The 101,510-nt window shown below is 33.2% G+C and overlaps 6 protein-coding genes, 3 non-coding genes and 1 pseudogene across 19 annotated transcripts; 2 read left to right on the forward strand and 8 right to left on the reverse strand.

The window, feature by feature from the left end:
- Positions 1-2,532: 2,532 nt before the first annotated feature.
- On the forward strand, positions 2,533-5,126 carry LOC132170896 (F-box protein At5g46170). Its single transcript, XM_059582045.2, has 2 exons — positions 2,533-4,069; positions 4,710-5,126. The coding sequence occupies exon 1, from the start codon at positions 2,909-2,911 to the stop codon at positions 4,046-4,048; it is 1,140 nt and encodes a 379-aa protein (XP_059438028.1). The 5' UTR covers positions 2,533-2,908; the 3' UTR covers positions 4,049-4,069; positions 4,710-5,126.
- A 21,325-nt stretch (positions 5,127-26,451) lies between these two features.
- On the reverse strand, positions 26,452-31,202 carry LOC132171242 (uncharacterized). Of its 2 annotated transcripts, XM_059582510.2 has the most exons (7): positions 30,879-31,202; positions 30,612-30,785; positions 30,269-30,485; positions 29,489-29,827; positions 28,508-28,694; positions 27,550-27,736; positions 26,452-26,780 (listed from the first exon to the last, which is right to left on the reverse strand). In XM_059582510.2, the coding sequence occupies exons 1-5, from the start codon at positions 31,020-31,022 to the stop codon at positions 28,678-28,680; spliced, it is 891 nt and encodes a 296-aa protein (XP_059438493.2). In that variant the 5' UTR covers positions 31,023-31,202; the 3' UTR covers positions 26,452-26,780; positions 27,550-27,736; positions 28,508-28,677. The 2 variants fall into 2 exon arrangements, with proteins under 2 accessions (XP_059438493.2, XP_088366757.1); XM_088510631.1 differs by lacking the exon at positions 28,508-28,694.
- Positions 31,203-33,643: 2,441 nt separating this feature from the next.
- LOC132173150 (U6 spliceosomal RNA) lies at positions 33,644-33,747 on the reverse strand. Its single transcript, XR_009439246.2, has one exon. It is a non-coding gene; the product is annotated as a U6 spliceosomal RNA (small nuclear RNA).
- Positions 33,748-34,336: 589 nt separating this feature from the next.
- On the reverse strand, positions 34,337-37,827 carry LOC132170621 (uncharacterized). Of its 3 annotated transcripts, none has more exons than XR_015909820.1 (6): positions 37,597-37,827; positions 37,330-37,503; positions 37,013-37,229; positions 36,238-36,576; positions 35,277-35,463; positions 34,337-34,544 (listed from the first exon to the last, which is right to left on the reverse strand). XR_015909820.1 is itself a non-coding variant. In XM_088512398.1 (5 exons), the coding sequence occupies exons 1-5, from the start codon at positions 37,738-37,740 to the stop codon at positions 35,447-35,449; spliced, it is 891 nt and encodes a 296-aa protein (XP_088368524.1). In that variant the 5' UTR covers positions 37,741-37,827; the 3' UTR covers positions 34,337-35,446. The 3 variants fall into 3 exon arrangements, 1 of the variants encoding a protein (XP_088368524.1); XR_015909819.1 differs by having other exon boundaries at positions 34,337-34,550; XM_088512398.1 differs by having other exon boundaries at positions 34,337-35,463.
- A 2,904-nt stretch (positions 37,828-40,731) lies between these two features.
- Positions 40,732-40,835, reverse strand: LOC132173151 (U6 spliceosomal RNA). Its single transcript, XR_009439247.2, has one exon. It is a non-coding gene; the product is annotated as a U6 spliceosomal RNA (small nuclear RNA).
- A 598-nt stretch (positions 40,836-41,433) lies between these two features.
- TCP2 (TEOSINTE BRANCHED 1, cycloidea and PCF transcription factor 2) lies at positions 41,434-52,969 on the reverse strand. 6 transcript variants are annotated; one of them, XR_009438980.2, is made up of 8 exons: positions 52,751-52,969; positions 52,523-52,640; positions 52,186-52,385; positions 51,909-52,033; positions 49,863-51,701; positions 42,989-43,043; positions 42,240-42,385; positions 41,434-41,657 (listed from the first exon to the last, which is right to left on the reverse strand). XR_009438980.2 is itself a non-coding variant. In XM_059581659.2 (6 exons), exon 5 carries the CDS (start codon positions 51,296-51,298, stop codon positions 49,907-49,909), a length of 1,392 nt encoding a protein of 463 aa, XP_059437642.2. In that variant the 5' UTR covers positions 51,299-51,701; positions 51,909-52,033; positions 52,186-52,335; positions 52,523-52,640; positions 52,751-52,969; the 3' UTR covers positions 41,434-41,657; positions 49,863-49,906. The 6 variants fall into 6 exon arrangements, 3 of the variants coding, with proteins under 3 accessions (XP_059437642.2, XP_059437640.2, XP_059437641.2); XR_009438979.2 differs by lacking the exon at positions 42,989-43,043; XR_009438981.2 differs by lacking the exon at positions 42,240-42,385.
- Positions 52,970-70,889: 17,920 nt separating this feature from the next.
- On the forward strand, positions 70,890-75,046 carry LOC132172083 (Ribosomal protein L14p/L23e family protein). Of its 2 annotated transcripts, none has more exons than XM_059583521.2 (4): positions 70,890-71,054; positions 71,249-71,304; positions 72,770-72,861; positions 74,367-75,046. In XM_059583521.2, the coding sequence occupies exons 2-4, from the start codon at positions 71,271-71,273 to the stop codon at positions 74,739-74,741; spliced, it is 501 nt and encodes a 166-aa protein (XP_059439504.1). In that variant the 5' UTR covers positions 70,890-71,054; positions 71,249-71,270; the 3' UTR covers positions 74,742-75,046. The 2 variants fall into 2 exon arrangements, with proteins under 2 accessions (XP_059439504.1, XP_059439505.1); XM_059583522.2 differs by having other exon boundaries at positions 70,890-71,050.
- Positions 75,047-75,359: 313 nt separating this feature from the next.
- INT2 (inositol transporter 2) lies at positions 75,360-82,550 on the reverse strand. Of its 2 annotated transcripts, none has more exons than XM_059582145.2 (6): positions 82,319-82,550; positions 82,148-82,218; positions 78,252-78,587; positions 77,476-77,583; positions 76,786-77,388; positions 75,360-75,997 (listed from the first exon to the last, which is right to left on the reverse strand). In XM_059582145.2, the coding sequence occupies exons 1-6, from the start codon at positions 82,449-82,451 to the stop codon at positions 75,515-75,517; spliced, it is 1,734 nt and encodes a 577-aa protein (XP_059438128.2). In that variant the 5' UTR covers positions 82,452-82,550; the 3' UTR covers positions 75,360-75,514. The 2 variants fall into 2 exon arrangements, with proteins under 2 accessions (XP_059438128.2, XP_059438129.2); XM_059582146.2 differs by lacking the exon at positions 82,319-82,550 and adding an exon at positions 81,958-82,061 and having other exon boundaries at positions 82,148-82,195.
- On the reverse strand, positions 79,483-80,270 carry LOC148588122 (uncharacterized; annotated as a pseudogene).
- A 12,388-nt stretch (positions 82,551-94,938) lies between the features above and the next one.
- Positions 94,939-95,018, reverse strand: TRNAL-UAG (transfer RNA leucine (anticodon UAG)). The gene has a single exon. It is a non-coding gene; the product is annotated as a tRNA-Leu (tRNA).
- Between the last annotated feature and the right edge of the window lie 6,492 nt (positions 95,019-101,510).

A 101,510-nucleotide genomic window follows, 5' to 3' on the forward strand; every position in this document is an offset into this window, starting at 1 on the left:
TCATGAGTGTTAATTTTCACATTACTTATTTACGAAGTAGAACTGTGATTTTATAAATGATTTTAGGAAAATTTCAAATTAACGAATATTTTTGAAATGAGTGGCTACCACTTTTCTTTATGACGTTACATAATTTAAACTTACCCATTTCATAGACTCTTTGATACCAACTCAACTCTCAAAGCATCTTGCCTTGGAATCAAATGAGTTAATTATTTTTAAGCTACCACCTAAGTTTACCACGTAACTTGACGGGTGCCAACCAACACCTAAAAGGCCCCAATTAATTGTTCTTTCATAGGGTCAATGGAAAAAAGAAGAAAAGGTAGATCAACTTTTTTTTGGACATTTCATAGAAGATTGGCCTCAATCAAATCAGGTTTAGGGTGGACTGTGGAGGTGACAATTTAGGTTAATGTGGTGTCAAGTTGTTTATATAATGAGTGGACACAAACATGACTCATTTAATTAATTGGGTTAAACCTTCAACTTTAATACGACTTGTTTAACTAAACAAATGACACAACACGATTCACGTAACTCGTTTAATAAACAAATCACGTTGGGTTAACACAAACACAATTTGTTACAACATGTTTAATATAAATAGGTTAAGTTCATAAATGCTTTATTTGGCTTAATTAATACATAAATTATGTCGTTTACCCATTCACAACTAGATTCCTGACAAAATTAGTTTGATAATCAATATCCATAACTGTAATTATAGACATAAGTCACATAACCCAACTTCTCATTGCATATCTAATCAAAATAAGATTAAAGTTCAATAAAGTTCATCTAAATAAACAAATGCATAAAATAATAATAAAAAAACAAATAACATGATAAAGCCTCCTCATTAAGTATCAACTTTAGTTATTAACAGAATTAAAGAATTTCAGAAAATGTGGTTATATAATTAGGGTTTTCTAGGGGCAAAAATGCAACTTAATTATATAGATTATGTCTATTAATTGCGGATTCAACATATTGACACAAATTGAGGTCAAACAATTTCGATCCGAACCCTATTAAACTAAATTTTGACTCTTAAATTTCGTGTCAAGTTTGTAAATTGTGACAAACATAAGCACCGTCATTCATTTGAGGGGCTTAATTAGATGAATGGCAAAGTGTTGGGCTAGTGAATACTTATTTAAAATGAAAATTGGGTCAGAAACACTAAGCCCATCCAACTTGCCTAGTTGCAACCTCACCCCACCACCACCATCAAGTCCCAATAACACGTTCACCACATCATGGCTGGCTGCTGCCGTCGGTACCTACAAGTCAATTAGAATCCAAATTATCTTTTTGGGTGTTTGTATATTATAGATAAGACAAAGGGTATCCTTGAAACAAAGGAAATTCCAAAATTGTATTCATATTGTAACTTTTAGCCTCAACCCTTAAGAAAATCTAACCTCAAAAGAAATCTTGCCATTTTTTAAACCCTCCAACTTTTATATCATATAAGACTAATGCTTTTTAAATATACCGTCATGTTGGAATTGGTGACTCATATTAACATAAGTGGAAGACTAAGTAGAATGAAGCGATTGCGGCGTTCACAGAGCGGGAGTTTACTAGCCCATGGGCGTAATTAAGTTTGCATGGGGATTGAGGGGGTATGGGGTATTTTGAGAATTTCCTTAATATGTCCGTACAATTAGGGTTTATGGTTTTTCCTATATATATATATATTAAGGAAATTGTGTGTGTTATGATGTAACTCTAAATCATTAAAAGTAAAATACAGTCATCTCTCTGTAGACGTAGGCACATTGCCGAATCACGTTAAATCTGTGTTTCAACTCTCCTAATCTCTCTTTTTTCGATTTTATATTGTTCATCAATTATTGTGCTCGATAACAACAGATCCAATAAAAAAATAAAAATTAATTTTTACTGTTATTCCATTCCAATTATATAACAATATTCATAAAAAATATATATATAAACCGATGCTGGTGCAAACATTCTTGTCATAGTTCACTATGAAAACAAATTAACAAAAGCAAATTACAGTAATAAAATATATTGGTTGATAATAGAAGTGACAATTTCTTGTTCGCGTGTCGGATTCGGTTCATATCAAGGCATGTGTATAAGATTATATAAGTCAACCTTAACCCGACCCATAAATGAGTCAAACTCCTCAACCCTACCCTTATAATTTTGTATTGGGCTTGTATTGCGTTCACGGTTTATGTCAAAAATAGTCGAGTATTATATCGCGTGTTGTGTTTGAGATATGAGATAATGCTATATAGGTTAGACCCATTTAATTAAACGAATCAGACTTGTCAACTTTAACCCTTTAATTTAATGTTGGGTTCGTAATGAAATTGTAAATCGAATAAAAAATTATGGACCCCCTAATTGATAAGGATTAATTTATGAATGAGATAAGAAATGTGAGCAAAAAAAATAAAAAAGGAAAAAGAGAGATTAAAATGGGAGGAATATAGAATGTGAAAGGAACTGAAAAACCAACTACAACAAGCCAACAGCACTCACTCGCACACAAAGCACAACACATCCATCCACCCTTTTTACCGTAACGCGCATTAGATCCTCTCTCTCTCTCTCTATCTCTCTCTCTCTCTCTGCTTATTCCTTCAACAACCCCCCCTTACCTTCGGTCCCTGTCTTCCCCATCTTTGAAACGCTTTTCTGAAGTTCATATCTCCTCCACATCTCCAATCCTTGCAATTAGCAAATATATATATATATATATTGGGATTTTTTGTTCCTTCTCTTTCTCTTTCTCTCTGTGGGGGTGTTTTATCATCTCCCAGATCTATTTCAGACGCCCATCACAGCCACAAACGGACCTTCTCGGTCTCTCTGGCTCTTGTTCTGATCGGATAGATCGAAACCCAGAAAGGATATAGTGAAAAGAATGTCGCAGGCTCTCTCAGATGACAACTTTATTGACCATTTCGACCGGATACCGGACTCCCTCCTCCTCCTCGTCTTCAACAAGATCGGAGACGTGAAGGCTCTCGGCCGGTGCTGCGTGGTGTCGCGGCGCTTCCACTCGCTGGTTCCGCAGGTGGAGAACGTGGTGGTCCGCGTGGACTGCGTTATCTCTGACGATGACTCGTCTTCTTCCTCTTCCCCTTCTTCGGCTGAGAAATCGCGGAATCCCTTTTCCAATATTTTCCGCTTCGTCTTCTTGGGCACCATCGTCAAGCCCTTTCAGTTCCTGACCCAGTTCCTTGGCGGACCCAAGAGGGTCTCGTCGTCTTCCGGGTCGCCGGGCTCTTCCTCGTCGCTGTTCCTCGCCGAAGATGGAGACTCCGACCAGGGCGCCGTGACCCACCACTCACCGACCCAGGTCCTCAAAAACTTCAACGAGGTTCGGTTCCTCCGGATCGAGCTTCCCAGTGGCGAGCTGGGCATCGAGGACGGTGTTTTGCTCAAGTGGAGGGCCGATTTCGGGTCCACGCTCGACAACTGCGTGATTCTCGGCGCGTCGTCGGTGGTCCACACGGCGAAGATTCCGAACGACAATGTCACGGATGGGTTTTGCGCGAATAGCAATGGGGGCGAAGATAACGGAAGCATACCCGAGTCGTTTTACACGAATGGGGGTCTGAAACTGCGCGTAGTTTGGACGATCAGCTCATTGATCGCGGCCTCGGCGAGGCACTACTTGCTCCAGCCGATCATTTCGGAGCACAAGACGCTGGACAATCTGGTGCTGACAGACGCGGATGGGCAGGGCGTGTTGTGCATGAACAGGGACCAGCTCGAGGAGCTGAGGGTGAAGCCCCTCTCGGCCTCTTCGGCGTCGAAGAGGACCCAAGTGCCTGCGCTCAACATGCGGCTCTGGTACGCGCCGCACTTGGAGCTGCCTGGTGGGATGGTTCTGAAGGGCGCGACGCTGGTGGCAATTCGGCCGAGTGAGCAATCGGTGGTGAGGAAGGAGGTGTCCGATGTGTCGTGGGTGTCGACGGCCTTCGAGGAGCCGTACGGAACTGCGGCGAAGATGCTGGTGAAGAGGCGGACTTACTGTCTTGAGATGAACTCCTTCTGAATGACAAAGATTGGATCTGAGGTAAATTTCGCTTCTATTGTTAGTGGCAATGAATAGAATTGAGTTTCTTTTTGGCTCCAATTGTGTGGTGTTGATTGGGTTTTGTGTAACGTTAATTGGGTTTGAATGATTATAGAGTGGATACCCATTTGAAGGCGTATGCCAGGAAACAATCAGAATTTGTATGATAGATGGTAGACATGTATGATTAGATAGTGTTTGTGGCTTTTTATATGGTCTTCTTGTTTATATGATGGATCTTTTAATATTTGAGAATCCTAAGTTTTGGCAATCTTAAGTTTTACTAAGCTTCTATTTTGGGTATAGGGAGGGCTCATTGTTTTGAGTAAGGTAGGCACTTGATTGTTTATGGGAGGTGGAGAATCAGAAAAATAGATATTGTATTGGTTATGATATAAATGAAAAAGTAGGGCAATATTTGTGGTTTAAATATCTGGAACAAAGTTGCACATAATATAAATGTGTGTGTGTGTGTTGTTCATCACTTGATTCTGCATATGCTGCAGTTTCCTGCATTGTTTTTTGGGTTTTAAATTTATGCTTTTCGACTCGTTCTTATTTTTTATTGAATAAATAAATCTAAATTTACTCATGAAGTATTCTGTATTCTCTGCTCTTACTATGAAATGGGGTTTTCCAGGGAAAGCACAATCGTTCAAGAGAAGGTGAAATTTACTTGTTTTTGGCATAGAGAGAATTAGAAGACACAATTTTGCTTTATGAGTATCTCAAGTTGGGTGCCAAGCCATCTTGCTTTGAACTGCCACTGAAACACCAATCCTTGCTTAGTATGCACGCGCTGCTAATCTCTTGCCCGTTGTGCTCGAGGCGATGGTGGAACTGCATCAGTTGGTTGTTTTGATTTAAAGCATATGCTTGTAAGAGTGCATACATGCAACTAAATGATGTTGTAAGATCTTTCAGTTTGTAGTCATTTACTTTCTTTAAAATCGTCTCTCTGTATGTGAATATTGTAGGTACAAATATGTTATGCTTCTGTTATACTTATAGAGCAATGTACTCTGCTTTATCCTTCAAATCATTTACTGTTAAATCACTCACATCGGTGGTAAAATGGCATATGTATTTCTCTGTTTTCATCCCTCGTAAGTGCTTATAGATGACTTCATTGGAATACATTGACTTCGGGTGGGGTTGGGAGAGTAAGGCAGGTCTAGTGCAGTAGCATGTGTTGTGATATGGCTCTAATAATAGTGTAACAGGATTATTGAAGCCATAGTTATGTCTTGAAGCTTTTCTTTCTTTGGGATGCATAGAGATAGCATGTCACTGCTGCACAGGTTCCTGACTATGGTGTGTTTGGAACCCCAATAAAGCTTTACCAAATCATGAGTCCCATCTGCTTCTAGGTAAAAAATGAGTTGTGAGATGATTGGTCATTGTGGTGTTGGTTTTCTGCTGTTCTTTAAAAAAATTATTGCTTTGGATTATTGAAGCCATAGTGAAGCCTTGAAGCTTTTCTTTCTTTAGGATGCATAAGACAGATAGCATGCACTGCTTCATAGAAAATAGAAAATTTTAGTTCAATATTGGAGGTGTTCCTAACTATGGTGTTTTTGGAGAATTTGGATCCAATACAATTCCCTGCCTCCTTGTAGGGGCCGGAGCTGGGGCCAAGGTAATAGTAGGATCCCCAATTATAGGGATCCCGGTTCCAGTTCCAGTCCCAGTCCCAGTCCGTATTTGGAACGCATTGAAGCTTTACCAAATCATGGCTACATCTGCTCACAGGTAAAAAAGTTTTGAGTATGTGAGATGCTGCTGATTGCTGGTGATAGGAACTCAGCAGTGCAGGTAAAAAATTATGTGTTCTTATTTACTTACACAGCTGTATATGTGAAGGTGGAGGCTGCCCTGCCTTTGTCTCATCTTTTGTTCCGATGCTCTTAAGCTGCCCACGTTACACTTGACATCTCATCCATGTCCAACCACATTGACAGTGAGGTGGGGTTTTCACTCTCACCTAACTTGTTTCCCAAGATGTTTAATTTTCAGTACAAATGTGAACTGGTTTCTCGTTTTTCTGCTGAAGCATAACGAATCCAGCATTCAATTAATGCTCCCCATAAGCAGATATTTTTTAAAAGCAATTATACAAACAGGCAAATCTGCCATAATTCATTGGGGGTGCACAGACCATACTCTGCCTATCCTCGTCAGGTACACTTGATAAACAACCCTAACATCCACATGCCGCTTCCCTGCTCAGGCCTAAGTCAATGCTGCTTTTAAAATGGGGGTTGCAGTGTGGGTGGTTGTCAGCTAGCCAACCAGGTTGTAGTTGTATTGTATAATAACTTTCTAAGAGAAATTGCCATATGGGCCATCAATGGTCAAGGCCAGCTGGTACTTTGAGCATTTACCAATTCAGGGAAAATGCCATTTTAACAAATTTCACTTCTCACCGAGAAATGCTATATTTTACGCTCTCATCTCATTAGGCTGATGTAGCATTAGTCTTAAATTTTTATATTTTTTAAATAATCGCTAATTCAAGGGTTGATAACTTGATAGGCAATCAACGTAGTCGAATAAGGGTGAAATGAGATAATAGTATATAGCATCTCACATCCTTGGTTTTGAAAAATTAGGAAAAGCCAAGACGAGATTATTTAAGATCTTTGTAAAATATGTGAAATTATACTATTTCTGCCATCTAAATGGGAGTCCGTGCTCCTTAGGAATTATTTTAATGAGCTTTGCGAGATCCCCTACAATTTTTCAACGATTCAGATTTAATTTCAACTTTATCTTTCTCATGGCAAACTTGCAATTAAATATAGACCATTGAGAAAATTACGGTTTTACAGCACTTAAACCAAATCTTTTAATCACTACTAGACAACATGACATGTAGATACTTGATTTAACATGTTATAAAAACATATATTAGTTTAAAAGACTTAGAAAAAATTTCTTCCACCCAATTTAAGTTCTAGAACCAACTTTTTTTTTTTTTTTTCAATGGTCAAATTATTAGTATATGCATTTATCAAGTTCTTGGGCTATTCCAAACCATGTAGTACATAATATAGAATTCAGTATATACCTCGAGCCTTAAGGCATTCATTGGTTGGTAACCTTTTGGAGGAGCTTGGACTATATATATTTTGCTTTGACAATAAATGCCATCTTTTCGTCTCTGATACAATTACAAATGATTATTCTCTCAAACTCTACCATTTTCATCTTCTTTCAACTTTTTTTAAGCACTCAAGAGACCAAGTGTAAGAACCCAGAATTTGAAATCAATCAACTAAGTCGCCTAATCATGCATCAAAGACGTGCCAAGTGTTTTCTGTATAAAGTAATTATTTCAAAAGCCAATATGTTTATCACTCTAAACACATTTGTTAGGGATAAAATCTATTATGGGTCCCACTCAACAGCTACATAGAGATAAGCTGCAGCCACACTAGAATTCTACAATAACTCAGTTATTTCAGGAAATTATCTGTCAACCATTATCTGAACGTAGACAAATCTATGATCTACTACTTTCCACTATCCATCAACCACCTGGAGGTGGAACATGGAGAGAGCAGTTACATAAAACCCTTTGACGCTCTTGTTTTTTTGCAGGAGTGCGAAGATTAAAATCAAAGGCAACTCGAAGAACGCAAAAAAACGTGAAGATCTCACCAATCGGAGACTGTTAGACCAAAAAAATGTCCTTACAACATTAATGGCACAAAATATTTCAAAAATAAAATAAAAAATCCAACAAAATAGTAAGACACTGATATACATACTTGCGAGATACTCCAAGTATCACTTTACTAGATTCATTAAATAAATAAATAATATTCAACTTAATTGACCCCTCTAAACTTGACTACACTCTAAAATCAGATAACAAATAATTTACTGTTAAATCACTCATAGCAGTGGTAAAATGCATATGTATTTCTCTGTTCTTCATCTCTCATAAGTGCTTATAGATGACTTAATTAGAAGACATGGACTTTGGGTGGGGGTGGGAGAGTAAAGCAGGTGATCATGGCTCTAATATTAGTGTAGCAGAAAGGTTGTGTGACGGAGCGAACAGAGGCAGATGATGTTCACAGATGTCTGTCTTAATTGATTTTCTGCTGTTCTTTGAATAAAATTGCTTTTGCTTTTGGATTATTGAAGCCATTGAATAAAATTTCTAAGTAAGTTGTGTTTGGAAGAGTAATTTTACTATTCACATTCATTTATGACATTCATCTCACACCGACTTAAGTGGTATGTTTTAGGTGACTTTTCTTCCGTTTTTTTTAGTAGCTTATATGCGAAGCTCCTTAAAAATGTCGGTAGAAATGAAACTTATATGGAAGCAGCATGGGCTTAGGGTTTTCTCAAGTGGGTCCTCAGATTTGCTCAATTGGATCATCTTCTTCCCCCTGGGATTGCTTCATCCTGCCCACCACCACAGCCCATGGCTTCTTCTGCTTTCTTCATGCACAAATCCAACAACCAAAACTATCTTCAACAAGGGTTAATGCAATTTTCTAATATTCAAAATATTTGCTATGGCTAGACTCCTAATTGGCCAGGTGCTGCAAGCTCAATTTTAATCTCTCTGATTTTTACCTTTTTTAAAAAAAAAAACAAAAAACAAAAAACAAAACAAAACAAACAAACTAAAGATGAAAGCCTGCTTATGAATTGCCTCTGGAAACCAAACTAATCTCCACCAAGGGACTAGTTGTTGTTTGATTCATGTAATCATTCCTTCGAGAGCAAGTAGAAATTAATAAGGAGTGAATCTACATATATATTTCTGTATCTTTTATTTCCTAGTCTAATAGGTGATAGATATTCCACATCAGGGTATGAGCTGCCCGTAAGCATCTTTCCTTACTAGTGTATCATGGCTATTGACGGCTAGACCTAATTTGTTCATGTAACACGTAGCCTCTATTTAAGAGAAGACAATGAATTAGAAATCATGCTTGAATATTATCAAACTCAATACAACTTCATGTATTTTGGAGGTCACGGCTCTTAGAGATGCTCCAAGTAGGATGATCCATATCTCCAATACACACCAAGGACAATTTGCTTTGAATCTTAACAAGATTTTCAGACCTTGCCACCTGCCAATCCCAATTTTTATCACGGATGAGCCTAGCATTTAGATGACTCCCTACATAAGTTTCCAGTAAAATTCCATCAGGATGCCAATGATCCATCCATTACTAGCAATGTCTCTTAACTTTAGAAGCTTTCTCCAACACCATGAGCACGTTGTGGGATTTTAACTAGTCAAAAGCATTTGCCTTTTAACGAGTATTCTTTTACCCATGCCACCTATAAGATCCACCTCTAGCAAATAAGTACCATATAAGTCTCAACATGGAGACCTTATTCCAGTCCTCCAACCTTTTAATCCCCAAACCCCCTACCCTCTTAGGAACACAAATCAAATTCCAGCTCACCTTAGCTCTAGCTTTGGCAGCATCAATGCCTGACAATAGAAACATATTGAATTTTTGTTCTAATAGTCTAATGATCTTCTTAGGAATGTGTTCCAATAGCCTAATGATCTTCTTAGGAATGATAAAGAGGATAACCGGTACACTAGAACACTATACAGAATAAAGGAAATCAACTACAAGGGATCAGCAAAAGATAGCTTCTTAGAAAGCCAAGAGTTAATACTCCTCTATACTTTTTCAAGTAAACCAGTTTAATTTCCTAGAGATGAGAGGAACTCCAAGATACCATACAGGAAAAAATGCTTCCTGCATTTGCAAAAAATCCAGCACAAGCAATTTTCCAACAATGGGTAAACCAAAACAGAAAACAGAACTTTTGCTTGGATTAGATAACTACTTGAAAGCTCATAAGCTTCCAAGATACAAAATGCATGTAATCTTTATAGTGAATTAGCCGAAAATAATTTTCTTTTACAATAATCAGAACCCAAAGTCCCATCTATAATTCAAAGCACACTTCTTAAGCAGATTTAATTATTCACAAGCTTTACTGGTCAAAGAACTCTTTGGTTATGGAAGGCCATGAGCAATGCAAGTCTACTTAGCTGATATATAAAGTAAATCAACTTCTTTGAGATTCCATCATTACTCCCCGCTGTAACGACCCCTTAATAAAAATTAAGGACCAAGTCGCCACAATAACTTGTACATACCTATAACCTCCCATAATATGAGTACATCACATCAAAGATTATAACAATGCAGCGGAAATAACTAAACATCAACAGTATATAACACACAAAGCATACATAAACATCTAAGTTTTAAAATCTTACATAACACTAATTACATACACCTAAGCAAACTATACAAAAGGTGTCTCGTAAGACAATACTATATACATAAAAAAAAAATTGCAATCTCTACAAAATGGGTTAGCAAAAGACTAACTCCAAAGCATCTGACACCCTATAACCTCAATCATAGTGGCCTAGGTATCAATCTTATCACCAGTGTTTACTAAACAGCCATGTATGTTTTCACAAATGATTTTTAATAAACGTCTAGTTAAATGGTAAATCAAGTGATAGACAATTTGATATATAGTAATTAAATTGTAATAATATTTCCTTGCATTTTCTTATTACATAATTAACTTTACATTTTATAATATGAAGTGGTAAAACATGCAGTTCATAACATAATAAGTAAAATATTAGTTAAAATCAACATAATTTAAGTATATAGCATTGCATAACATTTCATAACATAATATCTTATAACATACATCTCATAACATACATAACATCATAAGTGAATTTATACTCCCACTTATTCCCAAGAGTTTGCTAAGTGTTACCCCACTTAACCGCAAGGTTGCTAATAATTTATCCCTCATAGCTTTGAGGTGTTGAGCGTGTAACCCCACTCAATCGCTAGGCTGTTAGGCAACTTTGTTTCCCCCTTCCTAACATCGGGGTGTTAATCCCTCCCTAACCGTTGGGCTTTACATGCATTCATACATAACATCATATTTTTCATATTATCATTCTTTTCGCAAATCTCGTTTTCCTTCCAAACTCGACTTCTTTTTATAAATCATTTTCTTTGGAAACACATTTTCATTTAATACATATGTAAAACATTTCAAAATATATTCATACGTGTAATTAAAATAATTGTGCTTAACAAAATATACATAGTATGCTTTTGTAAAAGAATGCAGGGCCAGTCAGTTTGAACTTACTAAGTCGTAGACTCACATTTCTATCTGTAAAACCATAATGATTTTACAGATGTCACTGTAAATACTATCGCGAGGATCCGTACACCTGATTAGAATTTTACCCTGAAGGTTTCCTGCTTCTACTTTTGAAGAGCTATCTTTCCATTAGTATGATTAGTTTAATTCTATTTATGATGCATGACTCATTGTATTATGGATAAAGTTTGTAATGTGATAATAATGTATAATAGAAGCTCTGGTATATATTTATTAGTGAGTTTGGTTATAAAAAGAAAAGAAAATTTTATTACTGGTTTTCTGCTGTGTTATTTAATTAGGAAAAAGTAGTAGTGTCACATGAGAATTTAGATAATTCCACTTACGGCTTGACTAGTAAAGCTGGAGCGCTACAGTATGGTACCGGAGCATCTAATGGAAGTACAATAAGAAGTAGATACCCGAAGAAAGTAAATGTACAAAAAACCCTTAGGAAATAACTCCCACAATGTCATTTTCGATACTCATCATCCCACCTCAATTGTTTTAATTACTAACTTAAGACCATAATTTGCTATCCATCACAAAGCATTAACTGGAGAAATAAAAATGGTTATTTATCATAACCATTTTCATGTGTCCCCACGTATCAACTTTCTTCTCTAAAGAAATAAAAAATTTAAATAAATCAATATTTAAAAAAGATAGACTTAACAGTAAAATTTTTTTTTTAAAAAAAAAAGCAAAAAAAAAGAGAGTAAGTATACCTTATCTTTTGTAATAGTAATTTGAATTAATTAAACAAGAAATCTGAATTAATTAATACTCATCAATTATAAACAAAAACTTATTACCACTATAATCTTAATAAGAGCTCACCATTAAGATCTCAAAATATCTAATCAATAAGAGCAAATGCTCATTATATCAAGATTTTAGCAAACATAAAATATCCAAATGATCATATCCATATGGTGCACCAACAATATTCACAAGGTTACACTGCATCACCATCACAAAGCAGTAACTGAAGTTCCACAAAATGTAATTAACAGACTTCAAAATATAATTAACAAACACTTGAAACCAAATATAACTTCACTTCTAAAACATATACAAGTGCATGTTAAGATCTAATAAATAAGCTAAAGGGCAATTGCATACCCGAAATCATCCATCAAATGCTTGTCTTTTTCTGCCCCTTTTGGTAAACTTGAAGGTCTTGCAAGCTTAGCATAGCCGCTGCCGTCCCCACAGTTTCCTTTCGAAGTGCTCTTTATATTCCAATAATTCTTTCCATCATTGGTTTTGCCGAAGCCAGTCACAATAATGGAATGATATTCAGCTTCTACTTTCCCTTTGTCTTTTGCTTTTGCTTTTCTTGTTTGCATGCCTTCACGTTGAATCATGTCAAAAAACAAAAATAAGAACATAACAAATTGTTATGTAAACAAATTTATAACAAATGCATTTATCCCTAGAAACTCTTCAAAGTCGTGGTTAATTTGCATAGTACCATAAAGAGATTGTATTTGTACCATTTCCATAACTTCTCTATCAATGTTCCCCATAACCATTTTCACGTCTCCCCCACGTATCAACTTTCTTCTTTAAAGAAATAAAAAAATTTAAATAAATCAATATTTAAAAAAGATAGACTTAATAGTAAAAAAATAAAAAATAAAAATAAATAAGTATGCACTCTCTTCTGTCGTAGTAATTTGAATTAACTAAACAAGAAATTTGAATTGATTAATACTCATCAATTATAAACAAAAACTACAAAAACTTATTACCGCTAAGATCTTTATAAGAGCTATAACCAGTGAGATCTTAATCTGATATCAAGATTTTAACAATAAGAGCAACTGCTCATTATATCAAGATTTTAACAAGAATAAAATATCCAAATGATCATATCCATATGGTGCACCAACAATATCCACGAGATCACGCTGCATCACCATCACAAAGCATTAACTAGAGTTCCACAAAATTTAATTAACAGATTTCAAAATGTAATTAACAAACACTTGAAACCAAATATAACTTCACTTCTAAAGCATATGCAAGTGCATGCAAAAATCTAATAAACAAGCTAAAGGGCAATTCCATACCCGAAATCGTCCATCAAATGCTTGTCTTTTTCTGCCCTTCCTGGTAAACTTGAAGTTCTTGCAATCTTAGAATAGCCGCTGTCATCCCCTAGTTTTCTCTACAAGTGTTCTTTATATTCCAATAATTTTTTCCATCATTGGTTTTGCCGAAGCCAGTCACAATAATTGAATGATATTCAGCTTCTGCTTTCCCTTTCTCTTTTGCTTTTGCTTTTCTTGTTTGCATGCCTTCATAAATTGAATATTATCAAAAAAACAAAAATAAGATCATAACAAATTGTTATCGTAAACAAATTTATAACAAATACACTTACCCTTGCAAAGTCTTCAAAGTCGTTGTTAATGTGCATAGTACCATAAAGACGTTGTATATGCACCATTTCCATTACTTCTCTCTTTGTTCCCCATAACCATTTTCATGTGTCCCCACGTATCAACTTTCTTTTCTAAATAAATAAAAAATTTAAATAATTCAGTATTTAAAAAATATTGACTTAACAGTAAAATAAAAATAAAAAAGAGTTGGTATACATTCTCTTATGTCATAGTCATCTGGATTAATTAAACAAAAAATCTGAAATAATTAATACTCATCAATTATAAACAAAAACTTATTACTACTAAGATAATAAGAGCTCGTCACCGAGATCATATCATGTAGTGATGATATCTAATCAATAAGAGCAACTGCTGATTATATCTATATTTAATGTTTTAATTTTCTAGGACAAGTGTCTAGTTTTGAAGGGTATTCACATGGACTTACGTCAATACCCTTAAGTAATAATTAAGAGTGACTCTACGTGGAAAGTTTAAACTCTCTTAAAATTATTCTTTAACTAATAGATTCAAGAACTATGAAGAGATTTTAGATTTTTTGTGTTTTATAGTTGGAGAAAATATTTATATCTTTCAAACTTAGCACACTACACGCCACATTCATCTCTATCATTGCTCAGTTTTTCCTGTACACTACTTTTTCCTAACAACAAAATTTATCCATCTCTATCATTGCTCGGTTTTGCTGTACACTACGTTTTCCTAACTACAAAATTTTCATAATCTGTAAATGGAATGATAAAGACCAAATAGCCAACCAGGTTGTAGTTGTATTGTATAATAACTTTCTAAGAGAAATTGCCATATGGGCCATCAATGGTCAAGGCCAGCTGGTACTTTAAGCATTTACCAATTCAGGGAAAATGCCATTTTAACAAATTTCACTTCTCACCGAGAAATGCTATATTTTACGCTCTCATCTCATTAGGCTGATGTAGAATTAGTCTTAAATTTTTATATTTTTTAAATAATCGCTAATTCAAGGGTTGATAACTTGATAGGCCATCAACGTAGTCGAATAAGGGTGAAATGAGATAATAGTATATAGCATCTCACATCCTTGGTTTTGAAAAATTAGGAAAAGCCAAGACGAGATTATTTAAGATCCTTGTAAAATATGTGAAATTATACTATTTCTGCCATCTAAATGGGAGTCCGTGCTCCTTAGGAATTATTTTAATGAGCTTTGCGAGATCACCTACAATTTTTCAACGATTCAGATTTAATTTCAACTTTATCTATCTCATGGCAAACTTGCAATTAAATATAGACCATTGAGAAAATTACGGTTTTACAGCACTTAAACCAAATCTTTTAATCACTACTAGAGAACATGACATGTAGATACTTGATTTAACATGTTATCAAAACATATATTAGTTTAAAAGACTTAGAAAAAATTTCTTCCACCCAATTTAAGTTCTAGAACCAACTTTTTTTTTTTTTTTTTTTCAATGGTCAAATTATTAGTATATGCATTTATCAAGTTCTTGGGCTATTCCAAACCTTGTAGTACATAATATAGAATTCAGTATATGCCTCGAGCCTCAAGGCATTCATTGGTTGGTAACCTTTTGGAGGAGCTTGGACTATATATATTTTGCTTTGACAATAAATGCCATCTTTTCGTCTCTGATACAATTACAAATGATTATTCTCTCAAACTCTTCCATTTTCATCTTCTTTCAACTTTTTTTAAGCACTCAAGAGACCAAGTGTAAGAACCCAGAATTTGAAATCAATCAACTAAGTCGCCTAATCATGCATCAAAGACGTGCCAAGTGTTTTCTGTATAAAGTAATTATTTCAAAAGCCGATATGTTTATCACTCTAAACACATTTGTTAGGGATAAAATCTATTATGGGTCCCACTCAACAGCTACATAGAGATAAGCTGCAGCCACACTAGAATTCTACAATAACTCAGTTATTTCAGGAAATTATCTGTCAACCATTATCTGAACGTAGACAAATCTATGATCTACTACTTTCCACTATCCATCAACCACCTGGAGGTGGAACATGGAGAGAGCAGTTACATAAAACCCTTTGACGCTCTTGTTTTTTTGCAGGAGTGCGAAGATTAAAATCAAAGGCAACTCGAAGAACGCAAAAAAACGTGAAGATCTCACCAATCGGAGACTGTTAGACCAAAAAAATGTCCTTACAACATTAATGGCACAAAATATTTCAAAAATAAAATAAAAAATCCAACAAAATAGTAAGACACTGATATACATACTTGCGAGATACTCCAAGTATCACTTTACTAGATTCATTAAATAAATAAATAATATTCAACTTAATTGACCCCTCTAAACTTGACTACACTCTAAAATCAGATAACAAATAATTTACTGTTAAATCACTCATAGCAGTGGTAAAATGCATATGTATTTCTCTGTTCTTCATCTCTCATAAGTGCTTATAGATGACTTAATTAGAAGACATGGACTTTGGGTGGGGGTGGGAGAGTAAAGCAGGTGATCATGGCTCTAATATTAGTGTAGCAGAAAGGTTGTGTGACGGAGCGAACAGAGGCAGATGATGTTCACAGATGTCTGTCTTAATTGATTTTCTGCTGTTCTTTGAATAAAATTGCTTTTGCTTTTGGATTATTGAAGCCATTGAATAAAATTTCTAAGTAAGTTGTGTTTGGAAGAGTAATTTTACTATTCACATTCATTTATGACATTCATCTCACACCGACTTAAGTGGTATGTTTTAGGTGACTTTTCTTCCGTTTTTTTTAGTAGCTTATATGCGAAGCTCCTTAAAAATGTCGGTAGAAATGAAACTTATATGGAAGCAGCATGGGCTTAGGGTTTTCTCAAGTGGGTCCTCAGATTTGCTCAATTGGATCATCTTCTTCCCCCTGGGATTGCTTCATCCTGCCCACCACCACAGCCCATGGCTTCTTCTGCTTTCTTCATGCACAAATCCAACAACCAAAACTATCTTCAACAAGGGTTAATGCAATTTTCTAATATTCAAAATATTTGCTATGGCTAGACTCCTAATTGGCCAGGTGCTGCAAGCTCAATTTTAATCTCTCTGATTTTTACCTTTTTTAAAAAAAAAAACAAAAAACAAAAAACAAAACAAAACAAACAAACTAAAGATGAAAGCCTGCTTATGAATTGCCTCTGGAAACCAAACTAATCTCCACCAAGGGACTAGTTGTTGTTTGATTCATGTAATCATTCCTTCGAGAGCAAGTAGAAATTAATAAGGAGTGAATCTACATATATATTTCTGTATCTTTTATTTCCTAGTCTAATAGGTGATAGATATTCCACATCAGGGTATGAGCTGCCCGTAAGCATCTTTCCTTACTAGTGTATCATGGCTATTGACGGCTAGACCTAATTTGTTCATGTAACACGTAGCCTCTATTTAAGAGAAGACAATGAATTAGAAATCATGCTTGAATATTATCAAACTCAATACAACTTCATGTATTTTGGAGGTCACGGCTCTTAGAGATGCTCCAAGTAGGATGATCCATATCTCCAATACACACCAAGGACAATTTGCTTTGAATCTTAACAAGATTTTCAGACCTTGCCACCTGCCAATCCCAATTTTTATCACGGATGAGCCTAGCATTTAGATGACTCCCTACATAAGTTTCCAGTAAAATTCCATCAGGATGCCAATGATCCATCCATTACTAGCAATGTCTCTTAACTTTAGAAGCTTTCTCCAAAACCATGAGCACGTTGTGGGATTTTAACTAGTCAAAAGCATACCATGAGCACCCTTGTGGGATTTTAACTAGTCAAAAGCATTTGCCTTTTAACGAGTATTCTTTTACCCATGCCACCTATAAGATCCAGCTCTAGCAAATAAGTACCATATAAGTCTCAACATGGAGACCTTATTCCAGTCCTCCAACCTTTTAATCCCCAAACCCCCTACCCTCTTAGGAACACAAATCAAATTCCAGCTCACCTTAGCTCTAGCTTTGGCAGCATCAGTGCCTGACAATAGAAACATATTGAATTTTTGTTCTAATAGTCTAATGATCTTCTTAGGAATGTGTTCCAATAGCCTAATGATCTTCTTAGGAATGATAAAGAGGATAACCGGTACACTAGAACACTATACAGAATAAAGGAAATCAACTACAAGGGATCAGCAAAAGATAGCTTCTTAGAAAGCCAAGAGTTAATACTCCTCTATACTTTTTCAAGTAAACCAGTTTAATTTCCTAGAGATGAGAGGGACTCCAAGATACCATACAGGAAAAAATGCTTCCTGCATTTGCAAAAAATCCAGCACAAGCAATTTTCCAGCAATGGGTAAACCAAAACAGGAAACAGAACTTTTGCTTGGATTAGATAACTACTTGAAAGCTCATAAGCTTCCAAGATACAAAATGCATGTAATCTTTATAGTGAATTAGCCGAAAATAATTTTCTTTTACAATAATCAGAACCCAAAGTCCCATCTATAATTCAAAGCACACTTCTTAAGCAGATTTAATTATTCACAAGCTTTACTCGTCAAAGAACTCTTTGGTTATGGAAGGCCATGAGCAATGCAAGTCTACTTAGCTGATATATAAAGTAAATCAACTTCTTTGAGATTCCATCATTACTCCCCGCTGTAACGACCCCTTAATAAAAATTAAGGACCAAGTCACCACAATAACTTGTACATACCTATAACCTCCCATAATATGAGTACATCACATCAAAGATTATAACAATGCAGCGGAAATAACTAAACATCAACAGTATATAACACACAAAGCATACATAAACATCTAAGTTTTAAAATCTTACATAACACTAATTACATACACCTAAGCAAACTATACAAAAAGTGTCTCGTAGGACAATACTATATACATAAAAAAAAAATTGCAATCTCTACAAAATGGGTTAGCAAAAGACTAACTCCAAAGCATCTGACACCCTATAACCTCAATCATAGTGGCCTAGGTATCAATCTTATCACCAGTGTTTACTAAACAGCCATGTATGTTTTCACAAATGATTTTTAATAAACGTCTAGTTAAATGGTAAATCAAGTGATAGACAATTTGATATATAGTAATTAAATTGTAATAATATTTCCTTGCATTTTCTTATTACATAATTAACTTTACATTTTATAATATGAAGTGGTAAAACATGCAGTTCATAACATAATAAGTAAAATATTAGTTAAAATCAACATAATTTAAGTATATAGCATTGCATAACATTTCATAACATAATATCTTATAACATACATCTCATAACATACATAACATCATAAGTGAATTTATACTCCCACTTATTCCCAAGAGTTTGCTAAGTGTTACCCCACTTAACCGCAAGGTTGCTAATAATTTATCCCTCATAGCTTTGAGGTGTTGAGCGTGTAACCCCACTCAACCGCTAGGCTGTTAGGCAACTTTGTTTCCCCCTTCCTAACATCGGGGTGTTAATCCCTCCCTAACCGTTGGGCTTTACATGCATTCATACATAAAATCATATCTTTCATATTATCATTTTTTTCGCAAATCTCATTTTCCTTCCAAACTCGACTTCTTTTTATAAATCATTTTCTTTGGAAACACATTTTCATTTAATACATATGTAAAACATTTCAAAATATATTCATACGTGTAATTAAAATAATTGTGCTCAACAAAATATACATAGTATGCTTTTGTAAAATAATGCAAGGCCAGTCAGTTTGAACTTACTAAGTCGTAGACTCACATTTCTATCTGTAAAACCGTAATGATTTTACAGATGTCACTGCAAATACTATCGCGAGGATCCGTACGCCTGATTAGAATTTTACCCTGAAGGTTTCCTGCTTCTACTTTTGAAGAGCTATCTTTCCATTAGTATGATTAGTTTAATTCTATTTATGATGCATGACTCATTGTATTATGGATAAAGTTTGTAATGTGATAATAATGTATAATAGAAGCTCTGGTATATATTTATTAGTGAGTTTGGTTATAAAAAGAAAAGAAAATTTTATTACTGGTTTTCTGCTGTGTTATTTAATTAGGAAAAAGTAGTAGTGTCACATGAGAATTTAGATAATTCCACTTACGGCTTGACTAGTAAAGCTGGAGCGCTACAGTATGGTACCAGAGCATCTAATGGAAGTACAATAAGAAGTAGATACCCGAAGAAAGTAAATGTACAAAAAACCCTTAGGAAATAACTCCCACAATGTCATTTTAGATACTCATCATCCCACCTCAATTGTTTTAATTACTAACTTAAGACCATAATTTGCTATCCATCACAAAGCATTAACTGGAGAAATAAAAATGGTTATTTATCATAACCCTTTTCATGTGTCCCCACGTATCAACTTTCTTCTCTAAAGAAATAAAAAATTTAAATAAATCAATATTTAAAAAAGATAGACTTAATAGTAAAATTTAAAAAAAAAAAAAAAAAAAAAAAAAAAAAAAAAGGTAAGTATACCTTATCTTTTGTAATAGTAATTTGAATTATTTAAACAAGAAATCTGAATTAATTAATACTCATCAATTATAAACAAAAACTTATTACCACTATAATCTTAATAAGAGCTCACCATTAAGATCTCAAAATATCTAATCAATAAGAGCAAATGCTCATTATATCAAGATTTTAGCAAAAATAAAATATCCAAATGATCATATCCATATGGTGCACCAACAATATTCACAAGGTTACACTGCATCACCATCACAAAGCAGTAACTGAAGTTCCACAAAATGTAATTAACAGACTTCAAAATATAATTAACAAACACTTGAAACCAAATATAACTTCACTTCTAAAACATATACAAGTGCATGTTAAGATCTAATAAATAAGCTAAAGGGCAATTGCATACCCGAAATCATCCATCAAATGCTTGTCTTTTTCTGCCCCTTTTGGTAAACTTGAAGGTCTTGCAAGCTTAGCATAGCCGCTGCCGTCCCCACAGTTTCCTTTCGAAGTGCTCTTTATATTCCAATAATTCTTTCCATCATTGGTTTTGCCGAAGCCAGTCACAATAATGGAATGATATTCAGCTTCTACTTTCCCTTTGTCTTTTGCTTTTGCTTTTCTTGTTTGCATACCTTCACGTTGAATCATGTCAAAAAACAAAAATAAGAACATAACAAATTGTTATGTAAACAAATTTATAACAAATGCATTTATCCCTAGAAACTCTTCAAAGTCGTAGTTAATCTGCATAGTACCATAAAGAGGTTGTATCTGTACCATTTCCATAACTTCTCTATCAATGTTCCCCATAACCATTTTCACGTCTCCCCCACGTATCAACTTTCTTCTTTAAAGAAATAAAAAAATTTAAATAAATCAATATTTAAAAAAGATAGACTTAATAGTAAAAAAATAAAAAATAAAAATAAATAAGTATGCACTCTCTTCTGTCGTAGTAATTTGAATTAACTAAACAAGAAATTTGAATTGATTAATACTCATCAATTATAAACAAAAACTACAAAAACTTATTACCGCTAAGATCTTTATAAGAGCTATAACCAGTGAGATCTTAATCTGATATCAAGATTTTAACAATAAGAGCAACTGCTCATTATATCAAGATTTTAACAAGAATAAAATATCCAAATGATCATATCCATATGGTGCACCAACAATATCCACGAGATCACGCTGCATCACCATCACAAAGCATTAACTAGAGTTCCACAAAATTTAATTAACAGATTTCAAAATGTAATTAACAAACACTTGAAACCAAATATAACTTCACTTCTAAAGCATATGCAAGTGCATGCAAAAATCTAATAAACAAGCTAAAGGGCAATTCCATACCCGAAATCGTCCATCAAATGCTTGTCTTTTTCTGCCCTTCCTGGTAAACTTGAAGTTCTTGCAATCTTAGAATAGCCGCTGTCATCCCCTAGTTTTCTCTACAAGTGTTCTTTATATTCCAATAATTTTTTCCATCATTGGTTTTGCCGAAGCCAGTCACAATAATTGAATGATATTCAGCTTCTGCTTTCCCTTTCTCTTTTGCTTTTGCTTTTCTTGTTTGCATGCCTTCATAAATTGATTATTATCAAAAAAACAAAAATAAGATCATAACAAATTGTTATCGTAAACAAATTTATAACAAATACACTTACCCTTGCAAAGTCTTCAAAGTCGTTGTTAATGTGCATAGTACCATAAAGACGTTGTATATGCACCATTTCCATTACTTCTCTCTTTGTTCCCCATAACCATTTTCATGTGTCCCCACATATCAACTTTCTTTTCTAAATAAATAAAAAATTTAAATAATTCAGTATTTAAAAAATATTGACTTAACAGTAAAATAAAAATAAAAAAGAGTTGGTATACATTCTCTTATGTGACTATGTCATAGTCATCTGAATTAATTAAACAAAAAATTTGAAATAATTAATACTCATCAATTATAAACAAAAACTTATTACTACTAAGATAATAAGAGCTCATCACCGAGATCATATCATGTAGTGATGATATCTAATCAATAAGAGCAACTGCTGATTATATCTATATTTAATGTTTTAATTTTCTAGGACACGTGTCTAGTTTTGAAGGGTATTCACATGGACTTACGTCAATACCCTTAAGTAATAATTAAGAGTGACTCTACGTGGAAAGTTTAAACTCTCTTAAAATTATTCTTTAACTAATAGATTTAAGAACTATGAAGTAGGGGTGCAAAGGCGGTTACAGTTAGCGGTTAGTGGCAATAACCGCTAACCGTAACCGCCCTAGCGGTTAGTAAATTTCACTAACCGCAACCGCTAACCGCCTAGCGGTTAGCGGTTAGCGGTTAGTGGCCGGTTAGCGGTTAGTGAAATAGATAACCGCCCGCTAACCGCTTTTTTAAAATTGGGCTTTTTTTTGGGGCTTTTTGGGCTTTTTTTTACCCTCATTTTTTTTTCTTGTATTTTTAATATCTTCTTGGGCCCAATTGCTATAAATATTTGAATTGTCATTAGATCATATGATTAAGTGTTGATCTTATAAACTTACAAACAAACAAAAATACTTCAATTGTAGTTATAAGTAACACATTGTTTAATCCAATGTCAATTATTTAATTTGATATTATATGAATCACATTGTCATTGTCATTGTACATGAATAATTGATTAAGTATTGGAATTGTAATTGGATCATATAGTTAAATATTTATCTTATACATTTATATTATTCAATATGCATATAATATAACTATAAGCAATTATATATATATATATATATATATATATATATATATATATATAAAAATTCAAAATTGTTCAAAATTGTTAATTTTCTTTTCTTTTTTTTTTTCTTTCAAAAAATGGTTAAATTTCTTTTTCTAAAAAATGTTCAAAAAATACATTAATACTTCAATTGTGATTATAAGTAACACATTGTTGAATCTAATGTCAATTACTTAATTTGATATTATATAATCATATAGTCTCATTAAATTATATCATATGATTCATATGATTAATTATTTAAATTCTTATCATATTTACTTATAATCTTTTTTCTTTGAATTGAACTTAATATCTAATGGTAAATGGCAATGTTCAAACTCCTAAATCCTAAATTCCTAAAGTATCTAATAATGGTTTAATTAAATTGTAGACTTGTAGTTATAAGTAACATATTGTTTAATTCAATTGAATCAATTGTGATTATCATTGTACATGAATCATATGATTAACTTGTAGACTTATGACTTATGAGTTATGTCATATTATATATGTATTATTTATTATTATATAATCATATGATTTAATGATCAAGTCATCATGTGATATAATCATATCAATTATAGTGATAATATATAAATTACTAAAATTATAATGATAATACATTAGTACTTAAATTATGTTTATAAGTAACACATTGGTCATTGTTTAATCCAATGTCAATTACTTAATTTAATATTATACGAATTATATCATCATTGTACATTAATAATATGATTCACTTGAAGTCTTGAATAAAGTATTTGAATTGTCATTGAATCATATGATTAACTATTGATATTATACATTTATATTATTCATATACATATGTAGACTTATATAGACTTATAGGTTTATAACATACATTGGAAATAAGTCTCTATATATTTAATTGTTGTATTAGTATGAATTAGTATACTTATGAGTTATGTCATATTATATATGTATAATTTGTTATTATATAATCAAATGATTTAATAATCAATCTCATGTGATATAATCATATAAATTATAGTGATAATATATTAATACTCAAATTGTGATTTAATGATCAAGTGATTATATGATATAATCATATAAATTATAGTGATAATATATTAATACTCAAATTGTGATTTAATTATTTTTTAAAAAAATTGTGATTTAATGATCAAGTGATTATGTTATATGTATAAATATTTTTATAATTATAATTATAAAAATATATTATATAAAAAGGCGGTTAGCGGTTAGCGGTTACGGTTAGTAGACCCAATAACCGCTAACCGCTAACCGCTAGGCGGTTATGGCGGTTAGGCGGTTAGCGGTTAATGCGGTTAGACGGTTAGGCGGTTAGGCGGTTGGCGGTTATAGCGGTTAGCGGTTAGCGGGCGGTTAAAAACCGCCCGCCTTTGCACCCCTACTATGAAGAGATTTTAGATTTTTTGTGTTTTATAGTTGGAGAAAATATTTATATCTTTCAAACTTAGCACACTACACGCCACATTCATCTCTATCATTGCTCGGTTTTTGCTGTACACTACTTTTTCCTAACAACAAAATTTATCCATCTCTATCATTGCTCGGTTTTGATGTACACTACTTTTTCCTAACAACAAAATTTATCCATCTCTATCATTGCTCGGTTTTGCTGTACACTACGTTTTCCTAACAACAAAATTTTCATAATCTGTAAATGGAATGATAAAGACCAAATAGGAATGAAAATTTTCAAATTATTCCAGTAACATCCAAGAAAGAATTTCTTTTGAGGAATAAGAAATTATCATCAAATAAAAGTAAATGAGATGAGTATATATATATTGATATAACTAAATTAACTATTAATCATCTACCAAGAAATAGCTACGTGATAGTAATAATCTTATGACTGAAACTTTTTTTTTTCTTTTTTTTTTTTAAAAAAAAAAAAAAAAAACGTTTTATTCTTCTTGTTGGAACTAGTGGCTCATATTCTCTCAGGCATAGAGAGTAATATTAGAACACCAGTAGTTGGCCGAGTAGACGGAGCGGAGTGAACGGAGCTAAACGACGTTCACAAAGTGGGAGATAGAAGATTTTAATTGCAATCTCTAGATTTCAAAGAATGACACCAAATGTAACTGATACAAGATTTTAATTGCAATCTCTATAATAAATGGTAAGAAAAAGATAAGAGATATTAGTCGAATGAAAGAACAAAATTCAATGAGCAGAGACAAGTATTAGAAGCAAAGCTTCACCTTCATAACACTATCACGGTGACAAATATAAAAGCATGTTCCTTGAGTACATAAACATAAACTAAGTGGATAAAAAAAAAAAATGGCGATCTCAAATGTAACACAAGTTTTGCCTGTTTGTTCCCTTATAAAGGATGAATTGAGTTAGAAATTCTTACCATGAGAGCTAGTTTGTATCTCGGTTTGAAAATTTTGACTTTTAGACCCCAAGTTGTAATAATTCAGAAAAATCTCAATTTTATCACATAATTCATATCAACAAAGTCATCAACTTAAAGTCCAACACCACATATATAAATACCAAAATCAAAGCAAGCATGAAAGAAATTCACATAGAGAATTTGATAATAAAGTAAAAACCTTTTGAAGAACTCCTCAAAAGTAAAATCACTCTTAAGGACCAGCCAACCAAGTAAAATCACTCTTAAGGACCAGCCAACCAACCCCAAAGGTATTCACTATAGTAGACTTTTACGTTAATCTTACTTACAAAACCTTTGTAACTCACAAACTCAATTTCTTCAAAATATCTATGTTTTGTTTCAATGCTACATCCAGCCTTTTCATTGCATTGTGGTCTGGTATTTCATTGATTGGGATGATTTTAGGATGGATGTTCCCCTTTTGGAAGGTTAAAATAGAAGCAGTGGGCAAGGTTTGATGTTGCAGGTTCTGAAATGTATCCAACTGAATCAGGGTCTTGGTTGATATATTCTTACACACAAGATGGGTTTTTCTACCTTAGTTTGGTCGAGGAAGAGCAGTGAACATTGGTAGCTTGGTAGAAGGTAATAATCCGAATTGAAATACAGTAGCTTTTTCATTTGAGAAACCAGGAGGCAGTAATTTGATGCGAAGCAAAAAACCTCATCCGGACTTGACATGTCAAGAATCCTTTTGAAAGAGAGGAGTGCCTTCGAGAACGCAGACTCATAAAGAATACATTATGGTATATCTTGACAACCATGAAACTCAAAAGTCCTTACACAAATACATCACACCACAACAAATACAATTGGTTACAATGTATCACTTCAAAGCAGCCCACTAATTTCAGGTGAAATATAATAAGAGGTCACTCAAGACTGGTGAATTGGTAACAACAATATTTCACTTCAAATACAGTTTGGTACAATGGCATGGTTTAAGCATCTCAGATGCAACTTGACAATTCACACATTACTTAACCCACACTATGGAATAGTCAAACCGGAGGCGGGTTGTGGGGCAAAAATTGTAAGGATAATGGAATAATTCTATTCCAAATAAAATAAGCACATAACATAAAGGACCAACTAAACTAGCAAATGCTTCTCGCATTCAAAAGAATTGAAATTAAATATCATAATAGTAGTATAAACTTTAATTGGCAAAAGCTCAATGCATCATCTTAATTACAACAGAAAAGGTGCTATATATATAGCAATTATCCACACAGAGATATAAAGGACTTGCTAATACGATTCACTAAATAAGCATCAGTAGTATGTCAACATTCCAATGAGTACAACTATTCTTCTGTCTAGGCTTAGGTAAATACATATTTCCTTTTTTTTCTCATGAGTAGCTCAAGGGTATTACATATTTCCAAAAATCTCCTTAAAACTCTCCATATGCATATGTCACTGCTGGAAAATCTTCTCATACGACCCGCTTGCCTGCATAAAAAAAGCCATCCACCAATAGGTCAATATGATTAAAATGCCAAAAGAATCTCGTGAAGGATAGATGCTTGACAAGATGTTTGGCCTCATAACCTATTCACTTGTTTCATCATACACTTTTGGGACTTCGGAGAATAATGTAACTTTTTAAAGAAACCAAAAAGAAAAAAAAGAAAAAAGAAAACGAAAAAGAAAAAAGACACAAGTGTTTGTGTGTGTATCTCCACATCCATCCATGAAGAGTAAAATATAAATATATTTATGTGTGCACGCACGCACATTTCGCACAATTATGAGCAAAGAAAGAGGTAAGCTACCAATTTGAAATCCAAATTATACACTTCAAGGCCAGCCACAGTTTGCCACAATAAAATTACAAATGGGTTTTGTGTTTTTGCAGGAAACATGGAATGTTAATATAGGACCTAAGGCCCTATGGCTTGTGACAGAACCCAACTCCATCATCCCTGGGACACCAAAAGAAGGCTCTATCTAGGTATCCACTTTTTGAATAGAGCACAACCCTATTAGGCTACATTGTCTGTGTTTTTGTTTTCTAATTTCAACACAAACACCTATTAGGCTACGTTGCCTGTGTTTTTGTTTTTTAAGACTGATGGTTACTTATCAAAAATAAATAAATAACTCAAAACACAAAAACAAATATCCCCAAACACATTAGTACTGCTATATATAATTGAAGTAAGGCAGTAGCAAGAAGCACTAGAATTCATATTCTGATCAAGATATTTAGCTCACATACGTCGTCTACGCAAGTGCTGTGCAATCTTCCTTCTAAGTCCAATTGAGGATGCCGCAGCAAACTTGTCCACCTCCTTGCCACGTTTGAAAAAGATAAAGAGCAGAAACCTCCTAACCTCCTAAAATCTCCTTAAACTCTCCATATGCATATGTCACTGCTGAAAAATCTTCTCATACAACCCGCTTGCCTGCATAAAAACAGCAATCCACCAATAGGTTAATGATTAAAATGCCAAAAGAATCTCGTGAAGGACAGATGCTTGACAAGATGTTTTGCCTCATAACCTATTCACTTGTTTCATCAAACAATTTTGGGACTTGGGAGAATAATGTAACTTTTTAAAGAAACCAAAAAAATAATAAATAAAAAAAAAAAGAAAGAAATAGAAACAGAAAAAAGACATGAGTGTTTGTGTGTGTATCTCCACATCCATCCATGAAGAGTAAAATATAAATATATCTATGTGTGCGCGCACGCATTTCGCACAATTGTGAGCAAAGAAAGAGGTAAGCTACCAATTTGAAATCCAAATTATACACTCCAAGGCCAGCCACGGTTTGCCACAATAAAATTACAAGTGGGTTTTGTGTTTTTACAGGAAACATGGAATGTTAATGTAGGACCTAAAGCCCCATGGCTTGTGACAGAACCCAACTCCATCATCCCTGGGACACCAAAAGAAGGTTCTATCTAGGTATCCACTTTTTGAATAGAGCACAACCCTATTAGGCTACGTTGTCTGTGTTTTTGTTTTCTAATTTCAACACAAACACCTATTAGGCTACGTTGCCTGTGTTCTTGTTTTTTAAGACTGATGGTTACTTAAAAATAAATAAATAACTCTAAACACAAAAACAAATATCCCCAAACACATTAGTACTGCTATATATAATTGAAGTAAGGCAGTAGCAAGAAACACTAGAATTCATATTCTGATCAAGATATTTAGCTCACGTACGTTGTCTACGCAAGTGCTGCGCAATCTCCCTTCTAAGTCCAATTGAGGATGCCGCCGCAAACTTATCCACCTCCCTGCCATGTTTGAAAAAGATAAAGTGCAAAAACCTCCTAACCTCCTAAAATCTCCTTAAACTCTCCATATGCATATGTCACTGCTGAAAAATCTTCTCATACAACCCGTTTGCCTGCATAAAAACAGCCATCCACCAATAGGTCAATGATTAAAATGCCAAAAGAATCTCTTGAAGGACAGATGCTTGACAAGATGTTTTGCCTCATAACCTATTCACTTGTTTCATCAAACAATTTTGGGACTTGGGAGAATAATGTAACTTTTTAAAGAAACCAAAAAATAAATAAATAAATAAATAAAATAAAAAAGAAAGAAAGAAAAAAAAAAAAAAAAAAAAAAAAAGACATGAGTGTTCGTGTGTGTATCTCCACATCCATCTGTGAAGAGTAAAATATAAATATATCTATGTGTGCGCGAGCGCATTACGTGCAATTGTGGGCAAAGAAAGAGGATTAAGCTACCAATTTGAAATCCAAATTATACACTCCATAGCCAGCCACGGTTTGCCACAATATAATTACAAGTGGGTTTTGTGTTTTTGCAGGAAACATGGAATGTTAATATAGAACCTCAAGCCCTATGCTTGTGACAAAACCCAACTCCATCATCCCTGGGACACCAAAAGAAGGCTCTATCTAGGTATCCACTTTTTGAATAGAGCACAACCCTATTAGGCTACATTGTCTGTATTTTTGTTTTCTAATTTCAACACAAACACCTATTAGGCTACGTTGTCTATGTTTTTGTTTTTTAAGACTGATGGTTACTTATCAAAAATAAGTAAATAACTCAAAACACAAAAACAAATATCCCCAAACACATTAGTACTGCTATATATAATTGAAGTAAGGCAGTAGCAAGAAACACTAGAATTCATATTTTGATCAAGATATTTAGCTCACGTACGTCGTCTATGCAAGTGCTGTGCAATCATACTTCTAAGTCCATCTGAGGATATTGCACCAAACTTGTCCACCTCCTTGCCACGTTTGAAAAAGATAAAGTGCGGACACCTCCTAACACCCCAGTCAGCAGCCAGGCCCCCGGCCTGAGGGCCACCCTCAACTATGTCTACTTGCAAGAAAACAACTTTCGGGTACTTTGCAGTTAAGATTGTGTAAAGAAGAGAATACAAACGGCAGCGATGATCAGAGAAGTACAGGATTGCCAGGCGAGATGTCCTTGAAGCAGCATTCAACTGTGTTTCCAGTTCACTAGCAGTGGAAATATGAATAACTTGATCCCCTGTTGTAAACCAAAATTGATCAAAATTTGTCTAAGAAACACCATTACCTGTTATTATGTTCTCATAAATCAATGATGGAAAAAAAACAAAATTGTCCAAACCAATTATCATACAACTTCGTGCCTCTGATGTGAGCAAAAGAAAACTCTTTCCTCTAGCCTTAATTGAACGAAACTTTCCAAAGATCTACCCAAACTTCTTTCTTTCTTTTTTTAATTTTCTTTTTTTGGATGGGGGCATTGGTTTGGGAAATCAATAGGGTAACTTTTCAAAAAAAAAAAAGACATGGGTGTTTGTGTGTGTATAACTCCCCAATTAGTTGGGTTCACGAGAGATAGACTTAAGATAATCTGCAGTGAATCGATTAAGGCATCAAAACCAAACAAAGTTGTGAATAATTAAGTAAATTAATCTCCTTAAAATGTAATTAATTCCTTTACCTTTATCTGCTTTCTCCTTATACTCCCTGACATACAACAGATCAAAATTATGATCATCTAAGGGGGGCCTCCAACGCGCAATGGTACGAAAGGTCTTAGTCTTGCCTCCATCAGCATGATCCTTGGCCTCAAAGGTTACAAAATACCTTTGTATATCACAAGACTGAGACATTGCTTTCACTACCTTCACAAACTCCAACTGAGGAGGCATTTGAGGCTACACACAAAAGCCACCACGAATACATAATTATTATCTCACTATTTCAGCATATATATATATATATATATATATATATATATATATATATATATATAACAAAAAAGAAAAAAAGAAAAAACCAACCTTGAAGAAAGTTCTTAGTTGTCTACGCCTTTGGTATTCATCGATTGCGCGCATCGAAACCGTTTTGCATATGGCGCGCGAATATTTGCATTTGGGACTGAGTGGTGAAATTATACCATGAGGCATGGTGCCAGACTGGCCCTTCAGGCTCGCCAGACTGACCATATCAAAGCCCTATAACGGAAGGAAGGAGAAGGAGTGTTAAAGCTTGCAGACAAATTAAGGCATAAATAGGCGTAGAAGACGAAGAGAATTCGTTTTACTTACATCACTCTTATACAATGATGAAGTGTAGCGGAAAAGTAATTCGCCCCTCAACAGTGAAAATCTCCTCCTGCGGCTCGGTATCCGGCCCTCGGATAGCTGCGGAAGAGAAGGATCCAAGGAAGGGACAGAAACATCGCGATCCATCTCTCTCTTTCTCTGTGCAAGAAACCCTAGCCACCACACTCGCGGCAGCAATAATGAATTTTTTTGTTATTTATATAAGAGACGGCACCAATTTACAATAAATAAGAGACGGTTAGAGCGGCTAGGAATTCTAGGAAGAAATTCATCCAAAGAAATCGATCTGGCTTTAGGTGCGGTAGTCCAAAACTGCACCGTTTGGTGCAGTTTTGGGCAATAAACAAATAGTTTTTTTAAAGAAAAAGAAAAATATTAAAAAACTAAAAATATTAAAAAAAATAAAATAGTAGAGAAAGAAACAAAAAATGAAAGGGGTGGCTCCTTGGCCAAATTGCACCCCATTTTGGCCAAGGGGGTGGATTTCCATTATCCTCCTCCAACTTTCTCACCTGTTAACTAGCATTTTCATTATCCTCCTCCAACTTTCTCGAGAAAGTGACAGAATATTGGAAGCCAAAAGAAAAAATTCAAAGAAACACAAAACTTCAAAAACCATGAGGTTCTTGTATTTCATTCCACCAGCAACACCCATTTCAATCCGGACCACCCCAAAGGCCATGAGGGTGGATCTTCGTTGATTCTGGCAGCGGTGAAGGCTATCATGTGCTTTCTCTGATTCCCTCTTATTCCTGATTTCCCTTGAAGGCATGAATTCTATAGATCTGATGGAGACTTTTTGGTACATGGATCTGGTTGAAACAACGATTTCTTTGATCCATCATGTATCTTTCAGCAAAATCATGAAAACCCGCTAGAGGATAGTTATCAACACCAAGAGCAAGAACATGCACTGAATCTGCAAGAACATCATGATCAACTGCTGTTTTTATTTTTAATTCTTTCTAGTTTTTAGTTTTTTTAACTTTTTTAATTGTTTTAATATTTTTAATTATTAGTTTTTTATATTTTTTAATTCTTAAATAATTGTTTGTTATATTTATAAAAAAAAGAAGAAAAAAAAAACCTATTTTTTCCCACCCCGTTTGGTGCAGTCCAACCACCTGAGCCGAATCCGAAGAAATACATATTTAATTAATTAATTAATTAATTTTTCGTTTTCTTTTTAAGCTTTTTATATCCAAATGCATATTTTCTATTTGACATTTATAATTAAAAATATTTACGAATTAAAAAAAAAAAAACAATTTATAACATAAAACTTATATTATTATTAGAATAAAATAAAATTTAAAAATAGAATAATAAAACATGTTGGTACGTGGGCCAGCCCACCAAAAGCCCATTCTTGTCTTGAGTCGACTTGATGAACAGGTCCTTATTTAAACAAAATAAGGCCCATGTCGCATCTTGGCGTCGAAGCCCGCTCAGTCTTCTCCTGAATGTTGAAGCAACCCATATCTCATGCAAAACAATTCAGTTGACGGTTAATTTGTTGCTGTCATGGGAAATCTTGGCTTCTCAGCTCGTCACAAGCCCAAAAATATCTCTATCCACACAACCTAAGAATAGATTGAGTAATTGAATAGTATTATTCTTTCCATTTTTCCAGAAGAATGGAACTTCAAAGTTGGAGAATATGTTTTATTTAAGAATGTCTTTAATATTACTTGGATTAGCTTTTTTGATGTTATCAATTTTTAATACTTAGGGTTCATTTGAAATTGTGGTTTCAATAAGTGCGATTTTAAAAATTGTGTTTTTGAAATCGCTACTTTTTGAAATACCGCAAAGGCATTTGGTAAAACATATTAAAAGATACTTTTTTATCAAATATTTGTTATGCAAAATCGTGATTTTGGTTTAAATTCGTTTATTTTCAAATAAACGCCCCATAGCCTGCTTATAAAAATCGATTTTTTTTTCTTTCTATTTTAGGTTATGTGTTTTTTAAATCGTAATGCCAAACGTCTTATGTTTTGCAATATCTTTTAAAAATGTAGATTATTCTTGCGAAATGGCAATCCCAAACGAGACATCCCGTATTGTTTAATTACTTATTTATATGGCCTTAATTAAAGAATATTGATTATAGCATTTTTTATATCTAAAAAAAAATCTTTATTAATATTCATTAATTATGAAACTTCTGGGCTAAAAGAATGATGCTTAGATGAGAGATGGACGACTGAAATTTATGAATTTGAGAATCTCAAATTTAAAGAGAATTCTAGGAAATCTCAATCCTTTATTTTGTGCGACAGCTGGCACGTTGTAAATTGTTAAATGTAAGGCATGACTAGGATTTAATAATAAAAGAATCTCAAATTTAAAAGAAATTTGTTGGGATTCCTAATCCCTTATTTTGAGAAGTTGGAAAAAATATTTGTTTGATGTAAATATTGTCTTTTGGCTGATTATAGTGCATGGTTTTTGTAAGTATTGAATAGTTGGAATGATGTATGGGTGATGGAACCCTGCAACAAATAACATAAATATAATAAATAATAAACTCCTCTTTTTTTTCATGTTTTTATTTTCCATCACATGGTACTTTTTTCTATGCTTTCTCATTGTTTCATGAAATACATTACTTCAAAACTGGGTCTAAGGAGCTCGAAGGTGGTAAAAAAGAAGATGCATAACCATAGGTGATTTCGTCATACAAATATAGAGATATGGGAGGAACCCAATTATTATAACTTTTCTTTTCTTTTTTTGGTTCAAAAAATTTGGACCATTTCTTGATTTATGCATGTCAACCTTGAGGAGGGACATTCTAATCTTCTCTGTATTTAGTTGCATTAGAATATTCATATTCAAGTTGTAAATAGATGGAGTCCCCAATGCAACTTTCACAACAAATGAGTATTATGAAAACAAGTTCATTGCCATTAATATACAACTTAAAGCGTATTCAAATCTTAAGCTTTTAGAATAGTCGACCATTTAATATTATATCATGACAGAAGTTCTGAGTTTGAACGAAACTGTTCATTCGCCATTTCAGTCAAATATTTAGCAGACCATCAAATATAGCCGAAGCACAACAGTTATGTCATTACTTCAAAAGCTGCAGTACAATAGCACCAATACAACAGCCCTTTTAGGCACAATGGCTAAGAAGATGCTCAAGAACCTTGATGGATGCCTACAATGAAAGGGCATTGAAAGCAACTACCAAGTAAAAAAATCACATCATCCAAAGCCAAATATACCAGTTTTATAGCAAACAATTGGCAAGAAATGCACCACTGAAAAGTGGACCTACCAAAAGTATAGGACAATTGGATTTGATACCAAAGAAAGTATCATGGAATGACTTTTACAGAAACTGGAGATTCATCACAAGACTGCCTTGCTGATCAACTAATAGTACAGACATATCCAGAGTAAATTGAAGAAGAAGAAGAAGAAGAAGAAGAGAAAGAATTACTTCAATTGAATTGTAAGTAATATTTCTTCAAAACACACAAATGCTGCGCAGGAGTAGATAAATGTATCCAAATATGTGAATGCAAGCCTAATGACTTGAAATTTGCTTAAACAGACAGACTAACATCAGAAGCACAACAATAACGTCTCAACCGATGCAGGGAAGGCATGCATTTTGCTCACATCTTGCCGCTGCTTCTTCATTTTCCAGCATTAGAAGTTGCCACAACCAATACAATCAATCAGAAAAGATGAAATGGATTAGATATTTGTTATTGAAGTAATAACAAGATTTTTGTTATTGAAATTAGCCCACAACAACTAATGTGAGCAAAGAACATGTGGATTTAAACAAACTAAGCAATCAAGCCTATTCACACAAACAGACCCCAAGCATGCAAACATTTTACCACTCACCAAAATATGTCATGGCCTTATATTATGCATAGCTGAATGATAAGCTTCAAGAAATATACATGCACCTAGTACGCATACAATTCCAAGATAACAAGATAATCCACACCATTGGAAATATCATTGAAAAGCGAAGGCGAAACCCAAGTACACATAAATTATACAAGAGAAGACATCTAATTAGAAGGAGAGAAAAGATCAAGAAAATCATGAAAACATTAATATTTCTTAATAAATGAAGAGAATATGCAGTGCATACACAAGAATATGCAGTGCATACACAAGAATATGTGTTTTTGTTTTCTAATTTCAACACAAACACCTATTAGGCTACGTTGCCTGTGTTTTTGTTTTTTAAGACTGACGGTTACTTATCAAAAATAAATAAATAACTCAAAGCACAAAAACAAATATCCCCAAACACATTAGTACTGCTATATATAATTGAAGTAAGGCAGTAGCAAGAAACACTAGAATTCATATTCTGATCAAGATATTTAGCTCACGTACGTCGTCTACGCAAGTGCTGCGCATTCTTCCTTCTAAGTTCAATTGAGGATGCCGCAGCAAACTTGTCCACCTCCTTGCCACGTTTGAAAAAGATAAAGTGCAGAAACCTCCTAACCTCCTAAAATCTCCTTAAACTCTCCATATGCATATGTCACTGCTGAAAAATCTTCTCATACAACCCGCTTGCCTGCATAAAAACAGCCATCCACCAATAGGTCAATCAATGATTAAAATGCCAAAAGAATCTCGTGAAGGACAGATGCTTGACAAGATGTTTTGCCTCATAACCTATTCACTTGTTTCATCAAACAATTTTGGGACTTGGGAGAGTAATGTAACTTTTTAAAGAAACCAAAAAATAAAAAATAAAAAAAGAAAGAAAAAGAAAAAGAAAAAAGACATGAGTGTTTCTGTGTGTATCTCCACATCCATCTGTGAAGAGTAAAATATAAATATATCTATGTGTGCGCGAGCGCATTTCGTGCAATTGTGAGCAAAGAAAGAGGATTAAGCTACCAATTTGAAATCCAAATTATACACTCCATAGCCAGCCACGGTTTGCCACAATATAATTACAAGTGGGTTTTGTGTTTTTGCAGGAAACATGGAATGTTAATATAGGACCTCAAGCCCTATGCTTGTGACAAAACCCAACTCCATCATCCCTGGGACACCAAAAGAAGGCTCTATCTAGGCATCCACTTTTTGAATAGAGCACAACCCAATTCGGCTACGTTGTCTGTATTTTTGTTTTCTAATTTCAACACAAACACCTATTAGGCTACGTTGTCTATGTTTTTGTTTTTTAAGACTGATGGTTACTTATCAAAAATAAATAAATAACTCAAAACACAAAAACAAATATCCCCAAACACATTACTACTGCTATATATAATTGAAGTAAGGCAGTAGCAAGAAACACTAGAATTCATATTCTGATCAAGATATTTAGCTCACGTACATCGTCTACGCAAGTGCTGTGCAATCATACTTCTAAGTCCATCTGAGGATATTGCACCAAACTTGTCCACCTCCTTGCCACGTTTGAAAAAGATAAAGTGCGGACACCTCCTAACACCCCAGTCAGCAGCCAGGCCCCCGGCCTGAGGGCCACCCTCAACTATGTCTACTTGCAAGAAAACAACTTTCGGGTACTTTGCAGTTAAGCTTGTGTAAAGAAGAGAATACAAACGGCAGCGATGATCAGAGAAGTACAGGATTGCCAGGCGAGATGTCCTTGAAGCAGCATTCAACTGTGTTTCCAGTTCACTAGCAGTGGAAATATGAATAACTTGATCCCCTGTTGTAAACCAAAATTGATCAAAATTTGTCTAAGAAACACCATTACCTGTTATTATGTTCTCATAAATCAATGATGGGAAAAAAACAAAATTGTCCAAACCAATTATCATACAACTTCATATCTCTGATGTGAGCAAAAGAAAACTCTTTCCTCTAGCCTTAATTGAACGAAACTTTCCAAAGATCTACCCAAACTTCTTTCTTTTTTTAAAAAATTTTCTTTTCTTGGATGGGGGCATTGGTTTGGGAAATCAATAGTGTAACTTTTCAAAAAAAAAAAGACATGGGTGTTTGTGTGTGTATAACTCCCCAATTAGTTGGGTTCACGAGAGATAGACTTAAGATAATCTGCAGTGAATCGATTAACGCATCAAAACCAAACAAAGTTGTGAATAATTAAGTAAATTAATCTCCTTAAAATGTAATTCCTTTACCTTTATCTTCTTTCTCCTTATACTCCCTGACATACAACAGATCAAAATTATGATCATCTAAGGGGGGCCTCCAACGCGCAATGGTTCGAAAGGTCTTAGTCTTGCCTCCATCAGCATGATCCTTGGCCTCAAAGGTTACAAAATACCTGCGTATATCACAAGACTGAGACATTGCTTTCACTACCTTCACAAACTCCAGCTGAGGAGGCATTTGAGGCTACACACAAAAGCCACCATGAATACATAATTATTATCTCACTATTTCAGCATATATATATATATATATATAACAAAAAAGAAAAAAAGAAAAAACCAACCTTGAAGAAAGTTCTTAGTTGTCTACGCCTTTGGTATTCATCGATTGCGCGCATCGAAATTGTTTTGCATGTGTCGCGCGAATATTTGCACTTGGGACTGAGTGGTGAAATTATACCATGAGGCATGGTGCCAGACTGGCCCTTCAGGCTCGCCAAACTGACCATATCAAAGCCCTATAACGGAAGGAAGGAGAAGGAGTGTTAAAGCTTGCAGACAAATTAAGGCATAAATAGGCGTAGAAGACGAAGAGAATTCGTTTTACTTACATCACTCTTATACAATGATGAATTGTAGCGGAAAAGTAATTCGCCCCTCAACAGTGAAAATCTACGCCTGCGGCTCGGTATCCGGCCATCGGATAGCCGCGGAAGAGCAGGATCCGAGGCAGGGACAGAAACATCGCGATCCATCTCTCCCTTTCTCTGTGCAAGAAACCCTAGCCACCACACTCGCGGCAGCAACAATGAATTTTTGTTGTTATTTCTATAAGAGACGGTTAGCGCGGCTAGGAATTCTAGGAAGAAATTCATCCAAAGAAATAGATATTTAATTAATTAATTAATTAATTAATTTTTCTTTTTCTTTTTAAGCTTTTTATATCCAAATGCATATTTTCTATTTGAAATTTATAATTAAAAATATTTATGGAAAAAAAAAACATAATTAATAAATTGTAGCCATAAATAATAGATACTTAATTAATTAAATTTTTCTTTTTCTTTTTCTTATTTCTTTTTTCTTTATATTCAAATGCATATTTTCTAATAGACATTTATAATTAAAAATATATACGAATTTTTTTTTTTTTTTTTAAAAAAAAAAACACACAATTTATAATATAAAACTTATATTATTATTAGAATAAAATAAATTTTAAAAATAGAATAATAAAACATGTTGGTACGTGGGCCAGCCCACCAAAAGCCCATTATCGAACTGCCGGCCTCTTAATGAAAAGGTCCTTATTATTACAAAATAAGGCCCATGTCGCATCTTGGCGTCGAAGCCCGCTCAGTCTTCTCCTGAATGTTGAAGCAACCCATATCTCATGCAAACAATTCAGTTGACGGTTAATTTGTTGCTGTCATGGGAAATCTTGGCTTCTCAGCTCGTCACAAGCCCAAAAATATCTCTATACACAACCTAAGAATAGATTGAGTAATTGAATAGTATTATTCTTTCCATTTTTCCAGAAGAATGGAACTTCAAAGTTGGAGAATATGTTTTATTTAAGAATGTCTTTAATATTACTTGGATTAGCTTTTTTGATGCTATGAATTTTTAATACTTAGGGTTCATTTGGAATTGCGGTTTCAATAAGTGTGATTTTAAAAATTGCGTTTTTGAAATCACTACTTTTTGAAATATCGCAAAGGCGTTTGGTAAAACAAGTTAAAATGTACTTTTTTTTATCAAATATTTGTTATGTGAAATCGTGATTTTGGTTTAAATTCGCGCATTTTCAAATAAACACCCCATAGCTTGCTTATAAAAATCGATTTTTTTTTTTCTATTTTAGATTATGTGTTTTTTAAATCACAATGCCAAACGCCTTACGTTTTGCAATATCTTTTAAAATTGTAGATTATTCTTGCGAAATGGCAATCCCAAACGAGACATCCCGTAGTGTTTAATTACTTATTTATATGGCCTTAATTAAAGAATATTGATTATAGCATTTTATATATCTAAAAAAAAAAATCTTTATTAATATTCATTAATTAGGAAACTTCTGGGCTAAAAGAACGACGCTTAGATGAAAGATGGACAGCTGAGATTTATGAATTTGAGAATCTCAAATTTAAAGAGAATTTTAGGGGATCTCAATCCTTGATTTTGTGTGACAACTAGCACGTTATGAATTGTTAGATGTAAATCATAGCTAGGATTTAATAATAAAAGAATCTCAAATTTGAAAGAAATTTGTGGGGATTCCTAATCCCTTATTTTGAGAAGTCGGGAAAAATATTTGATTGATGTAAATATTGTCTTTTGAATTAATGTCCAAGTTTGTTTAAAAAACTATTAATTAATACGAAATCAAATTGTTAAAGCTCCAAATCAAAGATTAATAAAGAAAGTAAAATAATGGGGGAAAAAAAATAAGAAGGGAAATTCTTTCATCAAATCTTTCTATGATCACAATTGTTCTCATAAAAATCATACCTATGTCATGCCACCTAAGCATTTATTTCCAAAAAATTTAAATTTAAATTTTCCACAAAACATACATGATAAGAGTTTACCTTCTTTTGGAAAGCCTTGATTTTAATTTATCTCAAATTATTAAACATTGGATGCATAGATTGAATTATTAAACTCAGAAGTTCTTGAATTAAAGGTTTTCCCACAGAATTAGACATTGAAAACAAAATTTTTTTAAGGAAATCATTTTTCAAGAAAATATTTTTTGCTGAAAACATTTCTTCGACGAAAAACATTTTACTTCAAAACAAACATAGTCTTATTTTTGTTTTATTTTGTAGAATCAATGCGACAGAGTTTAATCAGTCCCTCTAAAACATGTCCAGGAGATACTTTGCCCCCCTCCCCCCCTTGTTTTTTTCCCCTTTTGTAGGATAATTATATAGATGCTACATGATTTTGAGTATATAATTGGCTGATTATATAGTGCATGGTTTTTGTAAGTATTGAATAGTTGGAATGATGGATGGGTGATGGAACCCTGCAACAAATAACATAAATATAATAAATAATAAACTCATTTCTGGTAAAAGAGACCACAAGACTCAAATTAGAGATGGAAACAAACCACAAATAAGTTTAACAATTCTCAATTATTCGCTACTTATTTTACAAATGCAAGATGTTAACGTAAGAGCAAAGTAATGCAGTTAGACTTAGACTTAGAACATAACACATAAAAAAATTAGACATGTTACACATTATTCTCTCAACCATCTTCATTTACAAATTAAATTGTGACTTAAATGGAGTCACCATTAAATTTGTGGACTTGTGTGGGTCTCATTGTAATTGAATATGCGACCATTATTTTTTTTCCGATTGTGTTTGGAAAAATAATTGAAAATCAAGTCTTATTGTAATTGAATATGCCACCATTATTCAATATTATGGAGCAGATAAATCCAAGTGGAGGGAATTTCCCGGCAATGCTTGTGATGGTGAGGACATACTAAGGGTTAATTTATTTTCTTCTTCTTCTTTTTTTTCATGTTTTTATTTTCCATCACATGGAATTTTTTTTTCTATGCTTTCTCATTGTTTCATGAAATATATAAATTCAAAACTGGGTCTAAGGAACTCGAAGGTGGTAAAAAAGAAGATGCATAACCATAGGTGATTTCGTCATACAAATATAATGAGATATGGGAGGAACCCAATTATTATAACTTTTTTTTTTTCTTTTTTTTTTTTCAAAAAATTTGAACCATTTCTTGAATCATGCCTGTCGACCTTGAGGAGGGACATTCTAATCTTCTCTGTATTTAGTTGCATTAGAATATTCATATTCAAGTTGTAAATAGATGGAGTCCCCAATGCAACTTTCACAACAAATGAGTATTATGAAAACAAGTTCATTGCCATTAATATACAACTTAAAGCGTATTCAAATCTTAAGCTTTTAGAATAGTCGACCATTTAATATTATATCATGACAGAAGTTCTGAGTTTGAACTAAACTGTTCATTCGCCATTTCAGTCAAATATTTAGCAGACCATCAAATATAGCCGAAGCACAACGGTTATGTCATTACTTCAAAAGCTGCAGTACAATAGCACCAATACAACAGCCCTTTTAGGCACAATCGCTAAGAAGATGCTCAAGAACCTTGATGGATGCCTACAATGAAAGGGCATTGAAAGCAACTACCAAGTAAAAAAATCACATCATCCAAAGCCAAATATACCAGTTTTCTAGCAAACAATTGGCAAGAAATGCACCACTGAAAAGTGGACCTACCAAAAGTATAGGACAATTGGATTTGATACCAAAGAAAGTATCATGGAATGACTTTTACAGAACCTGGAGATTCATCACAAGACTGCCTTGCTGATCAACTAATAGTACAGACATATCCAGAGTAAATTGAAGAAGAAGAAGAAGAAGAAGAAGAAGAAGAAGAGAAAGAATTACTTCAATTGAATTGTAAGTAATATTTCTTCAAAACACACAAATGCTGCGCAGGAGTAGATAAATGTATCCAAATATGTGAATGCAAGCCTAATGGCTTGAAATTTGCTTAAACAGACAGACTAACATCAGAAGCACAACAACAAGGTCTCAACCGATGCAGGGAAGGCACGCATTTTGCTCACATCTTGCCGCTGCTTCTTCATTTTCCTGCATTAGAAGTTGCCACAACCAATACAAGCAATCAGAAAAGATGAAATGGATTAGATATTTGTTATTGAAGTAATAACAAGATTTTTGTTATTGAAAATTAGCCCACAACAACTTCTGTGAGCTGAGAACATGTGGATTTAAACAAACTAAGCAATCAAGCCTATTCACACAAACAGACCCCAAGCATGCAAACATTTTACCACTCACCAAAATATGTCATGGCCTTATATTATGCATAGCTGAATGATAAGCTTCAAGAAATATACATGCACCTAGTAAGCATACAATTCCAAGATAACAAGATAATTGGAAATATCATAGAAAAGCGAAGGCGAAACCTAAGTACACATAAATTATACAAGAGAAAACATCTAATTAGAATGAGAGAAAAGATCAAGAAAATCATGAAAACATTAATATTTCTTAATAAATGAAGTGAATATGCAGTGCATGTCACTCAGTTAATTTCATTTACTGAGTATCAGCCTATTAGGTTAGGCCAAGTAGGTAGAGAGAAGGTCCTTTATATATGAAGGGGAAGAAGGCAAGGGAGAAGGGGCAGGAACAGGCAAGACTCACCAGTTAAGAAGATTGAGAGTTTTTGTTACTTTTGATATTCATTCAAAGGAAGATAGAGGCTTTCTTTCTGGCCAATTACTAGGGAGATACACTGGTTCTTTATGAACCTTTCATGCCATAAATGCAATCCTCTAGTAACACGACACCTACACGACAAAAACTGTTAAAACTGAACGACAGTGAACTTCAAGTGGAAGTCTGATTATATATTCATTAAAATCTACCAAAAAGTTTGACAACCAGTTCGAACAACTCACCAAGATGAAGAAAACACTGTTAACTCACCTCCTATTCAAAAGTTTAAGCTAAAAAATTATGAAGTTTATCATTTAATTAATATTTTAATACTCTCATTCACGTGTGAGTTCAAACGTATTCAATAAATGAAGTCAAAGAAATAATTAATTTACTATGTTATCATGTTAAATAATCACTTATCCTAAAAATTAAGCTATAAAAATGATTAATTCAATCATTTAATCAACATTTTTACAAATATTGATCATCTTGAAAACATATGTTTACTCCGATAAAAAAAATAGTGGAACCCTAAGGGTAAGGAACTTAAACCTTCGAGTAATAATACTACCACTTTCATACTAGATTTCAAAGAATGGCACCAAATGTAACTGATAGAAGATTTTAATTGTAATCTCTATAGTAAATGGTAAGAAACAGATAAGAGATATTAGTCGAATGAAAGAACAAAATTCAATGAGCGGAGACAAGTATTAGGAGCAAAGCTTCACCTTCATAACACCATCACGGTGAGAAATATAAGAGCCTGTTCCATGAGTACACAAACTAAGTGGGTATTAATGATGATGGGTCTTAAAAGTTATAAATTTGTGGAAAAAATCTAAGGAAATTCAAGAAGTGTACAATGGGGCATCCATGCTGGATGGAACCAAATTCTCTAGCTAACAAATAATGCAATGACAGACCATCCACATTCTCCATCACTTTGGCACATTCGAACACCAGTTCACTAACATATTTTCAGCTCTTTGTCAAATCATGAATGGTTAACAATGGAGCATGTGGAACTTACCAAAAAAAAAAACCAATGGAGCATGTGGACCAAACAAGAAAGGCGATATCAAATGGAACACAAGTTTGCCAGTTTGTTCCCCTTACAAAGGATGAATTGACTAAAAAATTCTTACCAAGCGAGCTAGTCGATCTGTATCTGGGTTTGACAAATTTGATTTAGACCCCAAGTTATAATAAATCAGAAAAGTCATCAACTTAAAGTCAAACACCACATTTATAAATACCAAAATCAAAGCAAGCATAAAAGAAATTCACATAGAGATTTTGATTATGAAGAACTCCTCAAAAGTAAAATCACTCCAACGACCAGCCAACCCCAAAAGTATTCACTATAGGAGACTTATGTTACAAATTGATCTTATTTACAAAACCTTTGTAACTCACTAGACTCAATTTGTAACCCCAGCAAACGACTTGTTCACCTCCCACTATATTAGCTCCAGAACTTCTGGCCATCTTCTACAAGAATCACCTTTACGAACAAACCTTGTGTTAAATCAACACTCATCCCAAAAGCTTATGCTTATAGAAAGAGATAAGTTTTAATCACTTAATCATTACTTTAACACCTTATTTGCTACAACCCAGAACTCCGGTGGTTGAAGATTTCTTTTGTGCTTTTGTTGATAAAAACAAGGAGATGAATCTGTTTAGGCTCAAAAGGAGTTTAGGAACCTCTCCAAGGAACAATGAAAAATATCATCTAGGTCTTATGAAAGTCGTAGGACATTAGGCTTATACAGATAGGGAGAAAACAAAGTCCTCTCCAATGTGACGTTGCTTTTAAGTTCACCAATGAATTTGAGATGATCATTATTTAATTTTTATCTATTAATGATTTTAAAAGTCATATCACATTTGGAAGGATACAAGGAGTCCTCCTCCTTCTAGCATTACTCTTCTCTTATGTACATCTTGTCTACTTGGGTAGCGCGCCTTTTGCTCTTAATAAATTTTGTTTACTTATTTAAAAAAAAAGAAGTATCCCTCTTTATGGAACAAATAGCTGTTAAGTAACATCATTATGACCAAACTAGTTTATTTTGTTCATACCTTCGATTGCGTCAAATATTGACTGTAAAATATATTATCTGCGTAACTCGGGAATTTGTAAACTTACCAACTAAGTACAAAATTATCTAGTTCCATTTCCAAGACTATATTGTTAGTCTAATTCAAGACTTCATAAAGTTCCAAACTGGGAATGAAAGCAGCTAGCCTAGTTCCTAGGTACCAAAACGAAAATTTAAGTATCAAGAATTGTTCCCAAATGGTTGTCATGCTATACTGAGACTGTGACAAGATGATCAGATGTTTAACTTTAACAAATGTATGAATTAAGAGTTTAGTAAGCCCTTATCTCACTACAAACAAAAATGTTAGAACTCATAATGCAGTTAAGTTGTCGGAGATGGTGGTGGAGAAGGGGAAGCCCGATGGAGCTTGTTGGGGGGTATCTATCATGCTAGACGTGGTGCATTTGGAATGTGAGATATGTCAGGACATTTCACGGAGTGGAGATTCCCTATTTCTCTTTTTTCTCTGCTTTCTGTTCATCCAAAATTTGAATTTTTTATTTCTTTGTGGTTCTTGGATTTCTTATTAGATTTCCTTACCTTCAGGTTTCAATTTGTAACTGTATATGTATTATCCATTGTCTTTATGGGTGTTTCCCTCTCTAGTATGTTTTGATACAACCTTAACTTCAAGATCAGTAGAGATTTGCTAAACATGAAAACGTTTGAATTTTTCTGTCAATCAGTCATTTGATATCCATTATGGTTACAAGCTGCCACGGCCTCAAATTCCAATAGAAAAACAAGTCTCCTACATACATGGCATATGTATTTGCATGACCATAGCTATTGGTCACTGCCAAGCTGCAATACCTTAGTAAGAATGTGGAAATACTATGGGTGCGTTTGGTAAACGCTTTTGGCAAAGGCAAGGTAAAGGCAATTCATCCCACTTTTTTATTTTTCCAACATTCTTTTACTTTTTAGTTTTTTCATTACATCAATCACTTTTTATTACTATTTAAATAAAAAATTCACTACAAAACAAATTTTTTTTCATTTTTTCATACCAAACATTCTTACTTTTTCACTTCAAAAAAAAAAAAAAAAAAAAAAAAAAAATCTTACTTTTTTTCACATCAAATATCGAACTGAAACCGATACGAAATCGTTTACCAATCGAACCCTATAAGTGTAACAACTAAGAAAGTTACTACAGCATTGGCTTCTTACTAGGTAATATTAAGCTTTATAAGTAATTCTATGGAACTTCAATTGCAATTTGACTAGTCATTTTGAAGTGATAGTATACATGTTGCTAGCGTTTTTCCTGTGGTATTACAAATAGTATCAAAGCAATATGGTAATACCATGTAGTGTTGAAGCACTGCATGACATGGACCCCGACAATCTCAAAAATTTGAGTGAAGGAAATTGTGACTCCCTAGAAAATTAGTCCCACATTGGTAAAATAAATTACCCACATAGCATGGATGGATTATAAAAGAGCTTATAAGAGTGATTCTAGAGAGCTCCAATTGTAACTTGAATAGTCCTAAGGTGATAGTACGGATGTGGCTAACACTTTCCTAGATCGTTACAATAAGCACCACAATTCATTAACAAAAAGAGTCTCAATCCATTCTTTCCAAGCCTACAAAACATTATGAATTCCTCTTTTAAGAAATGGAGATATCACATATTAACATGCAAACTCTTATTTTGTTATCAACGCAGGGTTTCTAGCTTGTTCTCAATTTTCTCACTAGTTTTCTTTCTTTCTTCCTCTTCTTTATCTATGTTTTTCTTTGATTTATCGCAATTTCTCTCTTGGCTCATTGTCGAAAACTTAAATATGTTCTTTCATACTTCTTCAAAGATTGAAGAAAATAGATCTTCTTCTTCATCAATTGAAGACGAATAAGTCTATCAAACAAAGATGAATCATCATTGTCTATTGAAGACAAAGATCTTCTATTTTTCGTCGTCTTCATTAAAGAAGATCTCAAACGAAGAACTTCTCTTCGTCTTCAAAACATCTCACGACACGAGCTAACACCAACCATGCAAACAAGTCAAATATGAGATCTTTGAAGTCATATCTATTCTGAGTTTTTTTTTTTTTTTTTTTTGAGCTTGTCTCAACTCCGACCGACCTTAAGACTCCATATCGGAGTCAGAGTTGAGTCAGTTTTCGAAGGTTTTTTAAAGAAGAGGCGTTTCCAACTCCATTGGAATCAATAAACTACATGAAAGATGGACATAAATACAAACTTTATTTGTGTGACCTATTTTCTTGTGGAAGGGCAGATAATTACTCATTATAGGGAGCACATTCTTTGGTGAAGAGTTAACTACACTTAGTACCTATCATCATGCACATAGAGGACACAGTTTTCCTCCAAACTAAGTCAGAAATACTTCCAATGCAGTCTATAAGATTGTCATTTTCCATTGAACATTAAAAGAAGCACATAATTTTTTAATAGTATTAAAAGAGTTCTATTAAAAACACATGTGCTTTTCACATGCTCAAGTGATGCATGATAATTTTATAGACTAGGTTTGAGGAATTTTCTCCAACCTATTTTAGAAGAAAACTCTATCTGCATGCAGGCACAACCCTATATTTATAGCTTAACCACTAGCTTACCAAATTGAATGTCCCATTTATCTTTACTCATGAAGGAAGAGAAAATGTGATATGACGACTAAAGAAAAAAAAAAAAAAAGGAGCGTGTGCAAAAGTTATCCATGTGAGGTACAACTTTTGATCATGAAGGTTAAAGAATATGATTTTGTAAGAGCAATTAATTTGAACATTGAACGAAGGCAATATCGTTATTTGAATACAATTTTATTAACGTTAAGAGAAAAGCTACATAATATTGTGTACAGAAGTGCTGCCAAGGTCTGTAGTAGAGATTTTCTGGAGGGCTGGCATGGAAGATTTGAATTTAAGATAGATGTCTGGTGTGGAAACAGTTTTTTGTGCATAATGTAGTGTTTGGAACAAAGGGATAGACATGCATTTGATGACAGTGATGGACCAATATGATTTGAGTTTTTTGATTGGGCCGATGGCACTTTCTGTAATATTTTCTTTTCTTTTTGTAATCTTTCAGATGTTTATCTTATACATTTTCTATGTACATACATAGTTCTTGCCCTTTCTAGCCTTTTGTTTTTCAGTGATTGTTTTATATAATATTTACCAAAAGATTGCTGTAAAAAACTATTCTGCCTTTATCATTAATCAAGCTCTTGAATCCACCATAGTTTTTTTTTTCTTTTTTGATAAACTAATCGACAAATTTTATTAAAAGCGTGAGGCCCTTAAGTACACACGAGAGAGTATATAAAGTGAAATACCTAACTAAAACAAGAAAAAAAACACCCCATTATACCCCCAAAACTAATCGACAAATTTTATTAAAAGCATGAGGCGCCTCTAAGTACACAGGAGAGTATCTAAAATGAAACACATAAGTAGAATAAGAAAAAAAAAAAAACACCCCATTATACCCCCAAAACCCTAAGGCAAGATCCACCCATTAACCCTACCGGCCACCCCAACCCAAAGAAACCTTCTAACCCAATCAGAATTACAGTCAAAGGAAAACCCACCCACTCAGCGGAATCCACCATAATAATGATGGTTGTGTAAGCACTCCAAAGAAAAAAAAAATACTATAAATTAAAAAATAAAGGAAAAAAGGGATGGTAATTAAAGAAAGATTAACCTACTATAAAGGAGAAAAATACTTCTTGGGAGCTTTTATTGTTCTCATAGTAGATTGCAGCTGTTTTGCTTTAGAAAATTGATATTTTGGAAATTTTCCGTGCATACTAGGGACATATATGACTGATTTGCTCGATATATAAGTAATCCTTTCAAATCTAACCCTTTGTCTTTTTGTTTAGAAACTAACCTTTCTTAAATTTTTTTAACAAAAAATTATATACTAGTCACCTTTAAGGCACTAACGCCATTTATAAACAAATTAATAGATCTTTAGCTGACCTAAAAATACTAATTAGAAATTGATCAAAAAAGTGTAAGGACCATTGATTTACATTTAGTAACTATTGTACTGACATTGGTGACATAAATTATTTAAGGGAGCCTGTTGTCAACGAATTGGAGTACTATTATAATTTATTTCTTAACAAATTTATTGTTCCTTATTTTTATTTTTATTTTTATTTTGATAAGTAATAAGAAGTTTTATTGTTCCTCATTTAATTTGAAGTTTTGGTTTTTTTTTATTATTATTATTTTGTTAAAGTGAAATTCATGTTTTTCAAAGCATTTTGCTTCTTGTGAGGGAACATAAATTTCAAAGTTATGATAGAAAGCTGAAAAACTAGAAATTAACAGTCCATAACAATCTTTTTGGATTTTTTTTTAAAAAAAAAAAAGAAAAAAAAAGAAAGGCTTTTTAAAGATAAAAATGTAGTTTCACGTATTGTTTATTTTAATAAAGGTTAATATATAATTAAAAACATCGAAAATCCAATCCAATTAAGCTATATCCCACAAGAGGTGATTAAAAATTTTCCCTCATTCTCAACAAACCGGAATCATTCACCTCATAAAGAGAAATGCTAAAGATCCTAAGACTTTTTTCTAAATTATTATTCCCAAATGATTTGGTCGGTTCAAGAAATAAGTTGGAAACAAGAGTTCGAGAAAAAAAATTTGGGGTCTTTAGCATTTCTCCCCATAAAACCTTCCTAATATAATTCAAAGAAAGTGGTTAGATTATTACCTCGTATTTTTTTCCTCTTCACAGTTCTCTGACACAACAGGTTCATACATTTCCATCATTTTTGTCTGAAATGGAGCTACTTTACTGTATCATCAGAAGTACAGATTCTTTCAAGTTTGAAAAGAGGAACTGCCTACGTGCATGGCCATACCAAAGGGAATAAATTGTATTACCCCTCGTGGGATTCAACAGACCAATCTAACAACTCAAGTCCTAAGCAACGCTTTCCAGAACCCGACAGAGCGCCACGCCACTGCCATGTGGGACTGCTAGGGACGCAGGAAAAAAAAAAAAAAAATGTACGGATTCTAAAGCTGCTACTAGTGCCTCATTTTTGTAAAAGTGGGAGCTTTTGCTCCATTCCACTCATGAATCTAAACGCATGGCAAAGCCAACACCTGGCGTGGACTTGCAGATGCTAGATATAAGGAAACCAAGAAGAGAACAGACGAGGAGACAAGCAGCCGATTCTTATTCACGGCAATTCATGCAGGAATCAAATAAAGACAATTTAATAGGTGAAACCCATAAAAATATGCCCAATGGTTGAGTTCTTTATGACTACCAAGAAAGCAAAACAGTTCGTAGTAATGCACACAACACGCAAACAGGGAAAAAAATAATAATAATAAATATAAGCAATAGGAGAGGGAAAAGTCAAGAATCCATTTTTCTATCAATAATGAGGCAAAGAACCAAACAAGCACAGGAACAGAGAAGAAATAATGTATCCAAAAATAAATAAATAAATGAAAATGAGAATGAGAATCACTGTAACTCACCAGGAAGAAGATGGGCCAAGAGGGAAGGTTGGTCTTACAGGAACTCAGTTCTTTCCTTTTCCCTTCTGGTCTGAGTGCCGGCTACTGTCGCCGTAGCAGAGCTGCAAGCGGCCGTCGAATTCAGGTGAGAACTGTTGTTGGTGGTGGTGGTGGTGTTGTTGGTGATTCTCCATGGGCGGAGGCCCTGAAGCCGCCGCAGAAGCCATGAAGAAAGGCACGTGTGGTGTTCCGTCTATAGCAGAGAACCTCTGGAGGTGAGGCAAAAGAGACGGTGAATTGGACTGAAGGGTCCCCCTGTTGTAGCCAGCAAGGCCGGAAGAAGAGATGGTGAAGTTAAGATTGTAGTCAACGGCGGGCTGTGATGACGCCGCTGCCACCGGGATGAGATGGTCGGGAATTAACGAGAAATGTTGCAGCTCCAAATGGTTGTTATCCCCGGAGACATTGAACGCCGCAGGATTAACAGACATTGTCATTGTCTGTGAAAGGGAATTTCCCAAATGGATTTGTCCGGAGAATCCCGACGAGTGATGTGCTGCTCGGGACGACGGCCCCAGAAGCCCCGAGTCGAAGTAGTCCATCGGCGCCGTCCACTGTCTCGTCGCCTTGTGGAACAAATTAGGCTGCTCACCGCTTTGGTTTTGAGCGGGACTAGTTGCAGCGTTGTTGTTAACGCTGCTGATTCCGCCGGTGAGAAGCTCCGTAAAAGAAGCGTTTTGCTGAATGTGGTTTACATTTTGATCGTTTTCCTTCTCCTTCTCCTTGGCTCTCTCCCTTGCCCGCTCGCGCGCCTTGACGCGGATTTCCGACCGGGAGAGAGACAAGCCGGAGCCTTTGCTCGTCTCCGAGGTGCTGCTACAAGCAGACTTGGAAAGAGAAAGGTGCTGGCTTTGATTTTGCTGAAAATTGGGGTCACCGCCATCAAGCTCCACCTCAGCTGAATCGAACCCACCTTCGCTCGCTCGCTTCTCATCGCTCAGTTGCTTCGGGGTGTCGGGGAAAGAGCTGTTCAAAGAGGGAAGCTCGTTGATAGCATCGGCGGCGGCCTTGATCAGCCACTCCACGGCTTTGCTAGGCTGATCGTAACCAAGCCGATCCTGAAGATCGTAGAACTGAATCGCCGTGGTGACAGACAGCCTAACCCTCCGGTCTCTCAACCCCTTTGACGTCATGACTTTGCTGTGTCGATCTTTCCCGCCGGAGGCCCGCGAAACCCTGATGATCCGCGAGGAGTGGTGCCAGCCACGAAGCCTGTTGACATTGGTAACACTTTTCAGCTCAACATCCTCTTCGTCATCTGGGTGGTAGCGGTCGCTTATACCCCCTCCTCCTCCTCCTCCTCCTCTTGAGCCTATCTTGTTAGACTCAACATTTCTCCCATTTCCAACCCTTGGGAACTTGCAAGCTTGTCCCTGCTGAATCTCTTCCACCTCCATACCGCTTTCATGCCTTTCTCAAACAGAAACTCTACAAATTACACACACCCTTTTGGCTTGTGAGGTTTTGTACGGCTTCTAGAGAGAGAAAGAGAGAGAGAGATTATTGGGTTTTTCTTTTTTTTCTTTTCTTTTTAGATCGAGAAAGAGGTGTGATGAGAGTACTCGTGCAGGTGGGGTAGCAGTGTCCTGTTCATATTGATGACGATAATTCAGAGACTACTTTGGCTGTCTAGTGATTAAAAGGCCTTTTTTTACGCTGCGCCGATATATCACGGTCCAAGTCAGTGAAGGCTAGCAGCAGCAGCAGCTCTCTCGTTTAAGCTTTTTGCAGTCGAAGACACCCACCCAGAACCGCCTTTCAAAAGCAAACCCTCTGAAAATTGCTCTCAGACCCTCAGCCCTGCAAACCCCAAAAGCAAAAATTTTCCCACCCACCAAACCAAAAAAAAGAAAAGAAAAAAAGCATCAGATGCTTGATGAATGAGAGAGAGAGAGATCTGACTTTGTTTTCTTTCGTACAGAGAGCTACAAGGGCATAGCCCACCGACGAGGCTTAAAGCCTAAAATACGATAAGCTTTAACAAAAGTAGAAAGAAAAGGCAAAAACCTCGATCTGAGCCTTTTTCTGCCTCAGATTCAAGCTAAAGCAGGCGCAGTAAATTGAGTATCATTCGCCGATCTGAGCACAGCCATTTTTCTGCTTCCTCCCAGCATTTAAAGCTTTCGCTGAGCCTAGAAATGCCAGACATTATTACATTACTACCAAGCTTAAGACAATATCATTAATATAATTAAATAAAATAAAAACCCATTAATAAAAACACTGTCCCGAAATCACCAACCAGAAAAAAACAGAGAGAGAAACATAAATCAATTTAACTTACTTTGAACATTGGTTAGAGTCCTGACAGGTGTTAAGCTCTCAGCTCTGCTTTGTTTTGTTATAATTATTAGTATTTTTGTTTTTGTTTGTCTTAATCAGACAATTTGGATAAACACCCAAAGCTCACAGATCTGTGTTCTTAAATCACAACCTGCAAATTCAGCTCATTTGAGAAACACCCACTTCTCAGATCATCAGCTTCTGAAGAACCCAACACCCAGAAAAATCAAACCCATGAAAAAAAAAAATTTGATACCAAAACTTACTCTTTCCACTTGGGAAAACTGAGAGAGAAAAAAAAACCGAAAAAACAAATCAAAGAGATCGAAGCGCGAGACCTTCTGAGGTGCTCGGTGTCGCCGGAATTCCCGTCAAGAGCGCGGATTTCCTGCACTTCGAGTTTCCCAACTCTTCTTTCTTTCTTTCCTTCCCTCACTTTCTCTCCGTCACGCTTCGCTATCCTCAGCCAAACGAAAACCAACAAAATTCAGTTAAACCAGGAAACTAAAAACTTCTAAGAGTGACAAGAAAAAAAAAAAAAAAAAAAAAAAAAAAAAAGCACTCACATCACATGTGTAGCATACAAGTAGTGGGAGTGGAGTAGGGTTGGTTGTTGGTTGGGTGGCCTGTTTGGTCGGTGAGAAAGTGGGAAGGAAAATCCGGTGTGTACGGGAATTGTGAGGGAATTGGAGGTTCAAAAGTGCCCTAACGAGAGAAGAGAGAAGGGTTGTTCCCCATTGGAGCAAATCAACAGGGCTTATCGTGAAGGGACAGACACACTGCGCCGTTCCACACTTTAAATCTCCTTCCTCTCCAATTTACCCCTACTTCTTTCCCTTTCTACTCATTTTGTCCTTCTCTAATTATTACTATAAATAAATATATGTTTTTGGATTTGTCTTGCTATTTGCTATCTGAAAAAAAAAAAAAAAAAAAAAAAAATCCAAAAAGAAAAGAAAAGAAAAGAAAAAGATACTTTTGGCTAGGCATGTTTTTGTTTTTGTTTTCAAATTCATATTTTTTGATTTTGTAAATAGATTTGGCACAAATTCACAAACTCAAAATTTTGCCTAATGTTCTAAAAATCACACAACACATATGCATCGGTTTCTTAAAAAATCCAAAACAAGAATAAAATTTAACCCATTCAAATAACACATCTACATCAGTTTCTTAAAAAATTCAAAACAAAAATGAAATTTGGCCCATCCAAACAAGGCCAATTGCTATTTTTTATGGTCAAAGATATTCGAAGCTCTACTATTTTCATAAAAATATTGAACAAAACAACTAAGTAGTAATAGGTTATATTTATTAATGTATTTTGTAGTGTGTTTTTTGTTTTTGTCTAAACCTTTTAAGTGTTTCGATACGATATAAAACATAATTTTAAGTATTTGGCATTTTGAGTTATTTTTTAATGTTTTTGTTTTAATAAAAGAACGTCAAACGATAAAAGAACAAGTATTATCGGTCACATAAAATTTAAAAAATGGATTTTTTTTCTTTTTTTTCTTTTTTTTTTTTTAGGGTTAAGAATTGAGTTTCCTTAAAAAAAAAATTTTTTTTAAATAATAAAAAAAAAAAACATTGAAAGAGAAAGTAAACTCTAGCAAATAATGTGGAAGACTATTCAAAAAAATGCTTTGCCCCCTTTCAACAATTTCTCTTGCATGAGTAAGTAATAAATGGAACCGCCTCAATTCTCAAATAGCAATTTGAAAGTTCAATTAGATTTGAAAACCATGCATGCATTTTTCAAACACACACACACATGTATAGATATTATGAATAAGTAATTTATTGAAATAAGTAATAAAAGAACTGAAATGTTAAGGGTACTAAATATTTTGTCGAGAGACGGATACCAAAATGATATAGAACTTATTTATAGGAGAGAATCATAATTGAAAATAACTTCAATCAGATCGTAATGTAAATTGTGTGTTTGTGCATCGAATAGGAAGAAAACACTTAAAACTTGAAACAACAAAAAATAATATAACCCTTGGCACCAAATAATTTTTCTTCTTTTAACAAAATACCTTATAGACAAAATACTGATCGACAAAACCACCAGAGCCACCATCTTGGTTGGCTTTGGAGACTCCAATATTTGGGGCTCGAAGGTGGCTAGGGGGGTTCGGTGGTTGGTGGTAGATGTTGGGTTAGAATGAATGGAAAAACCTATGAGATTAATTTGAATTAAGGATACAATGTTTTCATCTCTACTATATTTGGTGTTTTTACATAATGTGTCACATTTTTATTGAATACTATAAAATGAAGTTTTACACCACATCTTCATAAAAGGAACTCTCAAACTATTAATCAAGATATATGTTAGAATACCAATGAATAAGCTCTACATTATTTTGATACACATCTATTAATAAAAAATTGGAAAAAATTCACTTTACTTCCTTGAAGTTTCAAGAGTTTTTCAATTTGAACCTCAAAATTTAAAAATTGGCAATGTACCACCCAAATGTTTCAAAAAATTTCAATTTAAACCTTCCGTTGCTAATTTTCGTCAAATTGGACGGAAATATATGAAATTACGTAATTACCCTCATGCTTTTTTTAAAAAGAATTTCTGTCCAATTAGACGAAAATTAGTAATGGAATGTTTGAATTGAAAATTTTTGAAACATTAGGAGGATACATTACTAATTTTTAAACTTTGGGCTTCAAATTGAAAAACTACTGAAACTTCAAGGGTGTAAAGTGGATTTTCCCCTAAAAAATTTGGTACCCATAAAATTTATTATAAAGCAAAATGCAAAGGAGCCGGCCACAAGGCACTCGAAAAACACTAATTTGAACTCCTAGCATAATTGGGGACTCTTCTCAGCATACAAAATGCTCCAATTCCCACTTAAAAAACAAATGATCTCCCTAATAATATTTTTAATTTTCATTTTCACAATTGTTAAGACACCTTTGTGGAACAAATAGCTGTTAAGTAACATCATTATGACCAAACTAAACTAGCTTATTTTGTTCATACCTTCAATTGCATCAACCTAAGCAACTTTTATTCAATGCAATATTGCTTTTGCCTCCTTGCCTGTAAATCCTCCAAATGATCATGGCATTCATGCGTCAACAATTCCAATAGATGCACCCATTTGGTTGACATTATTTACTTCACCACGAATTCAGTGTATTAGAGCATTCACAATGGTTTATTTATTTTGAATTTTTATGTAAAATAGTTAACCAAAGTACTAAAAAAAATCTCAATCCGGTTCTTTTAAACCAAATACATTTTGCATTTAATCTGCAAACACCCAAATGTAAGGAAACATGGTAGATGAATGCATGAATATTTATTTACTTATTTTTTTTTTCTAATTCTCGAGAAAAAAATAAAAGAATATTTACGACATAAAGAAAGGCTAATTAATAATCAGACATATAGTACATTTGAAAAGTCATTAGCTAAAATAGAAAAAAATAAAAAAATAAAAAAATAAGAAGCCATCTTTACTATTTTAGATAGAAATCTCTAAAAATGCATTGTAAATGCTCTTAGTACTTTACTAAAATTGAATGCATGTACCCCCTGTATTTGGATTCTCTTTGGTTCATGTGAAATGATAGTTTTACTTTATAAATAAAATTAAATTGAATTCCTTTTGTTCAAATGAATTGAAAATTATCCTTATCCTGCACTTACGTATTAACACATGATCACAAAGTACGTACCTTAATTAATTGTACCTACTAATATATCAACATTGTACCTAAAAACCCTACTTGTACAAATACACATTTTCAAGTTAATGTCATTAATGTGCTTAATGACTTTTACGATTTTTCTACATATCAGGAATTTTTTTTTTTTTTTAATTTTTAATTTTTTTTTTGTTCTCTTAATTATATATAGAACATTAATTGCAAATGTAGCAACATCAATCAGTAGAATTTACCAAATTTGTTTCAGCGGCCTATATTCCAAAAATACTTATATTTTTTTAAAAAATAATAATTAAGAAAACTGAAATAAAAAATAAAAAATTCATGCAAATTCTTTCTATACTAATCAAACCTTACTCTATGTATTTTGGTATTTAATCAAAATTTAAAAACCTTTTATAATGATAGAAAGTTGCTTAATTGCAATAAAATTATAGTTTGATGAATCTAACTTTCTAAGTGTCGCACTTGTTAGTTCACGATCGTGAGACTTTTCCAAATATGACCGAGAACTTAAGTATATTTAACCCAATTAAGAACTGCTTTTCAGATGAATATTTTGAAGCCATGAAAATTCAAATTTTGATATAATTTAATTTTTAAGTATTTATTTTCATCAAATTTCATGATTTATATTAATTAGAGGCATGCACTTGGCTCAAGAAAGCAGAATCAGGGCCTTATGTTTATCTAAGGTAGCCAGACTACTTTATTCATTGATAAACGGAAGGCAAAACAAAGACTTTTTGGGTGTTCTATACAAGCATGACACATTGGACGACAAACCTTGAGAAGAAGGTTTTATATATATATATATATATATATATATATATATATATATATGATTTTATTATTTTTCAATTTCATTTGTGGCCATAAAGTTATGTGATAAAAGTAAATACTAATTATGAATCTTACAAAGAAGTTTTTTAAAAATAATGAAACAAGCTAGAAGTTATAAAACTTTTACAAAGAAGTGCTATAGCCTATAGAAGACATGCATAAACATGTTTTTTTAGGGTTGTTTGGGAGATTTTTTTTTTTTTTGTTTGTTTTTGGTTTGAAAAAGTATTATCATGGTGTCGTAAAGGTGAAAACGGTTTTTGTATTTTTTAAATTGAGTAATGTTATTTAGTAAATTGTTATATTTATGCCACACACTAAGATAATTAGTAATAGTGAAATCACGAGTTGGAGATAAGCGGACTCAAACCGCTGACATCCGCCATAGGGTAAACCGTCGCCTCTCAGGCCCTCAACTGATTCTACCATAGAGGCCAACGATAGACAATAACTCCCCCTCCCCCCCCCCCCTCTCCCAAACACAGCTTACAACTTTCATCGTTTTGTGCTCTCCAAAGAGCAACTTTGTAAATAAGTAAAAAAAATAAATAAATTATCTCGAATATATTAACTATTTCTTTATCAACTTTTGGATCAGTAAGAGCTTTTAAAAAGAAAAATCAAGAGCTAGTTTTTACAGTTACAATTGTATAATAATCTATTAAATATAGTTTTTCTTTGAAGAGTATTTTGTGTTTAGGGATGTTTCGTTAATGTCTTTAACAAACATGCTTTTAATGTTGTTTGTGAGTTATTTTTTTCGTTTTGGTTTGAAAAAGTATTCACATATTGGCATAAAGATAAAAAAAAAAAAACAATTTTTGTATTTTAAAGTAAAGTAATGTTATTTAGTAGACTGTCATATAAATGCCACACAACTGAAATAACGCGACAATGAAAATTAGCATTTAAATTGGTAAGTGAATGTAAAAAAAAAAATCAATAGCTAATTTTCACTGCCACAATTCATATTATCTCAATCGTATAAACAGTTTATGAAATATCATTTCTCTTTGAAGAGTGTTTTATGTTTTGAGATGTTCATTAACCTCTTCGACATGAGAATAAAAAACAAGCCCCGTTTGTTAACAAACAACTCCCTCAACCGAGAACACCTTTTCAAACCAAATAACAAAAAAAACACCTCAAAAAACACATTAACAAACAGAGATTATAGTTGACCAATTAACCAGCATGACCTAAAATATAACTTGGAAGGGTAGCCCCAGCTAGTGAAGGCAGCAGCTAGCACTGTGGCATATATGCATGGAAATTATTGTTGTAGAGTGGTCAGGCTAGGCTATTGGTTGGTGTTGTAAACTCTCCAGGCAATTAATTAGAATGAAGGCATTTATTTATGCGTTGCATAAGAAGAAGGGCTTCTTTTGAAGGGTCGAAATCGGTGCATATACACCTATTTACAACTCTTGATTTAAATGGTTCTTACCTGACAAATAACTCTTGATTACGGGTACTTTGTTAGGTGCCCCCCCGCCCCTATATATATATATATAATTTTAGTATGTGATTTTTTCTCTATAGCAGTTTCAAATTTGGCTAGCTTTAGGTCATTTTGTTTTGGTTAATTACTGGTGATCTTTCATCACTTTCACAATTATACCCTTAAACTTTAAAAAGTATCATTTTAGTGTATTCATCTTTCAAAAAAAAAAAATTTCAATTTCAAAAATCCGTTATAATTTTTCGTTAAATCATGTCAAAATTTTTAAAATACTCATTTTTATAATATATATATATATATATTAAAAGATTCAGGTGTGGGTATTTTTGCAAATTCTGTTAAATCTTGACCAACGCCTAAAATAAATGTGGGTATTTTGGAAATTTTAACACCCATTCGTTTGGATTTAATGAAAAATTCTAACAGAGTTGTGAAATTAAAAAAAATAAAATAAAATAAAAGATTGATACACTAAATTGTCACTTTTTTAAGTTTAAGGGTATGATAGCAAAAGTTATAAAATATCAGGGGTAATAAGTGTAGTTTTCCCTTTTGTTTTCTTTTAATTGATTCCGGCTTCATTTTACTTCTTTTTTTTTTTCCCCCTTCAATCTATTGTGAAATATTAAATCACTACTTATCCTAAAAGTTTAAGTCGATAGAAAAAATTTAGTTTAATTATTATTTAACTAATAGTCTAACACTCTCTCCACACATAAAATATTTAATTGAAATGAGACGTAATTAAGTGTAAAGTCAAAGTTCGAACTCATGATCGATCATTGTTCTGATACCATGTTAAGCAGTTATTTAATACAAAGTGCTTGACATATGGGGTTTCATTCTTCATCAACTCACCTCCTTTCTCTTAAGAATATCATACCTAACTTATTGTTGTATATACAATAGAATATGTCTAAGATTCTAAACTTTACTCATCTTTAATTAGCTTTAATCAATCTAAATGCCTTATTAGTTTAGGATCGTTATGATTCATACAAGTGGAATAATAACTACTAGTTGTAAATTCTTGTTGCATGTGCCCATAAACTTTAACAATTTGGGATACTGTTTAAGAGTTGAGTGTACAAATCTATTAATTCCAACCCTTTAGCCACTAAATGCCCATAAGCTTGAAAATTTAAACATGAATTTAAAAAAACAAAAAAAAAGATAATTTTTCTTCAAACATCACATATTATCAAATTTACGAAAAAAAAAATACATTGATAATTTTGAATTATTAAAATCAACTCGGATTTTCACATTCTCTAAAAGGGTTTTCAAACTTAAGTATAAAAGTCCATAAAATATATTTGTAACGACTTGTTAGCCTTAACAATCTGAATACCTAGCTCCCTCACTATAGAGCCTAAACATTCAAACATCACTATAAAAAGGACACTCTCTTCGAAAGATTAGGCATGTAATTTCCCTCTCTCTCGCCCTATTATGTTTATCTCCCCCTCAAACAGTAATACTAATTTAACTATCAAAGTGTTCTCAGTCTCCTAAAGAACCGGTAGACTCTATAATAATTCTTCCTCTATTTTGCAAGAACTCCATTTATTCCAACATGACTCATTCATGGTCGTTTTTGGACAAACTCCTATGAAACAAAAAGTTAAACCCTTAAACCAAATGTAACTTGGCAGGATTTGTAATTGCAAGAAATATGAAGGTTAGTTTCAAAGGGCAATGAAAAGGAAAGGCCCGCCACCCAAATGTCGAGTTGGGAACTCTCAGTCTCACTCAACTAATCTCACATAATAGCTTTTAGCAAAGGTGCTTTTGGGTTGTTATATATTTTTTAATTTTGATTGATTTGTTTAAAGCAAAAGGATTTGCAGATTTGATGGCATTTAGGGTTTAAATAATGTGGATATGACTTATTGGTCCGTACGAGCAATGATGTGTCTCTTTGCTTCCCATCCTTCTTATTATTATTATTATTATTATTATTATTTAAGTTAATGTGGAAAGTAGGATGCATTTAAGGGGCCAGGGAAGCAGCATAAACCCACTGTGATCCCCTCTTGCTGGCAAACAGATATTAATTGAGCACTCCCTTTGTTTTCCTACATGGAGCACCACTCTCAATTATTTTTATATCCACTTCTTTAATGAGAAAGTAATGTTATATGATATGAAAAGTAATTTTAAATACTTATATTTTATTTTTTATTTAACTCTTATATCATTGAATTGGCGTGCTAATGTTCATCATCTCTTAAATTAACATTTATTAAAAATCAAATTTAAGGGCGGATGAGAATTGTCACATCAACTAAGTGGTATGAAAATGAGATAAGAAATGAGTACGTAGTATTACTCGTACTATTGTATTATGTTGACGTGGCATTGTTAAACTATTATTGATTTTTTTATATATATATATTAAAAAAGAGTTGATTTAAGAGTGGATTGATTGTATTGTATCAGCATAGTGAGATAGTAGTGTGGTATATAAGTATATAACATTACTCTATGAACGAAAACTCACTTAATTAGTCCCTTGAAATTACATCTTTCTAAAGAGTAATGCTATATATTACATCCTAATTACAACTATAACTTACTTGTTGATGTAATAGTACTCATAAGCTCTTGTTAAAAAAAAAGAAAGAAAAACAATCAGCCCATTAAAATATGAGTGCAGTATATACTATTACGAGTCATTTCTAAAACTTATACAATCAAACTTTAAAAGGTAACACTTAACCCCTTCCAACTGCCACTCAATTATAAATTTTTTCATATATATGTTAGCAATTAATATTAAAATAAACAGAAAATGATTCATATGTGTTACAAGTGAATTTTCACTTAAACTTTTTTAAAATGTCCTTAAAAATTATTATTTTTTTAAAAAAAGAATAAATAAAATTTAACAAATAAGCCTATAATGTCATTTCTTGTAATTTTAGAATTTCATTCAAATAGATAAAATCTCTCTCTCTCTCTCTCTCTCTCTCTCTCTCTATATATATATATATATATATGATGTTTTGAAATTTGTTAGTGTTGATGAAATTTTTTCTTCACTTTAGTCAATATTTTCTTCTGTAATTTTATATTATATAACAAGCCGAGTAGCCTAACTATCCATAAGATGGTCCAAATCTAATTCATCAAAAGAGCATTAGAAAACACAAGTTTGACTTTGACTTCTGGGTCTCATCCAAAGATTGTTTTGAGGCTATTTGTTGACTTCTAAAGTCAAAAGTGTCAATTCATCTAAATTAGTAACTAACTTTTAGTATACAACTATTGACTAAATTTAGTAAGATTGTAGGATGTATAAGAAAGACACTACCTAATCCAAAGAAAATTATCCACCAAAAAAAAAAAAAAAAAATCCTAAGAAAAAGAAGATAAGAAAGACACTAAAGTAAAAAGATCATACTACAGTGGCTCCTATGATGGGTTTTAAAGATAAAGATCTATGGTAATTATCGATCTACTTGTTTGGATAGATGGCTGAATAACTCAAAATTGATTTGGATAGTTGGGTCCAATATGAAGTCTCACACATTACTTGTCCGAATTTGAGCACGTAATTGATATGGATTTCCATTTTAATTTTAAATGAGTGTTCCAAAAGAAAGAAGAAAAAAATAAAAGCATCCCCAAAACATGAAAAGAAACCAAGTATATCGGAAAAAATACTTGAGGTATTATAGTTTTTATTATAACTCCCCTATACAATTATGTGGCCGTCTACATGCATGAATATCATGTGACATCACATTGGTAAACAAAATTTAATTGTTTAGTGGCTGACGTAGTAAATGTCACATGAACTGTTACATCAACTTGTAAGAGACTTATAGTGAAAGTTATAGTACCTATAAGCTTTAGCAACACTCATTAATATATTCTATTAAGGAAGAGAATCTGAGCAAAAAAGGAAAGCAAGAGCGTCATTTGCTTACCTATCGCAAATCAACTAAAAACGGAAACTCCAGCCAAGAATTCTGCCAATCACCCATCGAGCTTGTGGAGAAATATAACCTTTTTCTTTAAAGGTGATGACTTCCACGCTTATAATAACCATAGTTAATATACATGATGTAACTATGAGATTATGTCTCTCAATTTTCTTGTATAAAATACCCCATCTTGTAGTCTATCAATCATCAAGAAAATATACAATTTATATAAAGATTTTTCTTTCTTTGTTTCCCTTCTTCTTTCTCTATCTCTATTTCTAACATGTTTAATTTGATTATTTAGGGTTGAACCCTAAATAATAGTGTAATTACTCTTCTACTTGCATGGTACATGCATAAAAGGTAGAACATCTAGATAGGCTAAAATTGGTTTCCTTATTATGCGTCTTCATGATTTTTAGCATCTAGGCTTTACCAAAAGGCTAATGGGCTCCTCGAGAGGCTCAGAAATCAAACAACTAAAGTTTCAATTAATGTGGTCACTATATTATCTTACAAAAATAAGCAATGGCTAGAGGATGTCGCCCAAATTTCTTCTAAAAATTGACACTTGTAAAGTTTGAACCAACTTTATTTGATTTGCTATGTAAACAATTGGAGTGGTCATTCTATGGTTAGTAAATGTTAACCCATGTCATCAAACTTGAAAAGCTTTCAAGACAATTCAGAACAATAATGCTATTTAGTAGATTGTAATATGACTCTTATACAACTAAATGATATGATAGTAAAAATCAACCATGTTATGACTGTTAACCCATGTCATCATAGTCGTATAACAATCTACTAAATAGAACATTACTCTTAAAAAAAATATTATAATGTAACATAAGTACTGTAAAAACTGTTTTTGCAATATTAAAATGATTAATGTTAGAAACCATATTTGTATCTTACAATTACACCATAATGCTGATGTGGAAGTCTCAGTCAACCTTTGTGATTTCTAGTATTATTCTATTAAGAATGTTTTGTGTTAGAAGTTGTTTGATAATATATTAATTTGTCTTAAAAACCGAAAAAAAAGAAAGAAAAAAAAAAAAAAAAAAGCATAAAAACATAGGTAATTTGATGAGGTTGAAATCTCAAAGAGCCAAATCATAGGATGATGGTCCCCAATATCACCCAAATCCCAAATAGGGCCAGGCAGAGAAGGTGTTTAATTATATTATATTAAATAAAAAGAAAAAGAAAAGAAAGAATATGGTGGTTGTACTATGATTCTCATCCAAATCATAGTAATGTCTCCCACCACCCCATTTACCAACATATTGTTATGCCAAGAGGCGTGTGCTCGCAATCCCATGCCTAATCACTTGCCGGTTAAAAAGAAGCCATCATTAAATTAATTCCCCCCATAAAAACCACTTTCTTTCCATCCAACCATTAAAATAAATAAATAAATACCCATAACCCCTATTTCTATTTTATAAACATACCTACAAATTCTATACATACCTCTATTTTCATCATCCCTTATATGAGTTTTAAAATTACTATTAAGAACATATTAGGAATTATAATTTTTTTTTTTTTTTTAAAAAAAAAAAGCTTTTTATGCAAAGTATACTAGGGTCAGTTTGTGTTTACGATTTCAAAAAGTGTAATTTGAAAATGTGATTTTTTAAAGCACAGTTAAACGTTTCGTCTTTCAAATTACAGTTTAACATTTAAAACTGTAGTTCGGCTTTTAAAATTGTGCGCTTTTTTTTTTTTTTTTTAAAAAAAATTCTTTATTCTTACATGCTATTTGAAAACGCATAATATTGCAATTTTTTTTAAAATGCAATCTCAAACAATCAATTTTTTGCGATTTGGTTTTTGTTTATGAAATCGCAATGCTAAATACACCATAAAAAAAGTCAAATAAATACTTTTATAGTTTTTTACCAAACAAACAAACCAGCTTTTTGTTTGATACAACCTTTTAAACTTTATAATGTAATATCAAACATACTGTTAAAGTAATAATTAAGTGATTAAATTTACTCATTTTTATCAGCTTAAATTTTTGAGATGAATGGTAGTTTAACATGGTATCAGAATCAAAGGTTATGCGATCAAACTTTGACTCTGTCAAATCACCTCATTTAAATTAAATATTTCACGTGTTGGGCTTAAATTTTTGAGATGAATGTTAGTTTAACACATACTTTGAATTTAAAATAGATCACTATTATCTTAAAGGGGTAACTAATTCAATCAATTAGAGATCACACATCATGCATCATATGTCACTAAATAAAATTCTCACTTTCACCTTAAAAAAAAAAAAAAAAAGTCACTATTAAATTTTAAATACACCATAAAAAAAAAAAAAAAGTGTGAAAGTAAAAATGCACGAGGGGGTGCTCATTGTATAATGTAACCATGATGTGTGTGGTGGCAATGGCATATGAGAAAGAGAAAAAAAGAGAGAGAAAAGGGCGAAAGAAGTGGAAGTGGGGGGGTTGAGTTGTTCGATGGAGAAGGCTTTTTGTGACACGCTCGAGAGAGAGATTGGGGAGGCAGAGGCACGTGTCGTGGTCTGTGAAGGCAGTGAGGGGGGGAAGGGGTGGAGGGCGTGTAATGTCTCAATGCGGTTGGGGTGAGATATCGAGATGAGTTTGCATGATGGTTGATGACCAGAACAAGACCAGACCACGTGTTGCGGTCTTCGTGATTCATCACCCCCCATCACGCCGCTGCTCTGCTCTTCTGCTGCTGCTGCTGCTATTTCAGCTGCTGCTCTTTTGTTTCTTTTGTTTCTTGTTTCCTCTGCATTCTCTTTCTGTACTTTCCTTTACCTTTTTTTTTTTTTTTTTTTTTTTTTTAAGATACTTTCCTTTACCTTTACTTCCTATGTACCCTTTCTTTCACCTTTGAAAATTCAACTCTCATTTTATGGGGTTTATAAATTAAAATAAAAAAATAAAAAGGAAAGAAAAATAAAAATAAAAATCTTCCATGACAACAGGCAACAGTGAGTGAGATTAATTTGTAATTATTAATAAGTTTTTTTTTTTTTTTTTTTTTTTTTTCAAAACAAAACGAGTTGGCGGGTCAGATTTAGATCGACTTACTTGACTCATTAACCCAATAAAGATAAATTCAAACATGGTCCATTTAGTTATTTGGGCCAGACTCTTACACTAAAATAACTTATAAGTAACTCGAATCGACTCGCAAATGACTTGATATTACCTGCTTGATCCGTTTAATAAATGGGTCAACTGATTTGATTCATTTAGATCCAAACATGACATGTTTAACCTGTTTGACCTGATTCAACATGACCCGCTTAGATCCGAACATGACTTGTTTTACTCATTTCAACATTTACTTATTTTATAAAAAATACATATATAATTTTATAAACGAATTAAGCAGGTCTACCCGTTTATGTCAAATCATAATCTTATAATCTCTAATCAAATTTGTAAGTCGTGTAAAAAATTAACCAACTTAATTCTAATACTAATATTTGGCAAAAAAAAAAAAAAAATTGTTTTTCTATCTCTTTCTTTTGTTTTTAAATTGAATCGTAAACCATGCAACTCATATTTTTCAGAATGACTCATATGAGTACGGATATTTTCAGTCAAATCATAGATGGACCTAAGACTATTCGTGTCACTACCTACTATATCGTGTCACAATACTAATTCTAGGGTTGATTTTCAAGAAATCATAGGTTATGTTTGGCAAAAAGCCGAATAGAAAGAGGACCATGACCTAATACACAAATTTTTTTTTTACATTTTTTTTCTCAAAATTAATTTTAACATTTTTACTTTTTATATCAAATCAATTATTTTTTATTTCTATTTAAATAAAAAAATCAGTATAAAATAATTTTTTTTTTCATTTTTTTATATAAAATATTCTTATTTTTTTTCTCAAATCTTAATCAAATCTCTGCAACAATACCAATTTACTTCTTAAGTCCATTCCATTGCCAAACATAGCTTAAATTCCCAAATTTTCTCTGCCTAGATTTCATCCAATTTAACGTTGAAAAATCTTAAAAGCAAAAAACCACTTTTGTCAGAGGTTTTTTTTTTTTTTTTTTATTATTATTATTTTAAGATCTTTTGTCAGAGGTTTAGAATAAGCTAAAATGGGTATTTGAGAAAGTTTTAACAAATATTTTTGGTTTTGGAAAAAAGTAAAAATTGAGAATGATTTTTGTGGGATGTTGAATTTTTTCTATTTTCGGAGAAAATTGGTGTTATAGAGTTTTGAAAATTGTTTTTGGAAAACAAAAAAACAATTGATGTGTGTTTCTAAAAACTTCAAATTAAAAAATTAAAACTTCAAATTAAAAAAAGGCTCTTAGAAGCTTAGAGCTAGTCTTCCCACGGATGGTGGCTACCCGACGATAGCCACCACGGTGGTGACCAGTACTATTGAAAGACTGCAAGACAGTTCTAGCTAGCGTTCACCACCGCAAGGTTGCCGAACAAATCGGTGTTTTTCTGTTAAATTTTCAACTAGAGTTCTGAATCCATGTGTAAACTTTACAACTAATTTTCTTGTTTTTTTGTCCTAAAGAAATAAGAAAGTAAATCTGACACATGAGTTCTTTTGCTTTAGGTTGTCTTCAAATTATTTGGCGTCGAGCCACAATAATTCAAATATTCTGACTTCCTAAAAGCCATGCCCCATGCTGAATGAGATCCTCATCACCCAATCCAAACCCTCTACAAGGGCTTTTCATGGGCATGAGGTACCTTCTCTTCTCTCTTTTCTTTTTCTTTTTCTCTCTTTTTTTTTTTTAAAAAAAAAGCAAATTGGAAAAAGACTTATAAAGAACCAAAATATCAAGAGAAAAACAATGGACAACTCCTTAACAACAAATTCAAAACGAAAATAACAGTGAAAAAAAAAAGGTTTTTGTCCACTTCTTCTACGTCTGTTTTGCTTTAGTAACTGCTTTAGACAGTCCTTTAGACGGACCATTTGTTTGCCCCTTTTTAATTTATCTTCTCAACGACCTTGCATACAATGATGCTTCATTTTATTAGAAATTACACATAGTATCTTATGGAAGCTAAATTAGGCTCTCTCTCTTCTTCTTCATTTTTTATTTTTTTTTTTATTTTTATTTGTTTAGCATTAATGTTGAAGACATAACAAATGATTACTGTTATTACAAAATATACTGGCCTTGGACAAAGAGGATCAACTGTAATTTACATTGGTTTTCGGATATATAATATCGAATTGTGTGTGGATCTCTTAGAGCTTAGGACCTTCCCCCTTTTTTGGTTGGATTAAGATCCCACTCTAATTTGAGTCATTCATTTTAAATAATAAATAGGGTGATGATAACTCTGTCAAATTTTGTGTCAAGTTTATGTAAAAATTATCAACCTTAAATGTTGCGTGTCAGGTTCAAGCTGTCGTGCCAAAGCATACGCATAAGATTATATATGTTAATCCTAATTCGACTCATTGAATTAAACAAATCAAAATTTGCATGTTAAATTTGTATTAAATTTACCGATTGCGTCAAAAATTGTCAATCTCAATCCATTAAACCAGGTAGCGGTTTACTAAATTAATGACAACATGGGAGAGAGAGAGAGAGAGAGAGAGAGAGAGGGGGGGAGAGAATGTTAGAAATATGTTAAAGAAGGTGCATTGAAAACTTGTTGGTACGATTGCAACCTTTGACCTTACCATGCGCCAACTTCTTGTTAGAAAATGAAGTTCAAGTTCTCTTCTTCTTCTTCCGTGTGTGCTTGAAACTCAAACCAACTTTCTATTTTTTCAACCACCATAAACACCACAATCTCCACATCTCTTTCTGAAAAGACCTTTGCCATATCTAAAGCAATTTCAATTCCAGCAATCGTTTCTAGGTTTGAGAAAGATATATATCCTTTTCTCTCCTGCAAGATTTAGCGTACATCTTCTTTGAAAAATACTATATTTTTTTCCCTAGTTTTTATCTTATCATTTCACTTTTCAAAATTATTATTAGATCTGTGAAGTCATATGAGTTTCACAAGTAGAGCGCAAAGATCCAATGATGATTTCCTAACTCTTACCTCGTCTTCTCACTTTACATAATGCTCACAAAAATCCTAAAAATTATTTCATCTTTACATCACATCACAGCATGTTTCCAACCAAAATACAAAAAAAACACCTTTATCGAACGCTACTTATCCATACGTACAAGTGGGTAGATAGCTAGGTATAAGTTGATATTTACAACCTATATATTTATATCCATCTCTCTCCCGCGAGATTTAGGGTCCGTTTTCTTCGTATCCAAAAAAAGTAAAAACATTCAAAACAACTTTACAAGACGCTCACAAATTCAAAAAATTGTTTTATCTTAAGTTTTCAACAAAAATACAAAAAAAAAAAAAAAAAAAAAAAAACACCTTTATCTTTATCGAACACTACTTATTTATACATACAAGTAGATAGCTAGCTAGGAATAAGTTGATATCTACGACCCATATATTTATATATGTTTTTTTCTGGTAAGATTTAGGAGATTTAGGGTCCGTTTTCTTTCTACCCGAAAAAAGTAAAAACATTAACAAACGACTTTTTTAACAAAGACGGGTACAAAACAACTCAACAATCGTGTTATCTTTAGGTGACATCAAAGCACAATAAAACACCTTTATTGAACACTACTTCTCCCTAGGTACAAGTGGATGGCTATGTGTAAGTTGACTCACTCTTTTCAGGTTTTGCTTTTGTTGACCATAGTGTGAAAGTGGGGATACGATGATGTTTCAAAATCATGACAACAATGTTGGCGTAAACCCATTATAAATTGCATGCCACTGATGATGGAGGTTTTGAAGGGTTTTAAATAATGGAAGAGGCTAGGGTCCAAATTGGCTTAACCTAATATGATAGGAGAAGATGTAGCATCACTAGCATGGGGATACTTCCACCTAGGGCTTGTGTATCTTATGAAAATGTGGTGATAAGTTGGTGGGATATTTTTTTTCTGGCCTAAGTTGGTAGGTCTAGATACTACAATAATTTTTTATTTTCATTTATTTATTTTTTTAATAAATTCTTTTTTTTTTTGCTTATTTATATTACAATTTTCTTTCTTAAATAGAGGCTTTGGGTGAACCTATAAGCAATCAAGCATTTTGATTTGAAGGGGAAAGTCAAAATCATAACAACATCCCTATGCTATAAGATTTGTAATCCAATATGTAATGAAATGTATTACCTAATACTATGGTTTTATATCCTAATAAAAGCTACCTAAGCCTAAAAGTCTATAAATTTTTAAGCGTATGCTCTGATACCACACTGTCACGCTCAACAATTTTTAACATCACATGTCTCATTCTTTAACTAAAGTCAAGAACATGATGAAATCATCACACAACTTTAAATTATTCGAAGGAGTTTGAAGAAATAATCCCATGAAATCAAACACCACATTATCCTTCAAACGTCAACTCTAAAATCTTAAGAAAAAGAAAAGGAAAAAAAAAACAAAAAACTCCAAATATAACTAATAAATTAAACAAGTCTAACGGTTAATTAATATGAACTAACTTTGAATGGTCAACTATGGTGTAATCCTCAGCTGAGGGCGGAAATAGAGGCAAAATTCAGCTGTTCTCCGCAAGTATAACAAGGTGGTGTACGTACACAATCCTTGTTGTTGATGATAAGGGTGTACAGGCCATTGCGATTAGTGGTTATTGACTAAAACTGTTAATCGCAACTGCTTAAGGCAATTATTGGATTTTAATAACCGCAACTGCTCTGTTAGGCGGTTATTTTATAACCGCGTGGCGGTTAACAGTTATTCAAACTAATAACGGTGGTTTTATAACTATTTTTTTATATGGGCTTTTTAAAGTGTTTTGGGCATTTTGTGCCTGTTTTTTGGGCTTATTTTAAATAGTTTTGGGTCAAAATATACCTAGAAACAATGAATATGATGAAATCATATCATTAACTCGTATTTAAAACTACACCGTGTCGTTTTAATGTTATATTTTTAATATAAAAAAATATATATATATTTATATTATTATTATATTATATATAAGGGTAAGTGGTTAGCGATTTTTTATAACCAACTACCAAAGCGATTATGCGATTAACTGTTGCAGGGCGATTATAAACGCCCTGTTTGTACACCCCTAGACTTGATGATGGAGAAATTCATAATAAAATAAAATTGAGAGAGAGAAGAAGAGAGAGAGAGAAAATATTTACTTGGTTCGACGTATCACGTTCATAGGTTAAAGTGATATTTTGCTCTTATTCACTTGATAAAGTTTACAATACAAAAATGATAGTCGGAAACTTGGTGATATGATAGTAAAAATCTGTCCGTGAATAAACAATCGGAAAAATTACAAAAATCAAGGGTTAATTTTACAATTGTATGATAATCGTATATTTGTCTACTAAATAGCATTACTATTGAGTGCCAAAAACCTACATCCCTCATCCTACTTTCATCTCACTTGGTTGACGTGATGGTGCCCATCAAACCTTGTTAATGAAAAAAATAAAAAATTCCAAAAATTGATACACATTACTGCATAAATCCAATGAAACGAGACGAAATAGAGGTGCTTTTATCAAATAAAGGTATCCAAAACTCCAAAGTGTGGCCTCTTGGACTGGATCAACATTATTCGAAGCCCAGTGCATTAGAATTAGGCCCAAGTGGATCCGGCCCATTTTCTTTTCGGCCTCGAGCAGCTTGAGACTAAACCTCTCAAAATAGCACTGGCTGCTACGCCACGTCGCCAGCGTCCAAGGGTTTCTCTCCCATTTCGAGCTCACTTTGCTACCACCACCCTTCGCAGAGTCAGAGCTTTCGGGTTTTCCTTTTCCTTGCTTTTTTGGCTTTCAGGCGTCCAAACAGAAGAAAAGCTTTTAATAGACTTGGGTATTTGTGGGATTTTTCTGTAGGTAATTCTGTAAGCTAAGCTCTCACTAGCTACGCCTATCACGGTGGCCATTACAAAGCTCGCCACTTTTGTTTTGAAAAGAAAAGGCGCAGCTGTGTATTGGGTCGTTCTTTACCTCTCTGTTTGGCAAATATTTAACGGGCAAGCGTCATAACGAATACTTGAGTTTTGATAATAATCTAATTGTGTTGGCAGGGGAAGGAAGATTAATTCAGAGATGGCTGCTGGTCTGGCTTCCAAATGGTCTCGCGGTATGTAATTTCTGGGGTTTTCTGCAAGTGCTCTAATGGGTTTTCTTCAAGTGATCCCTGTAGTTAATTTTAATTTTAATTTTTTTATTCATGTCCACTTTGCCTACTTTGCTAAATTTTGCTTGCCCATAACTTGCTCATTGGAAAACCTTTTGATGATTCTGTTTGTTGTAATTCGATACTTCATATCAGTTTTTCTTTTGAGTTGATATGATGCTTGTAATTAAGTAAATGCTCATTCACTAGGTGTTAGCCATTTGGATGGAAAGGAATAATATTCGACATGGTAATAATCCACTTTCAGAAGAGAAGATCATTCAAATAATTACATGGAAGATCAGAACTCGTTTAGCTTCTAATTGTAAATTCCTGAGAAGAGAAAATGTTGAACTGTGAAAAAAATGGGGATTGCCTGTTGGAATCCTTAGATAGGCTGATTGTGGATATTTGCATAGGTGATAAAGGGTTAGATGTTAGTTGTTTGATTGTAAAGCCACTGATTGTGCCTGAGTTACAGGATGGATAGTGTAAACTTTTGTTTGCTATAAAATTTGTTCATTCATAAATAAATAAAAGGTGTTAGCCCCTTTTGTATGTCATACTAGTCCTTAATCCTTAATTTAATTCTTGGGAGTAATAGCTAGTTGTGGTCGGAACTTATGCAAAAGGTGATTTTGGGTGCCAGAGAGTGATTCTAGTTATGGTGTCAAATTGGCACTGTTGCCAAACGTGATTTTCCTCCAATTTATGGTTCAAAAAAATCACTTTTACTCATTTTCAATTTCAGTTGGTAGGCCTCCACTCATAAATCACTTTTTGGATGTCATGTGAAGTTCCCATCAGACTAATTGGGTTGTAATGACATTAGGATTACAGTTTATATGGAGTTTTGTTCATTGGTTTAGTATGATGCTTGTAATTAAGCAGATGTTAATTTAAGGGTGTGAACCAAATTTTTCCTTTTCTCAGTTCTAGTGCTGGATTTGATTTTTGGGAAGAAGTAATTAGAACTAGTTATCGAGGTATTATTCTGTGTGGACTGAAACTTGAGCTGAGTTTATTTTTTATGAGGTTGGGTTGGGTAATGGAATTCTGATTCTTGACATTGTTAAATTGACTCTATCAAGTTGAGTTCTACTTGAGCTTGGTTTGCCTCATTCAAGATCGGTTTGAATGGACGTGGAAAAGCTTAAGTTTATTCTTGGGACTAAAATGACTACTTCTGAACCTAATGGTGCTTAATTGAACTTGCTTCCCTTATTCTACTGAAATTGCTTATTGTAACGAGCTTCAAGCATCCTTGATTACTATCGAAAAAAGAAACCTCATTGACTTCATATAGAGTAGAAATGCCCCTTTGTGAGGACCTTGGTTAAACTTTTCTTGATAACTACATTGTATATTCTTATCTCATTGACTCACTGCTTCTTATTCATTTTGTTGGGGAAAATAAACAAACTGCTAGTTGGCCGTTCATTGTTGGGGGGCCTTGGAAACAACTTGTCTAATTTACTGACCACGTCACATGAGATGGCATGCAACAATTCCTTATCTCAGGTCAGTATTTTTCTGTCCTTACTTTTATTGTTGTTATTTTTGAAGATTGTAACTATCAATTAGTGTCTAGAAATGTAAAGCAATGTTCTCGTGATCTTGCAAAAGTATTGGGCATACAGTAGTGTGGCCCAATCTGAGCCCTACCTGGATGCTCTCTCTCTCTCTCTTATTATCCCTGTTAAGTCTACCATTTATTTCAAGAGAATAAAGGTCGGTTGGGTGACAAATCTTCTTTTCCAAAGAACAATTAGCATCAATGTATCATTTTATTTTATTTATTTATTTCCCTTAAAAAGCTGACAAGAAAGTATCTATTTGGATAATTACATGGCAAACCCTATAGTTTGACCCTGGTCTCAAATTAAAACCCTGAAACTTCATTGCATCAATCACCTTGTAGTGTTAAAATCATTGCAATCTAGACCCTCAAAGAGCCTCTCTCAACTGAAAGGTAAAGGAAGTCTATGTAAGTTCGCATTGAGAATTGTGTGGGTGCTAAAAAGCCTTACACATAAATTTCAAATAAAGAAAACCTACAAAATGACCTCACCATTTATAATTTTTTTTCAATGTCAAAATATCACCTATGATTCAAATGAATGATTTTTAGTAGACTTGCAAAGCATTCAAATTATAACATGAAACTATAAGATGAACATTGAAGCAACTGAATTTGGTAAACTTGTAAAGGTTCTTTTTTATTGGCAATTTATTCACACACCTAGTGGGGCTTGAACCCATGGCCTCACTCTAAGGTATATTATGATTACCCTTCATACATTTTGGTTGATAAAAAAGCCCATGATATACCTTAATATAATATAGAGTAGTCATGGTTTTAGAAATTGAATCATTGATAGAATAAAAAAAGTAGAAGTTCAAGGGGGGGGCATCATAAAAGTTTAAAAAACATATGTTCTTATGTAAAATTAATTATTATGTTAAAAGTGGTGAAATTAATATTAGGAGACATTTTAGTTAATGGTTAAGAGTGTTAGTAAGATGCTTAGCTTAAGTTCAGGTTGTAGCATTTATAAAGTTCTATATTTTTGTGTTAATTTGCGAAGAAACTTGAATATGTATAATTTTAGTATAATGTTATTACCTTACTCAAATCCTTAGGTCGCCTAGTAGTAAAGCCTCTACGGATCCATTTTTTGTTTGAGGTTGGAATAGTGACATATTAAACAATTTTTTAATCATTTAAGCTGATAACAATGATCTGGCAGGTTCAATTTTCATTTCAACTCATCTTTGATCAGTTTGACCTGGCCGTTCAACTGCCCAATTCTTTCTTCTTCTTCTTTTTTTCCCAAGTGGTTAATAGGATCAATGACCATGGTTGAACTGGTCTGAGCGGCTGATCCGGTTTTTAATACAATGGGAGTAGTGCATATTATCTTAACCGAGGGTGATTAGTCCATTTTGCTAAATCAATCTTTTAAGGTCTATTGTTGTCATCTCTTCTGGACATTGACTTAATTTTTTCCTATGCAACTTTACAGCAGCAAAGGACTTTCATTCAGATGAGGACGGTTCTCAAAGTGGTGGACAACTCGGGGGCAAAAAAGGTGATGTGCATACAAGCTTTGAAGGGGAAGAAAGGTGCAAGGTTGGGAGACACAATAGTTGCATCTGTCAAGGAAGCCCATCCAAATGGAAAAGTCAAGAAAGGAAAGGTTGTGTATGGTGTGGTTGTACGTGCAGCCATGCAACGCGGCCGTTGCGATGGCAGTGAGGTCAAGTTTGATGACAATGCTGTGGTACTTGTCGACAAGCAAGGGCAGCCAATTGGGACGAGAGTTTTTGGGCCCGTCCCTCACGAGCTACGGAAGAAAAAGCATGTCAAGATTCTTACTTTGGCGGGGCATATTGCGTAGAGTGTGGGAGTCTTTGGAATCCAGATGCAGGAGTGGTAGCATAGGCATGATTTGGATAAATCTAGCATATGCTTGGTTAGACTTGAATTTTGCCTGAATTTGTCTGCACTGAAAAAAGAAAGAAAAAGAATATTGTTTTATTCCATCAATTTTCAAGCAGTGAGATGATAGCCAAGTGACCTGTAACTTTTAACTAATTGAATGCCTATATTGCTTGTCACTAGTTTAACACTATTCTTGTGTAAGATGTAAAACAAATGACACAGAGTGTGGTTTTCAACTAATTGATTGCCTATATTGGCTTATTGCCTCCATTCGCAGGTCCCCAGCTTTGAGAAATAGTGAGAGTGCATTATGAATAAACCAATTAAGCGACCGTTTGGTATATCATAGAATCTGGTCTGCCATGAATACCATAACTGGTTTTAATCCATTGCAGTTTGGTAAATTTATAGAGTAGATTTAGAATCCTAATGAAATAATAAGCAATTGGCCTCAAGTAAATCAGATACTGCTTTGGTTATTTGGTTTCAAACATCATTTTGCAAACTAACAATATCTTATTTAAGATATCAACTAGTACTTCGTCATTTTTACATTAAGAAAAAAGCAAAAAGAGATTTGAAAATGTAAATATATATATATTTCCTTCTTCCCTGAAGAAGGTAATGCAATCATACACGCTGATCTCAATAGACCTTGACTGTATTCTTAATACTCCAGTTTCCCTATTCAAATCTCAACATATAGAACTTCCTAGTACTTCATTTATTTCAGGGATATTGGTTCTTGTCAACTGTCTGAGAGCTTCTCTCCCAGAACTTGAAGTGCAGAGCTCTGAGCTCCAGCATCTTCTCCACCTCCTCGATCGGGAGGCCCTTCGTTTCTGGGACGCATATCAAGACGAAGAACAGGGCTACAACAGAGATGACCCCAAACATCAGGAATGTCCAGGAAGTCCCAATTACTGTCGTTAAAGTCAGAAAAGACTGTGCAACAATGAGGTTTGAGATCCAGTTTGCTGTGGCAGCAATTCCTCCACAGATGCCTCGGTACCTTAAAGGATAGATCTCAGAGTTGACAATCCATGGAACGGTTCCCATTCCAGGAGAGAAGAATATGATGTAAAGTGCCAGGCCAACAAGTGCAAGCCATCCAGTTTTGCTTGGACATCCCCTGGTGTACCATAGTCTGTCTTGTCCATGGCACATATCCTTCACGGTGTCATTTGAGATCAAACACTCCCCTGGCAATAGCTGCAACACAATCAAAATGAATAAGGATAAGAACTTATGCAACTCATCAACAACTAGTATTTAATCAGCATTCTACTTTGTGAGGGGTAGAATTAGTTCTCTCTGTTTAGTTCAACGGGAAATTGTCAAATGATGTTTCTTATATAGTAGATGGAATCTAAGAGTATTAGCAGCAGCTTCTCAACCATTTTCCCTAAATATAGGAAATAAAACAACTTTTTGATTCTCTATAAAAAAAAACACTTCACAATAAATTTCCTTTCTTTTCCCTATATCAATTAACTACTATTTTTTACTCTTATCTTTATTATTATTTTTTTCTCTTTCTTCTTTTTCCCTATATCAATTAAATACTATTTCTTTTTATCATTGCAACCGGTTCCAACGCCCAGTAGAGAGAATTGTTGGGGACGCGTGAAGGAGAGAGGAAAGAGGAGAGAGAATGATTTGTTTATAATTTAATAAAGCATTGGGTATCTATCGTGTTTTTCAATGTATTGGGAAACATTGTAAAAATCCCTTGGTGTGGATTAAATATAGGGCTTCTGATGTGGGTGTCAGGGTGTGGGTGTGTTTTTTTTAAAATTTTTTTTTTTCCTAAACATAGGGAAGAGAATGACATATAGGGCATCTGTTGCTAGTACTCTAAGAGGTATAAATTTGGGGAAATGGATAGATTCCCAAGAAGAAAGACTCAACCACATGGATCTAGAATTCTAATGCACTATTACTGGAAATTTAAGTAAGACATGCATTTTAGAGGAATACATAAGAAAATCTGCATGTACCTTATTAGTACTTGCAGCACAGAACCCACATGATGGAGATGAAGCCTTCAAACACTTCATACAGCTCCAACCATTAGCATTTACAGCCGAACTGTAATCCGGGCAGGTGAAGTTTTTGAACTGAGATGTTGCAGTTGGCACAACTGATGGTGAATGAGTCGAAGTGTCATGAAATATCCCTGATAAAAGCCCAAGTGAAAGTATAACCCCACATAAACTGATAATTAGAAGTTTCTTCCTCCCAGTCCTATCAATAAAATAGATGCTGACAATGGAGCCAAGAGCATTGAGGCCAGAAGTAATGAGTGAGAGAAGGAGTGCAGTTTGATTAGATGCAATTCCAGCCAATTGAACTATGGTGGGGCTGTAGTACATGACTGTGTTAATGCCCACAAACTGCTGGAAAACCTGAAGGCCAACTCCAGCAATTAGTCCTCTCCTTACTGTTTTGGTTTTCAATAGTTCAACATAGGAAATCTTGCCAGAAGACCCTGTTGCCTCGATCTCGGCTTCAATTGATTCCTTCAGAGCATGGATCTCTTCTTCTACCTCATTCTCTGAGTATATTTTTCTTAATATGGTTTTTGCTTCTTCTTCGCGTCCCTGTCATTTTAAAAAATGGTCTTTAAGAACCTATGCATACAAGTTAGACTAGAAAAACACTAGCTTACAGGAGAAAGAGGGAAGAACCTTGCGGTATAGCCAACGGGGCGACTCTGGGAGAAGCAGCATTAACACAAACTGAATCAGAGCAGGAAGTCCTGCAACTCCAAGCATCCACCGCCATGTCCCAGGTGCCTAAACAGAAAATTACACAAGTTATCATCTTTTATTCATTTACATTACAAAAGTTACAAGCCAATAGAAATTCTAAGTAAACTTCTACATAGACATTGAATAAGCCTAGGGACTATCACATGTGAAGCATCTAATAGAAATTGAATGACTCTACTGCTTGTTCATTAAAGCGTATCGAAGTAAACCATACAAACCCTAAATTGCAATACTCCATACTCTACTGCTTGTTCATTTCTACCAAGAAAACTAAGGATTCATTCTCACTGCCACGTCATCTCGGTTGTATGACAGTCGTATATCAATCTACTAAATAAACTTACTCTTATCATTTATGAAACATAAAAACCGGCTGCAGGTGCAAAAAGAGCTGCAAGTACAAAAAAACTAAGGTTTGATTTTCATTGCCATGTCATCTTAGTTGTATGAGATTTGTACATCAATCTACTAAATAGACTTATTCTTATCATTTATGAAACATAAAAACCGACTGCAAGTGCAAAAGGAGCCGTTGAAATAACAAATGAGATTATCTAACACATACAATAACAAATAAAAAGGTCCATCAAAGTCGCCTACATTATGTCTTGGTATAACTACTGCTAGGGTTTTAAAATGCTACACAAAACTCAATGGATTGGTAAAATCTTCAACTACAGTAGCTTAATTACCTTGGTGAAGGCCAAGTTGATAAGGTATGAAAGGAACTGGCCTCCAGTTATAAGAAATCCATTGGTACTAACAAGGGCACCACGGATTTTAGCCGGGGAAGCTTCAGAAATGTACAAAGGTGAAGTCATCGACGCCATTCCAACACCCAGTCCAACAAAAACACGTCCAAAAATGAGAATGGGAGGGCCGTTGGCAGCAGCCATGATCACCGCTCCTACGAAGAAGAGGAAGTCTGCTATTAAGATTGTACTTCTTCTTCCAAAGCGGTCATTCAACCATCCACCAATTGCAGCTCCAACTATTGCTCCTGCTAATGCCATGCTCACTATCATCTCCTACACATGTATTGTCACCAAGCACAGTTAATATACATTCTACTTTTACTACAAAGATATCAATGAATGAATTAATTAACAAATAGCAACTAAATATTACTACACAAATATTGGAAAGTGATGCCTACTTTTTAAAATTTTGCTGAAATTGAAGTTCAAAGGGTATGTTTAGTAAGTGTTCGAAAATTTGATGTAAGTTGAGAAGTGTGTTCAGTGGGGGTTTAAAAGGTGTTGTCTATGGGTTCACCAATGAACAGGCGACCTTAGTTCTGTTAAGGTTGGCTGCACAATCATCTTTAACTTGTTGGGGTGGCCACTCAACCACTTGACTAGGATAGAGGTGGTTGTGCGGTCATCTCCTCTCTCCTTTGTTGGGAGTAGCCGTGTGGTTTGTAAGTAACAAATCAATCTCCATACTTGAAAAAAATAAACACGTGTTTTTCTAAAATATTCTTAAAGGAAGATGTGTGAAATTTTTTAAAGTGTGGTGTTTTTTTTTTGGAAAAGTGTTTTATGTTACCCTTTTTATTTTTTATTAATTTTAATTTTTTTAAAGTGTTTTGTTTGGTAACTATTTTCTGAAAGGTATGTATTTGTATTTGAAAAGAGAAATACTTTTCCAAACACCATTTATTAGTGATGAACAACATATTGTATTTATTTCAGATATCTTACTTTTATTGTATTTTTTGCCCTATTGAACCTATCTCCAAAGACTCCAATGGATTGGGATCCCTAACAATGGGCAAAAAAATTGCCCATGTAAAATTTCTCTAATCCTGGCCCTTCAATGCCATTTAAGGGTTACAAGCCGCCGCATATTTCACTAATAATAAAATATTATTTAATTTTTTTTTAAAAAATATAAAATAAAATAATAAAAAATATTGCGTGGCATTTTTGCCATGTTTTGCCATTTCCACCTCTGCTTGAGCCTTCGATTATGCAGATGCTCTCACAAAGAGCATTCCCGCTCCGGGAGGCTGCCGTACAACCAAAGAGTCTCCTGGCGTGACCATTCCGGCCTCACCGATGGCCTAGAACAAGGAGTAATTAATTAGTCCAAACCCTTTAAAGTCTAAACCCATTTGCCCAGATTTATGGGCCATGACAATGCTCTCATGGGGTGGCCGGAGCCACCACCAACCGGCCCTTAGGGGTGGCCGGTTGGGGGTGGAAGCAACAGTATGAGCCCACAATCTCAGACTATCTTTGATGTTAATCTCACTGCTCAAAGCAGGAATTCTCCAATTCATCAATGGATTCTCTGCCTTTCTCCTCTCAAAAAACCTCCCAAGCTTCAGAAAGATAAGGCCTTGAAATTGCAGACTCGTCAATTTCCTCTTCTTCCCCATCTTTCTTTCCGAATCTATGTAACCCAGGAAGGATTGAAGCCAAGCTTGAATTATTCCAATCTTCATCGTAGAAAACAAACCCCAGATCCATAAACCCTTTTAGCTCCTCAAATTAAGCTCTTGCTTTCGCTTCTTTCCCTTCTCATCTTCTTCTTGGATGACACTTCCAAATCTGTCGGCTTTGGTTGCTCTGCTTCTATTCTGTCACCTCTTTTCCTGAATGGATGGTGTGGAGTTTGGCCGGGATGAGGACCGAGACCGGAGACAGAGCAGCAGAGTTGAAGCTTGTTTTGGATGAAATCTCTGGTTTTGATGGACGGTTAATTTTTTTTTTGGGCACCCCATATTTTTTATTATATATATATATATATATATTAAATTTAAATAATATTTTATTATTAATAGAACACGTGGCGACTTGTAGGCCTTAGATAATATTAAAGGGCCAAGATTAGAGAAATTTTTTGATGGGCAATTTTTTGCCCGTTGCTGGGCATTCCAATCCATCTCGAACCCATTCAAGTTTCTAGGTTTCCTTTATAGAATTTTTAAATACTTAACACTCAAGTACCCATATTTGAATGACTCCATCACATCAACCTCCATCCCTTTTAAATCAACACGGAGATGCCATCTAGACCCGAAATCATTGAGAGAAAATGTTTTGCAGAAAATTCAAGTAGCGGAAAACTTTACAAAACCCTATTTTCCTTCTACACATTTTGAAAATATATTCGAAAGTTAAAAAACTCTCGATTAAGGATATCGAACTTTTAATTTATTTCAATTATCATATTTTGTTAAATCTTATCAAATTTTTCAAAATACCCCTATTTTTATTATAAAGAAAAAAAAAATTGTAACGATTGGGGCATTTATTTTTTTTATAAGAAAAAACATATTTTCAAGTTTCTTTTTATTAAAAAAAAAGGATATTTTAGACATTTTGACAATAATTAGCGAAAAATTATAACGGAATTGGGTAATAAAAAAAATTGAAAGTTTAATACCTTTAATTGATAGTTTTTAAATTTCGACAAGGAGGTTTTTTAAAGTTTTTCTTAAATTTTTTCTTTTTGAAAAAAAAAAGAAACCTGACATGAGATTTTCATGGAAATTGGGACCAATTTGGGGTTTGGTTGATGATTGGAAAACGAAAGAGGTGAGCGTTGCCTTATTGGATAAAGTGAAGACCGAAGACCACATATGTGTCATCGTGAGCCATGTTTCCGACGCGTGTCCAATCGGGACCCAAAAATACGGAAGTACACTTTTCAAATGATGTCGGATTAGTTGACTCCTATAGTCCTATTGCATAAGCAAGTCACGCTTGGAAAAGCAAAATCCTAATCAACACCAAACTCTAAATAAAATAATAAAATAATAAAATAAATCAGAAGACCATCCAATTTTAATATAGAATTTAGCAAATTTTTACTCAATTATTTAATTCTCATGAGATGAGATTTTAGGCATAAATAAAATATTCAACCACCACGCCTTACAAAGGGTGTTTTGGACAATTCCATATGTGAATAACTTGAGCTAATTTCAAGGATATGGGGTTTACTTAGAATAATAATAATCCGTAAAAAATTACTAGTAATTTGAACAACAAAAAATCTCATCTGAGACTTATATGCCTAAATAATTTTTAGATTGTCCCGCTATTTAGGCGCACAGATGAATCTCATATAAATTTTTTCATATCTAGCAATTTTCTTTTGGGTTTTTTGAACAAAACTACTTTTTATTTAAATATATTTCACAATAATTATTTTTTATCTTTCCTTATATAATTAAAATATTATTTTTTTTATAAAATACAAGTCTACCTTTCCTACAAAATTCTAACATGATTCCTTAAAATAAAAAAAATAAAAATAAAAAGAGAGAGAAGCAAGAAATATTTTGTATTAAAATAATAGATATGGAAATATTTAAAGATATTATTGTATTATTCTTTTAAATTTGTCATATATTAAATAAAGAGAGAGATTATAAGAAACTCTTACATGTCCCAAATTGCTAGGAAGATAAACAGGAGGAGAGATGCATTTGAGACAGTAAATTGGAGTGGATGGAGGGGGCATTATAGTCATTGAGGGGTCTCCAGAAACTGGATGATGATATTAACAAGAAGAAGATGAAAAATTGAGAGCCATAGATTATATATAAAACATGTTTGGCATCTGAGAATCTCACCTGTAAGTAAGTCTTTCTATCAACATCCTTGAAGTCATCTCTGATATAGAGAAGAGCTCCTGATATAACTCCTGCACATCACCACCCACCAACCCCAAAAAAAGGCTTAGAAACAGAGAGAGAAGGAAACAGAGAGAGAGAGAGAGAGAGAGAGAGAAGAAAGCAAGAAACCTGTGTCATAGCCAAAGAGAAGGCCACCAATCCCAGCGGAGAAAGCAAGGCGAAGAACATAAGGATTTTTCCATGCCAGGGAGAAGCAGTCTCTGAAAGCTGATGTATCAGCCACATGTATGCCACCCTCCATTTTTAGTTAAGCTTAAGACACAGAAAGAAAGGAAGAGGAGAGACAGAGAATACTCTGTTTGGGTGTTTTTTTTTTTCCCGAGAAAATAGAAGAGAAAGAGAGCATGTGAGTTTGAAAGGGGCAGACTGCAGAGGGAATAGTGTCTTTTGTGGGTGTGAGTGATATATATAGTCTACAGATATAATGATAGAGATTATATATATATATATATATATATATATAAGCCGAGTTTTGGCTTAGAGAGTAGCGGAGTGCGTAGAATTGTAACATGTGGCGTTTTAGATGTTAGCCTTTTAGTGAGATAATTAAAATATAGAAATTTTATTTGTAATGCATTGAATTGTCTAAATGAATAAAATAAAAGGTTTTTACATTTTCTCTTTCTCTCTCTTTATCTATTTTTTTTTATTATTTTTTTTTATCTTCTCTTACTTTATGTTTATATCTCAATGTGAGACAATTAAAACGTATAAGTTTTATTAGTAATATATTTAATTGTCTTAACGAAGAAAACAAAAGGTTCACAATTTTTTTTTTCTCTCTCTTTATTTTCCTTTTTATCTTCTTCCGTTTTCTCTTTATATTATTTGGAATGAATTTAATTGATACCTTAATGAAGAAAATAAAAGGTTCTCTTTATTTATTTATTAATTTTTTTATCTTCTCTTCCTATATGTTTATATCGAGATAATTAAAATGTATAAGTTTTATTTGTAATATATTTAACTGTCTTAATGAATAAAACAAAAAGGTTTACAAATTCTCTCTCTCCCTCTCTCTCTCTCTTTCTTTATTTTTCTTTTTATCTTCTCTTGCTTTCTCTTTATATTTTAATGTGAGACAATTAAAACGTAGGAGTTTTATTTAGAATGCATTTAATTATTTTAATGAAGAAAACAAAAAGTTTTCAAATTCTCTATTTTTCTCTGTTTATTTTTCTCTTTTCTTCTCTTACTTTTTATTTATATCTCATTGTTCATTTGTAAATTTCACACTCAATTCAGGAAAAAGACAAGAGAGAGAGAGAGGGAGAGAGAGTTTTTAATAGTTGTTTCTTAATGAAAAATTATATTACAGCTCTTTTGTTTCTGTTTTTTTTTTTTAATTTCGCTAGAACATTTATTTTTCATTATATTAGTATTGTCATTTTATATGTTTATTTTCGGTGCTTATGTTCTTCCATTTTTGTTTTTGTCCCCTATATTTTTTTTTTCTATTTTTTATTTTTTATTTTTTTTCTGTTTTTACTTTCTATTTATATCAAATTCCATAAAAAGACGAGAGAGAGAGAGATAATTTCCACTCTAAATTATACTACTTTTTTCTTTTTCTTTTTTAAATTTGTTTTGCTAGAATAGTTATTTTCAATTATATTAATATTTTTATATTTTTGTTTTTTTTTTTTTATCATTATTTCCGGTGCTTATGTTCTTCCATTTTTTGTTTTAGACCCTTATTTTTCTTTCTAATTTATATATTATTTTTTATTCAAATGATTAATTTTCTTTTGTAAATTTTACATTGAATTCAGGAAATATTAATAGTGAGAGAGTTTCCTTTTGTAGAAACTCAATTTTTTTAATATATTTCAATCTCAATTTTCTAATCGTAGATTTATTTTTATATTTTTATATTTTTTATCTTTTTTTTCCTATATGTCTTAAAATTAGTTTCTTTTACTTTTATATATGTGAAGGATGGTTAAAAAAAAAAAAACATTTATTTTTCATTATATTAGTATTTATATATTTTTTTATCTTTATTTTCGTGCTTATGCTTTTCCATTTTTGTTTTTGTCCCGTATTTTTTTTTTCTTCTTTTACTTTCTATTTATATCAATCAATTCTGGAAAAAGATAAGAGAGAGAGAGAGAGAGAGAGTTTCTATTTGTTGTTTCTTAATGAAAAATTATACTACCGTTATTTTCTTTCTTTATATTTTTTTTTCTTATATCAGTTCTGTTCAATTTTTCAATCATTGTTTTTCAATGAAAAATTATATGACAATTTTTTTTTTTTTTGCTAGAATAGTTATTTTCAATTATATTAATATTTTCATTTTTTTTTCGTTTTTTATCTTTATTTCTGGTGCTTATGTTCTTCCATTTTTTTTTTACCTTTTTTTTTTTTTTTTTTTTTTTTTTAATTTATATATTATTTTTTATTCAAATGATTACTTTTCTTTTGTAAATTTTACATTGAATTCAGGAAATAATAGTGAGAGGGTTTCTTTTCGTAGAAACTCAATTTTCCAATTGTATATTTTTTATATTTGAAAAAAAAAAAATCTGTTTGACAAAACCTTTTCTAATATTTATTGATTTCATTGGAACTGAGAAAAATATAGAAAAATAGTTTTTTTATTATTATATTAGTATTTTTCATTTGTTTATATCTTTTTTTTTGTCCTTAATTTATATTCTAATTTATATATTATTTTTCGTTCAAATTTTATTAATTTTATTTAATACAAGTTACAAATTTTGTTTTGTAAATTTAATTGACTTTTGTTGTTCATTTTTGTTTTTGGGTATTCCAATATTCTTGCCACTATTTTTTATCTCTTTCTTTTTTAAAAGAAAAATTAAACTACCAACATTCTTTTGTTTACAAAATTAGTAGACATAATTGTAATCATATATCAACATGCTCATTTATTTTAGAACACTTCTTTATTTTTTTTCAGTGGTATTATTTTTGGAATATAATAATTAATCAATCATTTTCTATAGTTGATTAATCTAGGTTTTTATTTTGAATTTTTTTTCCTTTATATTTCATTTTAAATTATATATATGGGAACAAATATTTAACACGTTTCAATTTATAAGAACTAAAATTTATGAATTTTTAAATTTATTAGATATGTGGGTTTATGCTATTAAGTAAAACTATGGTTTAAAATGATTTTATGAACATTTGTCAGTTTTGGTAGCTAATTTTTTAATTAAGAGAAGAAAATAAAATTTGTTGTTGATAATCCTTTAAAGACTTTTTGACTTAATTATATAAAAAAGAAAACCGGTGCGTAGCACGGGCTCTAAGCTAATATATAATGATAGTTAAGGTAGAAAGAGAAAGAGATGATGGAACAATGCAAGAAAGAGAGATGTTAGAACATTTTTTGACACGGCGAGCAATACTATGTACAAAACTTAACAATTCAATCTACTTGAGTCTGAGTACTCGTGTGAGTGAGAGATAGATGTTATGAGAATATGAGATTTATCATTTGTGAAGACCCTATTTCTAAACTGAAGAGTTGAGGTAAACTTGAATTATATCTTCTTATTTGAGTCGAATTGGGAGTTCTCAGAGCTAGAATTTGACTTGGGCTCTTACTCTAATTAAGACATTGAAAAAATAAATAAAAATTAAGACGTTGAATATGATTTATTTACTTTGATTCTCTTAATAGAACCTCATTAATAGTTCTGTGAACTTGTCATTGGCCCTGAGGCCCAAAATTCGATAGGCTTATAGTGCGAATTTATTCTCAACAAGAGAGATGAAAAAAAAAAATGAAAATCAAAGTTTTAATTCAGGGTGATGATAATAGAGAAGTGCTAGGAAACCAAACAAATAAACTCAGAAAAATTTTCAAACTTACGTGTTCGTTGAAATTGGAACACATGTCAATTAAAATTAGACCAACTAAGACATCGAATGCAAAAGAAAAAAAGAAAAAGAAAATTTAATTTTCATATTCCTAGGGAATCAATTATCTGACAAATTAGCATACCATATATATATTTGTTCAATTTAATGAGTTTTGTAGATGGATTAGACTTAACAATTAAGTTTAGTTTAAATAATTTTTAATAATTTCCTTGAAAAATGTGTGTGTCAGCTAATACTTTGTTAAAATAACTCAGTGGGTTTAATCATGATCTTCTTCTTAACCCTAGAATTGTAGGAAAATATTCCTCCATTAATTAGTTCAAACTAAAATTATGAGGTTGTTTTAAAGTTTCAAATCCATAATAATAATAATAATAACAATAATAAATAAATAAATAAATTTGTACCAACCAGAATCCGAAAATTGCTGAGGCATGAAATACATTTTTAGGAAAAATGGCAGAAAAGCTTGACTATTTGGGGGCACAACAGTGAGCCCCAAAGTGGATAAGCTTTGTCTGGTAGGAATTAATTGCTTTATTTATTTATTTATTTTTTTCAAGTGACATAATAACAAGATTGAATGAGCATTGATGAAAATTCCTGTCAAGGCTCTCATGAAAGCCATGAAGGATTTATGTCCATCTTAGGAGGATTAGAATTCCCCTCTTTCAGGAATAAAAAAAATAAAAAAAATTAGAGACAATATAGAAATTTTGGGATAAAATTGGACGAATTGCAAAAATTTAAAAGTTTGGGAGGTACATTACAAAAATTGAAACATTGAAGGTCGAATTGAAAATTACCCCAAACTTAAGGGGTAAAGTGTCATTTTTCTAGGAATAATCAAGATAAATTTTGATGTAGCGATCCGTCTTCTTTATTGTGTTGGCGCTGCTGTTCTTAGCGGCTGTAACGGGATTATATTGGATGTTTGCACAAAAAGTTGTCTCTTGTTGGGGCCTTTGTGGGGGAGGCTTAAGCCGCCCACCTTCCCGTCAGTTTTCCCAACTCACATGGCTATCAATTTATCTAGAGATTGGTTGTGTGCTTCCATCATCTCTGACACTCATCAGCATTTACTTATCTTTGAAAAGTTGAATGCTTTGAAGATTTCAAGATATGTCATTTCTCGTGCACACCTAATTGTAAAATTAACCGCTTCCCATTATGTGTTTAAAAGTATTACCATGCATTGGCATTTATTTCTTTTATTAGAATTAGGAGAGAGAGAGAAAAAAAAAGAAAAAGAAAAAGAAAAGGCCCTTTGTAATCCTTGATTGATGGAATTCATGAAAATTATCAGCATCCTTTTCTATAAGAAATTTATAAACTCTATTTTTTTTTTTTTTTAAATGGCAGAATTTAAAGCAGTAGATTTTTAGATTCTAACGATCTAAACATTGTTATTTATAAGATGATAATATTTTAAAATTAAGAAATTAGAGTGTTATAGTAAATATAGCCATGATAGTGGTGATATTGTTTCAAAGTATATGATAATAATGATGTGATAGTGGTGATATTACTAAATGGATTGGTGCTAAGATAATAATGATGTTGGTAACAATGTATATAGAAATAATGGTGGCATTTTTAGTATAATTTGTAAAATGACATATTTCTTATAGAACTTGAACCTAGGATTTAGATTTTGATCATAGGTTATATAAAACTTTGTAAAAGAAAAAGAAAAAGAAAATATTATATATAACTTTGATCTCATGGCTTCTTTGGTTGTCACACCGTCTTTTGGTTAATTCTGGGCTATTGAATGAGTTGTCCACTAATTTTTCGTTTAATTATGTTGTAAACCCCTTTTTCCTAGTTGATTAAAAAAAAAATACAAAATTAGTCATTGTGGTTTACCTGATTTACAATTAGTTCTATGTGGTATCAAAATAAACTCAAAAGTCTCTAAAGTATGCCAAAAAAAACAATTTAGTCTCTACAGTCAAATTTCATCCACTAATTTAATAAATTCCGTTAGTTCACCATTGACCTAAAGATGACAAGTATCACAATTTTATTGACTTTAACGTTTCACGCTATATTAAGTCAATGGACGAAATTTGACTGTAGGGATTAAATTATTTTTTTTGGCATACCTCGCAGACATTTGAGTTCATTTTGATACCATATGGAGTTAATTACAAATCAGGTAAACAACATGAACTGATTTTACTTTTTTTCCTAAAAAAAAAGAAGAAATTAATCTCATGACTTATTTATCCCATTAATCATCAAGACAATAATGACATGCCAAATTTAATCCATATCATATTTAACACTTTTGTTTGAAATTTGCAAAGGCACGTTGAGACACTTTGTTGTGTGATTATTCAAATAAAAGATTAGTGCAAGGAAGAAGATAATGATGATAGACCACTTTGTTGTGTGATTATTCTAAAAGTTTAAGTTAATAAGAAATAATAAATTTAATTATTTAATTAATATTTTTTTTTTAAATTATTTATTTATATAATTCTGTTTATTTATATATTTTGTCTTGCCAAAAAAAAAAGGCTAATTGAATTAAATTGTTATTAATATCTTAATATGGAATTAACTTTTGTTTCTCTTATCCTAATTGAATAAAAATGACTTGTTTGTTTGAACCTGTTCTAAAAGTCCATTGTATCCTTACAGTCACATCACAACTTATATAAAAAATTCATTTTGAAAATTAAGCTTTAAGTAAAAAGATGATTTGTTATTTTCATCATACAAGGACAGAAAAGAAAAAAACAGAAAAAAGGAAAAGGAAAGAAGTGTTGTAACTTGCATATAAAGATTTTTTCCCGATTTACTTTGCAAAAGTGCAAGTAGCATGGACCCCTCTCATATTGCTTTGATCATCCTTTTGGTCCAGACTGCGACCCGGCTCAACATGGACAGATCCATATATATATATGAGCTTAATGGGTAGATACATGACAAGGGCAATCTCATCTAACTCGAACGTTATTTTGATTAGTCAATGTTGTGCACCGTACTAGCATTGGCCTCGAGCCGCCTTTCAAATTTTCAATGAAAAAATTTGTTTGCAAAAGAGGTAAAAGGCATTAGATGCCGTCGATCTTAGAGTGTTGGAGGGACTTTGATGTCCAAGTCAGTTTGGGTGTGATGGAGAGCTCTATAGTGAGGTTAGAGTACTATTATTGATAGACTATGTAGGTTAGGTTGAGATTTTGTGTACCTTAGGCCTTATATACCGGCATATAGAACATTTTAGAGCTTTCTAGTGTCTGCCGGAAGAGTTATAGTGTCTCGAATCGGGTCTAGATGAGTGTTCTTTGGGTTGTTAATTACTTTGATCGCATAGCGGCTTAGGCCCGTTGGGTCATAGATTGGCTATGCTTGATCTGGGGTGTGAGCCTTCTTTTTTGTTGGTATTTTCTAGGTCCTCCAAGATTCCCCAAATTTCCTTGGATGATTAGTAAATTCATCCATAGAAATTTTGAGATGTGTGTTCTTGAGCCTGCAGTTGGGTCTTCCGTGGATTTTCTAGTGGCGAAGTATCCGGGTCCTCCAGTCAAGATATTAAAATATGATTCAAAAAAATTACATCGATTGGGTTCAACAAAACGCTAAAACATTTTGTGAGTTGCTACAGTGTTGACCAAAGTTCACTCAACAATTATGAAAAATAAAAAATAAAAAAAAAATTCTAACGTTCTCTATTCTTTCAAAGAAAGAATAAAGAAATCTTTAAAAATAAAAATTTAAATAGAATAGTAAAAATAAATAACTAAAATGAAAAGCCGAATATAATTGATTTGGAAAAGTGGTAACTAAAATAGATAAATGTAATTTGTTTTAACTAAAATAGAATGTAAATTTAATGAACTGAATGTGAATGCTTTAAAGCTCTGTTCAATTACATTACTTTAAAATACCATAACAAAAAATTCAAAACTTTTTGTACTTTTTAACAGGGACAAAACCAGAATTTCTTATCTGTGGAGTCAAAGTATGAACGAGAGTGGTTAACCTTATCTTTGATAGAGCCAAGCCTAACTTCAAGCCTATATATATATTGGAATAGTTCGGTCATTGCCTTATATCAGATCAAATTACTTCTTCAAACAAACCACAAAAATTCATTTTGAAAAGGTTTACCAAACACCACCGTCCTAATTAGATAAATCGTCCAGTTGTCAAGCTGCAATTAGCTGAGGTAATAGTCAACCTTTTGAGTGGTGAAGGGTCCTTGATAGTAATCAAGTAGGAAACTACCATTAACAAGAATCTTGAAAATGGTTGTTTTCTTGTTCTTGAAGCTAGGGAAGATGAGAACATGTGCAGTCTAATGTGAAAACTATATATTATGTTAACAAAAATAAAAATATTCAACGAAATATTTCCCCTTACACCAACATTTTTAAATGTCCATCTCTCAACATTTTTTTTTCTTTTATTTTATTATATTTTATTTTTTAAAAAGAGGAATACACCGAATTTATATATGTCACACAAACAAAAATATTAAGAGATGAACACTTGAAAATACTGAGCAGCATTTCTCATTTTATAATTAATCATTGCTACTAAATACAATTTCTTAAAGATAGGTTTGCTGCTCAGCTTAAAAAGATAGGTTAAAAATCATCTTAATCATAATTTATGTAGCAAAGCTCTCTCAAATTTGGATCATCTTGAATTCAAATGAATCGGAGGGAATCTATTGGTTTTATTTAAATGACAAAATTATCCAAAAAAAATATGAAAATACAATTTTACCCTTATAAATATAACCGACTTGAAATTGGAGAGTATCCTTGCCTAGCTTTCTCAATGAGGACTGATTGGTCCAAATTCAATGCTAATTTATGAAATTAGGATGCCAAATGGCATCTCTTGATTGGTAGCCAAAAGATGGTCAAAATGGGAGTGTATATTATTTGAGGGCCCAACCATATATTGATGTTGATGGAGGAAAGTGGCAAGTGGAATCTAGAGCAAAGCTCTCACCCTCTCACATCGATTCCCTGCAGGTTTCATCTTTTTTTAAAGTAGCTGGAAAGTTCTAGCATCAGAAAATGACCTTTATATTGTCCAATTGCAACCTATTTTCATCCCAAAAGACCATGTGGTCTATCCTGTTGGGGGAAAAAGAAAAAAGAAAAAAGCATAAGACCATTCGACTATATATGACCTTTTTCTTAAAATTATTTATTTTTTCATGGAGATCTAGTAAGGAAAATATACAATTACAATGCTATTATAGAATCAGTTTGAAGCGGCCCATCTAGCTAAGTTGTAAGTGCAAAGATTAGGGCTATGTGAATTTTGAAGGCCGACCAACTTTGACAGGAGGTTAGTTGTCCAAGGATATCTAAGACTAATGGTGCAATCTTCCAATAGGAAGTCATTGAACTATGTTGAATGACAGGATTAGGATATACTGAAATTCTTAGGAAATTTAGAATTCAAGCTGTTCATTTTTATCCAATGATCATTGTTTTGCCATGTGTCCCACTACTAATAAGATAATAAATATTTATTATTTTATTAGTAATAGGACACGTGGTAGAACAATGACGCTTGGATGGAAAATAGACGGCTGAGATTTGAAATTTCCTTAAGAATTTCAGTGGATCCAGATCTTGAATAACAAGGATCATTGTTAAGGAGCAACCTTCTCGGATGACGCGACTATCAATTTTAAGGTCTCGAGTCGAGCTGTGGAAACGACTAGTAGTGACGCTAAAGCTTCACCCATTTTGGGTCGGAATGGGGGATGATCCTAGTGCTACCAAAAATGATGGAGCCTTCTAACTTTGAATCTACAATTGCATTAAAAAAAAAACTAATTAATTTTTACTGTTACATAATCTCAATTGTATGACAATCTTGTGTTTCTCAAAAGATTTGAAAAGCCAAAAGCCCCACCAAGAGAAATAGGAAAAATTTATTACCAAAAAAAAACAAAAAACGAAAACTATAGCCTTGTGCCACTCAGAAATCAGGTAACATATCCTTTTCTGTTAAATTACATAGCCGGGTCAAAGTTGCCAACTAGTGCCTCCAAAACGGGTTGACTGTCTAAGTAGTCAAATATTATGTAATTGATTAAGAAATAATTTTCTCATCCACTCTTTTATTTTATTTTATTTATTTATTTTTTTTCAATTTTGGCCAATATTTCTATCCCATCCTACTAAGCAATATAGTCCCAAAGTATTGCACATGAAAAATGGAGTTGATAAAACGAAGTGGATGAGGACAAATTGAAGTTCTTAAAATGTTTTGCATTATTTTATAATATTAGAAGAGGAAATAATAATAAATTTTTAAATGCTTCTAAAATTGAAAATGACAGAGTTTTCTTTCAAACTGGGTTAGAAGAATTTCTTTTAACCTGGTCTATAAAATTGATATGTGTTTTTTTTTTTAATAATATGTGAGATGTATATGAATTTTTAATAAAATTTATTCCAGCTTTATCCCTACTATTAAAAAAGTATGTGCTTTTCACATAATCAAAGAACACGTGTCACTTTTATAAATTAAGTTAAAAAAAATTCCTTCAACTTAATTTAAAATAAAACTCTATCCAATTAAATAATACTAGCTGAGATGGACTCAACTACTTGGATACGTAAGTAATAGATATTTCAGCACATGAAGGCGGCTAAAGAAGGAATTAAATTAAAGCACTTTCTTTTGCAGAGAAAAAGATGAGGATTGAGGACCACTATCCCCATTAACTTTTGTGGCAATCTCACGATTTACTTGCATTATTTCATGTCCTCTCTCTTTTCAATCTTGATTCCATTTCCAATTTAAGCTTTTTAGCCTACTAATTAGAAAAATCCCAATCACTAATCCTTATTACAACTATTTACAGGAAAGTAAATATTCTCTGGAAAGGAATTCACATTTCATACGCAAGGGAGTTGAGAGAGAATCTACATTCCCTTGGATATTTGAATTCTGAGTAATGCTATATAATACATAATCTTTGTATTCTCGTTTTATCCCACCAAAATTGACGTTGGGCGGTCGCCCATAGCATATGGTGTGTGGAAAGAGTAATGTTATATATCATTTCATTATCCCATTCCCATCTCCTAGAGCTCGTGTACGTGGGGTAGTCTTCATAATATTTGGTGTGTGGAGATTGATTTTTCGATTGAGAGGACCACATGACATTAGTTTTTGGGAGATGCGTGGGGTCCGGATAATGGGATGATAAATAAAATTTATTAGCACATAAATGAGTTTTTTTGTTCGAAGGATCATGCTATATATTAACTTTAGGGATAAAATGGGATACAAGGGTGATGTATAATATTATTCATGAATTAAACACTAGAAATTTTCAAATTACAACTTTAAATAAAATCACACTTCAAAAACCATTCATTTAAGGGTCCGTTTGAATTCGTGATTTCAAAGCGCACAATTTGACCTTTAAAAATTGTAGTTTAGTATTTAAAATCTGGTATTTTAAAAAACGCACCTCCTTGCCTACGATTTGAAAACATAAATTTTTCTACATTTTTAAATCCCTTTTTTTTTTTAAACGCTCATAATCGATATATTTTCAATGATTTGATTTAAAGTTTCACTTTTGATCTGCGAAATTACAGTATTGAACGCACTCTAAGTGTAGCACTAAATTCAACCAAAGTGCAAATAATGATATCCGTCACATCAATTTTGAGTGGAAAGAAAGGAAGAAGAAGAAAACTTTAATAATACATGTGGTCAGTTGGATGCATTATTAAACTTGAATAATACTTTTCCATTTTTTTCAAACGTGTTAAGCATTTAGGAATTTTCATTGGGAAAACCTGCTATGCGGTCTGTCTGCAAAAGCTAAGTTTTGCAGCAACCAATAGAAGAGCTACACCTATGCTAGATACAATTAATATAATAGGAGCAAAAACACTGGAATAAAAACACTTAATATAACCATTTTTTTTTATCTTATTCATCCCTAACACAACCTAAAGACACGCCCCTGCCCTTCTTCCTTCTTTCTCCCTTCTTCCTTCTCTTCCTCATTCTTTGCCGAACCAGAGAACCAAAGGAAACCCATTGAGGTTGAGGCTTGATTTTTGTTTCTATGCTTCTTCTTCCCCGAAACACACATCAAACATTTTTTTTCCTCTTCTTCTCTTTCTCTCCCATTCATCTTTTTTTCCTCTTCTTCGCTGGACCCGAATCCCGCGCCGGTTGGCGATAACACCAGCTGTCCCGCCAATCCCCCGCAGGTCTCGCAATCCATCCTCACGGTTCGCCGAACCATGCTCTTGATCGCCGGAAACAGAAGATGTCAAGAGTATGAAAACAGAGGAGGAAAATGCAAAAATGCAGTTGCTAACAGAAGATACTCAGTCATATTCATTGGCTTTGGAGTGTGGCTGTTTTACTGAAAACCAGACAAACCAGTCTTGCTGGGCGTTCGCCAGACCCACGGCCCCGTGGGTCTGGCTAGACCCATTCATGTGCGCCGCAAATTCGAAACCCATGAACGAAAATTCCAGAGAGGGAGAGACGTTTTTTTTTTAAAGAAATGTTCAAATGAAAAAGGTTGGAATGGTGTTTCAGAAAGAGATGTACTCATCTACAGAAAGGGAGGGAGAGACGTTCCGACGAAAGAGATGGTGTTTCAGAGAGAAGAGGAAGAGAACAGGAAGAGTATTTTCGATTTATTAAAGAGACAGAAGAATTTATTAGGTGTTTCAGTTATATTATGTATTTGTGCAATAAGGTGACGTGTCAATCAACCATTGGGTGCTGCAAAAGGTTGGAAATGCAGACCGACCGCGTAGTAGGGGCTCCCATTTTCATTTGGTCGCATAGAGTACTTTTGTTGATAATAATAATAATAATAATAATTAAAAAAAACATTTTGACAGCTGTGGGATTTGAACCCACGCCCTTTCGGACCAGAGCCTAAATCTGGCGCCTTAGACCACTCGGCCAAACTGTCAGATACATGTTATGGTAGCTCGTGTTTAAATAAATAACAGTTAAATATTCTATTTGTCGAAAGTTTGTACGTGCTTTAAAGGCCGTCTTACACGTTTGTTGAATAATAGTATTTTACGTACTGCAGATGTTTTACATGTGTTTTTTTTTTTAAAAAAAAAAAATTTATTTATAAATAATTTCGTTAAAAATATTTTCCGACCAAACAAACAGAGCTTTAGAAGGGTTTAAATTCGGGTCTTAAATTTGTAGAATGGAAAACTACATTGTGAAAGACAAAATCCCATACAGTATAAGTATTCTATTTTATTTTTCCTTTGGGACAAATCCTAAGCTAAAAAAATGTCACTGTCGACGTAATGCTATACTTGATACCCATTTTATTATATTCATTTTACACGGTTAAAGTAGTATGAGTTGAATAAAGATAAATATAAAAAAATATAAAAAAAAAGGAAACAAAAAGCAGAAGATTTTTAAGTGATTATTCAACCGGTGCTATGATTGTCGGTACGAAATGAGCGTAAAGAATAGATTTATTCATTTTAAGATCCGCTTTGGATGTTTGAACGTGCAAATGCAATGTGTTTTCGAAACCTGTCCTTGTCCTTGATCAACCCCACTTATAGGCAGATGATAGAGAAAATTAACATGTAATATGGGCAAGATATTTGAGCATAGTTTGAGATTAAAAGATTAATACTCCATTTTGACTCTTGGGATGTAGCTTAGGACAAACACAATAAGTCTATAGCTTGTTAGAAGTAGGGACAATTGGAAAATTGTCCTTAATGATCACTTATCAGCGATGACTTTTTGTGATTGTTGCTAATACTACAAAAATAGCAGTATTAGGAATGACATGCTGTCTCGCATGCCTAACTTTCAATGATGATGGAGAATATTATCAGCGACGATTTTTGTTATTGCTACTATTGTGATCATATCATTGATGAACATACTCGACGGGATCTAACCGTGACAACATTTCGTTTCCAAAGACCAAATTTTTAGATGTGAAATCACACAATCTAACATTTTTGATGATTTCCAATTGCTTTAAACATTTGGCTTTGAGTTTGATAATGTTAATTTGTGATTTTTTTTGCCAACCTTGAAACGCTTTTGAATAAGGGCAATATGATACCCCACGTGGCTAGAATAAGGGCAACATTTTCTGAGAACCCAAACGTGGTGTGAATATTAGATGGAAGACTTGGTGCAATATGATACCCCACATGGCATGAATAATTAAAGTGTCACTTTTTCCATCACACTTTCAGTAAAGCCAACCCATTCATCTTGTACAAATTGACTTGTGGGTATCATTAAATTATTCTTACATTTTATAGTCTTTAAGGGGTAGTTCAATTAGTTGGAGACCATGCTTCATGAAGTTGAAGTTATTAGTTCGAATTCCTCCCTCTTTATGTTGTATGGACATATCCAAAAAAAAAAAAAAAAAAATTCTTACATTTTATAGGGCTCCGTTTGGGGATCAACCCAAACATTTCTCCAAATATTTAACTTCAAAACATTTTATAAGACTCCATCCTGCAATCAGCTCTCTACAAAATATAATTTTTTTACTTTTTCTTACAAAAAATTTAAAACTTTTTTATACTTTATATCACATCGATCACTTCTTATTATTATTTGAAAAAAAAAAAAAAAATCCACTATACAATCATTTACCAAACGAACAGGGCGAAGACTTGTCTTTTGTTCCATTTTATGTTTTCATAGTCAGCTTACCCTCCTACTCTCCCATCAAATCTGTCATCTTCTTCTATAATAACACCTTTCATATTTCTTATCATTTCATTATGATTAAATATCTTTCATATTTCTTATCATCTCATTATGATTAGATATTTTTAGAACGTAATTTGTCCCTTTTGTAAGTGCTAAGGATATATGACAAAGATAGTTCTCAAGATACAATGAAGCCCAAATGTTACTCTAGAATAACGTACACTTTCTAAAGTAATAAGAAATCACCCATACGAAGAGTTACACAAAAAAAATTAGTAGGAGACAAGAAAAAAAGCCATTGGCTTGTATATCCTTTGCATATGACCAAATAATCATATTTATAAGGAGAAACTTCATTGAAGACCTTCGAACTTTCACCCGTTTTGAAATATCCCCCATAAACTTCAAAATCTCTCAATTTAGTCCCCTGAACTTTCAATTGCTCTCAAGTTGGACCCCTTCGTCAATTTTAGCCGTTAAAAATACAAAAAAGACCAGAATATCCCTGATTTTTGTTTTTTAAAAAATAAAAAAACGTTTTGGAAGTTAGAATTTTATACAAAAGTCAGGGGTATAAACGTCATGTAACGTTTAAAATTTGACAAAGGGGTCCAAATTGAGAGCAATTGAAAGTTCAGGGGACTAAATTGAGAGATTTTGAAGTTTAGGGAGATATTTCAAAATAGGTGAAAGTTCGGGGGTCTTCAGTGAAGTTTCCTCTATTTATAATCATTTTGGACAATCCAATGGTCAAAATTGTAAACATCTTCAATAGCATAATAGTCTCTCTTGTAACTACAAAAACCTTAAATAGCAAATCAAACTATTTTGTAACCATCAAATCTTTATCTCTTTTGTAACTTTCAAATCCTTAAATAAAATATATTTTATATTTATTTATTTATTTATATTAAATAAATCCAACATATAGCTAGGCCTATAACTTAAAGGGAGTGTTGAGGAGTATGAGAGATACACATGCAATAGAGGAAATGAAATAATATATAAATCCTGGAAGAACTAGTTTCGTATATTGCAATCCCTCTACCTTGTATTGCTATTTTTATTTGATTTCAAAACAGAAGAAATATATATATATATATATATATATATATCAAACAACGTTAAATGCTTGTCTCTTGATTCTATTGCTTTTCTTCTACTTTGCTATTTCAAAAACATAATAAATACAAACATGCATGATATAATGTGTAAATAATAAAATATCAAACATACAAATTTAAAACAAAGGCTTCTTGTAAAGTGTTCTCCAAAAATTGCAAAAATTAATGGGCTAGAAAATAAATTAGGCCCTAATAACAGCAATATCGTATCTTAATGGATTTGCTCTTTACGTGTTTGTTTCATGGAAATTAACCTTGATCCCAAGCTCTACTCCATTTAATTCGTCTTTTTTGGGCTTGAACCCGGTTGGTATTCACTACCCACAGCCCAAAAGTGTTGCCTCTTTTGTGATCACTTTCTTATTTTTATGACAAACCCGTCACTTTGTGTACCCACTCCGGACCGGCGTAAGGCGTCCCCCACATGGATCAGGCTAGACTTGAATTCGCTATGAGCAGGGTCTCAAGGAATTGTTTGCACTCGGGAGAATTCAAACATTAAACCTGATGGGTGCTACCAAGTCCAAAGCTTTCACCATTTGGGCCACTTCCTTGGGCTTAATCACTTTCTTATTAGGAATTGTCTAATTTATATTATCACCCCCTCCCTATTGTACTTCTTTTTTTTTTTTTTTTTTTTTTTTCACTTTTATTATTATTATTATTTTTCAATGGCTTCCATATCTAATCTTGATGTAGTTCTTTTGCTTTGCTCACTTGACAGATTCATATCAAAGTAGTCTGGCCTTCTTCTCTTTTGATGATTTCTTTCACAAGTTTTCGCAAATGGGTTTGTCTTGAAAGAATGTAGGAAATATAACTTTTGGTTCAAAACTTAGGCAGTCAAGATTGCTGATGAAACAAGAAGAGGGAGATTATTAGATCACCATTTATTTTAAAAACTTAAGCCGATTAAATTAATTATTTAATTAATACTTTAGAATTTTCTATCACGTGTTGGATACAAATTTTTCTTTTTAATAGGTGAGGCTAAACATGTAAATTATTTTTTTAATCTCAAAGCCTGGAAAGCATTTCCTCCCAAACCCATCCCTATGCCACTTCAAAGTAAACTTTGACACTGCTATCCGGATATTTCACTCTGCCTTTGCTGCAATTGGCAAAAACTCTTTTGGGTCTATCATTTTTGCCTGGTTGTGGGCAGTAAAATCAGCAAAATCTGGGGCCACCCCAAAATGTGAGTGGGTGGTCGCACTACCTCTGACCTCTTCTGTGGGTGGCCGACCACCCCAATGGGTGGTCAAGCCACCTATTTTATTTTTCATATATATATTTTTATTTTGTTTTAAGTTTAAAATAAAATAAAAAATTTATATGGGTATTTTGAAAAAATGTATTCAATTCCTTAAAGAAAAATTACTGAGTGGCTTAGCTAATTCTGTATATATGAGATTAGTAGTCCCATGAGAATAAACTATTCGCAGAAATAGTGTGTAACCAAATAAAGAAATAGTTATACCGTAGGATTAGCTATTCATTTCCAAGGGTATATTCCGCTAACCAAACAAGGCCTTAGTCTCCAAAAACCCTATCTCACAGCAAATTGGAGAAATGCCCCCCATTATATTTGATACTCTTGCTCTACTAATTAGCTATTTTGATAGTTGGACTGCCACGGCCAAGATCGATAGGTGTGCGAATCAACGTGCTCACAAGTTCATAGCTCAATGACCGCCACCACCCGCTCCACCGGCAGCTTTCCTACATATTTATATCCATTAATGCTAGATCTCCCACTTGTTAATGACAAAGACATATCCCTCTTGGTAGAGTTTTTGTGTCCCCCTTTTGACAAGCCACGTACTTTCAGTTGTATACTTGTATTGTTTATTATCGATTTTGTACAAAAATGAAAGTGAAAAAGTTTCTAATATTCTAAAAATGGAAGGGACTTCCGCAAAAGTCTCAACAAAGGGACAACTTTCACTGAAATTAGCACCAAATGAACCGATTTGGCTTAGGTTTTGTTAAGAAACTATAGAAGATATGCGTTATTTTTTTAACGGTTTAAATTTAATTTCGCTCACTCTTTCTCTTTCTCGAAAAAAACATAGTTTTTTTTAAAGACACATAAGCATATCTCTAAAAACAACCAACCCAGAGTTGCCGGGTCTAATTCCTATATAAGGTTAACCCATTTAGAGATACGGTTCCTCACATAAACTCACCTCCAGATCTCTCTCTCTCTCTCTCTTCATATACATTGATGGAAACCTTTTCCCATTTCCACCAAACATTTCAAGTAAAACATCCCATAAATACAAACCTCTAGATCTAGACAACCTTAATTTTCTCTTAAAACAAATTAAACATGCTCTCATTTACATCCAAATCACCCTCTCATGGCTTCTAACAATGGCCACAGAGATCCAAAGGCTTCAAAACTTCCCTCCATTCACAAGATTAAGTAGAAATAACTCCTCAATTGATGATGATGATGATGATGATGATCATCGATACACAAGCTTGAAGGACATCATCTTGATTTCACCCCCAAAGAGTTGCACAAATCAAGAGGGAAATCATCATCATGACTACTTCGACTCCTCCAACATCGCCATCAGAAACCAGCTGGTCAAGCACGCAGCCTCGGCTTATCTCCAGTCAGCTGCGATCTTGGCGAGCCGAAACCAAAATCAAATCATGAGATTTTCGGAGAAGTTAAAGGATCGGACTACTTTGTGTACTTCAACTTGGAATGTTTACATTGCAAACCTCTTAACTGCATGTTTTAGGCCTATTTGCCACCTTTTTGCTTACATGCATGGCAGGTAGGCTTATATATATATAAATAAAATAATAATAATATCCGCACCCGCAAACCCATAAACCACTTTTCGTCCTAATATGGACGGGTGGGTTATATGGGCCGAGGGGTGGTTTGTACATGGGGCATAAAGCTACTTCCTTCTCTTGTTCATTTTATGTGTTATATTATATGTTTTATGAGTGATACTACATACCATAAACATCGTATATAAATACTTCATCAAGTTGATGTAGAAAGTTTAGTAGCCTTTGGATCAATTTTTGTTTAAAAGAAAGATTATGTTCAATGGTTACTAATAAGGACGGAGCCAACTTCGAATTTGAGGGGGACCCAAGGGCAAAAAAATTTTAAGGAGAGATCAATTGACAAAAAAATATCTTAAATTATTATTTTTTTACCTAAATTTTTTTTTTTTGCTTAAATTTTTTTTTTCTTGTAATTTGGGGGAGACCAGGGCCACTGCAGGTTTCCCCTAAATCCGCCTCTAGTTACTAAACTTTATTACGTTAGTTTTGTGGAATATTTATGGAATGCTTGTGTGTTACATTTTTTATAGACAACATGCATGTACGTTCCCAAGAAGATCCAGAAATTTGTATGTAAAAATTTTGTGAAATTGTAAATAATATTATTCGGTATAAGCAAGTTATTGAAAAATCTAATATTAGTATAGAGTTGTGGGTTTTGGAATGATCAGATGTCACCAATCTTTTTTTTTTGTTTTTTTGTGAGTATTTCACCAATCATTAGTTTGATTGAAGATGAGACTTAGCCTGCTGCCGTAAGGTGTACATGTGTTAAACAGTAATAGATCAAAATAACT

Source organism: Corylus avellana, chromosome 1 (assembly GCF_965113065.1).
Source record: "Corylus avellana chromosome 1, dhCorAvel1.hap1.2, whole genome shotgun sequence".
Classification (NCBI taxonomy): Eukaryota; Viridiplantae; Streptophyta; class Magnoliopsida; order Fagales; family Betulaceae; genus Corylus; species Corylus avellana.

Excerpts from the sequence above, each read along its gene's own strand:
- LOC132170896 (XM_059582045.2), top strand. The coding sequence starts at position 2,909 with ATGTCGCAGGCTCTCTCAGATGACAACTTTATTGACCATTTCGACCGG.
- LOC132171242 (XM_088510631.1), bottom strand. The coding sequence starts at position 31,022 with ATGGATCGCGATGTTTCTGTCCCTTCCTTGGATCCTTCTCTTCCGCAG. Across the intron at positions 30,486-30,611 it reads AACTAAGAACTTTCTTCAAG|CCTCAAATGCCTCCTCAGTT; the intron begins GTTGGTTTTTTC and ends TTTTGTGTGTAG. Across the intron at positions 29,828-30,268 it reads TAAGGAGAAAGCAGATAAAG|GGGATCAAGTTATTCATATT; the intron begins GTAAAGGAATTA and ends GGTTTACAACAG.
- LOC132170621 (XM_088512398.1), bottom strand. The coding sequence starts at position 37,740 with ATGGATCGCGATGTTTCTGTCCCTGCCTCGGATCCTGCTCTTCCGCGG. Across the intron at positions 37,504-37,596 it reads CATCATTGTATAAGAGTGAT|GGCTTTGATATGGTCAGTTT; the intron begins GTAAGTAAAACG and ends CTTCCGTTATAG. Across the intron at positions 37,230-37,329 it reads AACTAAGAACTTTCTTCAAG|CCTCAAATGCCTCCTCAGCT; the intron begins GTTGGTTTTTTC and ends TTTTGTGTGTAG.
- TCP2 (XM_059581658.2), bottom strand. The coding sequence starts at position 51,298 with ATGGAGGTGGAAGAGATTCAGCAGGGACAAGCTTGCAAGTTCCCAAGG.
- LOC132172083 (XM_059583521.2), top strand. The coding sequence starts at position 71,271 with ATGGCTGCTGGTCTGGCTTCCAAATGGTCTCGCG. Across the intron at positions 71,305-72,769 it reads GGCTTCCAAATGGTCTCGCG|TTGGCCGTTCATTGTTGGGG; the intron begins GTATGTAATTTC and ends ACAAACTGCTAG. Across the intron at positions 72,862-74,366 it reads GCAACAATTCCTTATCTCAG|CAGCAAAGGACTTTCATTCA; the intron begins GTCAGTATTTTT and ends GCAACTTTACAG.
- INT2 (XM_059582145.2), bottom strand. The coding sequence starts at position 82,451 with ATGGAGGGTGGCATACATGTGGCTGATACATCAGCTTTCAGAGACTGC. Across the intron at positions 77,389-77,475 it reads CCCGTTGGCTATACCGCAAG|GGACGCGAAGAAGAAGCAAA; the intron begins GTTCTTCCCTCT and ends TTAAAATGACAG. Across the intron at positions 75,998-76,785 it reads GTGCTGCAAGTACTAATAAG|CTATTGCCAGGGGAGTGTTT; the intron begins GTACATGCAGAT and ends ATTGTGTTGCAG.